Here is a 114,695-nt window from a genome sequence, read left to right on the forward strand (position 1 = left end):
CGTGACTATTTATGACGCTGAAGCTTGCAACGTTCGAGTCCAACGAAATGATCTAAAAAAAAACCCTGCGCCGATACTTTGTGAAATAAAAAATAACCGAATGACAAATGGTTTTTTTTTTCTCGTTCATTTCGTCGGACTCGAACGTTGCAAACTTCAGCGTTGTGTCAATTTCATATATTATCCTGCATGCTGAATCTAACCAATGAATATTGACATGAGTACATTAAGAAGAATTGACTACTGAACGAAACTGTGTGGTGATATTAGTGACTCGAGGCCAAGTCAGCCTCGCTGCAGATAACGTGCATACTCGTTTGTTCATACTTTCTCATTGTTTTCATAGGCACAAGCATCGGAGATTGGCATTGTTGGCTGAATAATAGCGTGTACCAAGCGGTGGTTAGATGCGACCGCGAGGGACTACTCTCCTCGCCCAGGAACATGGGGATACGCACGTAATAAAGATGTAAGTACGAGATGATATACAAACTGCATAATTCGTGTAACGATGTCGTTCTCGTTAATTTATGCGTGGGTGGAAAAAACATCAATTGAAACATAACAAACGCACATTACTCCATCAGCGGGGCCGGATGGTGAGGAGACCGACGTTGCTATCGCTACGTTTGTGTCGTTTCTTTTGATCCCTATTCACCCTGGACCTGGTATAGAGACCGACTATACCGTCACGTTGCGGCCATTCTAGTTAAGCTTCGAAGCTCTCAATTCCGTCAGCCCCCACCGACCTTTCTCTATCCGGCTTTTTTAATGTGACAATTTTGTATTACTCCTTATTAAGATGAACATGTGACATAATGGTTCGAGTTTGTGAGTTTGACGCAATCGTTAACGCACCATCCCGTTGGCGGGTTGGCTACAAAGTTTTTCGTTATTTTTTCATTCCAAGAGTCCGGGAACGACCCGGTTATCTATCGAGCTGCGTACCTGATTCCGGTGATTTTCAATCTGTAGATTATAATTTCATACAATCAGTCAAATAATTTTTTTCATTAATTCTCAAAAAAATAAGAAATAAGGTTTAGATTGAGAATGAATTTTTTGTTGTTATTTGCAGTACGCCGAGATCCCAAATCCCGAAGGACAAGATTAATGATATAACCGCGAACTGAAATGGAGCAATTAGAGCAATGCGATAGTTGGAGCAGGATCGCAATATTTTTTTTCGCATCTTCAAGGTCGTCGTTTAATACGCGACTGAATGATTCTTCATCGTTCGAGCTTATTATCGGTGGCTGTGATAACGTTGGACGCGCCAATAAACAACTGCGGGCTTGAACTTAATCGAGTATGAGATTTCACGTCGGTGGCCCGGATCGCATGTCCGCTTATGCAATGACAATATTCTGTAGGATTGATATCAGGAAACTCGGCTACGATTAACAAATTCGTATCTCCGATCGCGATATCAATTCATGGCAATAATTAACAATAGGACGGTTGTCAATGGCTCGTCCGCAGATCCGGTTTCCAAGATAACGGGTCAGCTTTTATCGAGCCCGCTGTTTCTTCGGGGTGAGTCGTCGATTAATGGAGACACACGGAAATTCATTGAGAGGATCGTGTTATCGCGATTATAAAGGGTCCGATGGAGTGGCATATTTTATTTATACGAGTGATCGGGAGCACAGACGGTCCAGTAATCGAGTCAAGATGAAGACGAGAAAATTCCAAGAAATCTTCTTATCTCTTGTCATTCGGGCAACTCGGAGAGATACGCAGTCGCTCTTCTGCCTCTCACGTCCATCTTTCTCGCTCCCTTATTACGATGATATATTTCGATCTCGCGCTCTAGCTTTTGATACGCGTTACGACTCGAGCTGTGGCCGAAATACGAAATGGCTTCTGCTAGCGTTAGAATTATCGGCAAAGGGTAAAGAAAGGGGCAGAGGAGTTGAAGACGGAGAAATATATAGGCTACTCGAGATGGACTATATGGCGAGATCTTCTCGCTTGCGTTCGGGCCGCGCGAGTGAGATATAATAAGGTCAGACGTTGGGGTTATCTCGACGGGTCGAGAGTGTGCGCCTATCTCTGTCTCGTTTCCTCTTCGAGTAAGAGGAAGAGAGAGAGAGAGAGAGAGAGAGAAATTATTGAACCAAAGCTGACCCACCTCCTAAACCGCCAGCCTTTTTCGCAAGTAGTTTGCATGCTTAGGATATTGTGAACATACGAGGTCATACGAGTTGGAGATATTCCAAATAATCTATCTGTACGTCCCCCACACCGACATCACTTCATATCTATCTACAATGAAAATCTCTGCTTGTATCTATGTCCATTGCATATTTATACACATAGGCAGATATTTTTCTAGCACCCTTCCTTTTCTCTCTTGATGACGCTGAAGTTTGTGAGAATTACTGGAATTATTGGAAGGTTTTTTTTAGATTATTTCGTTGGACTCCAATCTGCAAACTTTAGCGTCATATTCTCTCTTGACAGTTTTGTACTGTGTGACTCGCTTCTTCACCTCTTTCCGTTCCGAAATTTCCGAAACGTTTCAAAATGATATTGTATTTTTTACGCTAAGCATTGTGCGCATGGTCCACTTGCATCGGAACTTGCAGACCTTTGAGAATCGCGTTTGTCTCGTCCTATTCATTATATAATCTGCATTTCGGACGTTTTTCAATTTCGACAGTAAATATCTGTTTTAAATTGCAGTTAAAGTATTGGCCCAACGGTGGACCCACGTTCGACCATTTGATTTGAATTCACCAAGTAAATCCGGATTGGAAGCACGTTTCTTTCTATGGAGTTGGAGCCCCAAGCGGTGTGAAGTGCCGAAATTTCTACCCAGCGAAAGAAGGACTCGCCTAATTGCCGGAAAAACTCAGGTACGTTGGAAATTTTGGCTCAAACGTGCCAATGGCTTATCAAAGCGGAAATGGATAGTAGTTTTTGGGAGGAAATGTAAAGCGCGCGGTATTATAGCATCGGTAATCTAACCTTTGGCCGTGTCTCGGTATCTGTACTGGCTTGAGACGATGCCAGAAAGATTGGTAAAGCTAGAGGGAATGTAAGCCAGGAAATCGCGAGTGGTAGGAGTGCTTTGTTTCGTAAACCTCGTGCTGCCGTGGAGGCATAACTGTATAGACGGGACGAAGGGCAAGAGTAGGGGAAAAGAGGCGATACGAATTTGCGAGAAAGCGTGCCTTGGAGGGCAGCCAAGAAACGGAGAGCTCCGTTTGCCGGTACAGAAAACGCGGTACAACTGAAAAACCGCGATATACACGCGCAGGGAAAGACCAGTAGCACTTCTTCATTCTCTTTTTCCATTGCTTTTCCATTTCTTCATCGTTTTGTCTCCTCTTTTACTGCTGTCCCCCTTAACGTTCAACTCCTTCTTCTTCTCTTCTCTTTGCCTCGCAGCCCTTCCATCTGGTACAGTTGAATTTATTGAAATTCTAAGCGTTCGGAGAGAACGACGATGTAATGATACTCGTCCACGGCATTTTGTTTTACGACTTTTTCACTCGACGGGACAATATACACACATATAACTATGTATAAGTGCATACAAGAGTCCCGTAAGTGAAACACGGATAACTATGTGGTGACGCGATATCGTCTGGGTTCCCAGTGGAGTAAAACATTCTACAGTAATAATAGTACACGCTAAAGTTTGCATCTCTCGCCGCGAGAAAATGGTCCCCGTTACTATGTATTATAAATACGTTTATATAGATATATGTATGAGTATTTATGAATATGGGGGGGTGCTCACGTACGATGTTGGAGGATGCTTCAGTCGCTCGTTGATTTATTTGCCATTTGTGCGCGTTTCGGCGAAACCTCCGAGAGACGGAAAGAGAGAGAGAGAGAGAGAGAGGGATAGGGAAAAAAGAAAGAAGGAAAATATGATAAAGAGAAAATCTCGTACACAACTCCGGATTCGTCGCGTACGGATACATTTTTGTTCTGCAAAGCACGTGCTGAGCGATATTTTCTTTTTTTTTCGAATATATCGTGCACGCACACGAATGAAATAAGCGAAAGACGGTCACTTGACGAGGAGCAGATAACTCGAGAACGGGCTTCGCGTAAGAATGAGCGAGAAAACGAAAGAAATCGCATTGACAGAAGCGAACACTGTGATTCGATAAATATGTCTATATTTGTGCAGACCGTAGGATGGAACGAGGGTGAAATTCGTACTGTTGGAACTGAATTATTCGAAATATCCACGGTTTCGTGAAACCAGATTTACGGATCTCAACCACATTCCGCTTCTATGCGGATGCTATACGTATATAAATCCTGCATGGAATTTCCGTAATCGAATAAAGAGTTGAGGGAATTGGAAGGGATCATCTCAGGGGTGTGCAGATTTCTCGCAATCTCTGCTCCACTCTATTGGGCATTGTTCGACCATGATATTCTCCCGGATGTAATAAAATGGATTTACTCACCTCCGTACGTGTTCTCGGCTCCGAGCAGTTTGACAGATTATCGAAAAGCTCCTGGCGACGACCCGCTGATCCCCGAGGCCTACCCTCAATCTAGTCTAACGAAATTATCTGACTCTTCTAACATTACTGGTCAAAAGCAGTGCCGGAAAATGATCAGGGGTCAGTGGACGAGTGGCCCAGATTCCTGATAATTGATGAAACGTACTTAAATTTTATGATGATAGAACGGCAATAATAATTCGACTCCTGTTCAGTTGGATTTTTCAAGTGTATTCGTGATACACACTCTTGTTTGTAACTCAAGTTACTTCAAGTTGTCAATGACTTTCTTCGAGCAGTCATTACATTATTTTATATTAAATTGATGTTTTATTTCTAGAGAATGTTCGATCACGTGGTTATCCTGCACACACCAGATCGGCTATTTGCCTTCAAGTTCTCTTTCTTCAACGATTTCTTCGAGCTTCCGTCACTGGATTCTTCAGTCGACATTTCGCATAGATCAACTAGTTTCTCTCTAGGCGATGCTCCAATAGTCGACACAGGTCTCTGATTTTGTGCTTTCCGCGCGTTACAATGCGATGTTAAAAAAAAGGTGCACCCGACCGGTCGTATGTTCCGTACTCTCGTGCGACCCGAGCAGTCGTATACAATCAATCGTTCGAGAAATCACCCACCAATGCTTCTCGCAGTCGTTGGCAGAGGGTGTCGCACCTCGACATTGTGTCATCTCTCGAGTCAATTTTTTCATCGTTGAAACTGTCCAAGTGTAGCAAGTGTGAGTTGACAGCCTGCCTCGTCGTATACTTACCACAAATCGCCGTTGGACAATGCTCTCCTTATAATCCAGTACACATTCAAGACAAACGTCACTGTAACGAGTTTGAATTTTTAAATCACTTTCCTCCGATATGTATGGTCGAATATGTGTGCCAAAATTTTCATTCCAAATTCTTGCGCCAAAAAATACGATCGATTATTTTTCCGAACGAGTTTTAATCGACTCGAAATGAGTAGGAGATTCAATAGCGCGAATATCGTGCAACGGACAATAAAATCCTTCAAAATGATTCATCGGGCCTATTGCACGCGGCGTTAACTCAGCAGTTTCAAAGTCAAGTCCCCCGATCACGACTTTGCTGACGTACCATCCACCAGACTGAATTGACGCAAGAGCGCGAATGCTTTTTTTTTCCTTTCAAATTTAATAAAATGACCGATACAATATCATGGTCTGGATAAAATGATAGAATTTTATTCATTTTGAGTACACGTTCCATTCATCTATTTGTTTATTCTCATTTATATAATATAATATTAATATATATAAATATGTATATATGTATGTGGACATACATACATACACACATATACGATATATATGTGTATATATATATATAATATATGTATGTATATGTATTTATATATTAATATGTACAAGATTTATACAAAAATGTTCATGTTCTTTTTACACAACTACTTATAATGTATTAATCTGTTGTTATAATTTTCTTGTTTATTGATTAAACGTTAATATTCGTACGTCGTATGTGATACATATGATAGTGTGTGTTCTACGAGTGTCGATGTATGTGTGTGTGTGTGTTTTTGTGTATTTTGTATGTCGGTGATTGAAGAATACAAGGACGAGTAGGATCGGTATAGAAGAGAGGGAGGGAACGAGTCGATGTGTTTTTCGTTTGTTTGCGCCATCTCATTCCTCTTCTTCTTCTTCTTCTTCTTTGCTCAACGACGTTGCAAGATTTAACTGACGCTGCTCTCGTCGAGAGTCATATATTATAATACAATAATCGAGTTTTCGATTCCGTGAGCAAGTTTAGCTACACGTTTGGCGATTGCGAGAGCATATCCATCGCGAGTATACCAAGAGTTGATTTTTTTTTTCATCGTTAATTCGATCCTCATTTTCGTCCGTGAATATGGGAAACATGGGGGAAAGAATCTGGTTCCTTAGTCTCTTTTATCTCATCTATGGGAACGGTTGTCAGGGCTGGTGACACAAAATTTGTGAAAAAATCACGCGAATCACGTGATTCTCCCGCGTATCTCGATCACTATGACACATTCGTACACACGAGAACGCGAGCTCATATCTGTACATTGCTTCATCTCTTTTTTCCGCTTGACGAATCTCTTCCGCGATAAAACTGCCGAAGTTGCTTTTCGCACGATACACACATTTGATACAATAGTTATTTTCGAGTTTTTCCTTATTTTTTCTTCAATTATTATCCCATAAACCCCTTAAAGTTCCCCTCTATTTATTCTCGTAAGTAACTAGAGCTCGACATTGCCACATTTATGTACTAATATTCGGCATTCAACACGCAACTAGCACGCCGAGGGAACAGTTTCTCGTTCTAATTGATCTCCCTCGCCCGGGCACTCCTTTGCCCCAAGTCCAACCGCCGCACTTTCCTCTTCGCGTCTATATTCACATTCGCACATTTTTCGCATATTTACACAGTGTCAGTGGATATCATCATATATATACACCGATACGCACGTCCATACGATTCTATCGTACAATATTTATAACGTAGAAAAAGAAGCACCGCTTGCCTTTACTTGTGAATTTTAAGCCTTTCGGCGGGTATGATTTATTATCGAAAGTTCCTCTTTCCAACATCTCTTTCCTCTCCGAATAAGCGATCCGATTATTATTTTAGTCCGTGTCTTCTTCCCTTTTTTTCATTCGTTTCTCAATCATTATAAATAATAACATATCACATAGTTTTTCCGCACTAATAATAATAACAATTCGAGTCGAGGCTCGTCTCTCCTTCGCTTCGTGCTTGTCAACCGCAAAACTTCCCTAACAAAATGAACAATAAAGAAGAACAAAAATGATTTGAAATTGACTAACGGCCGAACGGTGGCACGAGGTTGAACGTGTACGATAAAACGAATCGTCGATGAAACGGCTAGCGCAGAGGCTTCTAGCTTTTTTAGATTGGACTATCGTGTGAAAGAGCTCATGAGGGTGAAGTCAACGTCGTTGTTCGTTGTGACGTAGTAGTAGGAAGTAGGAAAAAATTTATTGAACGTGATCGATCGATCGAAAATACGGTCGCTCACACACACACACGCAAGTGATTCCACGATGCTCAATTTTTAAATCGTCCTGATTTGATTTGCATTTGATTCACCGTTGCAACGAGTTCGTTCTCGAATTTCGAATATTCGTGAGGAGCATTGCGTTGTCTTGTTCTCTAAATCGAACGTCGTGTCGCGCACTTTCGATTCGTTTCTCCAATTCGACGAGAAGAATACGCGTCGAATGGCAGCAGATCGAGCGAGCTGAGACACCGATTTCGAAAGAGAGAACGATCACGATCTCTAACGGGAGAACGGGTAGTGTGCGCGAGTTTTCGATTGTCCGGTGTGAGTGTGAGCAAGAAAGAGGGAGGCGGAGAGAGCGAGGAGCGGGCGATAACGATCTGCATCGATGTGGCCGAGATGCGAGGCCCGATCTCCCGTAGAGAGAAATATAAAGAGGTAAAGAAGAGAAGGACTCTGCTCGAAGTGAGATCTGGGAAGTTTCATAGGAGAATCGGAGAGCCTGAATTCAAACGTCTATCGAAGAGCATGATCCGGCTGGTTAGTCCCAATCTTCCGTCGTACAACGACTATGCGCGCACATAATATATCCGCCGCGCATCATCTTCACTCTCGGAGACAATCCCGTTTCAGTCCATTGTAAATGCTAATTTATGATTCGTTCACACCTCGTTCGATTGTCCCTGAAAGCTCTGATCCTCGTATCGAAAGGTCGAACCTGCCGTTGTTCTTCGATCGCGCAAAGAGAACGCTTCACATTTTTCGTAACAAATTTGTTGAAAGAATTTTATGCTCATCCGAATGAAACCCTTTCGACGACAATGAATTTAGTCATTTGTTTTTGTTTCCTCCCTAATATCTCTCACAGTCACGATGGTATAACAAATTGTGTAAAAAATGAAAGAGCAGAGAGCACTATAAGGCGTCAATCATTAATATCATTATTATTGTTACCATTAATCTTGTTATCATTATGCGGAAGCTAACTGCCTCCAGACAGAGTGTCACATCGAGGACATGTACGGCCAATTGAAGCTGCTCCCGCTCAATAACATGTCTCTTATAAGTGTCTCGATTGGAGTTTTACCGACGAGACGAACGAAGAATAACTGCTCGATAACTTGGGACGAGACCGTTCTAAGTGATGGTAGACGAAGCAGAAGCTTGCCAAATCTCGTTGGTTGACTAGGATACTGTGATCTGCAGTATTCCTCCAAGGCGCATTGTGATTTCTCTTGCAGCGATTCAATGTGCGCGACGTCCGAGAGTCCGCAGGCATCTGCAACAATATTAAATAAAAAAATAAAACATACGTCAGAAATGTTGGTTTCTTTCGCTTCTAATAATAGTTTCGAATCAAAGAAAAATCATTTGGTTTGTCAATGGGCAGCTGCTAAACGTTATTCTACAAAAGGTTGGCAACGCGATCACACCGAACCGCGAAGCCTCGAGCAAAAAGTGAAATCCGCAAATCGCTTTCTAAAGCTTTGTTTAATCGTTCGAGTTATACAGAGATTAAATGTCTCTTCGAAAAAAAAGGAAATTGTGATACGTCGCACAACGCAAAGGTTTCGAAGGCGTGTAACGCATGACAAATTATAGCGTCAAATGGTCTCGTTAGTTTCGTAGGATCATGCTTGGGGGAGAGAAAGGGGCTGCTCCGTAAGCGCTGTTTTGCCTCATTCTTTGGCCTCGATCGGGCGGGCGCGTTGAGGGGTGAAAAGCGACGCGCGGGGCTCTCTGGGTGTTCGACAGCATTGTTCTACTCCCGATTTTTCGAGCTCCCTCGAGGAGGACGAGGAAGAGTGAGAAGAGCGTGTTGTACTTGATCCGGCAGGCACGCGCGGGTGAGCTGACTCCGGAGCAGAGTCCAGCAGCAGGTGCATGTGCACGCAGGAGCAAAACGAGCCTGAAGAAGACTGGTGCTTAGCTCGGGTGTGCGGCATTGTGCTGCACATACCTCGCGGGGTGCGCTCTATACGTATATGGATGTAGACTTAATAGCCGGCGCTATACATAGATAGGAGTGCATATACATCGGAGGAAGAAAAAGGGGGTGGTATTGGCGCACTGTCGTTCCACACGCGTTGGGTACTCCTTTGTGGCTCCCACGTGCGCCTAATGGCTCGCCATTATCTATGCAGTACGCGAGCACTATACGCGCCTCGTTATACATATTCCAGTACTATTACGAGCATGCATACGATGATGAGTATGTTTCCCTGCCATGGTTTCAACCATTATGTCGAAGCAGCCTTACGACAGTAAACAGTAAAACTTGACGGGATGCGAGCGAGCGATCGTACAGCGTATGAAAGAAGAGATAGTTTTGTGAGAGAGAATCGTGAAAAAAGAAGTCCAATAAAAGGAATATGGATCGAGGAATTCTTCGAAGCAGGCAGGCAAGCAGGGCGGGCAGCTGGAATTCAGTCAGTGGCAATAACGCTACGACACTCTCGATGCGATGAGAAATCATGAAGAAGGGGAAGATGAAGGCGCCTGCGTCCGAGCACTGTTAATAAACAAACTGGCGGGATTGAGTACACTTGCGAGCGGTCGAGAGGCAAGGGGGGCTGCTGTTGCTGCCTGATGATGTCGTCGGTATAACTCCGCGAGCAGCTTTAATTTAGCGCATCAATTCGAATGTAACGAATGGGACGCGCTCGAGTGGCGTCTGCTCTTCTTATTCGTCTCATTCTCTTCGACATATTCTTTTCTTCCCTGGCAGCAATATCTACATCGGCTATCTGCATGCGAGCGTTAAACGTTAAATGGTACGGCGCCTTGTCGACTGACCACCATCACTGTAAATTGACCAATCTTAATACACTTTGTACCACTATAGAGACTCCTCTGTCGTAATATATTTCTGACCGCAACCTCGAGGATGAGACGCGTCACACAAGTTCCATACAAAAAGTGCGTTAACGATTGTGGCACATATGCCAAATCGCTTATTCCAAATAATAATGCTTTTGAATACTTTCATACTTCACTAACGATCGATTTATCGATTTCGATTCATTATCGCCCCCTCTTGGTATAAACTATTGCGTTCCACTCGTTCAAATTTCCAAGTTTTACGAACGACGCAGCTTCAGCCGAAATGAATAAGATATTCAATGATCTGCAACGTTCGTTGATGGAATCCTCATTGGAAATGATACCGAAGACCACAAATTTTTCAACCCAACCAGTTTCAACGATGTCCAGAATAAAAGTCTACAATTCGATTAATCCTAACTCCATCAATAATGTACCATTAAGTATAAAAAATAACAACTAAATTAATCCGGATGAGAAAAAAACTGGATGAAAATTGCGTTCAACGAAATCGGTCGAAAGTTCATTCAAAGATTATTTCCTGCTCCCCATACAAATTTTCCACAGCTCCGCAGACGAAGAAAAAAATCTCACGAGCACGGGGCATTGAAGAAAGTAAAAATGCGCTGTGCGAGGCAGGCGAGAGAATACTCGGGGTGAGGAGATGTGTAGAGAGGAATAATAGAGAACGAGGTCGAGACCTCGGTCGTTAAAAATGGCAGAGACTCGCGAGGTCCAACTATCTATCGACGAGACCGATCGCATCGAGCGTGACGCCTTCGACGACCACGAACTGGCGCATCGGTTATTATATCTGTACATCACTCATCTCATACAAGCCAGAGAGGATATACAACGATAGATTTTCATCTTATATGCATACGCAATATGACACACGACATAATTACACGGACGGAGAGGCAGCGGATCCTCGTATGTGTACATGCAGGACCCTCCCAGGATCCGGTGTATATTTCGGTATAATTTGATACTCCAGAGAACAACCCTTTCCTCGAGAGAGAGGAGAGAGAGAGAGAGAGAGAGAGAGCACCCTTCACCCGTGTGCACGCACGAATCCGCCTGAACGTGTACACCCCGCGTGCATGTGGACACCCACACAAGCGCGTATTATATCTATAAAGATATACGCTTGAGAGGCTCGAGGGGATGTGGCTGTGACGCGACGAAAGAGCGACGACGCGACGAGCAACCAGCGCAGGCGGATATATTGCGGATGTACGCAGGTAGATATAGAGTTTCAAAGCGTAGCCCGCAGAGGGGTAGCGTAACTTGGAAAAGGTTTTGTTAAATATACATGTATACATGATCCCCGTGTTCGCGGGACTTGCAGATATCTATCTCGATGGAGACCGAACGATGACGACGAAGCAACGACGACATTGGACGATTCGTCGCGTGCGCACTGTCGAACTCGATCCACCATTCATTACGTGCGCCAACTTCCGTACGTCTCTCTACATAATAATGGGCCATTCGCCTCACAAAACGTACCGGATATCGAGCCATCGCGATACTAGAGACCTCGAACTCTCTTTATACTTTCTTCTCAATTCCATATATATTGACCTACGCGGCGATAAAATTATTGCTACTTTGCTGATTAAAATACGAAAATGAGCGGATAAATACCGTTTTGCCAGCACGCGTATAATTCGTAACATTCGTAACAATTTGGAATTTCATTCCAATTGATATACGAAATTACGTCATTGTTTATTCAGTAAGTGCGTTAAAATAAGATTTTCAAGTATTGACGAATGTTCTGCGTTACGTCGCTTCTGAACTGCTGCGAGCAAGTGGAAGATTAGGAATGGGATTTGCGTGTAGAAAAGGCGGGGTTGAAAAAATTTCCGTTGGCAATTTGGTCGATTCGTCGCAAGTCTGGTGAAGCGTAGAGGGAAAGAATACGTGAGGAAAGGCTCTACGGTATAGGCTACAGTAGTAGGAAGTACGAGTGGTACAAATAAGTAGAGATGGCATATCACTCGGCGCGGGTGGAAAGAAGAAAGGGCCCAAGAGGGAGGTTAGAGACAAATGACGCGGAGAGGGATCAACGAAAATGTGGGGTGAAGGGGTGTGTGGGTACGCGAGACACAAAGCTCAATCTCATCCTACTCGCACTGACTGTGCTCGCGCGTTGAGAAAACCTCACACTAGCGTAGCAGCACCCTTCGCCGCGGAGTTTTCTGCGCGAAGGTGACGTCACTGACAATGGAAGGTCGAGCTGTGATTAAAGATCGAGAGACTCCGTAAAAACTCCTCAAAAAGGATGGGTGAAAGGCTCAGCGATGTAGAGGGATGAGAATGGGAGTGAGGGAGAAGATGCTCGACGGGAGGAATGAGCAGACTCTCGGCACGTCGCGCGGTGTGACGCCTTGAAATATTGCCTTCGCGATTCGCGACAGCTTCTCGCGCGCGGCACTCGGAGGGGGGAGAACATTTCGAACATGGCTCTATAAGACATTCCTTTATTTTTCGTAGCATACGTATGACGTAGCTATACCGTTTTTATGCGTCAGTTCATTCGCGAGAGGCTGCTATGAAAGTGAAATAAATAATGAGTGCAAAAATATAAAAACGTTAATTTCGTATCTTCGGAACGGAATGCAAGGCTTCGCGATGTGTGACAAAATCATCTTGCGAGTTGGAAGATTCCAGTACGCGGACTTGACAGACTTTGCGTCGGAGTAATAAGCCTCAAATCAGAAGATATAATACTGTTCGAAAACACGATTAATTGAATTAATTAATAAAGATTCAAGTCGATCATGGAGCAGGACGTACAAGTTGTTCTGATATCGCTCCTTCGTTCGGTATTACGTCGGAGCATATACGTACGCGGTATAAATTACGTCTAATTATAGAAGCCCGGACGAGAAATTTATATCAAGACAAGTTCATAAAGCGAGTATTACGAAAAAAGTCTTGCTGCGCGAGGATGAGGATAAGAGCTTATATGCATATGTGGGCTTAAGGATAAACAAGATATATTCGTTGTAGTAGCGGTGTTCCCCGGAGGGAAAAGCTGAGGAGCGCGACAACCGAGTGAGAAAGACGGCGGAGCAGTCCGTCCCCCGGACTCTTTCTGCGACGGAAGCGCGCTTCGCGAAAAGCAGCAAAGCAAAGCAGAGGGACTCGTCCGAACGGCAGAGAGAGACTAATAAAAGTGTTGTTGCCGAAGGTAATTATCCTTTTGATGCGAGCTCCGGCGCCTCGAACTTTGATACTAATACGCACACGCTCGCACGGCCGATGAGTCTCAAATGCGAGATGTTGTTTCTTGTTCGGTCGAATCCGCGCGGTGTCGCAACCGGGAAATCGTAATAAACCGTGTGACTGCTGGAAGAGCAGGGACAAGTCCGATGTATATATTTCTTGATGACGCCGAGAATGGCCGACGGACCGACCGGATCGGAGCATCAACGTTTCGCGCGCGCGCGCGCGCGTCACACGATTGAAACATCGTATAACGGAACGAGCAAGGCGCCGCACTCACTTTGCTCCTCTCCGCTTTATCCACCGCGTTGACGAGGAGAAATGTGCCTTGATCAGCGCGAGATATAGAATTTATGTGCTTAATCCTGACGATTCGCTGTACATCCCAGCGAATCGTCGCGGTATATGCTTTTCGAATTTACGATACTATGTCAACGACTTGATACCATATATTATTGCAGCATCTCTTTATTTATACGCATTTGCGTGTAGAATTATCATCGTCGCATGTATGTTACTGTACGAATCTCCATTGCCAATAATCGATGAGTTGAACAACGCTACTGAAGGATTCAATAACCGGAGAGTCAACGCGCTGCTCTGGCACCGCTCTCTCAGCTCCTTTATAACTAGTTGCGTACACTATTGTATAATTGTTTTTTTCTAAAGATTGAGACGTTATAATATTGTCAGCCGAGATAAGCGAGTCCTATAACGATGCCGTCACGCTCCGCTGGAGTAATTGGCCAATGTATCTCGAGGTTCGATAGAGCTGCGTGTATACACGAGTCCTTGGAGAAAAGTGATGAATTTCATTTGACGAATAGAAATTTGTAAACATTAAAAATCCATCAAAAGTTGTAGATTTTTTCTTCTGTTCCTCCACCGCGCATTAGCAATTCGTCTCCTCAGAGGCGGATGAAAGATGTTACGAAATGTACGAAAAGCGAGTGGGTATATCGGATATCACAATATTGTGAGGAAGCGCCTCGCGGTTGCTGTCCATCCATATAATAGTGGCTGCTCGCCGGGACGTGACAATTATCATAACAAGGCGAGTATATTTGGAGTTGCTCCTCGTCGTCTACTGTTCGCGCGGCGCGTATCGTCGGTACGCATCTCTTAGCGGTGTATACGAGCGACACGCATATTACACGGCTCGCGGTCTGCTGAGGTGTCACTGTACGGGCTAGAACTCGACCGGCGCCTATACGTCGAGGGCACAATACACATATGTGTATTTTATACGAGCAAGCATCCCGTTTAGGGGCACATTGTCATGTTAATGGAGACAATGCCAATCCCATTAGCATCGCATAGGGTTACGTGTGGCCCCTGGCCGCCCATTCTTCCGGATCTTCCTCCTCTCGTGTATCCTTTTTACTCGGCTGTGTACGTTTATCTCTTTCACCGACCTCTTTTCGTCCTCGCGGCGCAGGTAAGGTCAACTTTTTATTTCACGCGGGCTTACTAGTTTTTTGCGTCCTTGATGCACTTTTCGCTTTCTTTTATTTCTCTCGCTTCTCACCCTCAGCCCGTGTCTCTCGCGCACATCGCGAGCGCACGGTACCTTTTTCATAGTCGCATGTATGGAGCCTTGACGAACGCATATTACACAGGAGGGGAGAGACTGGTGCGGTTCATAACGCGATCACGACCGGTTCCGTATTATTGAATCTGCGTGTATGCAAACATACGTGAGTCCGTGCGTCTGTACAACTTACACTTGGTCTATCTATACAAAACGGGCGCGAATTTTCGTGTTTCGCGATAGCAAACCCGTTCGACACCCTGCGCCCGCCTTTTTCAAGCCCCGCGTTCGTGTCCGCGTAATACCCGGGCGCTCTCGCGCTTACCCGCGCCCCGCGAGGCTAAATGTCAACATCGTCGGGGCGGCGTCGGCATAACGGCCCGGTTAGAGGATTATAACTCTGGCTACATCGCTATACCAGCAGTGGCAAAAGCCCGATGCTTCTCAACACCGCGCTCGTTGTACGTCGCCGCGGGCGCGTGAACCCCATTCGCGTCGGAAGGATTTAGCTGGCATGCTCTTGCGGCATTCACCACTCCGCGCACCGAAAGGTCCTGAACTTTTCTCCATGCACACGTGTCATAATCCTCTTGAGTCGTGAGAGGAAGATCCACACTGGTAAGCCTCTCCGACCTAGATTTTAATACGTGCGTTATGACAGCGTGCACCACTACTGAACTCTCCTATCATAGGAACTTGCAGGACTTATCGAGACTGGCTGTCATTGACGCATCGCCGCGAGCTCAGATCGCGTAGCATTTTTAACGTTTTCTCTTACGATGTACTATATATATATATGTGCGTGCGGCTATAAAAGTCTTACGAGGCCTTTCTCAATGGGCAAACGAGGGTCACAAGTATTTCGGGGACAAGGCGATATAGTTGAGAAGATATGCATCGGGGAGGGTGCAGAGATTTCGGAGCCGCCGAAAGGGTAGTGCACAACGGTGCGATATGCTGGTAGGGGATTTAATCGGGGTGCGAAAGCCCGCGATCGTGGAATGCGCGGACCACGCGGTCTTGTCCACACGCTCGTCCAAAGGGAATCCCATAACTGTATCGGTTAAATCGATGGCATGTTGTAAACAACAATATGAGAACAATGCAGATTATGCGCCGACTTGTCCGTCGCGCGAACCGGTTCACCCCACCACCCTCGCAATTAATAGATTCGCGCAGGTTACGTAACACCAATTTGTTTGGCCACTGCGGAAAGCCTCAGGCGCGAGTATTATCCGCCGGAATCCGTACAGGGGTCAAGATAGCCGTTTTGCCGTTGTTACTTGTCGCTATGCCTTCGTAAAGCAAGGGACGTAAAGTTCCGGCGATCAATGTCTCGCGCGATAAACGCTTTGCATTCTTCGCTTCCATCGTGTTGTTGCTACTTCGGTAATCGATTCAGCAGCAGCTTTCTCTCAAAAATATGCTAATTGCATGGACGATCTTTTTTTCGAACAAAATCTTCCGTTCCATTTCTTATCTACTTTATCAGATAATTTTAAAAACATTGCCAACAGAATAACTGTTATGTTTTCACGGAACGCGCATATCCCTCACAATCAGATCTTAACGTCCGCGCGTATGATCAAGTGACACCGGATTCATCGCGTACGTAGTACGAAATTCTATATAACCATACTTTTATTTTAAGTATCGCCAGGTAATTAGATTGATTCCCCGTGTTATTCCGTATATGTCAAGAATGAAGACGCACAAACGTGCGTGCACGGAGTATGATAAATTCGCGGAGTGGGATCGCGGAGGATCTAGCCGCGTACGGCGTTAGGAGCACGCGTTTATCTCTAGCAGGATACTATACGGAATAAGCATGGTTATAATAGCTACATATAGTATATTGGCAGTCGTGAGATCGCGCTCGAGTCCAACGCTAGGCTGTTGATTGTGGGTGTTGTATGTGTTAAACCGCGCGCGCATAGATAGAAGGGGCGCGCGTGCCCGGCATGCCGGGCGCGTGGGCGCGCGTAATATATTCTCGGAATAGACAATGTGGCAAGCACGTGGGGGCCCGCATAGTCACAGGATCGCGAGAGGTGGCAAGAGCTGTATGCATGGAAGTAGCATGTAGAGCCGAGTCGAGTCCACCGCGTGTATCGGACCAGGAACAAATGCGTGAGAGGGAGAGAGAGAGAGAGAGAGAGAGAAGAGGCTAAAAAGGGGAACGAAGGATGCCCCGCGTTACCCCGCAGCCGATATCCCCCGCCCCCGAGCCATAACGAAGCGTTGACGCGAACATAAAACGCGCGCGAGCACATGAGCTTGCTCTATTCGTATAGTAGTAGCGCGAGTGAGTGTATAACGGGAACGGTGGCTCCGGTCTCGCCCCGAGACAATGGAGTGATTGAACGCGCTACCGCCAAAGGGTTGGCCGCGCGAACGCGCGTCAACCCCGGGGTGAAAATGTCAGGCGAGCGGTTCCTCCCTCCCCTCTCTCCTCTCGTTCAACATCTCGCTCAGCACGGCATATTCTCGCGCTCGGCTACCCAAATGTCAGAAGAGCTCGATTGTTGAGGTGCTGCTATGCCTACCAGGAATTGAAAAATCTTTCCGTTCTCCCGTCCTCCTCCCTTTTATCCTTCCTGTCTATATTATACTATTCCGGGGGTAGGTTATGTCATCTTCTATATCAAGATATGTAGACGCGTAATTTTTTTTCTCTTCTCTTTTGCCCCGGGAATATAGTATATATGCGACGCGCGGTCATAGTCAGGCGCATGGATAAAAACCGTCAGGATATTCGAGAGATCCTCTTTCGACGCGCGACTCGCGCTATAGCTATCTTGCGTATGACATGAAATAACTGTAGTTGGGGTTATGTAGTCGTCTAATATCCACGTATATATTTATATGTATGAAATAAAGAGGTGGATGATACATAGGAGTGGAAGATATATAGAATAGCAGGAAAAATGTCTCGGGCGCGTTATATGCTATGGAGCCACTCTCTTCTTTCTTCCGGTTGCCATCAAAGGGAACTCTCAGCGAGGCCCGAGCAATGTCCCGCGTGGTTATACGGATATGCGAGACGATCATTTTCGTACGATGCCTCGGGAATATTTCCTCCTTCTCTCTTTCTCTCTTATTTCGTCTGGTCTCTGCGTCTGTCTTTAACTATCGCTCGCTCTTTCCCTCGACTTGGTACGCCTCGCGCGACCGTGTCAAGATTGCTCCACGCTCTACCCACCTCATCGGCTAACATTCTGGTGGGATTTGGCCACAGCTGAGACGATGGTTTTTATAACGATGTTGATGCAATTTGTGGCCTCAAAGTTTCACTCACCGCAGCTCAATTCGGCTACCTCTCGAAACTTTTACGGAATCTGCCCTCAACGAGCCCTGTACACAAGCTGATCAAATATGAAGATCGCCCGACAAGTAGATTTAGGCAAAAGAGCAAGCATGAAACTCACCAACGTATAACGCTGCACTGCTTATTTTATCGTACGTCCCTTTTTTACAATACACATAAATATAGATGCGAGTCGATTCTTGTAGAAGAAAAATTCACAATTTGTCTGTTACCCAGCAGCTTTGGCTATAAACGAGAATATTACGTTCCATAGTATTTATATGAGACGTGACGTGCCGTAGTGGCTCTCGAGTAATGGCTAGAAAACCAGTTTCTATCTTCGAGCTGTGAGCCACAAGCGGACAGAGGAAGAATAAGAGGGATAGAGTGAGAGAAAGCCCGAGCAAAGCCCGTACCGTTGCACGGATCTTATTGTGTATATACGTATGCATTATTCACTTACACATACGCATTGCCGACGTGCGTGTACACACATAATCCATTTACACATACATTGCTCGTGCCCCCTGAGCATGCGGTAAAACAGAGACAATCTTCGAGTCCTTTACTCGCGTGCGCACTTGGATATATTCATATACTCTTCAAAGGCACAGTTATACGAGCTGTTCGTTTTTCCCGATGTACCTTTCTCATTTTCCCTTCAAGAGAGCATGTTGCATATCTTAGGGACGTTACGTACGGCATCAAACAGATGATGCGGAAACCAAACGTATACGCGTTCAAGTGAGATTCCAAAATCGTTAGTCGCTCTTGAAGTAGTAAGTACGCGCATCTTTGATCTTTTATTATTATTTGAATTTACATTAAACAATTTTTCATTAATTCTCATTTATAGGTAGGTTTGTTTAATTTCATGGAAAGTTTAATTTATTTAATATATCATTATACCGGAATCTTTATTGAATCGGATTGATAATATTAGTTCAACGACGCATAGATTCGAATATCAATTCTCGGGTAAAGATTTCGAAATTTCAGAATATTTTATCAAAATTTCATTCTCATCGAGCTACATTTGCGTGAACTTGAGATACAATGCTCGATTTGTCAGGAGGGAGCAAAAGAGACGGATAGTATTGTCCAATCGAAAACTGAGTTTCTCTCGAAACGTCTATTCTGAGAGACGAAAGCTAGACCGGAGATTGCGATCTGGTGTGCAAGAGGCTGCAAATCTCGCCGTGTATTTCTATGATGCTCTCCGTGATCATATCACGAAACGACAAAGGCTTTCTCTCCTGTTGCCCGCTGTAATATTCCCTCTGCATATGGATGTGCGAATGGATATGCAATAGGTAACATGAATAAATACTTGACAAAAGGTCATGAGGGTTGTAGCGTTTGGTCGACGCAGGTTCGGTACCGTGTCATATGTTCCTACATTTTTTGTCCCTTGGAAAAAAAAATACGGTAGGCTCGAGGTCTCTTGTGTATTTCATATAAGGAGAACGTAATTTTTTGCTTCTTCCATTTTGCCTATTACGAGGATGATTACTTCGCCGCTTCTGCTTCTCATCGCGTTCGTCCGTTCCCTTACCATTTAAAAGGTTTCAAATTGCCGTTATTATAGACAATTCATTCAATTTCGTTGTTTACTGTGGTCGTCCGTAAAAGCCGAAAAAATTTTGACCTGCCAACGCATGATCGGTGAAAAATATCGAATCGCCTGTAAGTATATATATTTCATCCGACAAATCCCCTACTCGCTCTACCTAAATTTTTTTTTTCTAATACTTGGCGGATGAATCATTTTTTTTATTGAACAAAATTACTTCCATTTTTTTCTTTCGCATTCATTTTATTAATTTCAATTTTCCCGTGGACGATACGATACTTTTTTCCACTTTAAATATATTGAAAAATCAATTGGAACGTTTAGAATGCTTTTTGGAGGCGCATATTGCTTTTCAAGTTTCATTTTATCTCGCAAAGGTCCGGCAAAGCCTATCCAACAGGTGTTTCGTCTACGAAGCCTTCTTGCCAAGGTACCTTTTTATCTTTCGTTCGGTGTAGGTCGTTCCTTTCACAAAACTCATTATAACACTAGGTCCAACACACCTTTCAAGGCGCTCGTTCCGATCAATCTAACGCAGCATCATTCTCAATCAATGTGAAGGTATTTACACGGGCAGCGTGAGATTTCACGCACGGAAATATTATACATTTGTGCCCCCTGTTCACGAGCCCACCGATAAGAAGAGTAGAAATCAACGCTGCCAAAAAACATCAACTGACGAAGGCTCGTGTCGAGGCAGCAACCACTGACCAATCAATCGAGCCGGTTCAAAAAATTGTCAGATTCCTATAGCATTATTCAAATTTAAATAATCCAGATATGCCTGTATGCGTTTCTCCGCATGTGTTACATAACGGTGTGTATGGCTGTTGTACCGACGGCACGAGCACCAACCTCTATCCTGTCTCTGGATGTCGGTTACCGCCCCCGTCTTGATTTACTGTGCTACACGAATGGGGTATAAAGAGGGAGGGAAGGTTTATAGAGAGACGAATGCGAAGCACCCACACGATATAGGTGCACAGTCGCAGAAGCACTTTCGGTGAGAGACGAGCGTATATGCCGACAGATTTGGACAAGGTACATATAGCTATCGGCATGTCGCGGAGACACATTTCTTCCCGAAAGGGGAAGTTCCCTCGGTGAAGACTCCGAGCATCGTCTGCGCGACGTTAGGGGAGCGAAGTCGCGGTTGTTTTAGCTCTTCTGCATCTTAGCTATTGCGCTATACAAAAGTGTGTGCAGCAGGAAAACAAAGTAAGTCGAAAAAAACCATGTGACCGAACCAACTGTCGATATTTGCAACGTCAAAGGATTTTAGAGAACCCTGTTTTTCTCAATGAACGAAGACGAAAATTTGTGATTTCTTGTGGGAATATTTATACATTCGATGGGTTTAAATTCACCCAAAAATCTCAATGATTTTCCGATCCGTCTTTGTTACGCGATATTGCGGTGCATTAAGAATGTCAAGTTGTATACGCTCGCTAGAATAAGTTCAGAGCCAGCATCAGAGATATTACAAGACACGTTGCGGGAGCTTCGACACGAAAAAAAGTCTCGAGCGCACAAAACAGCTAATACAATTATTTTTGATGCCGACGCGGGAATAAGGAGGAGGGAGCGAGATCGAGATGCCGGAGAGACGAGAGGAGAGAAAATGAGAGGGGCCGAGTCATCTCGGAGTCAGTCGAGCACGCAGCACGCGCTCCCCCTTATATAGCCGATAAAGAAGGAAAAGTGGTATGGGCGCTTGGCAATACGTGTCTATAGATCCGCACATATATATATAAGAGTGGTACACTTGTGACAGAAGGGTCGTGCGGCTTTTGCGGGATACCGAGCACGAGCTATTCCGATACGAGAGAAAGAGAGAAAGAAGAAGCCACAATCGAGCCGGAACAAAGTAGCGCACGGGGGACTGCATTCATTCGAAAAGTGAGCTCGTGTTTCTCTCCCTCCTTCGCTATGCCAGTAAATCTCTCCCGGTACATTCGTCAATTTCCACGCTCCTTTATATATAGATATAAATATATATGCGGCGACACACATGCCAGTTGATATATATACGTTGGATGTACGCTGATTCAGAAGAGGTGGTGAAGTTGATAGCGACTGATTTCAGACGCGCGGTGTGTCGAGAAGAACTGCGACGAGGCTTTTTTTTTTCTCTCTTAACCTGCTCGCCGGTCTTCCATATTGAAAGCATTGAAAGATCTCGATGTTTGATCCAACCGGAGCGTAAGTCGTAAGTCAGTGGATATGTGCCGATGCGAAAAAGATGCAAATCTTGAGGAAGGATATTTGGAGGAATTTTATTCGACTGTCGCCACAGAGATTTTCTACAACAACTTCATTCACGTTGAAAAATTATTGCAATTTCCGTACGTGAACATTACCGCGTTGAGTCTTTTGAATCAAAAGAACGCGAAACTGCATTCCGGATGCGGTTTTTTTTTTTCATCATTCCACGTCCAGAATCTGTATCTCGTTTTCTTTGCTGGGACCTCTATCTTCTTGGAGCAATAACGAATGCATGAAAAATTACGAACGGTTATCCTCCAAGTGTTTTTGTGCGATGAATCTCGCGATAATAGTCTGTAAATTATATGCGTTATAAAAGATAGTAGAATAGTGGCGAGCCAAGTGACTCCATGAAGCGGCTAACGAAGATATAGAGATCGAACTGAAATGATCGCCTTAGGAATCTGGACGCGGTGCGCGCGCAACTGCAAACCTCGGCATCTCTCTTGCTTTCGTAGCACGCGTGTATATATATAGATACGCATACATGTATCCCGTATCTGGAATATCACGATTATCCTCGTCTTTTTACTTCTTTCGCGACAGCGAAACAGCGGAACTCGCTCGTCGGCGTCGAGAGTCGTGCTGGGTGCTTGCTGTATGCCCGATCCTTCCTATATTTCCCTTTCTCCCGGCCTTGCCGGTTATTAGCATCATAGTAAATTCTCTTTTCCTCGAGCCCGTGGAGAGGGATAAAAAGAGAAAAGTTTACCGCGAAGCATCGATAGCACGCATGAAATTGCCTTCAGCATGGCGATCGCCAGGAAAAGCGAAAGGATCTCATCCAAACTCGTAATCGAAATGAATTTTTTCTCCTTTTCTTATTCTTTTTCTTCTCTGCTCTGCATCTGCGATTGCCACTCTTCATTGAATCTGTTGCTTCTTTTTATTATTTCCTGCATATGTGTATATATATACGCATGCGTAGGCAACATCTGCCATCTCATTTGCCTCTGCCCAACTGTCGCGTACATCCCTTGCTTCGGCCTTGAAACATATTCCATTTCCTGGTGAAAAGGAAACTGTGTGCGCGTCTATCACGAAATTTGTTTCCTTGCACTTTTCTTTCCGGGTGTAAATTTTCCCACGCCTTTAAGTTCTAGAGGGAACAGTTGATTGCGGGTTCATTAGACTTTCCGCACTTTGTTCCGATCATTATAACCGTGGAAACTGACATTGTTTTCTATCAATAGAAGATCATTCGATATATGTGGCTGAAGTCGGCTGAAGTTTACGACAGTTCAATGATAATGGTAAATATAATCAAAATCTCGGAAGACCGCGCAGATATTTCAATAAACATCCGGGTAGAGGAAAGCTTATGATCCAGTGCACAAAAGACTTGACCAGTTCTCACATTCCCACAGAATTCTCCGAGATAACTGCGCTGAAAGCGGACGTAATTACAAGCGAATCTTTACGATCCATACGCACCCGATATATCTTGAGAAACTTTTTTTTCTTATTTTTTTTTTTTCCAAGTATTATTAACGTTAATGCATGCGATTAACGTCAAGGTTCGAGTACGGCCTCTCCATGCGCGGGGCTATTGGTTTCTATATAGTTGAGTGAAAATGTGCCCACGCGTGTATGCTCGAAGCAACAATGTAAGGTCGTATGTCACACATTCTCCGCTTTGTATTTCGCTTTATATTGATTCCAAACGCACGATTTTCGGATGAATTCATACTAAAGAAATAAACAACGTCGTTCACGCGCATTCTTGTACGATCTCTAATTGGTAATTTCCACCACGAAGCCCGTCGAGGTTTAATAATGAAACCCGCGCAGTTTTGACTTGGAAGTTTAAAATTCACGGTTCGGAAATTGGTTGTTATTGAAATTGCAAGTTCTTTTATTATCTTACGAATTAACGTGTGAACTTACTCGAATAAGATGATTCAGACATTTTTTCTTTATCGACAAAGAGACTTGTAAAACGCGAGGGACATTAAGGCCCCTGCGTCTTTTGCCGAAGAGTTTCGAGTCAACGAAAGTAAAACTTTTATTTCATTAGCGCAGGGGTGACCAATTAATCAGTGGGAATAACTTCATTTTGAGAACAACGCAAGAAATTTTATTGTCCCGCCTCCGAGAGGGTTAATACAGTCATAACGATCTACATATTTGCACAATTCAGCCGCAAAACGAGGGAGGAAGCGTCGCGCTATAATAAATTCATTCGCGTAGCAAAAAATGAAAATGAAAAAAAAAGCGAGCATAAACGAAGGGAACGCGGGAGCGCCAGACCATATTCCGCGCTCGCATCGTTAAGCATAAGAAAAAATAATAAATCACCAGTGTTTCAAGTCAAGGGGCGAGACGGAGATAAATTTAATAAGTTCAGCACGAGAGATTCTTCTTTATATAAAATGCATAAACACATTTATATACACACATGCGCACGTATAATGTGTATGTTATGATTTTCTTGTGATTGCGATGCAAACGACCCGACGCACAACTCGTGCAGGTACTTGATGCAATTTTCAATGAGAATTCCATACATCGGAGTGTACAAATGATGACAGAGAAGAGTGAATGCGCGGAGGGAGAGTGCGAAGCGTCGTATCTGCGAACGATTTGTACCCGCGGAACCCTGAGTCAACCCCCTCATCGTTCAGAGAGAAAAACGAAGGAAAAAAACTACATCATATTTTTCGGATAATTTCGTTTGCTTGAAGAGGCGACTGTGCTTTTGGCATATCCCCGCGGCGAGATGAAATACGATGAACCGTGATTCACGGCTTTGTGCGCGTAAGGGAATATAAGAACCTCGCGCTTCTCCTTTTACCGTGCGAGAAGAAACAGGACGGAGGATGGAGGGTGCGAGTGCGTGCGTGAGAGAGGCTCAACTTCGAGAAGCTCGTTTTCGAGTTATCCCAACTTGTATATACTGGCAAACTATAAACGATCTTTTTTTTACTTCACCGCATACGCGTATAGACAAATGTGTGTACCTTTATAACGTATCTATGCATTTGTCAAAATAATTGAAGACGCGAAGCTCACGCAAAATTTCGCTTTTATCAGAGAAATCCATTATGCAATGGACGGCAATTTTATTCACCCAAAATTTAACGATTGTCACGTGAGTGAGAAAGCGCGAGTGCAACGACGACAGAACGATATTCGAGATCAGTACACAGGTAAATAAGTATGAATCACCGCGAATTAAAGACAGTTGGTCCAGTTTGGCGAATCCCTGGGTGTATACACAAGGGTTTTTATTCGATAGCGAGTGTTAAAGGATTATAAGCGGCGAAGCAGCGCGAGCGGCGGTGAATGTGAGAGTGTGCGCACGCGGTGGTATGCGAGTTGCTGCAAATTTTCTCGCGGCAAGAACGACCGATGTCTACTTAAGTCCCGTGAAATATGAAATTAAATTCATTAGGTTCGCGGCCGTAATAAATCGAATGATTGTGCGTAAGGGAACCCGTATAGAGCAGCACGAGCTGGCGTATAACTCAGACATTCTGAATGGAAAATGATGAGAAATGTCTCTCATTGAACGGTGGGGGGTCTGGGTTCTCATCTCGTCTCTCCCTCTTTCTCTTTTATTACTCCGTGCCTCGCCTCCTCTCTCTCTCTCTCTCTCTCTCTCTCTCTTTCTCAGACCGATTCTCGACTGTAAGAGGATCGCGCGTGCGCACTTATCACAGAATCTGAAAGTGTTGTCGAGAGCGGGAAAAAAGCGGAGAAAGGGGGAGGAGGCTTTCGCGGAGTCAAGAGCACAGTCGACTCGCGAGACTACCTGCACTCAGAGTGCAAGAGGTAACGTGTGCAACTGCTCCCCCAGCAATGCGAATATATTTATACATATAAATTTCCGAGCGCGTATGCGAGATAGAATTCCGTGGCTGAAGGAGCACGAGGGAGATACAGAGAGAGAGAGAGCGAGTCAGGGAACCTTAAAATGTGGATGCGGTGCTTGCAGAGCGCTCGAGCCATAAACACCCGCATAACGACCTCGCACCAAAGCGCGCATATATCCCCGGAGATAGACTCTGTGATGCTCGCTTCAATGTATAGTTTTTGTACAGAGGAGAGTGGTATAAAGGTAAAAGGTACCCGGCTCTGTCGTTTTACTCTACTTGCAACGTATCTGCGCGTGTATGTGCTTTCTCTCTTATATAGATTCACGTTACGTATACGCATATGTGAGCGCGTAATGACGGAGGATCAGAATCCACAGTTTCGTGACTTTTCAATCATGTTTTATATATATATACCTTCGCAAAGTGCATGTGCGCTAAACGTGTGTCTCGCGTGCGTTTTAGTCGCCCTGTGCACACGTCGCACATGCGCGCTCTTAATGCTGAAAGGATATAGTCTACATTTTTAAGATCGTGTGCACCGATCTGCTGGAGTGAGGATCTATCACAAGATAGTGAAGAAAACGCTCGCTGCGGCTCTTGCTGCGCAAGACCGGCCTGAGTCCTGTTCTCAGAGCCGCGCAGACATGAGACTCTCCGTACGAAATCGCGGTCAACGTTTCCTCAAATCCGTCCGAGATTCGCCTTACGAACGAACCCAACTTTCGGGATTGACTCTGGAATTATACTTTTCGAAAGTTTCGATTTTTCGTAGGTTCAGGTTATTTCACAGTTGCGTAGTCCTTCCGTAGAATCGTAGAAAAATTTTGATAAGTTTCTGAATGCAAGAGTGACAACTTGATTTCGGTGAAACTCGCAAATGAAAGTGTGAATCCGTCACGTGAATTGATTCAGCATGAAGCAACCCGTGTATTTATGAAGACACACAGATCTATACCGAGCTAAACATAAATATATACACATATGCCGAAGAAAGCGAGTTCGTGCACGCGTTATTACCTCGGTGGATTAGTCCGTGTAGGCTGGCAGATAAATGGTTTATGTATACTTATAAATCCAACAGCCAACAGAACACTCAATCTACATAATACCGTATGTTTCGTAGGATACGGTAGGGGTGTATACCTGTAGAATATTTTCATGAGATATATCTAGGTGGATTGCGCGCCGTTGTACGTAAGTGGTATACTACAGCAGTTACCGCCGAAGTGGTTTGGATGCAGTCGAGTTCATTCTGTTGTTCTATTGTCCTATTGCGTTGCGTGTCACGTGCCTCTCACGTTTACAAATGTTGAGTGCTTTGCTGTCTGTCGAGAGTGCGCGGCGTATGAGACGGACACGAATAAAGGCATACGGGTGCATGCCCACACACAGACAAGCCCGTGGACTCTGAGTTTCGATACATCGCCTTGGGGCTATCACAGGATGGAGGGCAGCGTTGTGTACACGACAAAACACAGTATTTACGCACCCTCGTTCCGTATATACACAACAGACATAACGTGAATTATACATAACAATATTGGAAGCGGGACACGCTTCGAGATGATCGCAAGAGTCCGGGAGACCGATGCCGATTCTTCATTGATGTTGAGGTACGCGGAGCACTCGAAGGATGCGTGCGAAGAGCGACGAAAGAATGAAAGATTTATCGCGCTGCGTTAAACGACTTTTTAGGGCTGAATGGAGCAAATGACCTGTGATTTGTACGTCGTTTCGGAAGAAGCGAGCCTCTTGGACTCCTGAGACGTTTGCCTGAATAAAAGTGAGGCGACGACACTCCGTGTATTTACTAGGCTGCGACATTGACGCTCGCCAGTCCACCGGTCCAAGAATGAAACTCCGCGCTCACTTTCGGCGCCAATAACTCTACCCATTCTCCTTTCTCTCTGTTGAATCGTGAAAACATAATGACCGTTCGTTCGGAAGTTCGGAACACGTGTATACGAATACGCATGTGTTAGCAACGTCGATGCTCTGCGTGCTGTTTGCTCCGCAAACATCATTGTATTGACCCTGCGGGGTGGGCGTGTGCGAACCGATCACTCGGGCTCTCGAGGACCTCACAGCTGTTGAGGGCTTTCACGTTGCAACTTCTATGACCGCATCTTCGTATCTTTTCTCGTTGAGGAACCGTTACCGTTCCTCAGGATCGAGGGTATACGTGATTTTTTTTCTTGCTTCCTTATTACAAGGTACTTTGTCACGCGTGATTGTCCACGGGCATCAGCATAAACCGTTCGTCCGGCCCGAAAACGCGCTCATCAGAATGTGGGATAAAGAAAAGTTGCTGCTGGTCATCGCGTACACCGCGGTCCAAAAAATCCAGAGACACGTGATACAACCATAATAGTCGGTTCGAATCATGAGATTTCTTCACCCGAAGATATTTTTCTTGGATTTACACAAATTTTAATGCGTCTGATAGCCTGATGCGTTGGATGCCTCAGCTGGAGCTTGCCTACTGCAAGATCGCCAATCTTGCATGTCTTTTCAGGCTCGTAAATGTCTGTTTACCGTTATAAATCGTGAAAAGCATCGGAAAATAGTGGATGGCATGCGAGCACGACTGTGTGTTTGTTGTTGATCGTTGAAGGCAACATGCCAATCGGCTGATTAGGCTCATTGTGGAAAACGTATATATTGTCGTCGTATGCCGGTGCACGCGTTATTTGCGGGGTGGCTGAAAGAGAATGGGCTCTCGTTGGTAAGAGGAGGATCGAGGCGCACCCGTGGCATGTGCTGAACGCGTATACGGAGAAGGGCGGAGAAGTTTTTACTCCACCGGAGCCCGGTGGTCCTCGGTGAATAACGTCGTCGAGGAAAAAGTCTTTGTGCATTATCTTCCTCATTTTTCTCTACCCAGTCTTGTTCCTCGCTGTCCAGCCTCTGCTTGCCTGCTTCGCAAGCTGTCGACCGAGCGCGAGGCAGTTTCTCGTACGTATACGAGATCCGAGCTCAAGTCTGAAGAGAGTCTCGAGATGCGGTAGATTTGTTCTCGTTATGTAAGAGCGAACGTGCCGCTCATAAAACGACAGTTTCTCTGTGTGGCTTTATCTTCCGGGTTTTTTTTTCGACGGTAATTCAGTGAGAAAGATAGCTGAGATGGGAGAAGAAGAAAACGATATTTAGGGGTCGCCAAAGAACGTCAAAGGTGGGGCGCGCAATGTTACACGGAGGAAGGGATGAGGCTGCGAATCGTCGGAGGAAGAGGGGGAAAAAACTGAAAAGCGTTTGCAGGCCCATTGTGGTGTGAATGGGCCTTCGAGAGAAGGGCAAACACGCTTAACCTCCCGGCCCCATTGTCGTGGCCGGTTATCCGATTTGCCGTTCTCTCGAAGCTAGTGGAATGCCAATGCTCTTCTCCTCTTCTGCTACTGATTTTCCTTCTCCGCTAGACTCGTCCCGCAACAAACCACGTTTCACTCCCACTCGGAGACCTTCGATGTATGATCATAAGCGGGGTATGTACATAACGTGCTCGGATTATACGAGCGTAGGTGCCAGCGATGTATGAAATAGCGTAGGGGAATATTGATGGTATGCCATTAAATTCGTGTATTCAAGTATAGCGAATTTTTATATCCTCCAAGTGTAATCATGGATGATCCGCCGACGAATGATTTACGTCTCCTCAAATGTTTAAGAAATTTTAACAAACATCGCGTATCAGAGAGATATGAAGCATCGCGACTCGGAGATTTATTAAATTATAGCAAGATTCCTAAAACGCATGGAAATTCGTTGACCGTTTCGTTCCGGTATTCCCTTCGATATGTCATGCATACTGTGGAACGATAAAATGGAAAATTAGCTAGTCATCTTCGATCCGTAATACAATAACGTTGACGGAGGGTGATGCTGCCAAATTGAAGAGCATGTATGCGACTCTAAATACACGCTTCTATATAATTATCGTTTGCATTCGATACGATTGATTAAATACGAGCAGGTGTTGTAAATACGAGCTGTGACGATGAGATTGAGAATTTTGTTAATAAATCAACAATAATTTTTGCGTTTTTTTAAATATTAGCATGCTGAAATTTTTCGTAAATATGTATTTCCCCGCACGAGCAGGTATCGGGTGTCGAAGCATTCCTAATAACTATATTTATCTAACGATAATGAAAGGAAAACTAAGTGAAGCAAATCGACCGCGTCTTCTTATTATTGGTCTTGAATCCTCGATTTTCTTCGTCAAATTATACTTCAGCCTGCCGGAGAAAAGCGTGTATAGAGTTGCATCGTCGGGACGCGGGGACAACACTCCGGCGTTATTGGATTACCTACGTCTTTCGCGATCATTGTGAGTGTATATATAGAGCTCGATGTAGGTATAAATTCTTACAAGATCCGGACAAAAGTCCAGCTGCGACGGGGAGCCATCGCATAAACCGAAGCTCGAAGCGAGGCAGCCATCGAGAGCAGTCTCTGGGTCGAATGGACGGTGGTCCAAGGGCTGGGAGTGTCTCTTCGCGAATATGAAAATAATATTTCCTTATATGTCGGTACGAGTTCCTGCTGTCGAGAATCCAGGCTTTTATGATTGATATTTATTCAAGTGACTTGGTCGCGAACGCTGAGGCGTCAACTTATATTCTTCGTGTGTCCTAGCCACGGCTATTGTTCAGCACGGGACAATTCTCTTTTTTTCATAAAATTGACGCGAGCGGTGACCGAATTTTCCTCGTGGGATTCGATTCCGGATCCCCCCTTATTTTTCTCAGTGCCTTTTTCCCATTATAGGCTTTATATATCCTACGAATTTCGGGCCTTTCAACTTATTCTTATTTTTTTCTCTCCTTATTCACGAGACTTTCGCAACGTTCGATCTATCGTCATCGTGACACGCGGTTATTTGCTTTAAAAATCGCTCCTTTCGGCTCATACAAAATCACTCGGTGTGTTACATCCGTGTTTGAATTAGCTCACGGTCACGGGGTCGGGCAAAGGATCCGTCTCTTGGATGCAGTTCATCGTTTTGATATTGAATTTCGCTGCTGCTACGTTTTTCGCTGACTCGGCTAAATGTTTCCAACTTTTCATGCAGCAATTGATATCCTGCAAGAATTTTTGTGCAATTCCACTCGAATATAACTCGAAATAGAAAAAATTCCATTTCGATTCGGCCCGACCATTAAAACGTTTTCCGGCCTCAAAATAATGGCCTAACGCGGCCGCAGGGTTATAACCTCACCACAAAAATGTTCGATGGTGCTCATCAAATCTCTTAATTGAGCACGTGATTCTAAGCAATGCGTACAAATGCCATATATACGATACTCTCTTGACGATCGCCATTAAAGTTTCTCACTTATATATCGCATGTACATGTACATAAGGGTATGCATACATGTATATTGTGGTATGTACCCCTGTGGCGAAACTAAGAAACGCGGAAACACCATCACCGAGTGCTGGTTGGAAGGATCAGGCCGCGATGAAATAGGAGCCGTCGTGGTACATATAAGCCCACAGATCTCTTTGCTTCTCCGCTCGCAGTTTACTAACGATCCTCGGTAATATTCTTCTCTCTCTCTCTCTCTCTCTTTCTCTTTCGACCGTTGGTATAAACCCGGTATTTTCAATGGCTCGGATTGGCAGGCGTGCAAGCCTTCGGTGTATGTATCGCCGAGTTTCAATGGCCAATTCTCCTTCTAGGTGTATCCTCCCGATCTTCGCAAATACACGGCATATTACATGTGTAGAGACTGAATACGACAAGCGATACAATAATTGGCCTCCTACTGGCGATTAGACGTCGCATATATCTCGTGAGATGTATATTATTCGTTTATAAAACACGTGTGATTTACGGTGATTGGCGATCTAATTTAAATTTTCATTAGAATTTTGTCATTGATTAATGTTTTTACGAAAGTCATACATATAATTAAAAAGGCATCAGTTCATTTGATCGAGAAATGATTGAAGAGTTATGAAAAACGAAGGAAATCTTGAGACGCGAGGCTCTGCGTTCGTAGAATCGTGTAGGAAAATATTTAGCTGTCGCATTGCAGAAAGTTTCGACCGCGAATTAAAAGAAATCAATATAGTTGTAAATAAAAGCTTTGAGTAAGTTCCAAGTCCCGTTAAAATAGCCAATATCCGCGCGCAATTGCTGCACGTTTACCTTTGCATCTCTTTGGCCTATTCCCTTATCCTTCAACGCAATAATATCCCGCTGTTGCCGCTGCCGGTGGAGTCAGCGCAAGGTATGTGGCTGGAACACCGCGAAATGCGCTGTGCCAGCCGATAAATAATTGGCGTTGCGTGCCGCGAGATAAACGAGCGTGATTGGCGAAAATAACGATTAATAATTATCCACTGGCACAACTTCTCCGTATTTTTTTGCCTCTCTTTTAATCTCTTGAGGAGTTTCTGGTGAGGAACATAGACAGGCGGCCTGGTCTCTCATCTCACGTCGATTGCCGCGGCGAAACTATATACACGATCGCGGCAAACCTCGAGTCAAATATCGTAAAGACGCTAATAGTTCAAGTCCGGCACGGGTATGCCGGAGATGAAGAAGAATTTTGCATTTCCATGCTTCATACGCGTGTACGATCCGCGCTCATGGAACTCGGATCGTACAGAAGTCAATAACTGCTTCCACAAGTTCTTCGGAACGTATATCCGAACCGTGTCACTTTACCGCGATCTCTCTCTCTCTTTCTCTGTATTGTGAAATTGATGATAATCGGAATTACGATTCAAAACCAGTTGGATCGAGTGTAATTATACGTTGATCTCATAGCGAAGTAGAGGATAACGAAAGCAATGAGCTTGGCTATTTATCGTAAAGGAAACGATCGAACGATCGAGTCCGTGAGAGAACGCGAGTAAGTCAGTAGACCCGTACCGTGGGGAGATTAACTCGAGTAATCCTTTGACGCGGGTCGTTTGGCGAGACTGTGCTCTCGTCACGCGTCCACCGGGCGTATATATAATTCGCAACTTGCATAGATATACATCGGAGTCACATGCGTATACGTAGAAACGGAACGCAGTCGACACATAGGACCAATCAACGAGATCACGGGCTGTGGATGCGACACACGTGTTTATATACGCATAATATACATGGCAATATATCTCGGCGCGCGCGTCGAGAGTGGAACGCGCGTCGACACGGAATGATGAAGAAGCGAGAGTTGACGAGCGCGTGCCGCGCCCGCTTAACCACATTCACTCCGTCTTTTAACCTATATATTCCTTCGCATTAGCTACTTTAGTGCGATCAAGATCGGACCAACGATGCGAAATAGTTGAAGTTTAATGTGGCTGTATATAAACAAACAGAATTGCGCGAATCCGCGCATGGACGATGTTTCTAACGAAAATGGCTGTGCTGGTTGTTATCGAGGAAATCTCGCTCAGAATTTTCATTCAAAGGCCATTGAAATGGGAGCACCAGTTACGAGGTGTATTAGTTGCCGGTGGGTGGAAAAATAAAAGGGCGGTAAGCGCGAGAGGGGCGTATGAGAGAGGGAGAGAGAGAGAGCCGGAAACGCAAAAACGCGTTGAAGCGTGAGGGTTAAATAATCTTGTTAGCAGTCGAGTAGCCCGTCGATTCAACGTCCGTATCCGTGCGTACGTCCAACATTGATTCGACATATATACAGTATAACATAACGGTCACCCCCGCTCTTGCCTCACCGCAGTTGGCGTACCCGTTGGAAGCCCACGCGGGTGAAGTATGGAAATGAAGGGCATTCGTTGCGGAGACCGCTGCTGCTGGTCCAGTGCGAGGTTTTCGTACGGGGATCTGTATGCCGTAGCGTTTTCAACGATGCACGAGATAGAAATGCGAGAGAGCTGGACGCGAAACAAACCCCTGCGACGACGTTGGAGGGGCGTATGGGGGGGGAAAAGGGTGGTTTCGGTGATGGTTGTTAGCCACGAACAGTGCTCTCGGAGGGTCTATATGTATATAAATTTGGCGACGGAGGGTGCGGGCCGCATACGTTTCCAAGCGAGAACATTCACTCTCGCTCTTCCGCACTCATATACCACACGTACACGTATATAAAATGGACACACACACGTATAGATAGTAATATTATACGAGTGGCCAGTGACAATTAACTAACGAGCAGTTGACACAACTTATCAAATATTATCCACCGCGGCGCGGCTCTAGGGATCTCCGTGAAGATTGGGCTCGCGTGTGGTAACAGAGCGGAACCCTTCGTTTTCAGAGAGTCGTTCAATTACATAAACCACAAAACCACGCACCGGGTTGCTTTCGGTGGCTTATTGTAATATTTGTCAACAAATTCATATTTCCTTTTTTTTCCCTCAAGTTTTTCACGCTCCTTCTTTTTTTTACAAGTGCTACATCGAGCTCGACGCTTCACCGGTGTATACGGATATGATGAAATGAGATACCATGTTTAAGATAAACAGGAGCGAGCCGCTCGGCGAAAGATACAAAGGGTGTGCGCGCGCGCGCGCGCGCGATCCCCGCGCGATGACTCCGAGCGCAGGGGGAATGATCAAGAATTGTGTGCTGCTGGCGCAGATGAGAATGATATTCCCGTCCGCCTCTGAGACCCCGCCGCGGGCACTCGCCTCGTCTTTCTTTCTCCCTCTCTCGTGCTTCCGAGGGAGAGACATGCAGAATTGGCAAGGGGTTATAACATAATTGTATTAGGCGCGAGAGAGCTCTTGTCTCTGGCTTTTCTCTCCGTCTTCCTCGTCCTCCGCTGTGCGAGACGACGAGGGGGAGCAAACCGTGAAATTAATGCCTTTGGCTTATCAGTGGCCTGACACTTTGCCCGGCGCTAAAAGTCCCACATCCGTATACCCATACGCGATGACACCCCGCCCCGCCTCGCCAACATTGGCGTAGCCTCGGGAAATTGCCTTTCGTATGTATGTAAATCAATCTGTTCATTGATATATACATATGACTTATTGAAGAAGCAAGAATCTTCGCAACTACTTGCAGCAATTTACGGCCACCGCGGGTTCGCACATTTTGCATAGTTTCGAAGATTTGCTATCTTCTTGCGCTGTTTCACACTCGCAAGTGATGAACAAATTCGTTGAAACGTTTTCGAGCAGTCAATGAAATTCACGCAAAAGTATCCGCATTGATTTCAACGGATTATTACCCAAGATTTTAATGAACTCGCTAATAGAAAACATATCACACGGAGTTTCTGTATAGTCCCACGGCTATCGGCAACCAAGTTTAGTCGTGCAATCAGTCAATTTGAATGATTCCAGGAAACGTTTGAACAACGATATCCCAGTTGTGAGACCAGAAGCGAGCGCAGTGGTATGCAGCTCGTTGGAAACAAGGGGAGAATAAGAAAATCACGGTTGTCAACATTTCTACGAAGCATAGCAGGCAAATTCCCGTTCTCTGTTCTTATTTTGCGCTTACCCATTTAACTTTGCTAATGAGAGCCCTATTAGGAAGTTTAACGGTTTATTGATGTATAGAATAGGGTATTTGAGAGCGACAAAGTTAAGTTTTCGTTTCCCCTCGGAGTTTACGCGAAGCAAACGCGAGAGCCGCGGGTGGCTGTGTACCGCATGTAAATCACATTAATTAAGGACAACGAAAACGCGTGAGCGCACTCGTAACGCTGTGCGCGTCTTTTTTTCCTTCTGCAAAACTCTTCGCGGTTCCGGGTGTTGATAGAAACGAGGAGTAACACAAGCAGCGAGCATACACACGTGGTCCACGCGAGGAATTTACTGTCGGATTCGGCGGGAGCGAGGAGAACTCTCGAGAGCGCGCTGTCCAAATATCTTTCTCTCTTTCGCCCTTACACACCCAGCGGATTCTCTTATTAACCGCGTGTGCTTCTTCTCTTACTGCTCCGTGAATATCGGGGTGCTGAGTCATACTATATCTGCGCTGCTGCGCCATGCTACTGTATTGCGTTTCTCCTTGTGTTGGCACTGTGAAGTTATTCGACATTGGGAAGCTCGGCATCGGGTCCTTGGGTTTGTAACACGTCGCGCGTGTGTTACACGTCACCGGACGGTCACGCTCTTCTCGCCCGTTTTTCCTTTCTCCCCCCACCGCCCCCTGCTTCACCCCTCAAGGCGCATATTATATTACGCACAAAGAGAACGAAAAAAAAAGAAAGATGCGAGGAGGGGTCGACTGACGTCGCAATCTGTGAATGAGGGAGAGATACGCTTCAAGAGGGAACGAAATATCGAATCCCAATGACGAGACCAAGCGTGTGTGTCACATATTTCGATGATAATTCCGATATGGAGATCCTTATATACATCTGTTTTGAGCTCCGCGCGTGCGTGTCGCATTTCTTCGACATTTTTGTATATGTGCCTCTGGGGGTGGCTTATTCGAGTGTCGGTAGATCTTTTCTAGCGGAATACATGCCGTTAAGGGACTCTGCGTTGGAATATCTCGAGGTTTTGGAGTGCCTGGAGGAGCGGTGTAGGCATTCGTGAGTGACTGAAAGATCTTACTTTTAGTGCCGAGTTAAGAAATTCGGCCGGGCCTGGTCGTTACGACTATTGGCCTTCCAAGTCTAGGGAGTTTTGCGTGCTTGAGCGAGATGCTATATACGCGATGCCAATAGAAATTTCGAGAAGCGACCCAAAGTCATGTCTTCTTTTAGAGACTCTGCTTCTCTATGACACACACACACACACACACACACACAATTCTACATTCTTCTCTTGAGAAAAAACTTCATTTTTTTATCACGTCTCTGGTAGTGGTCCGAAGGTTTCAAAGTTAAAAATGCGAAAACGAGATCTATTTAAAGTCGTTTGGCGTCGAAAAAGAGGCTCGGTGAGATATGCGCCCCTGATGGTCGCGATCTTTGGTGGTGCTAATGGACGAATGCCTAAGAGAAAATTCGGGCGGAGCACGCCGAAGATGTATTTAACCACTCATTGCTTGGCGCGAGAAAGAACTGAAAAAGGGGAATCCGAAAAACGCGAACGACGAAAAAAAAAAGGGAACGCGAGAGTACGTTCGAGCGGAAATATTCGTGAGAGTCACACTCCGCAGTATCCGTGATGCTGGGATTTCTTAAATTGGAAACAAATGCGACCAGTGAATTTACGACTGCGGTCCTACACTTTACACACGCTCTCGCAAGTCAGAGACAAATAAATCCGTTTCATTTTCTTTTCAATCTTCTTTTTCTCTTTAGAGCGCGTTAACTGTCTCCGCGGTTTTTTCGGTTTTGTTCCAATTTCATGCTTATTGCAAAACGTTGGGCTCCCTCTGAGGGATGCTTATTTTTAATATTTCAGTTTTTTTTTTTTTTTTTTATAACCCTCAGAGCCAGTTGCCTTTTCATTAAGATTAGAAATTTAGACCATCGATCCCTCACGCGGAAGCACAAACTCATCCCTAAACAACCGAAACCACGAACGGAAAGTTTTCAACGAAATATAACTACGATATTTGCTCAACGGATGCTTGAAACGTCATTATACCCGTTAATTTCGTTCCCGCGCGCGATTATTACTCAACCAAAGTCCGCACGCCTGAGTTTTATTATCATATCCATGATCGTGTGCATGCTTCTTACGCGACATGGTAATCAAAATATTTAACAACCGAGTGGAGATAACCACGGCGACACCGGGATCGGTGAGTACGCATGGCGGAGTTATTAATCGTGAGAAATAAAGCTCCGTTCCCGTTCCCAGCGGTTCAACAGAGCCAACTCCCTTGAGGAACTTTCCGAAAATGTGGCAAGTGCGTCGCGGAATTCTAAACTGAAAAAGATCGATCGTTTACGTGCGGCATGTGTTGGTTGAAGGGCTTGTGAAAAAAGGGCGTCAATAAGCGGCTGTCTAGAGGTATCTCGTACATTGTGCGATGCCGTCATAGACGAAGGGAGGGTGAAAACGTCGAGATGAAGTTATCGCGAGTCCACGGATTCGAGTCAGATACAGCATAGAAGTAATATTTGTATTGTGAATAAGTTCGTGGCGCTAGCGGAAGACAAGGTTTTACACAAGCAGAAGTAGGATTGGTATCGTGGTTTGTTGCGGATGACGTCGACGAGGCTGCTGGGGAGTTGGAGATGAGCGCAGCACCGGATGACCGGGACTGCAACTGTTAAACGAACTATGGCAACGGTGTACCCGGAGGAACGAATGTAGAGCAGTATATATGCGAGAAAGACACGAAACTATCGAATCTACAACAGCCAGTGAGCTTCCAAAGCTAGAGAATACGAGTGAGCGTTCGATAAGGCTCTTCATTGTCCAGCAAGAGTAGAGAGATCAGGAAGTCACACGAAACCGGCTGGGTGTATCCGCAATGTCAACTATCTCACTCTAATATCGTTTTTCTCGGTCTCTGATCTTTCTCACTTCGCTCGAGACCCCCCTATAGCTCCATGTATATCATATCAAGATCGACAGAACATGTATATTCGCCCCGTTTATATTAAACTTGAGGGTTAATTCAGTATTCTGTGGTATACAGGCTTGCGATTGTGCAGCAATGTATACGGCTGAACTCGCAATATAACGGGGACAACCCTTGCCCTTCCACCTTGCGATACTCCGATAAGGAACAATCACTGTGAGCAGTCCATAACCCTTTCATAACAAGGATATTCACTGAAGTTTCAAATGCGAGGTTAAAAATTCAACGTACAATCTTTATTGTCTCAAAATTCAAAACAATTTTTCGTTAGTTGAGTCGAGTTCTTTCGTTCATCGAACACACTTTGATTGAAATTCTGGCTTGAAATTTGAAACATTTAAGAGGAATCTCATGAATTAATTTTTCACTAGTTATTCCCTGGAATCTCTGTATAGCAGGACGAAGAGCTCTCGTAGAGTCGAAACCGTCCGAACAGTCTATGAAAAATACGGTCGTGAAGTCATCATGGAAAAGAGGAAAAAGGCTTTCTACGAATGATAATAACAATGATAACGCTCAGTCGAAATACATCTAAAGGTAGGAAAATGCAGAAAAAGCTCGAAGCTATTATAGAGCCTAAAAGATGTGCGAACGAGTGTTAGAGAAGGATTCGATTCAGAGGAACAATGCAAAGATCTCTCGGTTGTATATATACATAGATGTAGAGAGAGATGAGAGGTGATTGCAGAGATCTCTTGCTCGGTCGCTGGTTCGTAAAAGGGTCGAGATTTCACGACTCGTCGTCGTCGTCGGGTTCGCGGCAGAGATAACAGCGCGTGAGTACGTCAGAATATATATGTATATCATGCTGCACATTCGGTGGCAAAGAGATCACGGGTTTGCTCCCTCACCCTCTTTGACACACGGGGAACCGGTATAGTTACAGCGGCACCCTCGCTTCGTCCTTGCTGACGTTTCGCCGGGGGCAAGCCGTCTATATGCTCGGGATTCAACATTGGCGTCGGCATTTTGTACCTCTTTAACAGACTACATCGGGGATGCATCGGCTTTGATTTTTACTTGGGGCAATCCATCCCATTTTCATATAAGTTTCCGTCCTTTTCAATTTTCTTCGTCATTCCGGTTTTCCAATGAGGCCAACTTTGGAAAGGCCTGACTATTCAAAGAAAAACAAATTTGATGAATTCTAGTTCGATAATTCGGTTGTAATAAACTATATCGCAGTAGATTTCTCCTCCATATAGGTGATTGAACAAAATTGGTTTTCATCAGGCCGGCGTTGATACCTCGAGCGTACCGAACGGTTAATCGTACTGCGGTGAAAAAAGAAAGAGGCAAATGTGACGGACGTGTTTCGGCAATAATGAAATTAGCCTCTAATTAATATCGACAGTTCTCGTCGACGGGAACCAGCTGACGAGAGCGTTCGGAGAGTATTAGACTCTTTAATCTCGAGGCCATCGATGCATATTGTAGTCTCGCGAGGATGCGGGAATGATCGAGGCTTGAAAGTGGCGCGCGTATGTGTGCAGTCGCGACAGGCGTGTAGCCAAAGGGACGGTAAATTTAGAGAGTCACTGTGCACCGGTATACAGCGGAGGACTTGGCAGGACAAGACGACGGCGCTTCAGGAAACGACTGAAAATAACGGCTCTATGTTGTAACAATGTACACATTCTACGGATGCGAGAGGTCCACGCGATCGTTCAAGCGTCCTCCGTGACGTTGCACAATCTTATTAAACGCTCCGAGAGTTTCTCTCTACGCATCGTTTTTGATGGGCTATTGAACGAGAGAAAATAACCTTCTACGTTTCGTTTCATTATGAGAATATTTATAAGCAACGATTGGTTGCTCGTGAGCGGAGTAACAGCATCGGAGGATTTTGAGACGTCAAAATGTAACTTGTGAGAAGAAGCGACTCGTAGAAGTACGTTTTCAGCCGGACAAAAAGTACATAAATTGATTTTATGTCTCGTCTTTCATGTAAATCAACCGCCGAGTCTCGACACACGCGATCGTGGAAATATGGCAAATAATAATTCATTGATATTTAGATTCAATGTCGTATATGGAAACCCATTGAAAACCGCAGCTACTTAGCGAAAGTCAAATTCTTCCTGGGGTTCATTCGCGAACAGCGCTTGAAGTATTTCTCGGTGAAAAACCAGAGTTCCTCGCATCGATCCTTCAGTTTTTTTAATCTAAAAAAATAAACCACCATATTTCTAAGAATCGTTCGAGAACTAATGCCCAAAAACTCGGTGCCCGCATATTTCACTCGTCAGAAATACGCGCGCGGCGGAACGTGCATACACGTGAGACGTCGCCGGGATAGAAATACTGATACAAGTGGTGATTTACCGAGAGGCCTGAATATGCGTTGTGTTAAAAAGCCTCCAAGAAAGTCACGTCAAGTTTACTTGGGTCCGCGCGTACATACACTACCACTCAAAAGTATTTGCTTACTTCGTACTCGGGAAAACGAAATTAAACAACTGCGCGTTTCCCCGGCTCCGATTGTACGGTTAGACCGGTTCGAAAAGTTGTAAAACGTTCGCGATGTGCTTAAACTTCGGAGCATTTGTTTTAGGTTGATTTCGATTGGAAGAAATTCCAGGGAAATCCTTGGGGTGAAAAAATACTTTTGAAAGTTAGTGTACACATTCAACGCCGATTGGGCAAGTTCCAACACACACACACAGAGCAAAATGCAATACAGGTACATTATATCGCCGTTGCAGTTAGGAATTGCATCGCATGCCACACATAATCGTGGGACTGTTTCCCATCAAGATATTGTATACACGTACGCCATAGGTTCTCCCAGATACACGAAGAGAGCACGGTGGTGTAGCGGAGCTGGTGCATGGATATACGTAAACCAACAGCAGACAACCCACCTCGGATTCGCAACGGGCTGCAGCTCTTTCGTCCGCCCGCGTAATAGTCCTTTCTTACTTAAATACATATCTGTGCCGGTGCTGCCGCTTTTGCTACTCTCGTGCATGCGCGCATACGTATATCTGTGTTTCCATGTACATTGTATTCCTTACTAACTCGCGTTTCCGCGGCGTTCAGAGAATTACGTTGAATGCTTCTCGCGTTTTGTTCATGCGGTGTACGCGCGCAGTCCAATTGGGCAATCGAAATGCAGAACGGTAGCTCTTACGAGCGACGGTTCTCGAGCAGATTTTCAGTACTTTTTCGATGCAATTTTTGCAGAGCGCCGATCGATTCTGCCAATTCTGAATATATTTTCTGATGGACTTGGGTTCCGTTTTTGTCTCATTTCACCAATCTGGGTGACATGACGACTTTGATGCTGAACTTGGACACATCTGGTATTGATATACGAGTCTCAAATTCCATAGCCGCATCGACTGGCAGGGACGCATACATATTATTACGAAAGCCTCGAGTACGTCTAAATAAGTTGAATGTTGAATGGTTGGTAAGAAAAAAAGGAACGAACGTGGTAGAAACGTATCGATCTCGGAAAGACAGGCATCGGTGGATCTAAGCTGAGCATCGTCATCACAAAATATTATCCGTGCACAGTTATACGCCGATATTGTCTCCATATATACCGGAGTTCCAATAGCGAGCGACGAGTACTCACGAATGGAATAATATATAACACGAAATAAATCTCAGAAAGGAAGAATGCTTCGGAAGAAGGAGAGAAGGTACGCGACAGGGTCTTGGAGGACCCTTGGAGTATATATAGAACAAGGGTAAAGAGTCGGAGACTAAAACCAAAGAGAGGAGAAGAGGAGAAAGGAGAACAAGGAGCGAAGAAGGAGCGAAGAATAGGTAGTAAGAACGTATATACATTCTACAAGGCAGAAGCCACAGGAGGAGAGATAAAGAAAGAAAAAAAGGATCGACATAAGATCCTCGAGAATCGAGGGCATTAGCATAAGCCAAGCGGGCGAGCTCAGCGATCGCGTATGCGCGCTACTCGCGCGAGAGAAAGAAAGGCGGATAGAAAGTGCTGCTCAAGAAAAAAAGAGATAAAATAGCGGTGTGTGAGCGTGAGTGTGCATCTATGTGTTGCAGATAGAGAGCAAGAGAGAGAGAGAGAGATGGGAAGAAGAGCGGGGGGAGACCGGGAACACACTGAACGAGCGAACAGCCATATAGCACGAAAATAAATAGCCTCTCTCTGCGGATGGCGAGAGAGGTTCGTGGACCCGGGATACAGCAGCATCAGAGTCGGCGCGACGCGAATGATACTGGGAGCGACAGAGATAGATAAAGAGCAAGCAGCAGGAGAGGAAGAGGAGCGAGCACCATTCGCTGGACGGGCGCGAGTTGAACGAGCTTTGTCCTGTGGCGAAACCGTGAGGGTGCTTCGCGGATTCTCCACCCGCGGAGAGAATCGTCGCGGTACACGGATGTGAACAAAATATATGCTGTGTGTATGTGTGAGCTATGCGTCGCGGAGCATCGCCGTATACATATCCATGCAACGGGGGTTGCTAACTCGAGGCAGCGCACACGTGAAATGTCGCCTCCCAAACGGGACTCGGAGTCGGTTACGAGGGGATGCAGCAGGGGCAGGAGGAAGGAATGGGTAGATGGGCCACCAAAGATAGCCTCTTAGCTCCGAGAACATTCGGACAGGATGCGCTTGTCATCGGATGTAGGTACCATCCGCGGAGAGATATTATAGATATATACGGCGGAGGAGCGAGCCTAACAGAAACTCTTCTAACACAGTACCTATGCGTCATACATTCTTCAATATATGGATATACATATTTATTCCGGAAAGCAAGGAAAGAGATACGAGGACCTATTGTTTTCGCATCAAGGCGCGAGAATCCTGTGACGAAATCCACCGGTACAGATCCGGTGCAAGGTATCTTCCATATAACTAATCGTTGTACCATGGAAATGCCGAACACGGATGAAGGAGCGATGTGTTTTATCGCTTTTTAACGAATATATTATCGCGAGAGATATCCTCTGCTGGTTAAATAAAGATTAAGAAGTAAGTAATGCGAGACTCACCCGTCGTGAAGAGAACGATGGCTTTGAGACAACTGTATTCCGCTGGATCGACCTGCAACGCTTTAAGTTTTTCCACTTGTTCCTGGAAGATCCTGATGTGATCCATAAATGCGACGACACGATCCGCGGCCATCGGAGAGGCGTGAAGCCCCGCCGCTGCTAACAGCGGGGCAACGTGGAGCGGCATCGAGCACTGACTCGCGTTTAGAACGAACAATTCGCTCCAGACTAGCCTGAGCAATGCCACCTGATCGGTAACTTGAAGATCCGGAAAAAACGGTATGTTACGAGCCCACTCGACTGCGGAAAATAAAAGCCTCGCCGCGAGCTCGCAAATATTGTCGATTCCCATTATGTTGTTCGGTTGCATACACTGCCCGTAACGAGCGGTCGGATATGGCTCCGCTCTTACCAGTAAATTTATGTACGACGACAAATACGAAGAGTGTCCGTTTAGACTCGCGCACGCAACTACATCACCATTTGTTAGTGAAAATTGTCCCGGGAGTCCCGGTAACGATGGCTGCGAGGGTGGCACTCGCCCTCTCTGAACCGCTGAAACACAAATCAAACGTTCGACAATTTTATACTTTTACTCGTCAACTGCTGCAAATGTATTTTGTCAACTTAAGCTGTAATAACTTTTAATAGATGCAGTCGTTAATTTTTTTAAATCTGAGATTGAGATTATACCACCGAAATTTAAGGTATTTTCGAAAGGAAGTAAATTGGATAAGTAAGTCCCTCTGCCTCTGCCTCTGCCTCAGTGGATTATAGTTTTCATTATTGACCAATCGTATAAAGAAATCAAAGACTATTATTATTGGCTGATGACGTAACAAAATATTAAAAAGTACATTTCACCGCTTCGATATTCTGTTGTGAATATTTCCAACTTAAATCGGAATACGTGGCCAATAACTAGCCATGCCGTCAGAAAGGAACTTGGCCGAAAATAATTTATGCCTTACATTGTTAGAGGAATATTTATTGCATACGATTCCATTATGAGTTATGTTATTCCATTAAAATTTGTTTTACAACTCGAATTTTTTCGAGTATTTATTTAATATCGCACGGTTTATAACTGGCTGTAAACGTTGTAGCTATTTTAATGGCTCATTCCGTTTGAAAATCATCGTTCACAGAAGAGCAAATAGCCTCTAAATAATCGATGATCGAGAAGCGCAGCAGCCTGTTAATGGCGAGTAATTAAAAGTCCTTTCGTAATCTACCAAAGTTGTTGTTAATCATACCATAAGTGAATGAGAGGTTAATTGTAAAAAGAAATAGTTGCGAGACATCGTCATTAGTTCGCCAATCAAGTAACGCTCATTATGTCCCTCGATTTTGATATTTTGTCAGCATCAAAACGATTCTGCAAACATGACGACTCGCGAAGAAGGAAAATCATCTGAGCATCTCATTTAAATGTAAATAAATATTTTCTCAAATATGCGGAAATTGCTCGGCGGTGCACAAATCGCCCGGTGAGTGGAGTGTAAAACGTCTGGAAGTTAAAATTCATTTTTATACTTAATAAAGTGCATATGAAAGCACGATAAGATGGAAAGGGAGAGTGAGGTTGTGTTGCGCTGGTACATTGGTCGAAAAAAAAGGAGTACACCTTTATAACGTATACATATTGCATCTAGAGAGGAAGAAGAGGGGAGCTATCATCATACGTGGTCCCAGTGAGTACACGGGGTCGCGCATCTCGGAGTGGTGCTCCCTCGGCCCTGTATATATACGTATACTTCATTACGTCCACGTTGCTACAAGGTTCGCGATTCCCTCTTGGTCTTTGGAGAGGAGAAAAGAGCGCGCTCGCGCAACGGTGGGCACCCCGCTGAGAAACGCCTGAATTCCAACCTCCAGCCCCGTACCTAACGAACGAACGAACGAATGGACGGACGGCCGGACGGACGGACAGACGGGCTTTGCAAAGGATGGACGGCTTCCACTTTCCCTCTCTCTTCCTCCCCCATCTCTCCCTATCTATCCCTCCACCATTCGCGAAGCGTTCTCTCGCAACTTTAACGAACCGCTGTTATATGTATTATCTATATAACCGCGCGGAGCGATACGCGGAATCGCGAGAGGGGAGAACCCTCTCTCGACATTATTATCACCCTCGACACTGTACGGCGAGCGCGCGCCCGAGCGCTCGCATGGGAAATCCATCGCGAGGGGGAGAGGGATTTCTTCTCTCGTACCGCGGACCTGGCACTCGTGATATGTTTGAATTTTATTTGCGGTGCGGTTCAAATTTTTATTACACATTCGTTCATGTTCATATGCACTTTGGAGCGATGAACCTAAATGGGACAAAAGCCATTTCGAAATAGTTAGAAACTGAATGATCGTGCCAAGATCAAATATTGTGTTATTTCAATCGCGATTGTTCGCCTGCTGAAAAATAGTATGTGGGCGGCTGTACTATACGTTATTGCGTAAATGGTAATCTGCTCCACAAGCACTCGAATCAATCACGTTTCATTCGATCGAACAAACGATAACACACGGGGAAATATTAAAATATTATATTTGTTCGTGCAGGATCCGATGGAAACTTGAAGGAGCCGAGAGGATGCAGCTCGCTTACGTTAGCTTATGTTAGGTGAATTGCAGGAAAGCCAAAGTATACAGAAGGATATGCAGATTTCTCGGACCGTTACGTAGCTCTCCGTTGTGTATCGTGCGCCGAACGTGAGGTTCGGTCAAGTACGTTGAGAAGAGGCTGCTCGGAGATGCCCACCCCCATATACAGTAATAGTTGCAATAGTCATAGCGATGGTAGTTTCCCAGTTTAGTAGTATAGTTACCGAGCGTAAAAGCAAAGACGACTGTGTAAGGGCACCGCGAGACGGTCTGTTTCACGAGGTATAGTCCATCAAGCGCGCACACAAGACTCGCGGTGGATACGCTTACTTGCGAGGCCATCGCACACTTGGAAGGTACACATCAGTTGTGTAGTCATCCAAACTCAACTGTCTAGTGTAACCCATCGCGGGAGAAGACTTCTGGCGGGGGGCTTTCACACTATTAACATTACGACTGGGATCCCTGTAACTGTGTATATATATCACTGCGGTGATAGAGGACAAGAGGTTGAAGGGTCTGCTAGAAGTCGACGGCAAATGTCAGACACATCTCGAAGGGTCCCGTCTTCGTTGTAACAGAACTTTGTGAGAGATTCGTAGATCTTCGGAGGAGCTTGCGCGCGCGCGTGTGTGTGTGCGTGCACACGTATTTCGTTTCACATGCGCATGGATATAAGAGTATTCGTATACATATGCGCGTTTGGTAGCCTCCTTCGAGCGAGCGGTATGAAGGAGAGGACTGTCGTTTCTTTCCCGTAAGAAGACGGATGATCTAACGTCGCGCACGACCACCTCTTTTTCTCCCCCTCGCTGAGTGTTCCGTCTTCGACTAACTCGCACGAAACAATTCGATACCGCATACACGTATACTTCCACGTATCGGTGGGTTAACCTTATACACGCAGCGCTGCATAAGGTATAAACTAGAGAGAACCGAGTTAGCCTCGCCACTGTTCACTCTTCTATGCCGGGGCTCTTCTTATCGCTTATCTCTCCTACTGCGGATACAATACGCATAATACACGCTATAATAATACGCGCCCTCCGAACATCGAACACAATGAAGCGGGGTCGACTACGGGAGAGCCGCATGACAGAAGGAACAATCGCGATCAAAGCGCTCGCTTTATAGTCTTCTCAAAATGGAATGTTATATATATTCGCTTTTCCGCATATACATACATGCATCGATGCTGGCAACGATTGGAATTTACAAGAGTTCATCCTTCGTCGTTTCAATAACTTTTTCACCAAAAGATAGTCCAGGCGCTCTTCTCTCAAAACTGTGAAGCGATGTGCAATACCGCGGAACAAGATTTTTTTGACAATCTTACGGAACACCGTGTTACGAGCTGCCGGCAGGGTCGCTTGTGATCTTCAATGTTTGTTTACCTCTTCTTATTACGAGTTCTTACGACTCGAGTAAGCGACGATAGTAGTGAAAAGGATGATTTCCACGCCTCTGCATAGTCGATGCGAATCTCCAATCCATAGAGAAAAAAGGAAAAAAAAAGCGGAATAGAAAGAACGGAGAAAATGACCAACCGATCGGATGCTTCGCGAGCTTCGCCATCATCGCATGCTTACCCGCGGCGCTTTGATTATTTGAAATGCTAATCTACCGCAGCGCTCGTCTCCCTGCCCCTTCTCTATGACATTCCACCACATCTGCCTTTATTAAAACGGAATTCATTAATACTTCGTGACGTACGAGGTCGCGACAGAGCTGCCATTGCTATTGGGTTATTCGGGTTTGCTTCGAGTAATGCGTGCACGGTTCTGTTCTCTGTGAAATCTCGAACACATAGGCCTATAAGCCTACGTACAGCGGTGCATAAAAAGTTGGAGGAATTCTGCTGGCTCTTTAATAATACAAACTTATTGAGAATCATCGCACAATTTTTCGTTTCTTCAGATATTTTTGTACGTAGACTCGGTAACGTCACCACAAATCGTCGTATATTCCTGCAACGGATGGAAGATTCGTTGAAAAATAAGGAGCAGACACAATTGGTATAATTTCGAGATGAATATCATCTTAGCTGCTAGATCTGTGACGCTTTCGGAGAATCCAGCTTCAAAGCAGCCTGTTTGATTTGAGGAAATTGCTGGTTTGTCATTAATTCAACATTTTCAATATGGGACAAGAAAATTATTCGCACTGAGAATTGTGGCCAACAAACCGTGCTGGATTAACGTTCCCGTACTTCAATGCTCATGTAGCTCAAAGGAACAAAGTTCTTTTGAATCTACCTCAATGTAAATGTAGATTAAATACTAATTTGTATCTGCTGAATTGAATCTACAAAACTTTTACTTTTGTGGTGTGAATATAGAAAACGAGCGAGGGAAAGAAAAATGTTTATTTCAACGGTGAATAAGAAATAGAGAATTGAACACTAGTCGACCTACATGAGCATTGGATCAATGGGTTAGAATTAAGTACGATGCTCTCTCCCTCTTTCTCTCTGTTTCTTCTTCTTCTTCTTCTTTGAAAGCGTCAGAGTTACATAGCAGCGGAATGATCTACCGCGAGAGCGCACAAAGTCCGATACCGCGATTTCGCCGAAGTAAAGATCTCGATGCTCGTATAGCTTATTTTTTTGTGTGCATAAATCACGAGAATCCGAGTGGAATCGTGAGGTTGCACCTGTGCATATTCGAATTGAGCATCTTAGCGTTCTTTCCCGCGAGTGTGCAGTGTCGATGGCTTCTTTTAGAATATCAGACGCGAGTCCATTGCTCAGCGCGCGCGTTCATTGTTTTCCAAATTGATTGAGCGGAGAGACGTTGATTGGATTCAAATTATAAGCAACGGAAGCTGCGAGGAAATCGCTTTTACGGTCGTCATTGACTTATATATTTTTCCTCGCTTCGTACGTCTTATTTGCAGAGGCATCGTCATGCTCGCTTTGATTTTCCAGAAAAAGTATTGAGCATGACAGTGCTGTACAGCCGCGGACAGTTTCAGTGGATGCACGTGCGTCTACGAGAACGCGAGTGTTGGTGAGCCGGTTTCCATACGACGACGTTGTTTTGTGTAAATTAGTTTATGGATATATGTGTCTTGACGACTGTCTGCAAGGTTTATGTGCTCACAAAACACACTGCACGCTGGTCTCGTGAACATCGATGTTATCCGAGTGATCTGTTATAGAGACCTTATTTTCATGTCCTCCGTTATATTATTAACTAGGCAATTTTAACTTGGACACTTCGGACTTTCGTCGTGTGTGTTATTGATGCTAATGAGCACTCCCGCGACCTCGCTCGCATACCGCGTGAAATTCTCTAGGAAAAAAACCGTCGCCCCTCAGCCATGATGCTCACAAGAAAAGTCTCGATGTTTGTGTGCCTGACGCAGTTGTCATTCGCACAATGTTTTCTCAAGGTCATTGAATGAAAATTCAGAAGAAAAGATTCGAGCTCCCCAATAAAGTATTCCTGCTGGACACTGAGCCCCGTAAAACTAAAATTTGCCAACTTGAAACACGTCTCAAGATCAGAATGATAAATGAAGTCGTTGTAAAATTTTCCATCGAACTTTGAAAACGACGCGACTCACCTCCACTGGGTACCGGGAGACTTAAAACTTTGATGCGCGATTTAACTTTTAAGAATTTGTGACGGTAGGCCATTTACCGGGAATCCTCTGTGTCCACTATAGTGAGTCACCGTGGCTGTAACGTTGTTGTGCGAATTTTTATGATTTCGGAGAGACATGTACTTTACTACTACTTTATTATGTAGATTGATTGTTGTTATTCTTATTTCGCGCATATACGTTTGAGTTTGAGATACGTGGGACCTTTTTATAGTTGTTGCCGCGTACGTGTGTGTGTGTGCGTGTATGGGAATGAGAGACGCTCGTATAGAGAGGCAGAGCTATAAGTTTCGGTTGATTCGGAGGTGCGAAACGGCCCAGCGTGCCCAGGAATATGTATAGGATTCGTCGAGGGAGAAGCCAGATACACGTTTCGAGTGTACAAGAAGACGATTACGACGCGAAAGAGAGGACCGGAGGGACAAGCGATGCCATCAAGATTTCGTGTGCTTTACGCTCTTGCGCGTCCCGTTACCCGAGGCGAGATCCAAGTTGGCTTCATGGTTTCAACGTATGCTGCGATGTATACGATGAGAGAGAGAGACGCGCGATTCCGCGAGCTCACTCTTCGCGGACGCCGGATCTCTCATCTCTCGTTGTCTCCTGACACGAGCGGCACATGAGGCTTTCAGATGTATATAGCACGGATTGTGCGTCCGTCTCGTCCATATCTCTCCGCGCTCCTGTCGACGCGTGGTCATTGCTCGCCGGCTGCTTCATCCCCTGGACACTGTGCCAGCTGATGGGAGTTTGACACTCTCATGGAATTCCGTAGATGATAGATATTATACGCGTACAACATACGTGTGATTTCTATACTTGCGGTACGAATGTACACAGGGTGTGTCCCAACACACGAGATTGACTCTGAATTCGGTGTCACAGGATCGAAGGTGCTGCATGCCTCGAAATCGTCGGAAAGAAAAAGTTATCTGAAAAAGAAGAGTCTTCTTCAAGGGATGCTCTTGATGTCTGGAAAGAGGCTACTTGACTCTCTGGTTTTACGGAAAAAATGTGCACCCTGAATATGTGCGCTACGATCGAGGATATTGCACATTGGTGGAATACACGCATTCTCGGTATTCGCTCGCAAATGCTCGTAGCGAGTCAATTGTAACTGGTGGATTCTGGTTGAGCATTCGTGCATTGAAAACGTGGATATTGTTCGATGTGTGAATATAGAATAAACCTATATGCACGTTACGGCGGAGTACATCGACGTGATTCTCGCCTCATCATGGATAGCAATGTGGGAGAAGATCGGGGGCTTAGTTTTAGTCGATGAGCGTCGGTACAGATATATCTTGCATCGTGATGTACGCGCTGTTCGGAGGAAACTTCAATTCATTCCCCAGATTTTCGCGAGTTCGTACCCTCCGTGATGGAAGAACGAGGATGCTAAGAGCGGAAGCGTGCATGTCCTGAAAAGGGAGAAGATGAATAGCGCATTCGGAGAACCGAGTGTAAGGGAATAACAGGTATTAATACGTCACATAATTACGTCTTCGAGTCTCTATAGATGAACGTATACGCACATACATGAGATATACGTCCCAACGCGAGCAGGCTTTTGACAGGCGCAGTCAGTGACTTTCACTCTTGCCTAGAACTCAATTCTTTTTGTCGTGTGAACAGCCAACTTCAAGCCCCTATTGTAACGACTTCGACACAGCTCGTTCTTACGTCTCGCTTTATTTGACTTTTAATAAGTTTTATCATTTTTTATTACGAAACAATTGGATGAATTCCAGGGAAAGAGGGTCACAAACCATCGCTAAAGTGTCTTCTTCGAAATGTAATAGGTTTTGTTTCCGATATATTTTTTCAGCAAGATAAGTCTGTTACTGTCAGGTGGAACGACGAATGATCATCTCAATGAGATCGAAATGGAATAGTGTTGCATGCATTTTAATTAGACTCATAAGTGTGCTAAAGTATGAAGAAAATGATGTACGCATGATTAGCTGTACGTTTGTGATTACATACAGAATCTCTTCACTCTCGGTGCACTGCGATCTTTCTCCTCTCGTTTGGAGCCTGCGGCGTCAGTGGGGAGCTTCCATACACACATGTGTAAAAACATATAGTATGTATGAAGGATCTCGAGAAAGCAGAGTCCATGCATGGGGCGTACGGAAGAGGAGCGGGCGAGAGCGAGACGGAAGAGAACGTGAATATGCACCGAATGCTTGGTCTTGGCGAGAGATGATGTTTTCGCTCCGGGCTATGCTTCTGTTCTTCGAGTCATTATGATAATTCAGCCCGGAAAGGGGGTTACCGGCACGCTCGACGCATCTAGCCTCCACCCCCACTCCTGCCGATCGTTTTGCTCTTTTTTATACAGAGAAGATGTATGCGCGCGTCTGTATATGTATGTGGTCGGTCAAAACATAAATAAACGTGTATCCATATGTGGAGGCAAAACTGAGCTGTTACGTTTGCTAAAATTTCCGGACTCCCTTGAACACATTCCGGGAACCCTTCTCATTCGTCTCTTCTCCGGTCTGGTCCTTCTTCATCCGTATGCTACGGATCTATTCTTTAATATCTTTATCGTTGATCATATCACTTGTGTTCTCTGTATTAATTCAATGGACCGTTATTGTCCCATTCGTCCATAAAGTAGCGCGAAGATACTCGATTTTACACAACACTTGAGAAAATCTGCGATGAGGATCTTCGCACCTGCACTCTCCTTTCCGAATATGACCAGTGAGAAAGTGAAATTTCTGCCTTTATCGGCAGGAATTGTTTCTTCGGTTGACACGAAATTGCATTCGACACAGAATCGTTATTGTGATCTGCGATTAATGTTGAATCAGATTGTCTCTCTCCTGGATGTTTCAAGTTTTCGAGCATTTCGAACGGTACACGTTTGCGAATGTGTTTCTTGAAAAAAAAATTAAAAAAAAAAAAAAAGATATTTTAGAATCTTGAATTTGTAGTAATCTGCTCGACGATTGTTTCGCTACGTTTCAAGGTTGATATTTCATATTGTCTGGGAGATATAAATTGTATGTGTACGTAGAAGAGGCCGTGGAAGGTGAAGTATAGCGAAATGAGACTGAAGAAAGTACCAGAAGTTGAAGAAGAAAAGGAAGGAGAAGTGGAAGCAAAAGGCGAAGAGCCGTGCAAGAGGATAGGGAGAGGGGATAGAGAGGTCGGAGGAGGTTACAAGGTTACACGCGTCCAGGACGGGGCCCGATGCGGGGTCCGCCCAAGATTCCCACGGTGTCTGCTCGAGGCGAGGAGAGGCGAGGCACGCCGCCGCCGTCGAGAACGGCCACGAGGCCCTCTCGCCCCTCTCGTTCCTCTTATTTCTCGATTCTCTTCCCTCTTACAAGATACGCTATGCGAGCAACATTTAGATTGAGGAAGGCAAAAGCCAGGAGAGCGAGAAGCACGCAACAATCATATACTACGTTATACAGCGTGCACGGAGTACGCGAGAGGGCCCAGCGGGCCCCGCGTTATTAATATCTGCTCTCGTTCTTCGGGCTTCGGGCTTCTTTTCCTTCATCTTCCCTTTCTTTATCATATTCCACTTTTATAACATGTGGATTATATTCTCGACGGTAAAGACCGTTAAGCTACCCAACATCGGGGCGCTCCTATACGATAAGAAATTCTCTTTGATCCAGAGGAGAGGATCGAGGCAAACCCAAAGAAACTAACGTTTCTAATCGTAAAAAAAATTGTGAAATATTACTCTGCCATCAAATTCAAGTGTTCGTTATGTTATGATTATCCATTATTTCATAATATTCATTCTTGTTTATTCATTGACTCAAAAGGTTGCCGGATTTTTGAGAAACATTTATCCTCGATTTTGTATAAATAATACAATTGCATTCACATAGAGTCATGAATTTCAAAATCAATTAGACATTTCAGCGGTTGGCAGACCGTGGAATAATTGCCACCGGCTACGGGTTAGTCATCGCGCGATGCTCTCGTCGCTCCGGAGTACCGCGTTATTAGGAAAGCAGAGAACATTACAGATATGTGCTTGTAAAATGGCGAGTTACATCGACATAAAGAAATAAAAGCAGCAGGAGGGGTCGAAAGTGCTGGTGAATCATTTCGCCGTGGCATCGCAGTAAAAGGTGTGTTTGGTAGTTACGGAACTCTACGAGCGAGCCATGAAAATCCAACTTGGTACATTTAACGTAAAAATTACATACGCAGAGAGCTCGGCAGATCGGTTTTTTATTCTGCTGGCTATTTTAGATGCGCGCAGAGTTTTGTACCTTCGTGCGCTCGGTGGCTTCGTGTATCCGTCCAAGTCAGCTAGCAACACAGTTTCCGATTGGAATGGATCTACCAGAGGGCAGTGTAATTATAACGCAGCAAGAGCGACGATGCAAATAGCAACAGCCGTTATACACATCGACACAGTCTTCGCACCTGCCTTGTTCGTGGACCGCGGACAAATACGCGCAGCAAAACGCGAGAGAGGCAAGAGCAGATCCGCTAACCAGTTCAGGGTAAAGACCAGGGCGCGGATGTGCTACAGGTTGATCGAGGATCATTTTCCATTTGGGGTTATACATATACGTCGACTCTTTGATAACGATCATCAGCCTAATTCGATAACCTCGCGATCTTGTTCAAAGCCGGTCCTGCAAATGTGTGCACCTTTCGGTTTCTTCTAATAAGCGATTTAAAATATTTCGCTATGCTCTGGTACTCCTAAAGGCTCGTTTACGAATATTTCCCTCTGGATCTCGTCATCCAAAGATTTATCCGAGCACTTTTTTTCAGCTTTTTGAGAGCTCATTGTACACTTGCTTCCGATTTTTTCTTAACTCAATTTCTATCGAACTGGAACATCGCATCGAAGAGAGACGTGACTCAAAGGAATAACGATAATGACCAAAATCATCCGAATAGTCTGAAGATCTTTGGAAATGATATATTTTCCGTGTGAAATGTGATAGATGTGTTGCGAGCCATCGCGGCAGAATCGACACGGAATGTCTTGTGTGTATATTGTGGAGCACCGAGTGAGCTCGCGGAGGTGCTCGATCGAGCGAGAGCTGAGAGCGTGTGTCAGAGCAACGAGCTATCTAGCTGTCTCGCAGATGGCCGGGTTACCGCTGAACTTTCACATTCTGATTGTAGCTTATACACTGTACACACACAAGCGCACACATATCCATGCACATACATGGATATCAGTATGTACAAATATTCACGGAACTGTAGTGTCTTGAATGTACATAGGTACGGTACACGCTGTAAGACAAGTTATATATAAACATACATTTTACTATTTTATGTGAGTATAGATCGAGTGAAACGCGCGCGGGTGCTGCTCTTGCGAAAAGAAACTTGGACCGAGCTAAAAGGGAATCGTGGGTCTAAATAGAACCATCCGAATTTTGATACGGGCAATTGGAGTGTCGGGTTTTGCACAACGATAAAAAGGACAAAAACGTATTTGCCATTCCGCGAGGTTTTCAGGTTTCGAGTAAATAATCGAATTCGAAATTTCGGAGTTGTCTCATTGCAATAATGCTAACTCGGTCGGGATCACGCACTGCTCCATACTCGCTTGTTTGTGGTTGGAGTAATATTTTTGAAAAATAAAAAATTTTCGTAGATTACGACAATAAGAAAATATAAATTGATGATTGTATTTGAAGAATTAAGCATAATATGTTCGTATCGTCAAAGCGTGTGTGTTGGAATGAGAACGTGTGAGAGTGTCCCTATTATTCTGAAATACACTCGAATATATATTCGCAGCAAATACACATTCATTAAAAGCTGCTTGTAAATAATGTTCCACGGAAAAAGACCTTGCTGCGTTTGAATATGTATTGCTCGTATTGCGTGCGGTCACTACGAGCGCGACGGTCATTGGAGGATTTGACTACGATCGCTTGACCTCTGACGCTTCGCGAGCCAACATGCTAATGTACCACTTTGTATTATAATGCGCCGGTCTCTCGAAAAAAGGGGTACTGCGCTGTTTGTGTGCTTAGCTCCGGTGTGTCTCGTTCCGTTCGAGGCAGCAAGCAAAGTAACGTATAAAAGCACGATAAATGTGTATCGCTTGAAAAAAAACGAAACGAAAAAAAAAAAAAAAACAGAGGAAATACGTATCGATGAGAATTCGAGTATAATTATCAATACCGTAAAGGTAAACATGAATCACTATCAAAGTTGAAAATCAATGCTTAACAGAATGTGTAGCGGGCGAAGGAGCGAGCGGCCTACACCAGAAACACGGTGTGCACGGGGTCCGAAGGATCGAATCTCTGAGCTCTCTTATGGCTCTTTGGGACATACCAGATCCGGGGATTACTAATCATCGTCGTCGCAGTCGTCGTATTCCGCCTCCTCCTCGTCCTCGTTGTCGTCGTTGTCGATTTCCCGGAGCCGAGAAACCCCCGCTAATTGATTAAAGTCACGATTCTGACCCCCCAGAGCCGTAATATCGGGTGCAATCTCGTGAAGCTCCGTCCCGCAGGCGTTCTTCCAGTTCTAGCGTGTAAGAGACCGTGGAGCAGAGGGAAAAAGAGATGGTCGAAGACAGAGAGAGAGAGAGAGAGAGAGAACTGGAAGCTCGGCGGAGTCCTTTCCGTCCTTCATCAATGCTCTACACGCCGTCCTTTTCGGTCCTCTGCCACGGATTTTCCATCACGATTGCCCTCATCTATACGGTTCGGCAATTTCGAAGGAGCGAATCCAAAATCATCTCCATAATTATATTAATGGCCTGACAACGAATCATTACGATTGTTCAACCCTTCTTCATCGCCGCACCTCGTCAAAATGCTAAACAAATCGTCATTTTCGATCTAACGAACATCTCAAAACTAATCCAACGACAAATATTACAATTGGTGCGACGCGTCACGTTTGATCTCAAATCATATAGAAAAATTTGGTCGATCGCTAAAGTCACGCATTCGTCGACAATGCGCGTCCTTATAAATCCATGTGATTCCGAAAGTTTCGAAAGACCGCGGAGATACAAGGGACGGCAATGGAATATAAAGGTGGGGGAGCGAAATGGTTGGTACTTAAATACAGGACAGTGTACGTATTACATTTATCCTGAACTACGAAAGCGTTCATATGTATATACGCGGTGGGTATGCCGGCCGGCGCGGCGGAGCTACATATACGAGATCGCGCAACGCCCGCGTAATTATAATAACGGGCGTACACACTGTCTGACACACGCATGCGCGCATACACGTAGACATACTCGCGATCGTTTGATAATGACTTTCTGAATGCAGGCTTCTTCGCGAGGACGAAATTAGGGTTATTTGCGCGCCCGCCCTCGGCTCCTCTGCCACGACTCCTTCCATCGCTCTCTATCTCTTCCCTTCTTTCGTACATTGTTTCTATCTTTATTTTTTTTAAGCCTCGCGTGCTGGCTAAAAACTCTCGAGCGCATATATACCTCGGTCGAATGTTACTTTTCAAGCATATTATAAGAGAGCAAGTACAAAATACTCAACTTTAAGATGTATACAAGGAATAAAACGATCGACCCTCGACGGAATTCTCCCAGCACATGCGCTTTTGTTCGCATTTCGGGGCTAACGAATTTCTTTGTACGCGATTTACTTCTCCGGCGATGAGAGAGAGCAAGTCAATCACGTTGCTCGCTTTCCTGTGACCCTGTTGCTCCGCAGACTACTTTTTAGATGCGTGTATAATAATGTAATAAGCATGCACGCATGTGTAAATAGGATACGCGAGTGTGTCTGTTTCAGTTATTACTAGACCCTCGAAGAGGAATAATGAAACGAAGAGGACGACGACGATCACCGAGGAATGTCCTGTCCCCGTGTGTGCCGCGCACATATCACAGCAGTTCGCATGTCTCTCTCTTTCTCGCTCTCTTCAGCACAGCTACGTTTATGTATACATTGCGAACATAGGTGTTATACATTCTGTGTAAATGTAGAATCTTTAACACACGCATATGCGTCTTGTGAGCTCGAGGATACTCGCTTCGTTTGGTCTGTAGTCGTTCTCTCCCTCTCTTCCCCTTGAGTGTTTCGTGCATTACAGCGATGCTGTATAGCGCATTCTTACCATCATATATACATACATATTATCCATAGACGTTAAACCGCATGGTACGTGGTTATTAAGTTGCTAGCGGCAACACTCGCGTGTGCATAGAGGCTCACCTGGCTTCTGGCTCACTCGAGAATCGCCGTGTGGCTTATAACAACCATCATAATAATAGTAATAGTAAAATAATAATCACAACGCAACGTCTGGAACCACGAGTCTTCGAGTTCCGAGACATTTGCGAAAATTAGAGAAATAGTATTTTCATTATCATTCGGTTGATTTGGACGAGGCGGAAAAACTTATCAATTAAACGTTGGATTCATATAGTTGAAGCATATACGAACATAATGCAGGACGAAAGCGCGAGTCCAGCTTTTCATGTTGATATTTATACAGTTTTTTTGTATATATTTATATATCCACGCATGCCCACACGAGCGCGCGCGCCGCTACCACCACGAGATTTCTGTAATCATCGTGGACAGTATCGGGCGAGGTAATCTTGAAGCGCATCCTGTCTGCCTGGATGCCCCGGGGGCCCACGGAAGGAAGGGGCCTCCAGGTAAGGTCATGCACCCCGCTGACCTCGGACCACCGACTCTCCACTCTCGACTCGCGAGCCTCCGCGCCGCTCTGCCGTTGCTGCTATTGCCGCTTCTGCTGGTCTGCCGGTGCTCCTCTTGCTCCTGCTGGTGCTCCTGCTGCTGTTCCTGGTGCTCCCCCCACTCTTTCATCATTTTTACCTGTTGGGACCTTGCTCCGCTGAGTTCCAGTGCAGCCAACATCCAACCGTTCGATCTCACCCGTTTCTTTTGCATTTCTCGCGCTTATCGCGAATATTCTCATTTTCTTTCCGAATTCCTTTTACATTTACACGACGAGAGCCTCTTTTATTTCGTCATGAAAATGAGTTGTCGATCTTCTTTTTTTTCTAGAAATTTTTTAGCACTCGTGACTATGAATTGGATTCTCGAATCAATCACCGGAGCACCGAACTCGAAGATGCGTAGTCCATTTTTGCAGGCCACTAATCATAACCTCCTCGCGAATCAAGTTTTATACAATAACGTGCGATAATGAATCCGATTTGGCATTAAAACCGTTGGACATGGGCTGAGATAAAATATAAATGGAAAAGGAGTACACAGAGGCGAGGCTCCGGGTAAGATCCTTGCAGGATTTCCACGCGGGCGATCGGTTCTGAGCAAGAACTTTGGCGATGGTACTCTTACGAAGGTAAGAAGAGAGCAAGAGGAAGAAGAAAAGAAGAAGAAAGGGGAGGAGGTGGAGAAAGGATAGGTGCACCTTTGGAGCACGTTGGTACAGAACGCGTTGGAGAGTGAGCCACAGGTATATACTACTATATGAGGAGTATGTAGAGAGAGAATAGAGAGACGGAGAAAAACAGAGGGAGAGCGAGTCGGAGAGGCGTGAGAACGTGTCTGCGGCCATTCCGCGAGCGGCGTGGTAGAGCCGCGAGTGGGCCGCAATTAAATGTTTACCCAACTAGCCCCGGTCTCGCGAGTGCTAAACTCATGTTATAGCCAGGATCTATACACTCACCGAGCTCTCGAACGGCAGTTTTGTGCCTCTCTCGCTCGGTTATATATCCCTGATGTAGTGTGCGTGCCCGTGTGTGCGCGTGTGTTCCCGTATGCAACTAATAAGTGTTTGTGGCAATGGCAAAACGATCTCGCGGATCTATGCATGTCCAGAATTTAGCACAAAAATACCATAGAATAGTTGCACAGTAAACACACGCGAATGAGCCAGAATAATGATGGTGTAACTAATTTTCCGATTTACTGAAAATAAGCTGAAAATTTGTGCACACCGATCTTCTAAATAATCCAGTAGTTTCGTAGTATTGATATACAAAAGTCCGTAATGTTTTCCTATTCAATGCCTACAATTGTATAATTCGCGACGTGTGCAGTTGCGCATCAATAATGTGTTTTGTCAATGTTTGATGTTCGTCCAATATTTCCGCGCATTGATTTCGTAACCACCACGAAACTCGTTGCGAGAAAAGTCTACATCGTTCGAACGAAACTCAATGTCGAGGTTAATCGACCATTACGGAAACCGAAATCAACAGCAAATTTGTTGTTTTTCAGAAAGTATAATTTTAGCGCCGATTGACATAATTTTTGTTATCAAAGTTCTTGGCTGTTGTGTCACTCGTATGCGTGGTATCTCAGGTGTCGGTAAAGATGCCGGGAGCGAAAAGGCCATTCAAATCAGTACATCGACACGATCCGATTCGGAGGATTAATCATTCGATCTCGCGAGGCCGCCGAATAATACCGAAGATTCGATGCGAGATAGCATAATCGATATGGCAGCAGCTGTCAATAACGCTATCGCGTCGAAGCTTACGGAGCTTTAACTTTTTCTTCATACTTTGCGAATCCACCGGCAGAGGAAAAGAAATGACACAATGCAGTGGATCGAGCCTTCGAATACATCGATACCTGTATTCGGAGGCTGTACAAATAATGATGAGGTTATTCGTGATTACAAAAAAAAAAAAAAAACAGTGACGCAATGACAAAATCATTCGAATGAGAAAATAAAAAAAACGATAAAAACCCTTAAGATACTATTATAGGTATAGTTGATAAAAGTTTCAGTACAATGCATACCTTCCCGGCGCATGCCCATCGTGAGGCACTTAGACATTCGGCAGTGCTGGCACTGATTTCTATGATGTTGGTCGATGGGACATTTGCGGTTCCCCCGACAGGAATAATTAAGATTTCTCCTCACGCTCCTCTTGAAGAAGCTTTTGCATCCTGCAATGCAACGGAAAGTAAAAAAGATTAATGAAATTCGAATTGGAGATGCGAGTATATGACGTACGAAGAAGCATAATGCTTATACATATTTAGATGTATTTATAGGACGATTGTGGATGTACTTTGCGACGAAATGATCACGAGTCGGAGCACGGTTTGCCCTCGCTCCCTTTGCCGGGGCGTATACATACTCGGACCAACGAGGTTTCTAGTAGTTGATATAGCTTCATTCAATGCACGCACGCATTTCGTTCACCAGAGATGCGTGTGTAGTCCGAAAGTCTTGCAAGAAGCGGGAAACAAAGAGCGCGGGCGAAGGATTTCACCGAGAATTCAAAGAAAGAGAGCAAAGGTAGCACCGGAGGTTCATTTTTAAGCTCCTTGTATATGCGTACATCTGCGTACATATAGAAAATCCCTTAAGAATCACAACCCTGTTGGAGCTCGGTCATTCCGCGGTGCCCCCGCGCCAGACCGTGTGCTCGGTCGTTACACGCACGTTATTCAATCCCACGCCATGGAAACGCCGTGGAAATGACTAGCATGGCGAGAGCGTATCCCAGAGCAAACTGCCACGTTCATGTGGTTCCCATACACTTTCGTCCAGCTCACGTTTTCGCGTTTTATCCCTCTTCGTTGTATACGCCACGCCGCATGAGAATTTCCGACCTCACCGAAGAGCGCGAAAGGCGATTCGAGTCGTCAGATTTTATACGCTCCGCATGCAAGCTATTCCCGTGTAAACTTCAAGCATCCTTTCGTGATCTTCAACAGGGGATGAACACAATGATACGTGATTACGCAAATTCCACCAAGTGCTACTTGTGCAGTATAAACGATACTCTCTCTCGCCCCCAACAGAGTGCCCCCGCCTTTAATGATCGACTAGACGGCTCAACAGTATCCAAAGAGTCGCGCGGCTATTCAAAAAACAAATGACTTTTTTCTGTCTCAGACTCAAATACGATCGAGCAGAGCTATATCCTCTTTCAGCTGAATTGGCGTTAATGAAATTAAACTTTTCATCGACAAAAGGGGGGGTCGAAAATTTTATGGGTATCTAAATTTGATCGATCTGGCGAAAATACTATGGTTTTAAATATAAAAAATCGGATTAGAGAGCGCAAAGAGTAAACACAACGGGAAATGGATCAAGAAAAAAGTATTATTAAAAAGACAGAAGGCTATGCGACAGGAATGGGCCAAACGAAGAAGAAATAAAATTTCGAAATAAGCAAATGTGGAAAGATAAACAATTTTTTACGCACAGTCCCTATAACCCTGTGTATTTTCGTTCATATTTAAACACGTTCGTCTCAATAACGAATAAAACGAACCCTTCAAAATTTGGTATGCGTGTCAGTCGACTACCCATTTAAACTCTGCGTAAATTTCAAGACTTTCTTAAGAAAATCGTTTCGTGCATGAACTACCTTAAGTAAAGCGATATTAGGAATAAAATGAGGAAACATTTTTTCTCAGGATGCTGCGGTTGAGTATTCTTGAAATCTATGATATTTTGAAAAATATTAATTTTTTTAGAATTTTAGTGAACCATAGGAAACAAGAATGAATTTGAATAGTATTTTAGAGATTTGTACACTTGCTACCGGCTTCTGGTGCGAGACATATTGCTCTGGGAGTTTCGCGCGTGAGGTTCGATTTAGGGGCGAATTTGCAGGGCGGGGGGAGTGAGAAAATTTATTTTTTACATTTACATCTTCCGGGATGGTTTCTATATCCTGAAATCTTTTGCAGACTCGCCAAAAGTAGATTCCGAAGATTCGTTCCTACCGAGATTTGAAGCGGTGCCGCGGCGGAGAACATGGTTTACCGGATACGTAGAGAGAATCGGAGAATAAGTGGGAGAAAGGGAAACGGAACCGAGAGCAATCGTCGTCTTCGTCGTCGTTGCCGGTAACTACAAATTGCATCGTTACACGCAAATTACACGATTACGACGGCTCGCAGTGCACGTACGTATACAGCAGATATTCGTATGACGTATATGGGCGTATATATATATAGCGTTATATTTACATATACATTAGCAGTATGTGGTACAGCGAGAGAAAGAGAAACGAAAGAAGCTGTGGGATGGTTAATCGGGTGCACGGCATGGTCCTGTGGCAGACGTTCTGTTTTTGCTCTCTGATGCTCCGGTCCTCTATATGCTCTCTCGGTATAGCGCATGCATATACGTATACGAAAAACACGGTGTACGAGCCACCATGAGTTTACTATATACGCACTGCTGGTAATACTACTGTTTATACTTTTAAATTACTCCAGAGGGGACTCCCCGGAACGAGCTTTCTCTATTATCTCCCTTTTCTTTGTTTTTCAAAGACATTGAATCTTCATTACCTGCTGCTTCCTTGCACGATCAATTAGGAATTTTAAAAACTGTGAGAAATTATGCATTAATATTGAGCGATGGTCTACGAGGAAATGAGAATTATTGCAATGCAATCGTGATCGTGATCCATATATAATTGATCAATTTTATCTCGTTTCTTCAAATAGTCTTTGTTTTCATACGCTAAATAGGAATGAGCATCGCACTTTTACGGTATCTCGATTCAACTGTTCTCGGACTGTCTGAAATTTCATAAAAGAAAAAAATGTCTTCGGCCAAGTTGCCAGACTGGATTTCGAAATAAATTGTTCAAATCGGTCCAATTAGAGCCGATTATTCAAATGACTTCTGGTATCGTGCGAGCTAAGGTTATCGATGGCAGCGGATCTTTCATCATGCCGAGAATAGGAATTGAAAGATTCCAATGAAGATCTTTTGCCGAGGTTGAGTTCCTCGGACGTATACGAGCAAATTGCAGAATGAAAAATGCCTGATACCAAGCGCGACGTAATTATCAATCAAGAACTCAACGTGATCAAATAAAGCATGATTACGAGTACTTAGACCGGGATATATTTCCTCGGCAAGCGAGAATCTCTCGGATGTTGTTGTCTAGCATGAAGAGAGAAAAAAAAGTAACCTCTTCCGGTTCGGCCGGAAGGTAATCCACGGCTGGATCGTGGTCAAGGAGCATTCTAGTGTATAGAAACCTCGGAAACGATTACAGCATTAAATATATGGTCGCAGAGTCGGATGAAGTTTGCGCGCTCTTTGCGGAGAGCAAAGGCAGTGAGTATCGGAGCGAGCGGTCAGTAACGTTTCGACTCCGCCGCGTAAAATTAACGACATTGTTATAATTAATTAGCGTTAGACGCGGGGCGGTATCTACGTGTGTGCTGATGGCATAAGGTTCTCGAGGGCGGTAAGGGACGATACACGTATAATGGCTCGCGGCGCACTAACGTCTCAACGCAGCAAAGTCCTCGGGTCTGTGACTGCGTGTGTGTGTGTGTGCGCGCGTGTGGCTCAAGAGAGCAGCGAACGTCGTTAAATGTGTGAGTCCGGTGTATATGCGCCCGCGTTCTCGGCCTTCGTTAGCGCGGGATAATTGGTCACAGAGGATGCGTCGAGGTAAGTCGCGCCGGGTAATTCTACGCCCGGCGCATAAGTATACCTGGGTACTCTCCTTCTGTTTCTCTTTAATACTCCAGCACCGATCGAGATATATATCTATGGATAGCTCAACTGCAAATGTGTACACAGGTGTACACGAGCCAGCCAACGAATCTTCTCATTCCTTTTTATATAATATAACTATACCTCCAACGAATAAGGCTTTACAAAGCCCGATTAAGTATATATGTACATCATCATATATATACGTATAAACGGCGCGCGAACGTACGAGAGATCTCGAGTACTCACAGAGTCAGTGTCCGCAGTTCCGCGCGCTTCCTACCCAGATCGAACTCTCTATATATTTCATCTTAGATGAGACGCGAAGCTGCTGCATACCGAATCCTTACACTCGGTCGGCTAATTGAAATATTTTATACTCCTTAAGCCTTTCGGGAAACACGATTTTCCAATGCTCTATCGTTATTTCCCCGTGGCAACGAGTGCTTGCGCGAGAAAATCGTTCGATTCTTCCGATCGATAATCTTCTTCGGTGATTTTTTTTTTCGTTTTCAACACGCTCAAAATATGTTTGAGTCAGTGAGAACGCATTTGAGTATCTCGGTCAACGATACTGTGTGACCGCATTTTTCCACACGGAAGTTTGTGGAAAGGAGACTATCGATGGCAAGCGGAAGGAACTTTTCATTGTCAAAACGTATTATATAAATAAGAAAAGTCTAGAGACGGAAGAGATTAAAAGAAACAGACAAAGGGGTAATATATGAAAGGATATCGTATATATGAGAAAGGAGAGTAAGAGCGAGGGCGAGACGTACACATTGCACACAGCCGTAGAAATGAGATTAATAAAGATTAGCCAGAACTGAATAATATAATATGATCTCATTAGAGCGATTAGCCAGTGCGGGCGGGGAGGGCCGGTGGTAGCGGTGTACGGAGGAGTTTGCTGATTTCCTTTTGCTTCTTCGTCTTCCAGAGCAGAATGTCTGGCTTCTTCTTGTCGTTGTACTTGGGAGTCGGGAGTCGGGAGTAGAAAAGGAAGGAGGTGGAGAGGTTCGAGAGAGACTTTTGTGCAAGACGGACGAAGCGGTAAGTCCGTAAGTAAGCGTAAGACTCTCTCGATGAGGGGCGAGGGGTGTGGAACCCCGGGAGCATTGCGGGTGAAGCCCCTTGTGCTCCCTCGCTCTCTCTCTCTCTCTCTCTCTCTTACATCTACACACGCTCGCAAGAAACCACAATGGTAGAATTGAATTTCCAGCACGCGACAGAAAAGAAAAGTAGATTGGGAAACGAGAGAGACACCGAGGGGCAAAGAGACTGAGTGAGTTAGCGGAGCAAAGTTGCAAGCGAATAGAATACACGCAACGGAAGCGATGAACGGAGTAGGGTGCTCCTCGTTCCGTGCTGCTTCTTGTTCCTCCACCCCCGGGACCGTGACTGCCGCCAACCCCTTCGGTATTAAACAAGAGAAAATGCAAAGTAATCGCTATATACGAAGTTTACAATTCTCAACGGAAAAGCAGAACCCCAAAAGTCTATCGTATTAGCAGGGAATCAGGAAAGAATAATAAATAAATATTTTAACTACCAACAAAAATGGGGTTAACCCTCATTCTTGATATTATTCGAGTATCGTACAAAGTTTCTTCTAATTATCATAGTCTCTCGTATGTGCGGTGACGATGACGCGGTACGTATGCGAGGAATACGATTTTTCCGATTTTCCCTCATCAATTATTATTGTTGGGACATGTACAATTCAAACTACATTTGACTCATTTTCTAGTTTCTACAATTATTTACATAAAATCTATAATTCCCACTGTATATAAAATGAAGATTGGATTAAGTAAAAAGTAAGAAGTAGCAAAAATCTCTCAACAATTACAGATATGCGTTAGAATTGATAAGCTGCCATACTGCCCCTGCCTTGACCCACACTCGGGTCATAAAAACAGCACATTCCCACAGCACAATTTTTTACCCCGACGTCCAAGCGTGTATAGATTCGAATTTCACGGTACTGATCTAACAGGACTTTAAGATAGATCTTCAACTGAGGTTTTAAGGATAGAGGCGAAATAATCTCAACTGTTAAATCAGCGTGACGCACCCTGACGGTGTACAGCGGTTATGCGGTCGCCCCCCCACTAAACTCGTGTACACCGATATTTAAAGCGATAGCGAAGGAAAGATAGTCCGAGATAGGCCGGTAAACGCCACGAGTTCGCGCATATACGGCATGCAATGAGCAACGAAACGAAGCAAGGGGGAAACGGAAACGTCGCGATGCAAGGGAAAGGAAAAGGGTGCTGTCGCGTGTAAAGGAGAGTCAGCAGGGCGGAGTAGAAGGCGACCTCTCTTCTCCCTTCGGTTATAAAGACGAACACGAGAACGAGTGTGCCGAACGGCACATGTAGAGAAAATTTCGTGGCTAACTGCTATTACGCAATGACCGCGCGCGAAATCGTTCGACACCGTATACCAGCCGAGGTTGGACCTCAGTGGAATATATATAAGAGAAGGAATTGGAGAAACCGTGTTGGACCTCTCGGTACTTGGAATGGGAGGCACCCGGCTTTCTGTAATCGGCAGATTAATGCGTTCCCGCCACGGTCCTACATGCGTCTTGTTCCGCAGGGGATCTCCGAGCCGTACCAAAGAGGGTGTTTCGATCTGACGCGCCAGAAGTAAAAGCCCCGGTTAAGGTTAAGGCTTAAAGTCTTCCTATATCTCGAACACACTTCTTTTTTCATCAACGATAAGAGAGTTTGCGGAAGGCTCAGTCATATCGTTCGATCAATCGCGTTTCAGCGAAAACCTTTCGAGAAATTCTCCAAAATATATATATATGCCCCTAGATTTACCGTTTAAAATGACTCGTTTAACCGATCTTTCCCGTTGATAACGAATGGGACGAGAAATATATGCCAAATTCTTCGCAATCAAAAATTTTCTTTGAGCCTACGTAAGAAGGGAGCAGTCTTCGTTGGAAGAGCTGCATCGAATAAAAATATCTCAAGAAACGATAAATAAGAAAAATCCATTGAGAAATATGCTTCGCTTTCACTTTCGAATGTTTTCTCGCACTAACGTAATTGAAACAAAGATCAAGTAAACGCCCGTAACAGCGTTGTCCCTTGTTTGATATAAACAAGGTAGGCATCGTTGGTGTGCCGCATGAGAAAAAAAAAAAAAAAAAAATGGGTTTCAGTATTTGGCAAGGCGTGAATAAGAAACACTCGTGCGAAGATAGATCCTGCGTGCATATACATAAATTACATATAAGACCAGTTTTCCGAGACGGGCCGATCAAACATTTTTTCCCAGGGGTCACATCGCCGGTGAAAGGGAGCGAAAGTCCAGCGATGACCCCTGCGTGGCAAGACAGAGACGGAGATAATTTTTCTCTCTCCCGCCGAAATCGCGTCGCGGCTGTTTTTGTCATAATGGACTGCCGTCGTAGTTTCCTCTCGCACGTTCGAGTCTGGGTGTGTTGAAGCGAGAGAGACGATTGTGGACAACGGTTGTATGACCGAGTCGGTACCTTCGAGAGAGAGAGAGAGAAAGAAAAGGAGGAACCGACGGGGTCAAATCGGAAGACGTGGGGAGAGGGAGAAGAAGAGAACGCGTCACTGGGTGAAGGGCCAGATTTGGGGGCCCGAGGAGGGGTGTCCGGTTTTGGAATCGGGCCGTTGCCCATTTGAGAGTGTATGCCTATACATGCATTCATTTATCCAACTTCGCGAGTCTTTTCTACTCGACTCGCTCGCGTCCGATGACCGGAAAAGCTTCGGTACCCTCGAAACGCGCATCTCATACGACAGACCCCGACTGTGAGCTCTCCCCATTAATCAAAATATTTCTGCATTCGATACGAGTCCTGTCTCTCGAGGACGAGTTTTCCATCCTTGTGCATTACATTCCAGCACACTATTTTACATCCCTACTAACTCACATGGAACTCTCAACTTTCTCATGGCTCCTTTCCACTAGGAGCTTCGATAGGACCGTTACATTTCTTATACGTTATATGTTCACTCGTGTCTGAGTAAGGAAACACCGAGGCATGTGCACAAATTTATTACATCGACGCGATTTTTTTGTGTCGATCAATTCTGGATGTCGATTGTGAAGGATTTCAGGGGAAAAAACTGGCGGCACACACTTTTAGTCATTTGCTTCTGCGTGGAAGGATAAGGGATTATCTTTCAGTGTTTTTTGTAATAACATAGTGGAATGTGTGCCAAAATTTGCTTTGCGCGACTAGAATTTTATAAAAATATTCGAATCCCTTCAAATGCAAAGTATAACTCTGCCCCTTAATTACGAAAATCGCACAGTGAGACTCCCGTTTCGTTCGCGGGATCGATCCTTCATCGGCGTAATAATCGTCTCTGCTGATTGTCGGCGATCACTTTATTACATGGACGAATTGATTTTGATGTCAAGCGATGTCAAACGACTGGGAATTATCGTCAATTTGTCAAGCACGTTTATACGACACATATGCCTCGCTATGTATTCATCTCTTACTGCTCTTACCATCGTAATGTAGTTGATTGGGGGGTGGCCCAGATTGTCAGTAAATATACTGCGCCCCGCGCGTTTGCAAATCGTCTCTGACGACTACAAGACTCGACCAATGATTCATGAAAATCAGTATTTAATTTATTCGTTTATCCGCATAAATTTCACGTGCGCGCATGTGATTGTAAATATTATTAAATTCTTATGTGTTTTCCTCCAACTTTACGGATAATCAGAAGGAGGTCGATGGAAATTACGCGTCATCGTCGAGTAAGAAAAATCGTACAATGCGGATAAATAGAGCTTCTAAAACGTGCATGAGCAGCTAGAAGGTCGATCGAATGATTACGCAAAAAACGACGCATCGATATAAATTCTCGTTTGCCACTTCGACGAAAACGTCAATAATATAAATCCTCGTATTTTTCGATTACCAGCAACTCTCCTCGTTTTCTCGTTCGGGTTGTCGCCTATCAACTGCAAATGTCCGGGTGCTTGTTCCTCGCCTATTTAACGAGTATAAATGACGATTTATAGGCGCTAAACACTCTTCGGGTTGTTCTATCAGTAACTTCGAGACACGGATACGACATTCGGTGCAATACCTCGACTCACCCTCATCAGAGCTCGTACAAATGATAGAAAAGGGATGAAAACACCCTCGTGATACCTGGTTCAGGGCAGTGGAACTTTCGCTTGTTACTATAAAAAAACTTCGGCTCAAATATTCGTTCACCTTCGTCGCAGTGACTCTTCATTTACCAATTATTTACTATTTTCATTTCTCATTTTTTTCGCGATGGACGCTTGCGTGAAACGCGCGTTAGTCCTACGAAGTGAGGAGAAAAAAAAATTGCAGCTCCTGCCACTGGTTGACTCTCTAACTATCGAGTGATATGGAATTAACGTAATTTCCATACACGGCGCAGTATCAATTTGCACAAATATATCGATATTATGACTAGTAATTTTCTATGAATTATTTTCCTTCACAACTACTTGTCGGATCTTTCGAAAAAGCATCGGGTTCTGCATTCTCTATGGAGCTTGCAAGCGTCGGACCGAGCTTTCGCCTCTGAAGAATAATTGAATTGATATTTTCGGATTTTTTTTCCTCATAACTGATTATTCACTCCATGATGCAAATTTTTTCGACAGATGAACCGCTGTTTTCGTGCTCTGCAATTCGAATCGAGTATTTAAATGGAATGGAAGTCGTCTGGTTTTATAATATATCACACGAAGAAGAACTCTTCAGAGAATGAACTTTGAGTTCGGAAGAAAGTCTATATCGAACCAGTTCAAAATAGTTATTCAAAGATATACATGAATATTCATAGAATGCTAAATGGCACGACGAGCATTACGATTTTTTCAATTTTATGGTGAAAAACTACGACGGAAATTCTTCCAACTGAAAACAAATAATAAGAATGAAAGAAAAAAGGCAATTTCCCAAATTCTAGAAGGATCATCGAGGACAAGTTTCTCCTGCATAGTGCAGCCAAATTCGTGTGATGTTCGATAAAATGGTCACATTGTATGTTAAAAAAAAAAAAAACTAATCTCGTAATGCAACCCCGTTTGCTTGAATATTTTGCGCGAGCTGCCCGCGGACGAACACCATGCAAGAGCATCAATCGATGATGCTTTTCAGTGAATATATTTTTTGCTCCCTTGTAAGAAAAGATTTCGACTGAACGCATAGTGGGAAAACTAAAAGTCGGTTCAATAATAATTTAGAGATTTCTCACTGTTTTTCCTTCAACCCTACTTTTTGTAAGGGTAATTAGAATAAAAAGAAGAAAAAAATGCAAAAGCATGTCTCACCTTCACAAGTAAATTGACCGTAATGCTTGCCGCTACTTTTGTCCCCACAAACGACGCACTCAATGTTCGGGGATTTGTCGGTCTGTGAGCTACCGGATTGCGAGCTATTAGCTTGACTTCCGGGTGTGGTGCTCGGTGGGACAGGTTCTCTCGGTGTTAAAACACTGCCGACGGGAACGAGGCACGTAATGTCCTCGGGGGTAGCGGATGGTGTCAGATGCGTCGGTGGCATGGGCGGCGGACAGACTTGCAAAGGTCCGCCGCTACCTGGTGCACCGGCACCGCCTAAATTTGAGCCAGGATCCCGCGAGGCCCACGAGGGCGGCGGGGCCACCAACGCCATGGAGGCGGTGGTGCCGCGGGCCGGGAACCCCAGCTCCAACGTGCTGGTGAGATCGGGGCGATGATGTCCCGCTGGTAAACGACCGGGAAACAGGCTCGCCGTCGCGGGCGGATAAACGACCCCGGCAGTCGCCAGGGCGTCCGCACCTCCTGACCCCCCGCGAACCACCCTGACTGCCTTTACGGGCACTCGTGCGAAACTTCTTTACCCTCGGAGGGGCCGCCGCCACTAAACTACGTAGACGCTCGCTCTTTACGCGCGATCGGTTCACCGACGAATGGAGCTAATAAATTATTCACACGCCTTTCAAAATCGGAGCTTTATCGCGTTAACTAAAATTCCACCAAGTCCAACGGTGCGTCCAACGTTCACAGGATCGATGCGTTTCGAGTAACTGCGAAACAACGTTCGCTATTCAAGCGAGACGCCAAGCTAATGGAGCCACTCTTCGCACAACTTCATCAGTGTTATTTTTTTTCTTTTTCGTTAAACTCGCACAGTTCACCGAGGTTGATATACTCGCGATTCTCAAGCGAATTAAACGACGCACTCACCGACGAACTTATTTTTCCCCGTAGTTCACCAAAATGGCGCGCGCGCGCGCTCGATGATTAAACAACTCACTCGCGTTTTACGTAATTTAATTTACAGAGAATCTTTGTTCGGAGAGGCCGTTACCTCGTTTTTCGAGACGTATACTATATACGAGCAGCGAACAAGACGACACCTATACGTTCCATTAACGTTCTCCCTTTCTATTGTTCGCGGATTTTAACGAGAGCATCGTGAAATTCGACGACACCGGGTGCAAGGTCGACATCGGGGGTGACGGACAGCATCACGGAAATTGTTATTTGACTCCATAAATTCGTCGGACTTTATGGCTGTGCACATACAGATTGTATATTACGCGCGTATATTTGCGACCAAATATATATAGTCACGTATATTTGTAGAGAGACACCCGCGCACGATCACACACTGGATATTGAGGCCTGGTAAACGTGCCTGGTAAAACGTGGCGACTCAATATTTTAGCGTACAGCCGACGAATGCATCAAAAGTTTCAACAAAATAAATTGTGTAAATACAGAAGAATCTTGGAGGAACGAGCGATGATTTATCGGACGTATAGGTGCAACTATTTATTTCGCGCACTTCACTGTTTTTCTTTCACGAAGGTACATCGAGACTCCTCGCTGTCACGTTAACAATGATGTCAGAATACGAGGCAAGGGGTTGCTCACCAGGGGGTAAATCAATTCACCGAGGGGGTCGAGGGTATACGAGTAGGGTTCGTCACTCGTTCACACATGTGTACGTAAGGATGAAGAGTGCACGTGTACGCCCTCGAACGCAACATTTATACACACACCATTGTTTAAGGTAAAAAATTAATAACAGGGATTCCCGCAGGCGTACGACGAAGCCGCGGGATCTCGCGAGGGGGGCAAAAAATCGTCTGTTTCACGTCCCGGCGTGCGACGTGCGAGACGAGACGAAGAAAGATTCCTCGTGTCTCTCGAGCACTCTACTATGAAAACTCCGGAGTATCCCAGGAGTAGCGGGTTGCGGTAAGAGCTCCGTCAGCGTTCGCGAGAAAGGAGCAAGAGTAGGGTTAACGTTGAGGAGGTAGAGGTGGACGGAGCAGTGAGAGCAATAAGACAGAGAGAGAGAAAATATTGAGTAGGAGGCGACGAGTGTACGGGACTGTGGCAGAGGTGTAGAGAAGTGGATGACGAGAGATCAAGTTGGACCCAGACGAGGTGGTGGAAAAAAGTGGTAGAAGAAGAAATAGATGGACTATCCGATGGGATTGCGTCTGGTTACCGGTTGAGGACAACGACTCTTTCGGGAAGGGCGAAAAACTTAACAAGATATCAATGCGGGATCTAAATTATTATGCAACGTCCTTGCATTTCGATTCAATGTTTTTTTTTTTCTTAAAAAAACCAATTTTACGTTGATACCGTTGTCTTTATTGTCCGTTGAGAGGTTTATTTATCGGGATATTTACCGTTGGATACACGATCGATGAGTATAAATTTGTGTATGAGGGAGAGGAAGGAGGCCGAAAGGATTAATAAAAGAAGGAGAGAGAGAGAGAGAGCGAGAGAGCAGTAAGTGCAAGTAGTATTTTATACAGTAGGTACAGCTGTATGTATGTGTGTATATATATATATAATATTTGTGCGTATATATATATATACACGATATATGTATGTATAAATATAGGTATCCGATGCCTCCACGGACCGCACAACTATTCTTGGGGCCGACCAGAGACCGACTGCCGACTGAGGCGACCCCTGACACCGACCTGGCTCCCCCACCCCTCGCCATTCCTCCTCCACGTCCTCCTCCTCCTCCTCCTCCTCCTCCTCCTCCTCCTCTGGTGCTGCGTCGTTCTCAAACGAGACTGCCTCGCGGGGTCTCTCGCGGGTTCCCCAGTAACCATGACTACCGAGGGTTGGGTCGAGACCAGGGCGCGCCCCGGTGCACCTCTCATTGGCTACCGGGGCCTTTACCCCTACCCCTCAACGCGTTTACTGCGTGCTCTTTCGTACAAACACGAAGAGGCAAAAGCTACGTCAAGTACACGAGCAAGACGACGCTTTTCGAACACCACGGAACAGTCTGGTTTCTTTGATTTCTCTTATTTTTCATTTCACTTTTTATCCGTGTGCGTTTCAAAGACTCTCGTACTCAGATTCCGTGCATGTATATATATACCGCTCGGCAGTAGCCGCTCTTCCGACCTCTTGTTTTATTTTATTTTCCTCCCCCGCGGAACCTTTCTATAACGTCCTCTTCTTCTTCCACCCGTCTTAAGCTCAAAACTTTTCTCCTCCGCATACGTTCCAAGGAATTGTGGGATTCCCCCTAACCATTGGTACACGCAGCTTTAATCGTGCCGGAACGGTCCAACGTGCGAGACCTGATTTCAAGCCTTCTTTTAGAAATTTTTATTCGCAGATGATTTCCAATCTTCTTCTTGTCACTTGAAGAAAACTCATTCTTACAGCAGATGTAAAAATATGCGCTGCCGGTCCTTTACCGGTTATTTGTCGAGTTTGAGATTGGATCCACCGTTTGTCCGATAGATCGATGACGAAGGCGACACACGGGATTACGTTAAACGTATAGTGAGCCGAGAGTGCGGCACGAGATCACGAACGGAGCGTGACGTATGGCGCATCTAAAAGGGAAAATTTAGGATTTGGAGTATACATGGCTGTAAAGCGAGAGGCGGGAGAGGGAGAGCGACGCTATTCCTGGAGACTCGATAGGATTGAGAGAGGCGCCCGGCGCGTGGGTGCAGATAGAGGGAAGAAGAGGTCAGAGCGCGAAACGGGCCAACCAATGGGGTAGGAGAGTCAAGTGGGGCGCGAAAAATGGGACGTCCCGCCTTCCTTTTCCTCCGCGATCTTCGAGCATCCCCTTTCTCGCCGCGCGTTCCCTTGGGCCGTATATATACGGCCGAGGCTAAGGGTGAGGGTTGAGGGTGAGCTTGCTGATGTATAGCGCGCCGTGCGGCGGATGAGTCTCAAAAGATGTATATATACATTTATAGGCACAACTGCGAGCGAGACCGAGATAGAGGAATAAGGCACGCACGGTGGGGGAAGAATAAGCACATAGCTCGTGCGCGCCTGCGGTGGCTACGTGGAAGGGGCAACGAGGGGGCTTCCAAGGCACCTCGACCACCGAGCTAGGGTCAGTCGGGTCGCAGCCCTGCACCCCTGCTCACCCTGTTTCGGATATTCCGTCTCTTCGATGTGCCCTGCTCTTTGCACTCGCCCCGCGCCTTTGCCACCCCATATATACCATTAAACCAATGAACGCCACACTTCTATATATGTCACCTATATTTATACCACGATCAACCTATTACACACGCTCATGCAATTCCTCTAGCTCCAGCTATTCAAATCCATAATCCATACGCTTCCGCGCTTCTCTCACAGTTTTGTGCAGTTTTTTTCCTCCTAACTTTGCTGCTTAGTTTCCATCGCGCTGGGAGTCCTGAAGGGTCAATGAGCAGGGCGGTTTTTCGGCGATACTTATAATATAATTCATGTCACTTGCAAGTTGTTTTCGTTGCGGTTGCTCTCGAAGCATCGGCTCTTGGGCCGATTTCTCAAAAAAATCTTCATCCGATATCTTCGTCGTCAATATGCTACACGGATGGTTTTTTTTGCTTCATCCAATTACTTAGCTGCAAGTTCGATTGGAATTGTGTCACTGATCAATCTCGTATTTAAGCTACGATTCACTCGTACAGCACATTACTCGCCTATCGTTGTTTTGCCTTCAATTGCACATGGAACGTTGACGTCAAAATTAACCTCGAAGTTATCGAACCCAATTTTTTCGTCGACTGTTTTATTCGTTTTCAAAACTTTCTCAAAAGTGTAACGCGCCAAAACATTGGGAATTTTTGATTCTACGACCATTGCGGAGAAGACTAAAATCCATAAGCGCAAATAATTATTTTTAAAAAGCCAGAGCAATTGCCACACATTCGGTGGATGTGTAGACAGAATTCGACTGACAAACGACGGTTTTTTCTTCGGCATCGGGCGCTCACGGGAATAAACATAGCCAACGATGGGGTCGAGAAAAGCAATGAAAGAATCAACATGTAAGGGAAGAGTCGAAAGAAAGAGTAGGGTAAAGAAGCAACGTGAGCAGTGATTCGGTGTATGCGCGGCGAAAGATCTCTCCGCGCCGTCGGCATCGCGTAACGCGAGTTAAAATTCTTTGGCACGTCACTGTCTCGCTGAATACGTTTTTTTTCTTCTCTTTCGTCTTCTTAATCTATCTGCGCTACTGGGAGACTTTTGAACCGGAGTCAATAATGCGGCCTTTGACTGAACCGTTCGTTTACAGTGTTGACGTCGAGGGTCAAATTTAGGCTTTGCGAACGCACGGCGGCATCGCGGATTAGCATTTTTTTCCCCTCGTCTATGCAGTAGTTATAAATCGCTTAATTGACAGAGACATTAATTAGGCGTGAAGAAAATTTCTGGTCGTCGATCGAGACTGTGGAATGTTCGATCGCGGCAATTAAAGAAACGAGTGTAAAAAATTTTGAAAGCTGAATCGTTGAAAGAGGATGAACCGATCGAAAGGACGACGAACGGAATTCGCCCAGAGCTTTTGTATTCACTCGGCATATCGTTTGAGAAAGAGTTGGACGCGGCGAACCGATGGTTGCATACGCGTCGCTTTAATGGCTAAGAAAGTGAGGTGCTCATCCAGAACTCAATTATTCCCAATAAGTCATGTATGTGCTCGAGGAGAAGGCGTATATATGAAATATGATTGAGGGTGGGCGATGAGGCGCGTGCTCTCGAAAGCCAAAAAAAATTGACATGGAATCGCCCACGGCGATATGTGTATAGATATAGATGATTTTCGATGCTCCGTTGTACTGTGCGGTGTGGCAATATCCAGTTCAACGTGCCTCACCGCAGGGGCGGACGTCCCATTGCGGTTTTAGGGCTACTGAACGCAACAGCGTTAGCGAGGACTCTCTTCCCTCTTCCTCACTCGTATTCTCTCATACTTTCATTCGTAATAGAGGGTGTTCGTAATAGTACGTCCGTTTTGATGTGCACCGAGTTCAGCCTATAGTCCGGGGTATTTAGAGTGTGGAGTTAAAGTCGAGCGCTCCGCTACCACCCCATCAGCTCACTATACAAAATATAATTCCATCTACTACACGTGTATACTCGATAGAACTCGCAGTTGTAGGTTTATGTGTGACGCGAGTGTGGCCCAGCCCCGTGTACGTTGGGTCTTCAGCCGTCACTTTGCACATACACGGTACATATATAAGTTGAATATCGGTGAAGGGGTACCCGAACAATGCGTTCATTCAATGCGTTAGATATGATTACCGGAAACCATCCCATAATTACTTTTTGTACCACAAAACTCGACTCTCGGTGTAACGACGCTTGCTGCGGCTGCTCTCATCGTATATACGTTTTTTTTTCTTTCGACGGGGTGCCCCAATACACCACCGATTTTTCCAGTGATTTGTAATCTCGAGCAAGTATCTATATAGCAACAATGGAACGAGAACTTTTGCCCCTTCGAAACACGTCGAATATATTGAAAAGACAGGTTCGAATATTAAGCTCGCGGCGACACATTTGTGTCGATTTTTTTGTCTCCTCTACCCTATTTCATCCGGTAAACCCGTTACGTGCACCTCAGATCCTCTATAATAACGGACACTCTGCCTGCGCGCAGTCACGCAGTCACTAATGGACACTTCATCCCTTCTCGTACTCCCGAAGTCTCTCGTACACTTGGCTATAGGTTTAGCCAAGCTTGCATGGCAGTCACGGCGCACCGCCCTTATCAGCGGCTTTAATAGACACCCGCCCAAACACAGCGTTCCCCGACTTCTCATAAATATCGGCTACATCAAAGTATGTCGTTGTGCATGAAAACCCTCCCCGGAAATCTCTTCTTTGTGGATTTTGGCAGATCATGCTCGATAAGCTTCGCAAAGACGGAGCAAACAAAGCGTCGGAAATTCCAGTCAAAATGGTCCGCATGCGCGGTTGATGCTAGTGCTTTTCTACGTTTAAAAAAGATGGCGGGATCATCGAGGAGGGATATGAAGTTTTACGCGACTTTCGTAGCAGAGACGATTATTGCTGGCTCGAGTAACCTTTGGAACCACTTGAAATTGTACCTGTATGAACGAGTTTGCAACACGAAAGCTTCAGCTCGCATACTCATGCAAACGTACGGACTTGATTTTTTTTTCTACCGCTTGTTGTGTCGATTTAACAATCATAGCAGTTCTGATTGTTGAACAAAGGTATAAGCGTCTGCAAACAGCGCGCAAAGATATATAGATTATACTACGGAAAAAGGGCGCGAAGAAGGTGAAAAACCTCCAGCGGAGAGAAGCGAGACCGCGGTTTATTTCAAGACGCCCTTGGAGAGCTTTAGCTCTCTTTGCCTCTTGTCCCTTATCGCCAGCAGCGTCCTGTCTTACGAGTCCCTCTTTTCCCCGGAGTCCTCTTTTGTTCGCACTTTTCTCGTCCGATAATGCCGCGAAATTAACTGCGCCTAGAGAGAGGGAGAACCGCAGAGAGGAAGAGCAGGCATAAGAAGGAAAAAGCGCGGAGTCGGGGAGAAAGCAAAACGGGGTTTAAGAACTCTGTTGCTTTTTGCAAAGGAACGGTTATATATATTGTATGTAGAACTTCTTCCACCAATACATACTAGCTTTCACGTGATCCTTATCTCCATCAAAAGGGGAAGAGTTTATGGCTCTGTCAGTTTGTATTCTTCACTATCAATCACCGAGAGAGTCAGATTGCGATTTATTTTAACTCTTTTCAAGAGTTAATCTACGCCAATTGAATTTCAAGTATTTATCGTTTTTATGTTTTTTCTAGATAAGAAAAAAATTATAAAATAGAATGCTGGCGCGGTGTTTGAATGTTTGCCCAATCTCTCGTAAAATTGACGGATGATTCTAGAATATTGGCTAATTGGTGAATTCAATGTTGGATTGTTTTCCATCAGCAATGGTGAAAGGACGAGGTCACCTGTGCACGCATTTAGTTGATGCTCCATCTTTACACATGTTATTTGTGTTATGGCCAAGCCATTTATTTATAAATTACTTGTTAGACAGTTTAAAGTATATTAATTGATTGTCATAAATGTATTTTATTACTACACAACTGCACAAGGAATCCGGTGACTACTCTCCTGGTTCGGTGTGTTATTCCATCATTATAAGTTGCTCCGGTTGGTTCTAATTAATTTATTTATGAACCGGTTTCACAACCCTTGCTGAATCGTTTCATTTTATATGTTCTATTCTTCAGCGGCTCACAAACTCACAATTGGGAGAGGGTATAAGGGTTGCAGGGAGATATTTACCTCCGAGAACTCTTGTTTCAAACCTTTTCGCTTGGTTTCGTCCGATGAGGGAACGATAGCGAGAGCGAAAGAGCGCAAGAGTACGAGGGAGGGTAAACGAGAAAGAGAAACGACGAGAGGACGAGACCTTAATAACTTTCTTCTCTTTATTATCTCTCGTTATCGCTGCTGGGCTTGGAAGAAAGAAACTTTTTCGCAATTTTATATATGAGAGTGACTCGCTCGAACTCCGCAATTTCGGCAATGCCTGCGCGATGTCCATGTACGAATAAAGAGAGAGAGAGAGAGAGAGAGAGAGATGGTACAGCTTTCGAGATTTTCGAGAACAAAAAGGACGGATGACCGGGAAAGAAACGAATAAAAGAGCGAGGGTATACGGACTGAGGGGTGACTAAAAACTGCAAAGGCCAGTACAGACGTCCGCGGCATCGCCAGGACTCAGGGTTTGGGGTAATAACTTGCCAAGATGAGTACTTCATCGGTGGATTACGTACTATATACATTTATGTATATGTCTACGAGAAAAAAACTCTCTTTTTCCCTCTTCTTTCTTTCACTCAATGCTTTATAATTAGCAAAGAGATCGCGAGAGACTCATTTGTCCCTCGTCTCTCATTTATATCGTTTCGCGTTAAACTTGTTGCTCCTTCGAATTCATTTCTTTTCTCTTTTATCCTTCGCTACTTTTCTTCGCCCTCAAAATATTTCTTGATGCTGTAGCCCTTTATCGCTCAACTCCCCTAAAACTCGAGCCTTTCTTCCTTGGCCCGTTCGAGGCAGATTCTCTTTTTTCTCAGCTTAAAACCAAATTTCGTTGATTCTCACGCTCACTTTCTTCAAATGGAAAGACTGATTTGAAAGATTTCGCGATGCAAATAAAGTTGGCAGCTCGTATATATTTGTCTTGAAAAATCATTATCTTCAAATGATCAGTTATAATTTCTCTTCTTCATTTTTATTACCGAATCCCCGCGAAATTTTTCATTCGTAAGAGCCTTTTTTCGAATTCGTTATGGTTCTGATAGCCGCTATGGTTTTGCCAACAATGTCCGAAAAGCCAGCTTGCATTTTCACTGGCACTGAATCGACAAAAAAAAATGATAATAATAATTAAAAGTATTACTGGCATCATCACAATAGTCTGGGGAATTGGCAATCGTTACTGACCCCATTTCATGCATGTCGAGCTATAAATCATACGGTTTCCAATAATAGCGCGGTCTTATTTTACGCATATGCGTAACTTTGCTTCTACGCTAAGATACGTAATATTGAATATGGTCCGGTGAGAGGAACGAGCCCCACCGTTACCGGGGGTAGGAATTTCGTGAGATTTGCATAGGGGAAAAACGGCTGGATGCCGTATCTACGCGTATGTATATAAAATATGAAAGCCAGAGACTGGACCCTCGAATCTGAAATTTCTATATACATAACAGCCACTGGCCATGTTGAAGCGATACACCGGCGAGGCGGCTTGTCCCGTGGACGAAAGCACGCAGGTAAATGGGTAGCAGGAAGCCTAGATTTTGGACTGTGGTATTAAACACGTACGGATGACAGAGGGGTGGCGCAAAACTCGGATGGTCAGTTAGGACCGTAAAGGGATATTGCATGGGCCCGCTCGCACCACGGTCATCACGATCACCTGTCCCCTGCACGATTAGTCCCGGTCAAGATTCCGAGTGTCCACGGCCCTTGTTCACTCTTGTGGGAACTTGTGCTCCCACGGAAAGAGAATGGAACACATGAACACACACCGGAAAGAACCCCTCTTATTGCCCTCACAGTCCCAGTAGCAGTTTACGATTAATTAATGGTTTTCGGTAACCCCGTCTCTTACGCTTACGCGCCGGGCCCCGAGTTCTCTTATCCTCTCTTTCTCTCATTATATGCGATACTCCTAGTATTTTGTCACATTTTATTATGTTCTTCCTCACCGTACTTGTTGAGATTTATTCATATTTATATTGTTCATGCATAGACACAGATCTAGCTTTATTTTCATATTCATTCTCACGTTTCAGTGTGGAATAAACGTTGACCGATCGCCCAACTATGTTGGAGGGAAGATTGGAAGCTAGCAAAACTGTAACTTGGTGTTACAAAAATACGAAATTTTCATGCACTTGATAGAACAAATCATGCTACTGTCCAATGAGGTCTGTAAAAGATTTAAATTTTGTTTGAAATTCACATTGCCGAAAAAATTTGCGATAAGATCCGATTCTGAAGACCAACATAGGAGCAGCAGGGAGCCGTCTGCTGTTTTTCTTTTTTTTTTACACGCGTTTGCTGGTATTTCTGGTACTGGTTACGTTGTAGAGAAAGCGACGGAGAAAGAAGTCGAATTTATAAGCGATCTCTGGGAGGAGAAAGCGTTTAGAATTTCCGGATGCACAAAGCGTTGACGGCAGGAGGACCGCAGTATGCTTAATGATCCTGCAGAGAAGCATCAAAAACCGAAGGAAGGTATTGAGTTTGTGAACTGCACTGGAGCAGTCTGGCAAACTGTTCGTACTTTGCTAATGGTCCTACAACAAACATCGGGTGAGAATAGTTTAAAATCGTGATTTCATCCATCTTCTGTGAAAATTTGTCGCTCGTGTAAACACGGCTAAACTGATTTCCCACCCGTTTGATGAAGGGTCGGGAAAATGTCCGGTAAGCAGCAAAATATCTTGGAAAAAATGTTTGAACGGTCCATCTTCGAATTATTCAATCCATCTGCTGCTCAAACCTATAATCTGTGATGGCTTTTTTCATGCCTGCGCAGCCGCAGATGTTGGGAATATTCGTACCAGTGCGCCGTGTAATACATATATTGTGCTACGCGAGACTATACTTATCTAAAGAGGCAATCCCATTGCTCGGATAATGTGTGAATTATTGTGACAGGAGAAGTGCATGGCAACAGGCTTCGGAAAGCTTCGGAAGGCTTCGAAGAGAAGTAGCTCTCACTGCTCCGTCCGATAAGAAGCGGCGATAGCACACAGCACGCGCAACTTAAAGATCCATAAAAAAGGGTATACGATAATTTTTTCGAGAGTCTGACAAATCTCTTTATGCACGAGGCGTAAGAAGCGAGCATATATGAATTTCGATATACTTTAGAAAAATGGTAGACGAAATAATTTTGAGCAGGAAAGTCAGAAAAAAAAATGGATAATCGGGAAAAACGGAATACCCGCAAATAAGTAATGTTTCGTGGGACGTTAAAGCGTACGATTTCACAGGATTGAATGTCAGCTGCAAGGAAACAATGAAGTCGCATGATTTTCGAATAAAAATAAAAAGACCGCGTCGCCGTAATCAGTGCCAACACTTGGAGCCACCTGGCGCTCTTTCAATTGTCTTAATTTCCGGGCAAGATAGGCAGGTCTTCCTGCGCACCGATCTAGAACGTAATGGCGTGACGACAATTTTTATTTATTTCTTTTTTCATCCATAACTAGACAATGCAATATGTCCGCACGGGCTGACGATGAAGAGATTGGGGTGGTCGGAGCCCCCTACGGTGATTGTCAGTACGTTTCGATGCTAACTGCGTTGAGCCTCGAACCGGCGTGTACCGGAAACCTTTTTATCCGCTCGACCGATAGTCGCCGCGTGTAACTTTAACAATAAAGTTTCATCGTAGCGTGAAGCAGTTATATTCGAACTCAGATGTTCCACGTATTTGTGGTTTCCAAAGCAAAACAAGAAAAAAGTGAGTGAAAATGATTCCGCTCGATAGCGAGTTGGGAGTGAAATATCCTACACGAAGCGATGTGAAACCGATCGCGTTAATTGAAAAGTCGTCATTAACGCGCGAGCAAAAGAGTTCGATCAAGGAAAAGGCTTATGCTTATAGTGCTCGTGACGAGTGTAAATTGCAGAAAGATCTCTAAATCACGATGCGCAATATACTTCAGCAGGGTGACTGTTAGGGTTTTGTCGTCATATACATATATATATATATATACTTTCCCCTCGATTGACGCTCCGCCTCGCTAATGTTAGACCCTCCGTGACATATGGCCGATATCGTGCTGCTATGTGTGCATGTATTAGACAGGCTGATTGTAGTGTGTGGTTTCACTTTCAACCACGCAAAGGCAACAGCGGCGGCGTATATGCGGCGGGGCTGAGGCGAAGAAGGAAGAAGCGTGCGCGCGCGGGGTTGATGCGTCGTCAATTTGTTGATCCACTCCCCCTCGTTCGCGCACGGTTATGCCTATAGGAGCAGCGAACAGTCTGTGTAAGTACAACCCTTGTGCGGTAACGCTCGCATGTAGTACTTCTCTTGTATACGCGGACGATCTATATAGAACATGTACCGCGGCGTTGAACGCGTTCGCCAGGCACCCTTTATATGCCCCAAGGCCGCGAGCGAGTCCAACTCTCGGTCTCTTTTTCGCGACGAGGATCGGGCGCATCGCACGGGTTCGTGTAATAATCCCCGAGTCCGACACACCGAGAGTGGTATATACTTTCCCCCGTTCGAATTAGTCCACCATCCCGGCGAAGCACAACGGCGCCGGTCTAAAACGTAACCCACCACTACCGCCGCTACATGCATCCACCCCGTCACTATGTGCGCGGTCAGGACCAAACGAACGAAGCTCCACCGTATCCAGAGATATGAAAAAAGCTGTGTGCGGGGATATACGTATATATATATGTGTGTGTGTAAAAATACACGTAAACGGTACGCATGAATATATATAGATGAGCGTGTGCACGCGGATGAAGAAGGTGGTAGGTTTTCTTTCACATAGCATCGGCGGGTACGTTGCCTCGGTATATATAAGTAAAAAGGGATGGAGCGAAGGAGAGAGATGGAATAGAGGTACGCGGATGGGAGCACAACCAGGGTGGCTTCGGTTGTAGAGTTCCTGGTGGGAGTTCGGGGTTGGGAGACCTCCCCCGGGGGCGCACCATTGTCCGGAATGCACTGATTAAAAACCCATTCCCCCGTGAGCTCGCTCGCTTTAACCACTCTTCGCTTTCGCCCTGGTGGCGTATACACGTTCGACTCTAGACGAAATTTTCTGCGTAGGTAGGTATCCGTACTGTGTATCCATATATATGGACAAGCAAAAATGTAGAAAAAATACGTTGCCACTCTATACTCTCGGGCATTAGCAGTTTCCTTTGACACGAAAACATTATATACTCGCTGAATACACCTTTTATCACAGAGCACCACGTTCTCCTCGTAACTTTTCATCATTATTCATTCCCCTATACTTGATACTCGTGTATCAAAGAACATTATTAATAGATTCGAAAAGGATTTTTCGTCGTCTGGTATATCTTGGGTTTATTCAGTTACGTGAAAGAGAAGCAATTTTTCGATCGACCAACCGCGCGCGTCGTTGAGAAACGCGAGCTGATATCATTCGAAGGATTTTCATGCATCACTTTTCGCATCGACGCGTATCAGGGTAGAAATATTTATATATTTGAACTGTTCGAATCGTTTATTTCTTATATCGCCATGTACAGCGAAGACAACAAATAATTGTGAGTCCAAGCGCGTATATACTGCATGGGCACGTGATTCGTAGCCGACGATAAACAGCAATTTGTCGCGGATCGTGTGCCTAGTCAACGTCGATGACGATGATGACGAGGGAACTGCTGCTGTTTGAGCTCTATAGCTAGCACTCGGCGCGTGATTATGATTGAGGATAATTAGACATAACGGCTAGGGGGAAAGGAGATGAAAACATAGGAGAGATGCGCACGATAGTTTTATAGCCGCAGCATTCTTGCGTCAATAGGAACGTCGCTCGGGGCGTAACACATACGCTGGTTCATGCTGCTTTATACCGAAGCTAAAAACACTGAGAACTTGAGAAAGTGTACTACGAACCGAACCACGCTAGTGTCGATCAAGATTATCGCTCGCCATGTACGGGCATCGTTAGGTCCAGCATCGACAACGTACAATACTCTTCATCTATAAAACGATCATCTTCGCCATATCCGCGTTTTCATTTTTTCATCTTCCTCACACTTTCGAACACAATTCTCGGCAAAAACGATGCTTCTGTGCTTCGTATTAATCATTTTTTAGAATCAAACTTCGAAATGCTTTGGAACAGAGTCTTGTTTAAATCATTTCTTCTTATGGTGGCACGAACATTTTCTCTTCCCATAAATAACTTACCGCTCGCGTCATTAGGTGTCGATTATCTACCTTTATCGAGGATACGATTAGCCGCCAGTAATTTGCATCGTGATCGACTTATTCCTCTTAATATATTCTCGATTTTTCCATTTCCACCATTGCGGCTTTTAAAGATAAGCGGTGACGATATTTAACTCCAGTAGTGCGATCGTTTTTGATAACGCATTATTGCAAATGGATGGATTCAAATGGAGTAAGAGTTCGAATAACTATTATTAAGATTTATATAATGACACCCTCGATCGATTTTATTTGCTCTTGCGTAAGTCTCTGTGTATTTTCTTCACCTCCCAGGCAAAGCCAGCATCAGCGCATCGCGCTCGCATCTACCCTGATGTGTGCTCGAGTAAACGGATACAGTTGTCCGTCATCAACCTGTTCACCTGTCCGCGACGCCACACGGCAACCGGCTGACAATGTCTCTTTCCGCCGGTGCAACCGAAAGGGGTGCACATCAGATGAAGGGTGCCGAGTTACAGAGTTCGTAATGTGGCAAACGAGACAATGGTTATATCGTTGTCTTCGAAACACATCTCTACCCGCATATTCTTTGATGTTACTTTCGTTTTCTGTTATTAATCGTAAATTATTAAGAATGATTAAACTTAATGCGCTACATTTTATCTCGTGACATTTTCACACGTTCGTCGAGTCACTGAAACTAATTCGTCATAACATAACCCGGCTTTTCCCAGCAATAAATTCCTGGTTTATATTTCACTTTGTGTATACCGGATAGTTAGATCCCCGAGAGGCATGAAAATCTTCAAACTTTCGTGCTTAAACTTATTTTATAAAGCTCGTTCAGAGCTTATTGTGAAAATTCTTGTTCTTGTTATACGTTAGCTCACTTTCTGTGATTCTGATTCGTCGTTGCTGCAAATTATTCGCCACAAAACTGCCGAAACGTTAAAGTTATTGTGGTGTCGAATGACTCCTTCCTAATATTCGGTAATGTTGGGGAATGACATCCATAACCATACAGAATAAAAATGCAAAAATGATGATACGGTATACATATATAGCGTATACGACTTTGATTTAAATATGGATATAGCCTGATGGTTGCCGGCCTTTGAGATGGCTCGGAGGCGCCCGGACGGTAATCAGTCGACTCTATCGCGCAGGCGAGATGAACTCCGGAAGATTAATTAAGCCGTAATTACTGGACAGCCTCTCTCGGCATGGTACGCTAATGGGCAATCCGATATCCGTGAAAGGGCCCTGGGCCGGCACAGACACAGGGCAAGCTTGAATAGAAGAGCGCACATAGTTATGTGTATACAATATGCGGAGTGGTCGCGGTGACCACTCCGGGAGGCATCGGTAGAATGAACCAGCAGCCGGTTCTGGATTACATTTGCAGCGTAAGCCAGGAGAGATTTGAGTTTAGGAAACTTCGATTGAAACATAAATTGAAAGTTTGCTCGTAGCCGGTGATAATTATTCCTCTTGATGCAGTAAAAACGTGCGTGCAAAGCTGACCGTTGGAGGAATATTTAAGTTCATCTTCGACCGTGTCACATGCAATTTGTACAAGAGTATCTTTCCCAAACTTCTTTTGACGTGCAAATAAATTGATTATTCTCCATGATATCGTTGCCTCATGGAGCCGTTGATAGTGCAAAAAGCACATCGGACCCGGTGACGAGGGATCAGCGGATCAAAGGTCGACAACGAAAAAAATGAACCCTCTGTACCTTGGACTAAACATAGAAGGTAATTACTTCATCCGATGAGCAAACAATGGTGTTGTATATTAAGTTTGCAGGCTTCGGATCCTGTGTCCCTCGTGAGAAACAAAATCCTCGCTCCTTCTTGATTCGAGAGTATCTTCGAACGGGGGTCTCTCTCTCTCTCGCTCTCCTAATGTACGTTTAAATTCAGGGGACAATCGTTTATGAGCAAAAGACACGCTGCCCGTTCTTATACCTGCTGCACGGTGTAGGAAAAAAAATATGCGAAAATACCCGGTGATCCTTGGCTCATATGGTAACTCTGCTCTGCACCACACGCGTCGTGAAAGCATCGTGAAAAAAAAAACGAATGAAACGCGCGGAAGCAGTTAAGGCCCGAAGATTATACCTTTAACGTCCTGCGCAATGAATTACATGAGCATTAATCAGCGGGACGCCCCAACGGAATACCCGCGCGGCCAAAATCACCCGAAACGAAGACAATACATAAGCGGCGGCGAGGTTACCGGAGGAATATTTTATACGGACCTAAGTCACATAGATATATGAACAGGCTCAAAATTCCTGTTGCGAGACATCTTTTTTCACCCTCTTCCGACATCATTCTTCAACCAGCACATGTGTTTTTTGATGGATAAAGAGAAACGAGAAAAGATTCTTAACGGAGCGCAAGTATTTGAGTGAGTCGTATTCGGAGGGAGTTTTATACGCAAAATTACGATTTTTCACTTGGCAACGAATTCTTGCATTGCGGCGACCCTTGATTCGTCGACTGAAAATGTTTTTCTTCAATATTTGTCATTGATACTCGTATATAGTTGTGGTTCCGTAGACTCTTATTTCGACAGTTTGAAGCGCATGCGCCGCGGAAAGGAGAAGCGTAGAAGTCGTGGTGTAAGAAAACCCTAAATGATTTTCAATCCGAGTTGCTGGGGGTGGTTGTAAACGCGTCGGGGCGTTTATATTCGGCTCCTCAAGTCTAATGTACGAAATTGCCATATGTATATGGAGGCAAATGGAGTGTTGTATACATACATATATATCGGGAGGAGTATTAGCAAAGCTGTAAACACGGGAAAGCACGCGTGGCTGCGTCTCAATCGGCGAAACGTCGAGTTGGCACGCGAATTACGACGCTACGGTACTCGGGTTGATAATACGCAACGGCGACAGCACTAGCGGGGGCGATCGTGCGGCACACCAAAATCCTCGGGCTGTTTCACTCCTCTCATCGTTCCTTCCTCTCTTATTCTAACCAGCACGCTACACGGAAACTTGCCATGTGCAAACGAGCGCGTCTCTGTAGATGTGCGCGAATACATATGTCCGTCTATGTGTGCGTACGTGCAGAGAGTACAGAAACGCGCAGAACGCGCGGGTGAACGTTAATCGTCAATCCTGTTAGCGCTGTCGACAGGGTAGCCTCCCGCGGCAAAGGATCATCCCTTAATCCGTTCATTCGCGTCCCTGCGGCGGGGTTTTCTCTTTCGACGAACTGCCGAGAGAGAGAGAGAGAGAGAGAGAGAGAGAAACGGGGAGAACGGGGGAGTGTATCGAAGTAACATTCGTGTATGCGTGTATATACATATTATGTATATATGTGCAGACTGAATTCACGACATACCGAATGGACGAGCACCGAGTACTCTTGAATCTGTTCACGCCCCCGTCCCACCCGAACAGCCGTTGAATTAACCGATGGAATATACACCCAGCGCTCGCACGCTCAAGGAGTCACATCCGTATATAAACGAGGCGCTTATAAAACGGCATTAGTCGACTCGTGACAAAAAATTAGGCGGATATGAGCTTATGTCCCCCGTTTTATACTTTTATTCATTTTATATATGGAAATACGTATGAAGATACTGTTATTGGTGCATGTCTATGAATAGAGGGATGAAGAATAAACGTAGAGTATATGCAGTTATTCAGATTGTTATTCAAGTTAATTTTCATGCGAGCGAAAGAAAAATGGAACTTCCGGCTCGCAATGTTTCGTATCTTTCGGAGCCGATTCGTTTTATTAGATTTTTCAAATAGTTTTGGATTTTGTTTTTATTTGAAACGATTCACTAAATTAGTATACACGTGACGTACCATTGTAGTACCATTGTGATATGAATGCTGTTATTTTGTTTGGACACATGAGTGATGGGCATCACAAGGGGAACAGTTGGCGTTAGGTTTATTCTCATTTCAAGGGTTAAATCACCGTGTTCACAGGTGAGGCTTTTATATTATGGAACCCGAAGAATGAAAATCGGAGATGTCTTTTGTATAGATGCGTACCTGACGTGTTTGCCTGAGGAACATAACCCTTTAGCGAGGAAAAAACTCCTCGTTATACGAGATCATAGGAGCGAATCGAAAATGTGATTTGTGTGTCGTCTCTGCCTATCAATGTTGCCGTTCTGATGACCGTCGTGCTCAACGTTCGTAGTCGCATCACTGTGCTTCGAACGCTTTATTTATAACGATCCTCAAGCGCATTGCACCCACGTAAATGTTATACTTTTTTAAATGATAATTTTTCATTAATTGTGAATCAGATCGGAGATCTCCGATTATGATAAAAGTAGAGAGGACAAATATAAATCGTTGATAGAATGAACAAAAAAAATCAAAAACAACAATATCAACTGTTCGCTTATCACCGATCTATAAAGGCAATTTGCATTCTTCATTCTTCTACCTTCGACTGGATTTGCGTACTACATCGGAAACGAAATGAATATATTCATTTATATTTCATTACCGTAACTCGCGATTAATTCAGTAAATATTCTCGAGATGGATATCTGTGGAGTGAAAAATCGAGCGAGTCTCTCACAGTTACGTGCCACGACGAAATGACAGATGACGCGAGAAGAAAAAAGTGACGAGAGGACGAGCAAAAAAGGAAAATGATATGGCAACGGAGAAAAAGGCTTTAATAAACATGTCTTACAAGGTGGACGTCTGTCCCGGTGTATAAAAACGTTTATACACTCACATTTGCACACGCATGTGTTACGCACGCATTAATAGAACGGGGAGCAGAGACCGAGACACGAGCCACACGCAGCATCACGCGGTGACTCCGTATGTATGCCACGAGGGATCGTGAATGCGGGTTTTAAAAGAATAAGACGAGTTGAGGAAAAAAAGGGATGGCGTAGAATCGGAGAATCACATTATAGAGACTCTGCGGTGTAGTTTATTCATACAAACCCGTACAGGGATCTCTATACCTAATACGACTTGCGAATTAAGGGATTAAGGTAGAGTTAGAAATCCAATAACTTCTTTCAACTTGTAATAATCTCTTCAATATTTCAATTCATGCATAAACACTTTTCGCCTGACGTCTCCCTCGAAGATTACATGCATTTTTTACACAAATGGTTTCATCCTTCATTCTTGTTATTTTTTTTTTTTTTTTTTTTTTACATCTATTTTATCCTCTTCACAATTATACCATTTTCTCTGGTTGCGGTGACACATTCGATCCTCGATTGTGCTAAAATGGAATCGCGTCCCACCACCCACCTCTGTTTTAGGCTCAATCGTTCTGTTCCTAATAATAATGTAATGAAAATTATGCCACACGCCACTGGATCATTTAAACAACCAATATAAGTTTTCGTACAACGCGTGCCAAGTCTTCGGAAAAAGCATTAACTCAATGCGATACTATAATAATCGTAGTTATTGTCTGCGCTGTGATAAAAACTGGTATAACGTAAGATAGAAATATCGCCGAGTGCGTAGAGTGAAAATAAAAAGGGTGAAAATGAAAATTGCTGGAAGAATGAGAATCTCTCAATTGGTCTCGAGTCCCTATCGATTCATGAGGCTGTATACCCACGAATCTGTATAGAACGAAGAGAACAGGAGCGAAGACAGGAGCGTAATTTAGAGTCGAAGTTGGAGAACGTAAATGGACGAGAGTGGTTAGGGGTTATGTGTATAGAAAAAAAGTAATGTACAAGGAGAAAATGCGAGAGAGTGAAGAGGAGACAAAGTTGGACGTACAAGTAGGGTTGAGGCAGAGATTCGGCACACAGGACTATTCAACTAACGCGGCGCGTTCGTCACAATGGATAAATGAGATTTTTTGCGAGCGATTGAGATCCCGAGTGAGCGAGGTGCTATATATACCGGTAAATATGAGTGTACGTGTAACGTAGTGTAGAGTCGGACGCACGGCGTCATTGTCTCCCGGGGGAAGGAGCGAGAGTGTACCGATGATAGGGTGCATCCCCCGGGACAACGACGCCGACAACGGCTGTGACGATGAGCTCTGCCTCTTACTCCCTCACGCTTTTTTTTACCGCTGTACAAACCTCCTATGTGTGTATAGATGCTGGGAACGTGTACGTCCCACCAAGAAAGGGTTTTCACTAAGAGAAGGCTTTTAATACTTGCGGTACCGAGAGCTCCTCGTTCTATTGTCGATATAAAACGCGATTCGAATGCAGATTATTGTGCGTAAATACGAGAGTGACGACATATATATATGCATTATGTCGATAGAGTATGCGATCTATACAGAGGGAATAAAAGCTTCGGAAAGGACTCGATCATCGTACAAGTATGAGACTTTTATTTTTTTCCGTGTATCCATCATAAGTTGACGTCCAGAGTGTATCGCACACATATAACTATGCTTCTTATTCGAGATAGCGTACCTATGTAGCACACATATTGCGAGATGCTCGGTAGAAACATACTTGAAACGCAAGTAGCGAGAGATACCGGTGCGATCGTCTTTTTTTCAACGCTTCTCCTTCTTCGCCGCATTCTTTTTTCTCCCCGCTTTTTCTTTCATTTTTATTCTATTTCATTTGTTTTGTTTCTTCTTTTATTTTCGTGCGCTGCATTTCCATCAGCTCAGCTAGTCCAAAGGCTTCTTGCCGCTATGCTCGCTATACACCCGAGAAATGCATTCGACCGGGAGAGAGAAGCTCATCGAGCTGCTCGCGCGTCCGAGAGACCCGAGGGTCGAATTCATGCGCCGAGAGGTCCGTTTGCTCCTCGCTCACGGCTCGTACATCAACCTGTCACGATTAATAGCGCCTTCTTTTTTTCATTATTATTATCATCATTATTATCCTCATGACTGTTATTATTATCATTATTTTACTTCACGCTATTGCGCTTGGACGAGATCCCAGAACTCCTGGCTCCCTCTCCCTCTCTCTCTCTCTGTGGATCTTTAACACTTTGTCTTATTTCACCACACTCCTCGAACCGTACGTTATACGGGCAGGCCGATTAATACCATTGTATACGCCAGGTATGCTGTTCCAGTCAGTGTAGAACTCTTTATAGAAGCTTTTGTTCCATCGCCTCATCACTACGAGCTTCTTCACTTCCTTAAGAAATATGTAATATTGCTCATGGGTTAGAGAAATATGGTTTACTGTTTTACTCGCCAAGAAATTCCATCCAGCTACCTCGGCGTTATTTTTCAATCCCCAGCTATACAATACGATAACCTGATAACGTAACGTAACGGAAATTCTCGCACCTCTGGAATCTCTGACCAATCGTTTATCAAAATTTACTAAATTTCACAAGACTTTCGTCGTTTCTGCGAGACCAGCGATCTCAAATTGAGTCGTAAAACTACATTGGAATTCATCCGGAATTTTAAAGAGTTGGAAGTTTAAATGAATAATTACAGTATCACTCAGTTAATTTCACTCATTTTGGATTCAATTGTTGACGAAATAAGGTTTGTCTCGACGACGGATGTAGTTCAATCTGAAATATTTAGGTACATGGATGATTTGGGTGTAGTTAGTCGTATAAGGGTGGAAAATATAAAATGAGAGAAAAAAGCCGAGCATGGAACGTCTCGTTGTGGCTCGACGACGAAACCCTCGGGCCACAGGCTCGGCTCGGCGGAGGAGCGGCTGGTTACACTATACCCCACGTGAAACTCAATACCATTATAAACGCGTGGCCCTCTCTCGTTTTCACGACAGGGTTTCGCGTTCGCAAATTGGCGTGCGGATCCCGCGACGGTATTACACTACAAACCGCACTATATATAGCTGATACGATATAGTCAATAAGGCGTGCGCGCTCTCGTCGCGCGGTGCAAGATTTCGACACCGCGGCTCTCTCAGACAAACTCTCTCGTTCATCTTCTCCGTCTATGAACGCGTTCGATGGTATACATGCGCGTGCTCTCCGCGTCTCTCACACTAGCCTCTCGCCCCAATTATTACACTTCACCTCGGCAAACCTAACTTTTGTGCGTTTCGACCAACCCCCGTATATTTTGGATTAATTGAGACGCGGATTAATAGCGAGGCATCAGTCTTATTCCCTCGAAGCTCGCTGGCAGAGTTTACTCGATCGTCGCGCGAGGTACCGTATCTCAAACCGAGATTACTCACGACGAGAACTCGTTAAGGATCTCCATCGTAAGGATTTGATATTCGAATGGTTCTTCCGCGGGCATGATTATTGTCACTGCTATAAAAGAATTTTCGCACGCTCTTGTTATACGAGAACTTCCACGTCCTGAACCACCTCCAATCAGGTTTCTCGATGCTTTATTGACGAACATAAATCCAATGATTTCCACATGTATTTCGAGCTGTACACAGACGTATCTTTTGTGTATCCATTACACGCGAACACGCGCCACACATTCGCCGTATGGCTAATGGCTTCCGCATTTTCCGATCGTTCGCTCGCTGAGGAATCTCATCAGCGGTACAAGGGTACACGTCAAGATACAAAATGGTATAACATTTGAGATCGAAGCTTCGATCCGATGCATTTGCTATGTCTTTTTTTTCACGTGTTCATTTATATTATTTTTACTTTTATGTTTGTGCTTGTATCAGAGTCTTAGCCCTGAGTTCGAAGTAAATAAACAAATTTCAGAGTTTCGCAATGAGCGAGTACTCGTTGCATCATACGAGTGTTTGCCATTCGCTATGCTTCATGCATGAACTGTTTATGACGAGCTAATGGACATAAACAATCCAACTTGGAATCTCGTTGACCCGTTGCGGTAGTATAATTGCCAAATAATTATGTGCTTGGCACCGTGCTAAACATTATTCAAAATTATGGATCACGCGTGCCACAAAGGTGCAGACAAATCGCACGAGGCTGGGTCCATTCACGAGTCGTGCATTCATCCAAGCATATAATGGCAAATACATATATCAATGTACCGAGTGTCCCATCACCAATCGGTGGAACCGCAGACTCGAGTTCGGCATCGAATTTCATCGTTATGTTGACTGCTCGAATCTTCTGATTGAACGAATTTTTAGAATTTCTTTTGCCTCAATCAGTTGTTCATCAAAGCTGAGTGGATCGGATGGACGAGAGGTTCTTGGTGGCCCATTATCTATTTGTGGATTTGTGTGTGTACGTGTGTGTGGAGGACCACCCTGTACATTGGTACAGTGGACCGAGATCCTCGGACGAGCTTCGAGTAACAAGCGCGATCATTTCCTGGTATAAATATGCAAAGGGTACAGTGTCACCCCGGGGGTCAACGAACGTTTCCTCGTTGTGACGTTCAGCTCTGCTTCGTTCACGTTCTGACACCAAAAGAACAAGGAAAAAATTGGTTAGTGATCGAGCGAAGCTTTGGACAATCAAATCTACGTGTGTATACATATACCGAGATCTTCGAAGATTCTATTATGAGCACGTACATCGAACGATTATCATAAGTATATAGGATGATATGTGAAACGACCCACGGAGCGATTTCATCGACTAGATTCATGCCAATTTTTGCAACGAATAAATCCAATTTATCAAATCTACCAAAAATGGGAGGGGGATTGAACATCGGAGTTATCACTGATACACTGCGTTAATATTATTCCAGGAGCTGAGATAATTCATTGGATGTACGTAAAAGATACTTGTCGACGAAAATCCTCTCGAGATAAGCTCGAGCCATACAACGTTACTATCGTATTTCCATGCCGGTAACAATTGAATTGTTGTATTCTTGGTTCTCTGTCATCCAAGATAGGATAAAGGTGAAGAATCAACGAGGATGGAGCCACCGAGAAAGTAGAATATTGCGTTGAAGCACGAATAACACGAGCGCACGTGGTGGAAGGCATATATATTGTTGTGTAATATACATATATATAGGTAAGCCGCGCTTGGGAAATCTTGGAAAGTTTCATTAGCCCGCATTAGCGGTTGTTCTGGTGGTGGTATGAAAGTGGCTTGAGGGCGGCACGGTATATCCGAGCAAAGGCGTTAATCTGCCAGAATTAATCCGACTCGGTCGGTTGCTTTCCCTCAATATGCCAACCGGAGGATGAGGGACTTGCGCGGTATGGAACCCCCGCTCGATTCGACATCGCTCCGGTAAAACCACCCCCGCCCTTTCTCTCATCTCTCTTGGCTCGTTTTCTCGCTTCCTCTAGATTGCAGAAACCCTACGCTCGCCGTCTATATGTGTGTATACGGTACACGTATACGTGCCTGCTTGAGTGGCCGTGTCTCTACTATACACCGAGTCTGTAGCTCTCCGTATTGGAGGGCTCGCACTTCTATACCGTTCTACCCCTCTATAGGCACTATTCATATCGAGAGAGAGAGATGGAGAGAAGGACAAGAGGCGGGAGCACAGGAAAGTGTGCGAGTCGGTTTCGACTCTATATACTCCTCTCTCGCCTGGTCGCCTTTCGACAAAACGGAACAATCCACTTGAGATCCGATACACTAATATACAGTACACAGAATATAATGCCGAGCCTAACACCCCGTCATAGATATCCTCATGGCTTGCCTCTTCATCAAAACCGCTGCCAACTTGCGGAAACATTCGAAACTTTCGCAATGTGCATTATACCTACGCTTTTCCAGATGAGACCAGTATCCGGGGGATATGCGTTGGGACTTTTTTTAAGCAGTTTCTATCATCGCTCCTGCGAAGAGCTTGAGGTAGGATATTCAATTGAGATCAACTGAAAAAATTTACGTGAGGAAAATTTTTCAAAAGATAAGAAAAAAAGAGGCTCCGAATCGTTTTAGTTATTTTCGACTTGGTCTCCCATATGCTCTAAAGGACACGTTTTTATAGGGGTTCAGTTGTTTTGGAGGGATAAAAATTTTTCTAAATGTGACGATTCGAGGGTTAGGAGCAGGAATGAATCGTTCACTTTCGAATATAGGCATCCTGCTCACCTTGCTTTTGCTATATAAAAAACAAAATTTTTCAATTCTTAGTGTCTAGGTCAGTCGAATCGTCAGATATCTCGAAGCGTATTTCTTATTATAACGTAAGATTGGTTATAAACTCAATGGTAACCTAGATATTTACCATGAGAAACGGAATCGGTTTGAAGTCAATTCGACAACGGTTGAACGATATTTTTGTGGTGATCGTTGCGAGAATGAGTTCGATTATCGTAGAGTCGGCGGTTATAAATATTGAAGAAAATTGCAGGAATGATCTCACTATCGGTAACGAACTGAAATAAATAAATAAGTTCAATTCTAACTCGCTGCATGCATGTATAATTAAATTATTTTTTATTTTATTGAACTCTAACATTTTCTTTACTTGCTCGAACATGTTATACAGCAATACGGTAACAGGTTTTTTCCTAATCATCATTAGTTTTCGAAATGAAAAAATCGATTGGGCAATAGGTGCTATAATGAAAAATAAAAAAGAAAAGAGCGTTCGGGTCACTTATGGTTTGTGAAATAAGTGCATGGATATACATGCGAGATAGAAAGTGCGAACTGGAGTGACCATGTGAGAGTTTGGAGGACGTTCAGTGCCACATTTTCGCATCAAACTCGAGGAACCTCGTTCTCCCCACACTTTGTTATTCTCTCTCAGAACCTCCATTAAACATCGACCGATTCGACGACCCGCGTGTACTACGCTTCTTTTTTTTTTTTACTTCTTTCAATCCTCGCTAACACAGCGGTCTCTCGCTATTCCGCTCAAACAAGACCCGCGACTCCCCTTGCCCGAGCAGGGGTCTCAATAGGTTCTCGTCCAGTCAAAGAGGCGCGAAGAAAAATTCGTACCGAGCGCGCAGTTCCACGCGATTCGATCGCACTTTTTCTTCCTTTTTCTCCTTTCCTTCCCTCTCTCTTTCACTTGACGAGGTCCGAGTGGTTCGGCCGGTTCTATTACTGTGCCGCCGCGTACACCGTTACCATACGATCAGTCAAGCCATCAGCCAAGCAAATAGATATCGACGTTACTCGTTAATTAAAAAGTCGTTGAGCGCTTCCAGGAAAGTCCGAGCGTCGACATTCGTCTCTGAGCACAAACGTTTTTTTTCTATACGCACTCTCCTTCTTTTTACCTTCCCTTCTTTCTTTTCCTCTAAACATTCCGGCCAGCGAATCTACTCACAACCATAGTTTTCCAGGGTAAAAATACCGATCGAATGAACTCGCCGAGCCAACCACTCTTTTCCCTTCGTTTTCCGATTATCGGATTCCCCGCCTTTATAAGACATTCGCATATTCATGCATTATACACTTTCGTTTCAAACAATTCACAAGGAAACTTCCATGGATTGTTGTTAACATTTTTTCATATGCCAAAACTGTTGTACTCTTCCTTTTAACTGGACGAAATACTTGCGCATTTAGATTCCAAATGAATATCCGGATACGAAAATAGATGGAGCGAAAAAGTAAATGAAAATGCACGCCACCCGATGCAAGCGCTGTCCCTCGAGCGGGGCAAACCCTCGACAAAATTATCCCCAATAGCCACTCGAAACGAGTGCTGTCCTTTTTGTACCCTCGACATCTTGAGATATTACCTCATTTCATATTACACACCTATCTCATAATGAGCAACGCGACTCCGTTGTAAAGGGCTCAATCGGGCAACTTGAATCACGAATTAATTTAAAGTTAAAGTCTCTTGACACTACGTACCGAAAGCGACGGTCTTGTAAACGTTTTTACGACTGCGTGTTGGCCACCAGATGTAAACCACTTAACAGAGGCAAATTGACTATAGTATTACCGACATATCGAGTCACGCGGACTCGCTACACCCTCTCAATGCATTTCTCCTTTTTCTTATTTCGCTTTCTTTCTTCCTCTCCTTCGATTGCCGAGAAATCGATTACAGTTTCGTTTTATTGACCATTATGGGTCCAAAGAGCTCCCTAACGCACTCTCCTCTCAGGAAATACCGAGAGTCCGCACCGACTGCACTCCCAGCTTCGCCGCCTCTGGCCATTCGCATTATATACGTTATACGTAATATGGGAGATTCTATGCCGGTTCAACCATACTCTGTGTTATATTGAATATTCATTTTTCTTGAAACTCTCAGATATAAAAGCGAAAATTCTTATCGCATCTGTTCCAGACTTTTAGATATACGAAATGACAATTAGCGTTTTCATTGATTCTCGTGAAATCTTCATTGAGAACAGACATTGATATAATTTAACGAAGTTTTTTGATTCCTGCGTGAGCATTAAGCAAAATATATCATGTATTTATATATTTTTTCATCATTCTCGTATTCGCTGCCGCCATATTCATTTGTATGTACATGAAGTTTTTGTTGAATCCCCCATACGTACCTTCTGATACAGCGGGGAAAGTAGCGCTAGACGAAAATTCGATTAGGACAAGCTTTCTGAATTTCCTTTCTGAAGATGAACGAAGTGGATCGTGTCCTCTGCGAGGGAACGGCGTTAAAATGCGGTGTTTTCTGTCTTGGGAAGCTGGAATACAAACCTCGAAGCATCGAGAAAATTTGTTGAAGAAGCAAGAAGCACGTATCCTCGAATCTGGCGTATCGGATTAATAAAACAATACTGCGTTCATTGGACCGCGTCTGTGAACGTCCCAACGTCATCGCATCGTCATTGCTCTGGCGCGGGTGTCCATTCTCGCAAACTGTACAAGAAGCACGACGAAAACGACGGGAATATCAATTCATAAGAAATCGAGGGAAATATTTCCTCAGCAAGAATTCTTAAGCTCTTGCGCCATAAGCTACCCACCGCGGACTGTGTCCCACGAATAAATTATACTTTTATTCCTCGATGGCAATCACAGCCGTATTCATCCGTCCGGCGCACCCGATTGCTCTCTATACATATAAATACATTTCGCTATTGAGAAAGGTACTCGTTTCCCTTCGCGCTCTACATTTTCAACCCTCCTTATATGTATACGCTTCAAAGAGACATGTCCTTCGGAGTTTCTCAAAATGAAATTATTCAAAGCGAATACCATCCGCGATCGAATGCCAGCGAAGCTGCAGTCGTTGCAGACTCTGCTGAACTCGAAAGATCACGGAGTTTAATCAATCACGAATGTAAATTCATTATTCATCGCTCTTAAACCTTCCGTCCGCAATATGAATGTTTTCAGTTGTGATTTTCCACACTAATATTTCAACATTTGGCTCAACGTCGAAAGTATTTGCAGCATGCGTTGAAACGTTTATCAAAGTAAAACCATCGACGATGATCGTACTATGATTTGGTTTCTGAGGATTAGGGATCTGATCGTGGTTTTTTAACCCAATATTTTGATGGTTAATTGAAGAAAAAATCTACGTACGTTTGGTCGTTACACGCTGGTCTGAGCATCCTTGAAAATGACATTTCGATTTCGCTCTAGCGATATTGGAATATGTGCGTTGGGCTTGGTAGTTTCGAAAGAAACTGAGCCGAAAATGACGGCGTCGATCGAAATGAAAAAAGTGTCGACACGGTCGGCTCTAAAATGAAAATAAATTTGACACCTGAAAGAAAGCCACCGGACCTCACTGGTCGGCGTGAAACCGTATGGGAATCGAAGGTAACCAGAGCTCGGCAGACGAGGCGTAAGAGGTCGAAAGAGCGTCAATATTGTCAAAGGCTTTAGTTTATGAGTTGGATTGATTGAAACTCTAAATATGTTTCGAATCTCTCTGCTTTTTCTAGACACTTGTTCACAATATGAAAACTACTCTCAGATATAAATACTGGATGATTATTTTGAAAAAAAAGGTTCGCCACAAAACTGCAAACACAACGACACTCGCGTAGACCTTATTCCTCCACCTTCTTGCGAGTTAGAGCGAACGAGCAAACGAGTCGGCATAAATAACTCCTCTCCCGAATGACCATAAATGCGTGTCTGAAATCTACGAAGCGTGACTCCTCGTCGGTTTAATGCCTTTCCGAAGAGCGAACAGGGGTGGAAGAGGGTAAAATAAAAAATGAGAAACACAGGGGACGAGAAAGAGAGAGAGAGAGAGAGGAAGAAAGAGGAAAGGCAAAAGAGAGAAGGAAAGCAATATGTGTGTGCGTGCAACACAGTCTCACATTGAACGATCTTCGGTTTCGTTTCTCGCCGGTCCATCGAGTATGCTGCCGGACCATATCCACACATGTGTATAGCTATATGAATGACTGAAAAACAAGACGGCGTAATATAAACGAAGAAACATGTAAAAATGAGTGCATTGTGCCTCTTTGGCTGCCAGCAATCGACATATAAACGAAGTGTGCATCGAGAGTTCGTTCTTCACGCCTTCGCCCACCATCACGCGACACGACGATAATATGACTTTAGTTTTACGAGCATCCTTCTCTCGTTTCTCCCTGGAATAAAATTTTTGCTCGCACGTTTGAGAATCCCTGGGAGCCCGTGAATTACAAGAACTAAACGACGAGAAGAGAAGAAACCGGTCGACGGCTCTCCTATCGTCATTTCTGAGCTATATCATCGATTACGTAGATTATAGACTTTATATTGTACTATATCACTATATAACTTTATGGTGTCGTTTATTGGAGCACCTACGTATCCCTCATGTCCAGTTTTTTTCTTTACCGTCGACAAAAAATACTCTCAGCCTCCGTTCTCGTTGATAGATATTTTCCTGCTTTCCTAGTCCCAACGTGCGATCGTCTCTCATAACTCATCCATCCCTCCTTCAGATTTTATCTTTCTTTCCCCGAAAAACGTCCTCTTCTTTCTCCAACCCCGCACTCCGCTCCTATGAAAAATATCGATGACGTTTTAGTGTCGTTTTCCGAGCGATTATCATGATTTAACGGTTTTAACGGCGATATTATCAAATGTGTTTCATGTTTTCATATATAAAACGAACCTTACTTTTCATTTCTCTTCGTTTTTAGTTCACATCAATACTCTCAGTTAAATTTTCACAGAGGGAACAATCGTACTGGGTTTAAATTTCCTCACGAAGCACTCTCGAAGCTCCAAGAAGAAAGTTCCGTCCATTCGTTATTGTCTTCGGTACGAAGACGGTTTATCGTATTATGAAATCGGTCAGATCATGGAAAATGTATTTAAAGAAAAAAAAGGTCTCCGAGCTCATTAAACGTTGATAAGGAAACATTTAATAGCAGACACTCCGTCAATATGTTTTGTCGACGAAAGCTCCCTCAGAGTTCGTTACAGAATGGCAATAAAACTGTTATTCACAAACGCAAATTTCATAACTAATCCCTTGTTCATGCAGTCAACATCGTATCCGAGTTGAATATGATTTGCGTGAGGCGTTTATGCGACTGTTTATTGCACATGCATTATTCTTGAGAGCTTGTCGAGTCACGCATCTCCGGCATCCTTAAAATTACATTGCAGACACTCCACGATGGGTATCGTGCGTTTTAACAGTAAAATATCGGACAAAATAAAACACAAGCTTTATGTAAGCCTCAGAAACACAATGGACGATGATCGATCTTATAGAAGAAGCAGCTTCACCCGAATAACCAAGAGTCAAAGAAAAAAAATTTTCTAGTTCTAAAGAACCTAAAGTTGACAAGAAAATCAGATGCACTTTGCTGCTTCTTTGGGAGACTGAGAAGAGGAAGAATCAGGGAAACGTTTCCCACATGTGTCAATAACGATACAACGCATGCACTCTTATGCTCCTCTTCCGCATACGAACATTCGCCGACAGTTTACGTTGGGGTACGAGTCGCGCACCGGATGACCGCATGTGGTTGATTCCTGTGAGAAAAAAAAAGAAAAGCCTGCAGAGATTACGCGTCGTCGGTCAAGAGATGAAGGGAGGGGGGATTACGCGTTGGATTCTTGAATATTCGGATGGACGAAGCATTATTTCTGTTATATCCACACTTATACATCGACTCGATTATTTATAACCATAAATTCTTTGGCGTTCTCTTGTCCAGGGTTACGAGACGGATCGAATTCAGATTTCTCGTCGTGTATTTTTGTTTAAAACGTTTATGAACCGTGTCCGAGGGTGATTTTCGGTTTGGCTCTCTAACTCTCTCCGCATCTTAGTCCCCTCTCCTATAGCCGATTGGGTCGAGGATACATCGGGAAGAGTCCTCATGGGTATAGTATGGGGAAGAAATTCGAGCTAGCCGAAAGAAGGGGCTGATGGTCAGTGAGCCGGTATGTGCTGCTCTGGTGTATTCTATCTATATACATATCTCGCTCTTCCTCATTCCCCGTTCCGAAGACCGAAATCGCACCCCTGTATAGTAGTTTACCCAGCCGGACATGCAACCAGAGAGCCAGCGTTCCCATGCACTGACTCTCGCCTATAGAACGCTCCGCGTCAAGCACGCAAGCAAATAAATTGTTTCCGCTGGCACGGAAATCAAATTTTTGAGGGGAAAACGACCAAGGATTTTGGACCAGTCAAAAATCATGGAGATATGTTTATGGATGAACGACCGAGGGGAAGATAAAGGGAGATCGCTCATTTTTTCGGCGTCTTTCGGCTTTTACGAATCTCGAATATTTATAACTGCTCGACGAAAACAAAGAAATGTCCAGTTGGAGCATCATTTTAGTTCGAAAACTCGAACTCTTTGCGAAAATGTTCTGTTTCAACGATAAACCGTTCATCAATATCAGGCCTGTGCTCAAATATAGAAAACGAAACAGCGATACTTCAATGTCCGGTGTCATAATTTGTGGTAAAAGCATCGAAAGTTTATTCGCGTCCCATTTATACTCGCACATTTCGTATGCCTTGATTTGTGTGTGATTATCGGTTTGTAATGGGGGTCGAATTACGTGCGCGTTCGAGCTGAAACGAGGGTGGCGAGTGCGTGCGAGAAAAATACTATCGTTCTGCGAGGGCGAGTAAGAAAACGATGAATACTTCCGGTGGCAGGTGACTCGTGAGCCGACTACTAGGTGAGAGGGTCCAGAGGTCAATAATACCCGTTACGACAATGTGCGGTCCATTGCTGAGCAACGACGTATACCGCTGTACACTCTATATAACATAATACCAGTTAGCACCCCGCGGTCGTTTGTAGTGGGTGCGATTTGTTGTGACATCGCTATAACCGGAACAAACAAACAATGCCTTCTACCTTTCTTTCATCTTACCCAAACTCAATGTTTCCGCGCGTATTTCGTTGGATCTGCGCGCTCGTTTTCGTTTCGACCAGATTTATGACAATACACTGGCTCGCCTACTCAAGAGTATTTCCAGAATTATTCTTCGACTTGATCGAAAATAAATATTGAAAGCTGAAAATAATTCAATTTGCGAATTGCCAAGTTATTCGTTAAATTTTAATTGTACTGGATCATCCATTGAATGTTGATTATTCATTGAATCCAAATAATTTTGTTTACATCAGTTTTCGTCTACGCGCCTTGTCGTAGACGCAAGTGAGTTGAATATTTTGAAAACTGCTCGAAAATTTCTCCGCCGGGCTGGTGCTCTCGAGATAAGAGGTTCTTATCGTCATTTCGTTTCTCAAGATACTTACATAAACGAGCTTGAAAGTGGTGAGGGAACGGGGACCGTTCGTATATTATCAGAAAACATGAGACAGTGATGCGGTGCTTAATAATACATTCGTTAATAAGATATTGCATTGAATTTCATTCGTCAAGATAACTTTCAACGTTAAATAATTCTCACGTATTGAATCAGAATCAGAATCGAATCGTTTCGGGAAAAATGAATTGCTTGAAAGTATCAGTGATCCAATCTGCGAGCACAGTGAAAACCGTGTATTGCCGTAGCGTATTATTGTCATCGGATGAATCAAGGATTCTTCCATTCAAATTTTTCAATCGATTTTTCAGTCGGCCTTTGTTTCAAGTATTGAAAAAAATGAAATGCAATTAATTTGCGGATTAAAATCATAAAAAAACATGTCAAAATGTGAATCGTCGGTGATATTCTCAAGTTTTACCGAATAAAACCCGCGAATGCCAAGTATACGCGAAGCTTGCGCAATCTCTCGTATTTATGACCAGCATCATTATCGTATCCATGTATACAAATATGTTGATTATCTAGTTATATATATATATTCACGTAACGCATACATGTTTTTCCTGAGTCTGTGGTTTATCACACTCGATTTCGTTCGTCTTAATCTTACACAATTTTATCCCTGGGAATAATCAGACTTTGGAGTAAATATGGAACCTTTTCGTGCTAGATAAATGCGATGGAGTCTCCTCCGCAAGTACTATCGTTGAATGGGGAGAAAAAAATTGATCAAAGATAATAAGAAGTTGGTTTTTGTTTGTTGGATTCATAAAAAAACAAATTTTGTGGAAATTCGCAAGTATCGCAGACGAAGCGGATCGTTGACGCGTGAACGAATGAAAGTAACAGTTCGTTGATCGATTCGCAAACCTGCGGACATATCAACAGTGAATTTTTATTCGATTTCATTGCGTCGTAAATATATATATTCTCGTGCTATTCGATTCCGCTTTCCGTTATCAACGTACACTCGTCACTATCACTGCCGCGTCTCTTAATTCGTACCAAGTTGTTTATTCACTCAGAGCAGCGATAATAGCGCGAATGAATTTCAAGTTGGAGATGGAACTTTTAAGAAGGAAAAATCTGTAGCCTCGATACTGGCGATGTTCTGTTTTTTCCTCTCACACGGAAAATTGTATTGGTTGTTCATGTGACTGTCTTCTTATTATTAATTCGATCACGCACCCGATTCATTCTCCTGCTACGATAGGAATAATGACTGCGCGTGGAATGCTCTTGAATATTCTCAGCATATGCGTGCGCATTCATAGCAAATAAGTAAAGTACAACGTCACTGAATGCAGAATGATTTGTTCGTTTTCTGGCTACAAACTTCGCCATGGAAACCCAAGTCAAGTATATTTCGAGCACCTGCAGAATTTGGCCAGTGAAATTCGTGGATCGAAGAGGCCCAAATACGTTTATTGAAAGGAAGTAACCGTTTGCGACCTCGTGACCCCAACGGTGAACCCCGGGGTGAGTACGACTGGAAAATAGCTTCGGTACGACACCTTAACGTTTGCTATAAGTACAGTACGATATATACGTTTGTATTGGTATAATGAAATTTCAGTTCCGTATTGCTGGCCCGAACAGCGAAACGAGTTGTGCAACTCGTTTTGCGAACGCCGCCCTGGCGCCTCGTGTTCTTGCTTCTTATTGTCTCTCGATTTATCCAGAAGCAACATTCTCCTCCGAGCTCGTTCGTCCTCCCTCCCTCTTCGACTAACTTTCTCGTTTGATAATCAAAATTCGACAATCAAGTTTGGCCGTTCCAAAATTCTATCCCACGAGGCGACGTTTCCGTGGCGGGACGTCCCATGATGCGACATCGCGGAACTAGTTTTTCTTCTTCTTCTTCTCCTTGCTTTCTGGTATTTTCGCCGTGACAACCGCGAGACTGGGCACATACGTATGATGGAATAACGGTTGCAGATATATTAGCTACAGCTAGATATATCTCTGACTCAAAGCCCAGGCGACTCTGTTCTTATTCGCTTCACATGAGTTCGTTTGAATTCACACGCGTACACATGATGAGTCTTATGACAGAGATTTATCAATTCAAGATGCCCCGTAGTACTTTCGTGCTTTCCTATTTTTCCTCGAACAATTAATGGAAATTCAAGCAGCCAACGAGAAAATATTGCATGAAATCCGATTCACTCCCTCAGGAACTATAAAGCACCTTAATGTATCCTTAATCCTTTGTAACCCTCGTGCGGATAGGCGAAGGAGAAGCAAGTCGAGTAATTGACGGAATAGTCTCCAGCATTATCTGTTCCATGTAGATTAACCGAAAAGTACTTGGACAAGGCTTCCCCTATGACCGGTGTCGTGGATCGATCCTTATTGGTCCAGAGTGTACAAATCACTGAAAGGAAAATAGTATCGGAACTGCATAAAATCACGGACGTTCACACGGGAATTTTCATTTTAATCCCGAGGCTTTATTCTCCACGAATGTAGGTATACAAATACATAGATTCATGGGTATATATGGTGTCATATACATAAATATAATGGAGCCAAGTATATCGTAATACATAGATGCTGCGTGTTTCTGGCACTAAAATATCGATACTTTGCCACTCGGAGGAGATTCCGCGTAATGTATTCGTTGCGCGAGGGGATCGGGGACGTGAGCAGGAGCGAGTGTGGATAGGTGAGCTCGAAAAATCTATCAGATCGCATCGATGGTTGGATTTCTTATACAGGGGTCCTTCCTCAAACCGACGAACGAACGTCTATGCGCGTATAAACCGAATGGAAATAAGGGCGGTGGGTCGTGGGGGGTTTTAAGAAGTGAGCAGTGCGTAACACAACGCTTGGACGAGGAAAAGTGCTCGGTGTACGTGCCCACCTCGCTAGCAAGACCCTCTCACTCTCTCGTGGGTCCTCAGGCTTAGAACATCGCTTACGAGGCCCGGGCGCGTACACAGCTGTTCCCCGAGGTGCGCTTGCCTTCTATCTACGTGGCCTGCAGATGTCCGGACTACCAGATTGGCCCTAGAGCGAGTCTTGACCGTCGCGCGGTGCTGCGAGAGTTACCGTCGCATGGGGCACTGTGAGAAAATACGATTCACCGGGTACACGTAGCCCGGCCGATATGCGTGTGCGTTATGAATACGTTAGTGTGCCAGAAGACACATACTCTCCCGGATGTTACGGCATCGGCTCCGGGAAACCAAAAGACCCCGCTTTTCGCGCGAGACACATTAATTATTATCGGCGATCAAAGGGAAGAAGCGAGGGTTCGGAGCGATTAGCCGAGCTGCACGTATATATATTCACTTTTGAATAATCTACATAGTTCGCGAAACTGGAAATGTCGATTAATGGGTGTGAAATCATTCATCGGATCCCTCAAACTTGGTGAAGGTTATTCGTTTGCCATGAGTGCTATGCCAAAAAAATGTTCCATAACCAAAAATCCGCATTTCCTGTTCAATCGTTACAGTATATTTCTTCGATCCTCGCGATGCCTGACCCTCGCATATCCAATATCTCGTAATCGCGATAAAAATCTTGTTAGAAAGCAAAAAAAACGATCATTTTGTAAGGTTGTTTAGAAACACGTGTTGTAAATAGTCGTACGTGCCAATAGCTACACGAGCTGAATTATCGAGAGTGGAACTGCACGAGATGTGAGCGAGTGCATGGAAGGCAGAAAGAAGCGTGTGTGTGTGGTAACCGGAAATCGAGATACGATTCCCAATTGGTCAAGCAACGATTGCTCGAGGGATCGAATGCACATTTGCCATGGGATCGGGCGAGGCACAAACGCAGATACACACGAACACTCACCCACTTGGGCAGGCTCTCACAAACACACCTATTAATCGATAGCTGATTATCTGCTCTTTCCCTCTTCCGTTTTTTTTCTCATACTAGTTCTCCCCGACGCTCACATGCAGCCTCGAGATCAATTTTCCTCGGTGCACCGATAGTCATATTAAAGAAAAGAAGACAAAAAAACGTATGTATTCCCGACAGCTTTCCGTGGCGAGAGAGTTTAGAAAACGCTGCAGGGTGCATCGGCACACCCGAGGGTTAAATGCGGTCTATATCTATGTATATATACAATATACACAAGAGTATAATATACATCGTCTCCTGGAGGCTCTCGATCGTTCCGACAAGGCCTGCGGGTCAAAGAGGTCCTTCGGAGCGTGCAGTTCTCCGTGGATCCTTAGCCCATCTCTTCGAGCTCCAATAATACACTGAGTCTTCAGCCCTTTATATATAAATATATATAGATGTATATAAAATCATTCATTTGCAAGGCTCACGCGTTCCTTCCTTTCCATCCTTCTAAATATGCATTATCCAATTTAGTCCGATTACACGGATCTCCGAAAGCATGGATGACCGTCCTCGCCCGGTTAAAGCCACTCTCGATTCTCAATACTTTTTGGAGTTCTCTCGACCCATGAATTTTTTCAATGGAGTTTTTTTGAGCTCCAAAAACAAAAGTGTTTTTTTAACGGAAATAGTTCGCATCCGAAGCAGCGGTCAAAACTCGCTCCCAAAATATCAATATTCAAAACATTTTCCTGAAAATGATATATACATAAAAACCAATATTGTGCATGAAAATAAGAAAGTTTGGACTCAGCAGAAATTTTGATTCATCATTTTTGTCATCGTTTGGATTTAGTGGTGTTTCGAATCCATAATTTTGATTTAAATGAACTGATAAAAATCAATGTTGATCGGGATGAGTATATACAGTTGTTTCAATAGAAATACATTTGTCTTTGAAATGCATGCGGTCAGGCAGCAGGCCATGTGTGTCAATTGGATACGAAGGCGTGCAGGAGGCAAAAGGTACGGAGGTAGGAGGAGGCTCGAAACTTGTTAGTAGCTGTCATCTGTGAGATAATGCTTAGGACCACCGCGTGAGGTGTGAACAGAAGATTTTCATCTGCCGCTTTTTGTTAGGCGATGCGATGGGCGGAAGCGAAACATCTTCCAGGACGATGTCCAATGTGTACGAGGAGGCGTGGTAAATCTTGGAAAAAGACGCTCGCGTTTGACGCTTCGCATTGTGTTGCTTCGGAAAATTGCAAAGAAATGTCTCTAATGTTCCAGGCGCCGCCGCCAAGCAAAGCTGCTCCAACCGAGTCGTTGAAGTATCGCTTGGCTCACACATGCTCGCATCAGCTAATGAGCCAGTTGCTATACGACACACCGTTTCAAGCGTAAGATATTTCTTTTACAACTACAGAGCTGTATACTTAGAAGACAACATTAGTGGCAGAAAAAAACGTGCAAAAATCGTGTGCCCAATAGATAAACCTGGTACCACACTTTCCTTCGTTTGTGATCGCTGCTCGATTAATTCAATGCTGCATAAATAAAAATAATAATTGTTACATAATTACACATACGATCAGTGTGCAAATAAGAGAGAAAGAGAGAGAGAGAGAGAGAGTGGGGGAGAGTGAGAAAGATAGATGTGCTTATAATTAGATGTTATCGCAGTTGAGGGCAGCTACAATCGGGGTCCATTCGAGATGAGCCGAGGAACCCAAAGGACCGCGTGACTACGGGATATCCATCTAGCTGGCCCTAACGATTCCCTCGGTGCAAGCAATTCATCAGCCAATGCACACCGATGCACGATCAGTAGATCATTCGCACCGACACTGCAGCATATATACTAGTAGCGGTACAATGCTTACGCGCGACGATACCAAAGTAACCCATATGATATGTATGAAATGTCTTCTGAAGCGTCTAATCTCGATTACTGTCGTCTCAAGAAGTACACTGTCGTATAAAGACCTCAAGATGAAGTGATAATTTTACGTTAACCTGAAAAAAAAACATCTTTTCACATGTTTTCTCAAATAAATTCCAAACAATTTTTTCGTCACCAAGAAAAAAGTCGATGAGAAAAAAAACAAAAATGTTCTATATTTGAACCTGAATCCAATAATTTTTCTTGTCTGAAATTATAACTCAAAGTCAGTGATACAAATGACACTTTGCAACTTATATAACGAGTAAAACGTCCCCAACAACAGAGAGGCATCGAGGTGATTCAATCGTCCTACAAATGGATCTTCTATGGCTAGATGTTAATGTCAGAGTTCGTGGCAAGTCGATAGGTCGGAGGAGTTGGCTGGGACAACAACGCGAGATATTCTGCACAGGTTCCCGGGTCTTTTACTTCCCCTCCCTTCTCCGAATCGGATTCAAACTGTGTACTGGCCGAACTCCAAGATTTAGCGAACCACGACCACCAGAGATCAAATAACCCTGGGTGCATCGACTGTTCGTGAGTATTATGCAAATTTATTATGAGACTTTAGACTTATTGTACCTCGCAACAGTTTTATCCTCAAACAATCGTAAAAGGTGCTGATAGAAATTAAATGTTTTGATGAAAAAATGATTGTTTTCAACAGTCACAAGTCTCCGAATTTCTAACATTTGTGAATAAGCTTGAAATTTTTTTTTTCATATGTGCTTCGATTCAACTTCCATATACATTAGTTTTTACTATAAGTTTCAATTAAAAATTCGATTTATAATTAACATTATAATCCTTTTACTACTTTTATGTGCGCCGCGATGGATTTGTACGGTGCGTTCCGTTCTAACATCATAATGTACTGCATTTGCAATGAGAATTTCTAATGGTAGTGTCCGCGTTTTGCCACGTTATTGTGCATTATTAGTAGAACTTTTATAGTTATAAGTTCGCAGTATATCAGAGCAGAAATTACTATCGTTAATACCATGAACTGTCCCATTAACAGCCCATTTTTATTGCTCTTCGAGTACAGGGTGATATTAAAATATTTATTTGCAGCTAATAGTGAATAATCAGTCCTTCCAACTTTTCCGTTGATAACGTGAAAAGAAAAATAATTGGAAATGGAATTTAATTCATTAAAATTTTGCACCTAATCCGGATTTATGCTTTAATACAATGCTGAGCAGATCCGCCGGACGCAAATTTATTCTTTTTGTCACAATGCAGCAAATGTACCTATTCATCAAAAAAATGAGAATGATAAGCTCCGATCGATCGAAGGTTGCTCCATTACTGCCTTCATAATTTTAAATCAAAATCAAAGATAATAAAACGAATATTTTTTTTTTTGATAAACTACACAAAGATGAGTTTACTAAGAAAATTATGAAAATTTTCAGACACTTTGATGTTACAGCAGTGCTTGTAGAAATTTGCTTTACCTTTACCGACTTTGCCGCTCAAGCCGTATTAGAGTTCAGTAATTAACTAGTGAAACTTGAGGAAATTTTAAAATTCATTGAATTATTAACAATCATCTTTCAGGTTTCCCGTGCCTTCGCGTACACAAATGGAATCCCCATTTACGAAGATCAGGGTCGTGCTGAAGAAAGTTATACAAGCATCTTCGATCATGCATGACAAGGAATGAGGAAATTCTAATCAGGTAACAAAGTTTAAACTTGAACGTGCTATATGTGCCTGGAACTTCCGGAATAAGGTTTCACGAGGCGAAACATATCCGAAGTGAATACTCTTGGCGATAACCAATTCCAGTTTGACGATGGGGCTAAGGTGATTGGAAATCACTCATCATTAAGTACACCGCTGTTCACCAAGGAGATCTCGGATCGAGTTCGGTCGTATGTATCGTTAATGAATTACTCGTCTCAAGTATAGAGACTTTTAAGACTAAAATAAAGTATCACATCATATACAGAAAGTTGCTTTCTTCTCAGAAATAGTTGTCATATCGGTGATGGTCCCGACTCCTTAAGCGAGAGTGGCGGACAGAAGTGAATCGTCTGGTAATAAAAGGGTGTCAGAACTGCCGGACACTACGAGAACGGTCGGTCCAAAATCCTGTGATTTTACATGTTGAAGGATCTCCGAATATCTCGGTACCCCGAGCCGGGACGGGGGTGCTGGTTAATTCGTCGACCCGGGTGCTCTTTACTCTTGTGGAGGCGAACGCGTACAGTAGTTAGGAAGAGATGAGTGAGCAGGGGAGTAAGACCGTGCACTCGTCTGACTCGTCGCAGGGCAGGGGGTGAAACGCCTCGACAATGCTCTAATCAAATGTCATGAATCAGCGACGGTATTATGCGCATCTGCGGTATGAATTTGTAAATATGGCTCCAGGCGAATCGAGTATATACTCGAGGAAGACGCCCTAGCCGCGACTTCTCGTTTTCCAGATGTACATATAGAGTCAAGACGAGGAATATAGAGCTGTGCATCCAGTCATATTTACAAAGTAGCAACGCTAAAGCAGAGAAGCTTTTTGAGTGCAAAAAGTGGCGTCTCTCACTTTTTCAGTTGCGAATTTGCCGTTATAACAAAAAAGCGAATGAAAGAAACACGCATATATATCCATGGCGAATCCCGTACTCTGAATGGTACTCGCGTATAAAGTATATTTTATTCGACCACACATAATCTCTCCAACAGAGAAAATACGAGTTGCGAGAGTTGCCAGGCTACGCGTATATATACCTACCACAGAGATCGTCCGGGTGGTTCACAAACTTTTAACTCCGGCTATATGCAGCTTCTGCTGCGCGTCTCGCGCTTCTCTCTATACAACCTTTTTTCCCTGAGCATTAGTCCGCGCGTTTTAACGGTCCGGAGAGTTGTTCGTCTCTCTGAGCACTGCATTCACATATATGCATACACCGCATGTATATATGAAGCACAATACTGCATAGAACAAATGGATAAAACCGCGGTATTATGTAAGACAGATATCGATATAGTCTCTCTTTGTTATAATCACCTTTTTCCATCTCGATTCTTTAAATTTGTATATTGAAGAATAATCCAAATCCTTTTACGCGTGTATTAGAATAAATTTTACTTCAAATTATTGCACGGATACTCATTTCATTTTGTATCCGTGCTCATCTATTTTTGGCAGAAGTTCAGTCAGTAGAAATCTGATTGCACGTATTCTTTCGGCTCAACAGAATATATGAGGAAGATGCAAGTTACGCGTTGTTCTCTTTTCATCGGAGAAAAATGTATAATCAACATTTTTTCTCGAAATGACAAGCATCCGTGAGAAAAAGATGAATCTGCTCATCAGTTGTCTTTCTCTCTCTCTCTCTCTTTCTCTGCATGGACCTCACGCAATTAGTAGAGCTCTCAAAGGTAATTCCAGCATCGGCGAATGTATCATGGTATTTGTTTGTTTGTTACATTGAAGTTATTGTCGTGGAAAAAGATAAAATAATTTGGCGTAATTACTAAAGTTCGCAGTGCGATCGTTGGAAATCATTCGGTTTTATTTCTGAATATATACACGTAAATGTGGATACCGCAATACAAACTGTGCATGCGGATGTGCAGACGGAATGTGAGTAGTGAAAAATCTTCCGATAATTACTCTCCAAGTGTTATAATTTTTCGTTCCACTGAGGAAAGAGTCAACGACGGATGCTCTCGATGACTCCAACGTATGATAACCCAAAAGTCAAGGACACTTCGATCGTGTCTCAAGACTTGTAATACGTGCGATTAAAAGCGATACAACACACTCGTGTAGCATTTTCGTATCGACTCTGCCAAGCGACAGACAGCAACTGATTTTTTTTTCAACTACAGTCACTAAGGAATGACAAAACTATGTCTGAGCTTCGCAGAATCGTTGAGAAAAACGAACTCTATCAAAACATTTTTATCGCATTAAACTGGATCCCGGTGCGCTGTTGCGTCCATATTGGGAATTTTATTACATAAAAACTGTTGATCGCCTCTCCTATGCGATAGCGGAGGTTATTAAACCTTGCGAAATATATTAATTGAGACTAAGCGTGCAGAACGAGGTAATGTCGAGAAAACAATGAAAAGGACGGCACCAGCTGAGAGATGTACTGAATTGACTCTTTTACACCAGCGCTGAAACGTGTAACAACTTTGGAAGCCGGAAAGCACCGTTTTCTTTGGCAAAAAATTTCACTTGTCATTGTTATTCACTGTTGCAAATCTCGAACTGGGACTATAAAAAGGGCTCACACAAATAAAAGTTCGTTATAAGCTTGTGAGAAAACAAGGGGGCAAAAAAGTGCCTTCCTATCGGGACCGTTCTATTAATAAAAGAATTTTTCCTCCGCCATGTTATCAACAAACCTCGGTACATACTCACAACGAGGAAGGGTTTTTCTCTATATTCAATTTGATCCACCCGTTATATAAAGCACACCCGCTTTGTGGTCGCATGCTCTTTTGATCTACCCCATAATTAATCCACCGCGAGGTAACCGGAGAAGCGTATGGGCGCATGGGGAATCAACTGCGAACCAAGTCCTATATATCTGCGCATCTATGCTTTTGCTCGCGTTTCTCTTTATTGCACCCCCGCAGTTTTAATTTACCCTCGCTCTCTCTCTCTCTCCCTCCCTCTCTATTACTGCCCCTTTTCCTCTCTGCATTCACCAACAGTACTGTATCGCGAGTTATTGAAAGGGTATCGGATGAGCACACAAAAAAGTTCCAATACATGCACACACGTACAGAGCCCAAAATCGAGTCGAATACGACACGCTGATTAACATTTTAATCACGCTGGGAGTCACGTGCGCGCTTTTCTATTGTCAATAATATCTCAAAGATGATAACATATAACGCACAACTCGACTGACACAAGTTAACAATCGCAGTACTCCATTGTGTCATTCGTTCCATTATTGTAAAAGTCATGCAAATTATATTTGTTTACGATGAAACTACGTCATGTGATAACGAGTCGAATCATTTCTACGTTGTAAGCGAATTATATTCTCGTATGATGAGACACAAATCACTGATCAACGGAATTCTCCTATCGAACAACAAAATTCGTTTATTCGAAAAAAAAAAAATTGAAAATCACATCTTTTTCCTTCTCATTTATAAACTGATAAATTTAAATCGATTTGTCTGACGACTCATGAATAATGAAGACGCTGAAATCGAGATAATTTAAATTCATTAGCTTTTATTACGGCAATGGAAAACAGGCTTTGGAATTGAATTGAATATCTTTCTTACAATAAATTTATCGAACGTCGAGTCCCACAGACAAACTGTATGAAATATTTTTGAGACAAAAAAATTTTATTATACCACCATCTAGATGAACATCTAGATGAACAGGTTACTTTACTTCTCTACAAGAGTGTTTGGAAATTCGACAGTGGTGAAACACCTTTCCTCGAAATCAGACTGCGAACCGGTGCAATAACTTTTTTTTAGTGACTTCAATAATACCAAAGCCAATAACAGAACCATTTCGTCGAAAGTGATGTTTTTCAGCGAGGTCGCGTTCGGTCAATGATTTGATATAATCTCGTATCCGACAGATGTTTGGTCTGATCTTGAACGACCGAGATGACAAAATGTTCGATCGAATATCGAAAATTTGCATTTTCGATGCAGCTGCAACCGAAGAGCGTCGAAAGGAACGCGCGTTAAAACTTG

At 44.2% G+C, this 114,695-nt stretch overlaps 1 protein-coding gene and 2 long non-coding RNA genes across 5 annotated transcripts; 2 read left to right on the plus strand and 1 right to left on the minus strand.

The window, feature by feature from the left end:
• The first annotated feature begins 356 nt into the window (after positions 1 to 356).
• On the plus strand, positions 357 to 5,518 carry LOC122412206 (uncharacterized). The gene is made up of 3 exons (XR_006261306.1): positions 357 to 469; positions 2,689 to 2,861; positions 4,816 to 5,518. It is a non-coding gene; the product is annotated as an uncharacterized lncRNA (long non-coding RNA).
• Positions 5,519 to 5,932: 414 nt separating this feature from the next.
• svp (COUP transcription factor 2) lies at positions 5,933 to 72,990 on the minus strand. Of its 2 annotated transcripts, none has more exons than XM_043421605.1 (4): positions 70,374 to 72,990; positions 60,362 to 60,511; positions 43,461 to 44,015; positions 5,933 to 8,796 (listed from the first exon to the last, which is right to left on the minus strand). In XM_043421605.1, the coding sequence occupies exons 1-4, from the start codon at positions 70,714 to 70,716 to the stop codon at positions 8,522 to 8,524; spliced, it is 1,323 nt and encodes a 440-aa protein (XP_043277540.1). In that variant the 5' UTR covers positions 70,717 to 72,990; the 3' UTR covers positions 5,933 to 8,521. The 2 variants fall into 2 exon arrangements, with proteins under 2 accessions (XP_043277540.1, XP_043277539.1); XM_043421604.1 differs by having other exon boundaries at positions 60,353 to 60,511.
• Positions 72,991 to 109,238: 36,248 nt separating this feature from the next.
• Positions 109,239 to 112,585, plus strand: LOC122412127 (uncharacterized). Of its 2 annotated transcripts, XR_006261295.1 has the most exons (4): positions 109,239 to 109,538; positions 110,565 to 110,685; positions 110,796 to 110,881; positions 110,978 to 112,585. It is a non-coding gene; the product is annotated as an uncharacterized lncRNA (long non-coding RNA). The 2 variants fall into 2 exon arrangements; XR_006261294.1 differs by having other exon boundaries at positions 110,565 to 110,881.
• Positions 112,586 to 114,695: the final 2,110 nt, after the last annotated feature.

Source organism: Venturia canescens, chromosome 6 (genome assembly GCF_019457755.1).
Source record: "Venturia canescens isolate UGA chromosome 6, ASM1945775v1, whole genome shotgun sequence".
NCBI classification, from domain to species: domain Eukaryota; kingdom Metazoa; phylum Arthropoda; class Insecta; order Hymenoptera; family Ichneumonidae; genus Venturia; species Venturia canescens.

Bases quoted from the DNA above. Each gene is read 5' to 3' on its own strand.
- svp (XM_043421604.1), bottom strand. From the start codon at position 70,716: ATGGCGTTGGTGGCCCCGCCGCCCTCGTGGGCCTCGCGGGATCCTGGC. The intron at 44,016-60,352 runs GTACTGAAACTT...TTTGTGTTTCAG, and splicing joins GCGCCGGGAAGGTATGCATT to CGGTTCAGAGAGGGCGAGTG. The intron at 8,797-43,460 runs GTGAGTCTCGCA...ATATTGTTGCAG, and splicing joins CATCGTTCTCTTCACGACGG to ATGCCTGCGGACTCTCGGAC.